Raw genomic sequence first — 144,179 nt, forward strand, 5'->3', positions numbered from 1 at the left:
AACATTAAGATCGCCCATCAGATAAGCGGCAGGTGTGCTCTTTTCTCAGCGGGCGAATGCATTCTGCGTAGGAGTTGTCTACTTACCCAACTTTTACTTAGTTATTTAATGAATATAAAGTCATTTTTTTTTAATTGCTATTAGATTTTATTTTGTTAAAGAAAATTTATTAAATTATCCATCAATAAACGGCGGGTATACAGATTTCTTCTGCTGCCGTATGAATTCTACGTACGAGTTATCTATCTTTACCAACATCTTTGATTTTTCGTCGATAAATCCGTAATAAAAACTTATAAAAATATTTTGTTGTGTGAATTTATATGATTTTATCACATTTAATCATGATAAATTATAATTATATCGATATATAGCCGCATTTGCCGTGGGACTTACGTGGGACTTACGTGGGACTTGTTTTCCCCGTGGGACTTGTTTTAGTATCAGCGAGAAAATTGACATATTTTCTAAGCGTTTTGGTGATTCATTCCTATCTCATCTCCTTAGTTAGAAGAGTTCAATTAATCGGTGTATAGCTATTTTGTACCACGACATAATGTACAGTTATCAATCCGGAACACAATGGCGTTTCGAACGGAAGTCAGACATGTTGTGACGATGTAGCCTTCCACCTTAAAGCTGCTTGGTCCGATTTTATATCGAATTTTATGCACGCTTTTAAACGATGGCTATACTTCGTGTATGTATAATAATAGACATTGCAGTAGTTTTACGCGTCAATTTCAATGAAGAAAAATACGTACAAAATTTGCTAACAAAACAAACGACATTAAAAGGTACCTCATTATTTCGTCTCATGTTAAATTTCACCCCTGACAACGAGACGGGTACAGTTGTATTACGAATTTGAAATGGCCTTAAATAAAGGTCGAAATGTTCACTAATATTTCTAAAGTCTGCTTTCTTTACAATTGATAAATAGCATGCGGGTTGAATAACCACAATCATTCGGGGGACGAAACCAAGCCGTTTCCTTTTCTAAACATTCCCGTGATGCATTTTGGTTTGTTTTTTCGTTTCCCCAAAGAAAAATTATTTTTATTTACTTTGAATATTTCTAACTTTGAAAGGAGACTGATTCTGCTGGTGTAAAAAGGAGAAAGCCCATAACTTTCTAAGATAAATGATTTGTATGAAAAAAAAAATTGATACTGTAATTACAAAAAAATCGGACCAAGCAGCCATAAGAAAAAGATTTTTCTCAATATATTCCTTTGTAAAGATTTAACCGGTCCCCATTGTGCCCCTACCCTACTACCAGGGATCATAATTTGACCAAACTTGAATCTTCCCTACCTGATGATACTTCACACAAGTTACAGCTTTTCTGGCCAGTCGTGTTCCAAGTAGAAGATTTAAAATTAAAATTTTTCTTTATATTCCCATGTAAAAGTTTGACCCCCATTGTGGCCCCACCTTACCCCCAGGGACCATGATTTGAAAAAACTTAAATCTACACTATCTGAGTATGCTTCCACACAAGTTTCAGCTTTTCTGGCCAAATGGTTTTTGAGAAGAAGATTTTTAAAGATTGACTCTATATACTTCTATGTTAAACTTTGACCCCCCATTGTGGCCCCACCTTACCCCCGGGGACCACCATGATTTGAACAAACTTGAATCTACACTATCTGAGGATGCTTCCACACAAGTTTCAGCTTTTCTGGCCAAAAGGTTTTTGAGAAGAAGATTTTTGAAAAATATCACCAATAAATCCTAATTATTTCCCCTTGAAATAGGGCGTGTCCCTTTATTTTAACAAACTTGAATCCCCTTTACCCAGTGATGCTTTGTGCCAAGTTTGGTTGAAATTGGCCAAGTGATTCGGGGGAAGAGGTCGAAAATGTAAAAAGTTTAGACGGACAGACAGACGGACGCCGGACAAAAAGTGATCAGAAAAGCTCACTTGAGCTTTTAGCTCAGGTGAGCTAAAAAGGTGTTTGGGGGTGTGTGTATGTTGGTTGGTGCGCGGTCCTATGAACAAGTACCTGTGGTATTATGTAACTTATTGCAATGATTAAAAGAATTAGATCATCTGTGATCGATACGCTATACATGTACATCATGCAGAATGAATTTTGGAAATATTGTTTGGTATGCGCGGTTTTTATTTTTAACAGCCTTCAACCCTCCGGCTGTCGACGATTTACTAGCCTTTTTCTCGCATATGTTCTTTAAGAACTGTAGTGTGAACTAAAAATAAACTCACGTTTTTCTAAATCTACCTCTTTCTTTGACGCAAACTCCTCTTACAACCCTAAAGTAAATTTTCTTGTTTTTCAGTGAATCTGTAGACAACGTTTTAAATATTAATCACGGGAATTTATTCAGGGGCGGTGATAGTTTTAACGTTTTGAAAATTTAAAACAGTCATTGGAAATTTACGGTCGATGTAAAACTAAAAATACGCTTTCAGATTTAGTCTGGGGGATTGCTATTATTCTGTTTTAGCTCACCTGAAGCTGAGATTTGTTGTCGTTATATATCATTAGTCGCCAATCCATAGCGGGATGGGGGGGGGGGGCATAATGATAAAAACAGATGCATGTAACTATACTTGAATATGCATATCTCTTATATATTCACAATCTATTTTTTTTTAATGTACACGTGTTATTAAGTGCAATGCAGGGTTGCATTCTAGATTATAGCAGCTATCTAGCTCCACGTAGCCGCTATGATCTTTACGGATACGCTAGCTTGGCAATAACAAGCATTATTTCATTCAGGCCCCACCGTCAAGTCAACAATCAGCCTCAAGTCTGAGTTTTGATCTCCAATTTATGCACATTTATGCACTAGCAGTTAAGATATTGAATGCAGCCCATCATCTGTCTATTTTACTTTACAAGTTTACTGTGTGGTCACGTGCACAGTGAACGGCACGTTTCCTGTACATCTTCCACCATAGACCTCGTCTTAGCTCGTGTATGTCTGGGCGCTGAAAGCTGAGGTGAGCTTTTCTGATCACTTTTTGACGCTGTCTGTAAACTCTTCAACTCAAGAACAGCTTGGTCAATTTTAACATCACTTGATATAAAGCATCCTTAAGGGGATTCAAGTTTGATAAAATGAAGAGCCACTCCTAACTTCAAAGGGTTAATAATTCCAAGTCATTGAACATTTGATGGCATTTAAAAACAAGAGGCCTAGGGGCCACATCGCTCACCTGAGCCTTAACTCTGATCAAATTAGCATTACAGTATCAAAATCAAAATATCTTTACAACTAAGTACAGTAGATCTTGCTAAAAAAATTGAAAATCTGCCAATTTTTATCCACATCTTTTTTTTTTGGTAAATACCAAGCCCCTTTTGTTGTTGTACCTCTAAGAAGATTTTTCTCTAATCCTATATATCCCCCCCCCCCATTTTGTGGCCCACTTTTCTTTAGGGAATCATGGTTTCATTAAACTTAAATCTGCATAACCTGAGCTTTCACACAAAGTACTGAGTTTTGGACTGAAAACTTTCCAAGAATACTTTTAAAGATTTTCTCTATATGTTCCTATGTAAAAATTCAACCCGCTATTGCGGCCCCGCCCTACCCCCAGCGAGTATGATTTTGCAAACTTGAATTTACACTACCCGAGGATGCCTCTACACAAGTTTAAGCTTTTCTGGCCAAATAGTTTTTAAAAAGAAGATTTTTAAAGATTTTCTCTATATATTCCTATGTAAAAATTCATCCCCCATTGGCCTCACCGTACCCCGAGACTATGATTTAAACAAACTTGAATCTATACGATCTGGGGATGCTTCCACTCAAATTTGGGCTTTCCTGGCCTAAAAGTTTTCAGAAGAAGATTTTTTAAGATTTTCTCTCTATATAAAAATTTATCCCCCATTGTGGCCCCGCCCTACCCCTAGGGACCATGATTTGAACAAACTTGAATCTACACTATCTAAGGATGCTTACGCGCCAAGCTTTTCTGGCAAAATAGTTTTTAAACAGAAGATTTCTAAACATTTTCTCTATATATTCCTATGTAAAAATTCATCCCCAATTGTGGCCTCACTGTACCCCGGGACTATGATTTAAACAAACTTGAATCTATACGATCTGGGGATGCTTCCACGCAAATTTGGGCTTTCCTGGCCTAATAGTTTTCAGAAGAAGATTTTTAAAGATTTTCTCTATATATAAAAATTTATCCCCCATTGTGGCCCCGCCCTACCCCCAGGGACCATAATTTGAACAAACTTGAATCTACACTATCTAAGGATGCTAACACGCCAATTTGAGCTTTCCTGGCCTAATAGTTTAAATTTTTTTTTTTTTAAAGATTTTCTCTATATATTTCTGTATAAAAATTCATACCCCAATTGTGGCCCCACCCTACCCTCGGGGACCATGATTTGAACAAACTTGAATCTACACTATCTGAGGATGCTTCCAGTCAAATTTGAGCTTTTCTGGCCTAATAGTTTTTGAGAAGAAGATTTTTAAAGATATTCTCTATATATTCCTATGTAAAAATCCCTTCCCCCATTGTGGCCCCACCCTACCCCCAGGGACTATGATTTGAACAAACTTGAATCTACACTACCTCAGGATGCTTTCATTCTAATTTGAGCTTATCTGGCCAAATAGTTTTTGAGAAGAAGATTTTAAAGATTTTCTATATATATTCCTATGTAAAACTTGACCCCCTTGTTGTGGCCCCACCCGACCCCCGGGGACCATGATTTGAACAAACTTGAATCTACACAACCTGTGGATGCTTCCATTTTAATTTGAGCTTTTCTGGCCAAATAATTTTTGAGAAGAAGATTTTTAAAGATTTCTCAATATATTCCTATGTAAAACTTGAACCCCCTATTGTGGCCCCACCCTACCCACAGGGACCATGATTTGAACAAACTTGAATCTACACTACCTGAGGATGCCTCCACACAAGTTAAATCTTTTTGGCCAAATAGTTTTTGAGAAGAAGATTTTTGAAAAATACCAACAATTTTCAATAATTCTCAATTTTCTCCCCTTTAAAGAGGGCGTGGCCCTTCATTTGAATAAAATTGAATCCCCTTCACCTAGTGATGCTTTGTGCAAGATTTGGTTGAAATCTGCCCAGTGGTTCTGGAGAAGAAGAAGAAAATGTGAAGTTTACAATGACAATGCCGCCAACGCCAACACCAACGCCAACGACAGACAACGGACTAAATTTTGATCAGAAAAGCTCACTTGAGCTTTCAGATCAGGTGAGCTAAAAATCTACTTGTGCAAAAACCATTTGGCCAGAAAAGCTGAAACTTATGTGTAAACATTCATAAGAAGTTTAGATTCAAGATTATTCAAACTATGATCCTCAGAGGTTGAGTAAGACCACAATGTATATATATATGAAAATGAATAAAGAAAAAATCTTTCTTTATAAAAAACAAAAAGAAAAACATGATGCACTTGTGCAATTAAATAAATGTATGTACACTTGTGTCAAATGAATTTTAGACTATTCTATAGAAGTTGAGATGCATAAAAAATTAGGTCCATTATCACATGATTTATTCTTTTCCGTACAATAATTCAATAAATAAGTCCTAGTCTGCGTATAAAAACATGTCTTCCAATTGTTTAACAATTAATCACTTGATCCCAGTCTATGTAATTTGAATACACCTCCATTTCTAGCCAGCGCTCATAGTTCTGTTTGAATTCCTCCGTCAGGTCAATGTCTTCCCCCAGCACGCTGTGTAGACAGGTGTCGACGGGTTTAAAGTCTGGGTCCGCACTGTGAGGATTGTAGCGACGCTGATTAAATCTTAATCTCAGCGAGATTCGTCGAGACTGAAAAATTTTTGACGGACGTCTCTTCCGAATCTCAGACCAGTGCCACACAAAGTGATTCGGGAAAATTTGCCCCAACTTCGGCCGGTTGTTATGTTAGAAATACGCTGAATTAAATCATCTGCTCGCTTCAACTTTTTACTTTGAACACCCCTTTAACTCCCTATCAACATAAAATGTTAGATTCCTACCGTTAAAAGATTTATATCCCACAAAATATGAACTTGTTTATTTTTCAATTCATTTCCACACTCATTCACATCTCCAATGCTGAAGAGTTCCAGTCAAGGTCACAAATAGCCTGTTTCAGAATATGTCGTACTCAAAGTTTTCAACCTTATCATTTTATGAATATTACATTATAGAATTAAAAGGTTTAGTTATAAATACCGGATATTTCCTTTTCATTTATTATAAATTCCATATTTTATTTTTTTTGGCAAATAACTTGACATCTAAATGCATTTATAAAGTTTCTGTTTGCCCTATTATAGTTTTCTATGTAAAACTACGAATACGACATATTTTGAAACAGTCTATTTATGACCTTGACTGGAACTCTTCAGCATTGGAGATGTGAATGAGTGTGGAAATGAATTGAAAAATAAACAAGTTCATATTTTGTGGGATATAAATCTTTTAACGGTAGGAATCTAACATTTTATGTTGATAGGGAGTTAAAGGGGTGTTCAAAGTAAAAAGTTGAAGCGAGCAGATGATTTAATTCAGCGTATTTCTAACATAACAACCGGCCGAAGTTGGGGCAAATTTTCCCGAATCACTTTGTGTGGCACTGGTCTGAGATTCGGAAGAGACGTCCGTCAAAAATTTTTCAGTCTCGACGAATCTCGCTGAGATTAATTAAATCTGTCCACGCAAGCTCGTAATGCACACTCTTCCGCCTGGAAATCCCATGGTCTGGCATCCATGTCTGAAAATATAATTCATAAGATGAACCAAGGTTGTAAGTATATAATAATTACTTCATTTATACCAGTTTCACGGCTGGTTTTAAGAAGTGATTCTGATAGAGACCTATTTACATTTACATTAACTTACCATACCATCCTTTGTATATGGGCGCCTGATATAACAACGTTTGACTACATGATTATTTTAAAACTTACACAACACATAATAACACTAATAACGGTCATCATTTAAGCTAAAATAAATTAGTAACATGATAAACAACAATGACAAAAAGTAATGGAAAGAAGAAATCCTGAGTACATACCATTTCCGTAGGCCCAGTCGTCATTGAGCCGGTGGCGCACCTTCTGGTAGATGGCGGACATTGTCTTCATGTTGCTCTTCCTCCACTGTCGCCCCAGGTACTTGGTCGGCATCTTGAGCAGCTTCAGCACATACAGCTGCATCATGGGCTGCTTCACCTTCAGGGCACGCTTCAATATCGGGGCTGATTTAAACACCACCAGCATCTGTACCGGAGAGGGAGACAGTGATATAATGGACAACACTTTCAATTTTTTCCAAGGATATTTTGTTTATCATTGGTCCCTTTTTGTCCCCTTTTGTCACAGTATAGTCATTTCACATTTTGAGCATTACAGTTCTCAAGAACATCTAAATCAAATGGGATATAAACCTGTACATCAAACTTGTGTCAGCCCAAGAATTGTCCAGAGGCCAAAGTCTAAACAATTTTAATGAATCAAAAATATGTCAAAATGCTTGCATATAAGTTAAACCATACATTATAACATTTGAATTTTGGTGAATTTAAAATGTTTTCTTTTGTAAAATTGGACCCCCCCCCCCCAACCCATGTGGCTCCATCCTACTCCTGAAAAATATGATTTTGACAAATTTGAATCTACACTATCTAAGGTTGCTTTCACTAATGTTGCACCTTTTCTAGGAAAATGTTTTTTTTTTAAAGCTGCTTGGTCCGATTTTATATCAAATTTTATGCACGCTTTTAAACGATGGCTATACTTCGAATATGTATAATAATAGACATTGCAGTAGTTTTACCCGTCAATTTCAATGAAGAAAAATACGTACAAAATTTGCTAACAAAACAAACGACATTAAAAGGTACCTCATTATTTCGTCTCATGTTAAATTTCACCCCTGACAACGAGACGGGTACAGTTGTATTACGAATTTGAAATGGCCTTAAATAAAGGTCGAAATGTTCACTAATATTTCTAACGTCTGCTTTCTTTACAATCGATAAATAGCATGCGGGTTGAATAACCACAATCATTCGGGGGACGAAACCAAGCCGTTTCCTTTTCTAAACATTCCCGTGATGCATTTTGGTTTGTTTTTTCGTTTCCCCAAAGAAAAATTATTTTTATTTACTTTGAATATTTCTAACTTTGAAAGGAGAATGATTCTGCTGGTGTAAATAGGAGAAAGCCCATAACTTTCTAAGATAAATGATTTGTATGAAAAAAAAATTGATACTGTAATTACAAAAAAATCGGACCAAGCAGCTTTAAGAAAAAGATTTTTCTCAATATATTCCTTTGTAAAGATTTAACCGGTCCCCATTGTGCCCCTACCCTACTACCAGGGATCATAATTTGACCAAACTTGAATCTTCCCTACCTGATGATACTTCACACAAGTTACAGCTTTTCTGGCCAGTCGTGTTCCAAGTAGAAGATTTAAAATTAAATTTTTTCTTTATATTCCCATGTAAAAGTTTGACCCCCATTGTGGCCCCACCTTACCCCCAGGGACCATGATTTGAAAAAACTTAAATCTACACTATCTGAGTATGCTTCCACACAAGTTTCAGCTTTTCTGGCCAAATGGTTTTTGAGAAGAAGATTTTTAAAGATTGACTCTATATACTTCTATGTTAAACTTTGACCCCCCATTGTGGCCCCACCTTACCCCCGGGGACCACCATGATTTGAACAAACTTGAATCTACACTATCTGAGGATGCTTCCACACAAGTTTCAGCTTTTCTGGCCAAAAGGTTTTTGAGAAGAAGATTATTTCCCCTTGAAATAAAGCGTGTCCCTTTATTTTAACAAACTTGAATCCCCTTTACCCAGTGATGCTTTGTGCCAAGTTTGGTTGAAATTGGCCAAGTGATTCGGGGGAAGAGGTCGAAAATGTAAAAAGTTTAGACGGACAGACAGACGGACGCCGGACAAAAAGTGATCAGAAAAGCTCACTTGAGCTTTTAGCTCAGGTGAGCTAAAAAGGTGTTTGGGGGTGTGTGTATGTTGGTTGGTGCGCGGTCCTATGAACAAGTACCTGTGGTATTATGTAACTTATTGCAATGATTAAAAGAATTAGATCATCTGTGATATAGCGTCTCGATACGCTATACATGTACATCATGCAGAATGAATTTTGGAAATATTGTTTGGTATGCGCGGTTTTTATTTTTAACAGCCTTCAACCCTCCGGCTGTCGACGATTTACAGGCCTTTTTCTCGCATATGTTCTTTAAGAACTGTAGTGTGAACTAAAAATAAACTCACGTTTTTCTAAATCTACCTCTTTCTTTGACGCAAACTCCTCTTACAACCCTAAAGTAAATTTTCTTGTTTTTCAGTGAATCTGTAGACAACGTTTTAAATATTAATCACGGGAATTTATTCAGGGGCGGTGATAGTTTTAACGTTTTGAAAATTTAAAACAGTCATTGGAAATTTACGGTCGATGTAAAACTAAAAATACGCTTTCAGATTTAGTCTGGGGGATTGCTATTATTCTGTTTTAGCTCACCTGAAGCTGAGATTTGTTGTCGTTATATATCATTAGTCGCCAATCCATAGCGGGATGGGGGGGGGGGGGCATAATGATAAAAACAGATGCATGTAACTATACTTGAATATGCATATCTCTTATATATTCACAATCTATTTTTTTTTAATGTACACGTGTTATTAAGTGCAATGCAGGGTTGCATTCTAGATTATAGCAGCTATCTAGCTCCACGTAGCCGCTATGATCTTTACGGATACGCTAGCTTGGCAATAACAAGCATTATTTCATTCAGGCCTCACCGTCAACAATCAGCCTCAAGTCTAAGTTTTGATCTCCAATTTATGCACATTTATGCACTAGCAGTTAAGATATTGAATGCAGCCCATCATCTGTCTATTTTACTTTACAAGTTTACTGTGTGGTCACGTGCACAGTGAACGGCACGTTTCCTGTACATCTTCCACCATAGACCTCGTCTTAGCTCGTGTATGTCTGGGCGCTGAAAGCTGAGGTGAGCTTTTCTGATCACTTTTTGACGCTGTCTGTAAACTCTTCATCTCAAGAACAGCTGGGTCAATTTTAACATCACTTGATATAAAGCATCCTTAAGGGGATTCAAGTTTGATAAAATGAAGAGCCACTCCTAACTTCAAAGGGTTAATAATTCCAAGTCATTGAACATTTGATGGCATTTAAAAACAAGAGGCCTAGGGGCCACATCGCTCACCTGAGCCTTACCTCTGATCAAATTAGCATTACAGTATCAAAATCAAAATATCTTTACAACTAAGTACAGTAGATCTTGCTAAAAAAATTGAAAATCTGCCAATTTTTATCCACATCTTTTTTTTTTGGTAAATACCAAGCCCCTTTTGTTGTTGTACCTCTAAGAAGATTTTTCTCTAATCCTATATATCCCCCCCCCCCATTTTGTGGCCCACTTTTCTTTAGGGAATCATGGTTTCATTAAACTTAAATCTGCATAACCTGAGCTTTCACACAAAGTACTGAGTTTTGGACTGAAAACTTTCCAAGAATACTTTTAAAGATTTTCTCTATATGTTCCTATGTAAAAATTCAACCCGCTATTGCGGCCCCGCCCTACCCCCAGCGAGTATGATTTTGCAAACTTGAATTTACACTACCCGAGGATGCCTCTACACAAGTTTAAGCTTTTCTGGCCAAATAGTTTTTAAAAAGAAGATTTTTAAAGATTTTCTCTATATATTCCTATGTAAAAATTCATCCCCCATTGGCCTCACCGTACCCCGGGACTATGATTTAAACAAACTTGAATCTATACGATCTGGGGATGCTTCCACTCAAATTTGGGCTTTCCTGGCCTAATAGTTTTCAGAAGATTTTTAAAGATTTTCTCTCTATATAAAAATTTATCCCCCATTGTGGCCCCGCCCTACCCCTAGGGACCATGATTTGAACAAACTTGAATCTACACTATCTAAGGATGCTTACGCGCCAAGCTTTTCTGGCAAAATAGTTTTTAAACAGAAGATTTCTAAACATTTTCTCTATATATTCCTATGTATAAATTCATCCCCAATTGTGGCCTCACTGTACCTCGGGACTATGATTTAAACAAACTTGAATCTATACGATCTGGGGATGCTTCCACGCAAATTTGGGCTTTCCTGGCCTAATAGTTTTCAGAAGAAGATTTTTAAAGATTTTCTCTAAATATAAAAATTATCCCCCATTGTGGCCCCGCCCTGACCCCAGGGACCATGATTTGAACAAACTTGAATCTACACTATCTAAGGATGCTTACACGCCAATTTGAGCTTTCCTGGCCTAATAGTTTAATAAATTTTTTTTTTTTTTAAGATTTTCTCTATATATTTCTGTATAAAAATTCATACCCCAATTGTGGCCCCACCCTACCCTCGGGGACCATGATTTGAACAAACTTGAATCTACACTATCTGAGGATGCTTCCAGTCAAATTTGAGCTTTTCTGGCCTAATAGTTTTTGAGAAGAAGATTTTTAAAGATATTCTCTATATATTCCTATGTAAAAATCCCTTCCCCCATTGTGGCCCCATCCTACCCCCAGGGACTATGATTTGAACAAACTTGAATCTACACTACCTCAGGATGCTTTCATTCTAATTTGAGCTTATCTGGCCAAATAGTTTTTGAGAAGAAGATTTTAAAGATTTTCTATATATATTCCTATGTAAAACTTGATCCCCCTGTTGTGGCCCCACCCGACCCCCGGGGACCATGATTTGAACAAACTTGAATCTACACAACCTGTGGATGCTTCCATTTTAATTTGAGCTTTTCTGGCCATATAATTTTTGAGAAGAAGATTTTTAAAAATTTCTCTATATATTCCTATGTAAAACTTGAACCCCCTATTGTGGCCCCACCCTACCCACTGGGACCATGATTTGAACAAACTTGAATCTACACTACCTGAGGATGCCTCCACACAAGTTAAATCTTTTCTGGCCAAATAGTTTTTGAGAAGAAGATTTTTGAAAAATACCAACAATTTTCAATAATTCTCAATTTTCTCCCCTTTAAAGAGGGCGTGGCCCTTCATTTGAATAAAATTGAATCCCCTTCACCTAGTGATGCTTTGTGCAAGATTTGGTTGAAATCTGCCCAGTGGTTCTGGAGAAGAAGAAGAAAATGTGAAGTTTACAATGACAATGCCGCCAACGCCAACACCAACGCCAGACAACGGACTAAATTTTGACCAGAAAAGCTCACTTGAGCTTTCAGATCAGGTGAGCTAAAAATCTACTTGTGCAAAAACCATTTGGCCAGAAAAGCTGAAACTTATGTGTAAACATTCATAAGAAGTTTAGATTCAAGATTATTCAAACTATGATCCTCAGAGGTTGAGTAAGACCACAATGTATATATATATGAAAATGAATAAAGAAAAAATCTTTCTTTATAAAAAACAAAAAGAAAAACATGATGCCCTTGTGCAATTAAATAAATGTATGTACACTTGTGTCAAATGAATTTTAGACTATTCTATAGAAGTTGAGATGCATAAAAAATTAGGTCCATTATCACATGATTTATTCTTTTCCGTACAATAATTCAATAAATAAGTCCTAGTCTGCGTATAAAAACATGTCTTCCAATTGTTTAACAATTAATCACTTGATCCCAGTCTATGTAATTTGAATACACCTCCATTTCTAGCCAGCGCTCATAGTTCTGTTTGAATTCCTCCGTCAGGTCAATGTCTTCCCCCAGCACGCTGTGTAGACAGGTGTCGACGGGTTTAAAGTCTGGGTCCGCACTGTGAGGATTGTAGCGACGCTGATTAAATCTGTCCACGCAAGCTCGTAATGCACACTCTTCCGCCTGGAAATCCCATGGTCTGGCATCCATGTCTGAAAATATAATTCATAAGATGAACCAAGGTTGTAAGTATATAATAATTACTTCATTTATACCAGTTTCACTGCTGGTTTTAAAAAGTGATTCTGATAGAGACCTATTTACATTTACATTAACTTACCATACCATCCTTTGTATATGGGCGCCTGATATAACAACGTTTGACTACATGATTATTTTAAAACTTACACAACACATAATAACACTAATAACGGTCATCATTTAAGCTAAAATAAATTAGTAACATGATAAACAACCATGACAAAAAGTAATGGAAAGAAGAAATCCTGAGTACATACCATTTCCGTAGGCCCAGTCGTCATTGAGCCGGTGGCGCACCTTCTGGTAGATGGCGGACATCGTCTTCATGTTGCTCTTCCTCCACTGTCGCCCCAGGTACTTGGTCTGCATCTTGAGCAGCTTCAGCACATACAGCTGCATCATGGCCTGCTTCACCTTCAGGGCACGCTTCAATATCGGGGCTGATTTAAACACCACCAGCATCTGTACCGGAGAGGGAGACAGTGATATAATGGACAACACTTGAATGAATTTCCTGATATTCTTGAAAATGTAATGCATGGTAGAGACATTTATTGTGACGTGTGCTCGATTAAGAAGTAGGACAATACAAAATGCAATTGGAAATATTATACGTCATATCAAATGTTATGTAAGAATCGCCAATTTCATTATGAATACAAACAAATATCAGATATTGTTACCATGGTTCTGGAGTGTTTCCACTTGGTGAGTTTGTTGAGTATTCTGAGGAGATTGATACAAGAGAAGAGATTCCTCCAGCAGTAAGGCTGGTTGTCACCGCTCTCCTGGAAAGATTCACACACCAGTAAAATCTAATCCTTTTCAAGATGCACAGATAATATGGCATCTTAACAGGTATCAAAACAATCAAAAGCTAGTTTACGTTGCAGTACAAATGTTACTGTTGGACATGCATGTGTATTACAAATTACTTCATTATGTGATTGATATTGCAAATTTTTACTTTATAACTATTAACTATTAAAGGGTACCTGCAGCCCAGCCGATGTGAAACATATGTCAAAGAGTTTATTTACCAAAATTCAATGCAAAAAACCGCATCGAAATCGATGCGAAAATAACGGAGTTACGCCGCTTCAAAGTGGCTATTTTTATCTGCTTTGGGAAATCTAATCAAGAGAAAACAGAATTAGGTGATAACGAGGCTTCAGCGGAAGTGACGTCACGAGGTCAACAGGAGGGAAATTCCCTTACAAAGCTATACAAATTAAATTCGAATTTTCAGCCAAAATGATTGACATAGGTCAGATGTTTTGACGTATCTAGTTATTTTAAGTATTGTAGATTTAGAAATTTATATCCGTAATTATTTTATTACAGTCAGATTTCTTTTTAAAGAATTTTAAAATTTGCTATTCTCGTCGCCTTTTTACCGATGAATACAATAACTTAAAACGCTTACATGGGCATATTTATTTTCATTATTCATTTTTTGATTACATAATATCCTTTCGCACACGAGTGATCTGAGACAATGACACAGGTATACAGGTAAACTAACGAAGCCACTGCTCCAGACCCACGTGTATCTGGGGTATGTATACACATGGTACACGAGTCTTGTGAACAAAGAGAGGGTTTCACACCTCTAGACTGGTAAATAGATTTGTGTATAATTAGCTACTCAATTGGGTTAAAAAAAAAAACAGAGAAATACATTAGACTCTGTAAAATCAATCATTCGTAAGCTAGGCCTAATACATGTGTATAGTCCGTCAATCAGTGATTAAAGAATCATGCATAAGACTATCAAATAGTTAAACTAATGTTCGAAGTAAATGCCTTTATTGTTACTTTTCCAATCACTTAAATAAAGACCAAATTTACAATTCAGCAATTTAAACATTTTTTATGTGATCAAGTAATTATTTCGGAAGTAATTACGTTGGTCTTTATAATTTCTTATTTAAGTGCAACTTTCTCAGTTCGAGCGCTATGGTCAGCAGTTTAGTTAACGCTTTAACTCCATATAGCTTTAAATTGTTAAACTGACAACGATTCATTATGAAATCTGAATAAACTTGAACAATTTGACAAAGGATGTAAATAAATGTAAAATGAAATTCCATTATCGTATTTTTACTGAAAGAATACGAGACAGACATGCAGCCATCTTGGACTTTCGCCTTGATCCGTTGATAATCCCGTGTTTGTTTGTTAAAGAATGCATACTATTTTGATTGTTATTGGTCCGATATCAATATTATTGAATAATCGGCCGACATCATTTGTAATTTTATGCCTTATACGAGGAATAGACCCCGCGTTACCTTTTACGAAATATGTATTATCAATATTATTAATCAGTTAATAATGTCACGGAAAAACCATTCTAAAGAATGACAATATTAACAAAATTTATTTCTTATAACAATATTGATTTAATTAATATTAATTGTCATTTTGTTACATATGGTGTGCATTTATATGGAAAATGTGTTACACATTTGACTAAATTCATGGAGCAAACAATTTTCCGAATTCTGCATTTTTGTTCGATAAAATACGGGTTTAAACTCAAACAACAGTATATTTAGTCATCCAGGGTTGATAAGGAAATAAAACAACAGAAAAAAATGTTCAGATATCGATAAAAGAATGCAAGAAAACGAACAGTTTTCCTACGATGTTCCTGTTTCTCATACAGTGGCGTTGACCCCGTGACGTCACAGCTCATCTCGCGCCAAATCGGCTTGATTCAAAACTCGTTCAGGTGTGAAATCGGGTTTTCCCCAAATATCTCGAAAACTACTTATGCGATCGCTGTAAAATTTTCAGGATGATGTTTTTACACATAGATCTCCATTATATCAAAAATTGACCGGGACTGCAGGTACCCTTTAAATATGAATTTTTAATAAACATTTTAATAAACTGTTCGTAGACTTACTTGTTTAATTTTCATACTATCTGATAAACCAGTCTCAATCATAAGTAAAGAAAATATGATGTTTATGTTTATCATTCTGATTTCTATATAACCCCTCTGTCATTAGATCAGAATAGGGAATATATGTACATGAATGATATCATAAAGCTGTATCTTTCCAAATACTCCGCATACTTACCAAAGTCTCTGCTGTTAGTTCTGGCTGCTCGCCAATTACAGAGCCTGGATAATCCAGGCATGGAATACTGAAATAAATACATGTAACACTTACAATAAAATAACAACAAAATTCATGCATTAAAATAAATATCACAGCAAACAGTTTTAATAATATAACAGTAGAACATATTAGTACACAAATTTTACACTACTTTAAAATACACATCAATCATATACATGTAGCTTTATTGTAGTTTCCTTGATGTTTCTTTTATAACTTTGGTAGATAGTTTTATCAGGAAATAAAACATTCACATAAATCAATTTTCCTTTTAGATAATCTTTACATTTAGCAAACCTCTTTGGATCTAACCTGTTTTTGGCTGTGACATAGGACAGTATGTTCTGGTTGAAGAACTTGAGCACCAGGGGTATACAGTTGGCAAACACTAGGTGTTGGCTCATAAACTCAAACTGTCAAAATACAAAAAACAATCTTTATTTGTTTAGGGAAATTGTTGTAAAATATGTATTAACTCCTAATAAATGGAGGGACGCTGTGTCATACGATATGTAAAAGGCTTAATTTTTTTGGAAGTTGAAATAGAAAATTTTATTGCACTTGTCAATGAATAAATTACACACATAATTCTATGTCAAAAGATGCATTTTTTTTTATATTTTAGACGTTTGTTAGCAGCAGGTGCCCTTCAGTACTTCCCCTTGTGATCCTCACCTGGTACACATGATTTAGTTTGAAGTGTTTGAGCAGCAACAAAAGCAGGCCTGAGATGGCCTTGACAATGATTTCTTTGTGCCGGTTGACATCAATGCCTAGTTTCATTGACTGCAGAACTGTTAATCTGAAATGTTACAATAATCTTAAGATCTATAACATAAAATACATAATCAAATTAACACTTGATAAGAGTTTTACAAATGTATTCAGACACAATACCTTTGATATACATTTAAATCATTATACAACATGTAATTGTGTGACAACGGCCTTAATTTTTGTGAATTTACAGTGTGTATTAATCCTTTCTTTTTTTGCTAGCAAGAAACTAACTTGAATATATTATCATTTAAATAATCATTAAACAAAACCCTTAATAATAAATACTTTTAACAAGAGGCAAATTCAGAGTGATGTGGCAATACACTTTGTATGTTAATTTACAGTGGAGACTTACGGCATGACTTCCGGGAGGACATCAGACAGGATGTTGATGGAGTCTGTCTTGGTTTTAGATGTGGGGGCAGCCGCCAGTAGAATTTTGAGGAGGGCGATCATGTACTGGGGGAGATTAGGGAGAATGGCCTGGAACAAGATCTCCACAGGAGAGTTGGCAACGTCTGTCTCTGGCTGTCAACCAATCAAACACAAGTATTACAGAATAAACCAATCAAATACATGGATTACAAAAGCAACCAATCAAACACAACTCAGAACTGAGACAACCAATCAATCACAATTATCATAGAAACAACTAATCAAACACAAGTATACATGTACATGTAATTTATACTGTGACAGACAAAGTCTTTGTTGGATATAACTTTGTTTCTAAAATTTAGCAAGCATTACCTTTGAAAAGGGATTTTTGGCAATTTCTTCCTCTCTTTTGATCTGGATTTCTGTCAGAGATATGTAAAGGTGCTGAAATCAAAAAATGAAGGGTTAATTTCAGGGAAATGAATAACACTCATAGAGGAAAGCTTGGTTCATCATAATCTATAGTAAACTTAAAGGAGTTTGTGCACTTCCTAACAAATTAATGAGATGCTTAATGTTATCAACTTTAAGATCAATGTTTAAGAAAATCTGACAACAATACTACCATTAATTCAGTTAACCCGTTAATAGAAGTACCATTTCATGACAAGATTTAAATTCAACTTTACCAAATGGTTTTTACCTCTTTTAAGACTTTGACCCCTTCATGTATAGGATGAGGTAATCCAGCTAAAGAAGCAAGGTCATTCTTGACTTGAAAGCCAACAAACTTCATTCTCGTGGTATCAAGAAATTGTTCTAAATCTTTTTGCCTGTGAAAAAAAATTTAATTTTTGTGCATTTAAATACTATATTTATTACAGCCTATATTTTTGATACTACAGTGGAATTACAAGAATTCTTGGTGACTCAATTTTCATTGATTTTTGTAAATCACCCACAAAATTAACATCCTTGACTAATTATCAGTTTTTATTCAATACACATATAAACGCATGATATTGCATCCCGAAGAATCCTTGAAGATATGATAATCCACAAACACTCGCCCCAAGGAACCTAAATGATTCTACAATATTCAAATACTAGTAATGAAAAAAGTTTGACTGATAAACCGCCTCTGTACCTGACTTTGGGCTTCCAGGGTAGAGTTTTCTGGTGTACGACTGTGGGGGTGGCAGGGCGAGGTGGGGTGGGAGGTGTGTCCTCGTCACTGCTCTGTCTGGCATTCCCGTCCACGTCGTTGAAGATGTTGTCCTCCCCGTTGCTGTTCTCGAACGGGTCGTTGTCCAGGCTACTCTGTTTAACCAAAGTCTTTTGTAAGGCGACGCGGAGGCCGATAGAGAGATAAGTAGATAGGCAGGCACAAAGAGAGTTAGAAAGCAAGCATACGTTAGCAAGGATGCAAAGTATATTAGTACATCTGTCACATATATCATAACAATCAGTCCCATCACCTCTAAAGCATTACAGGTGTAGGCAGTGCTTGGATACCATCTCAGGATCTTATACCTATAGACAGCAGTTTTTGTTCTTTTCTATCTTCATTTGACATAAAATATGACAAAGAATATCATTCTGCAGCCCCTTATTTTAAGTCTTGTATTTTTTCCCTGGATTTCCATATTGATATGGCGTTGTCAAATATGATTTTAAAGTCTTTTGAAAGATAAACACATTTTGTTTTTAGTTTCCAAGCACTATCCACTATTATATCATATACTGATATTTGGTTTTTCAGATTAATAATGATATTGCTAAAACTATGATTTTTGGCAAGCATTATAAAAATTAGAAAGAAATTAATCTAAGCAATTAGAATAATTATAAATAATAAAATTTTAATTCATAATAAAATATAATAATGACTCTGATGGCAGTCATAGATATATATCAATGAAATTACAAATAACAGAAAACAATGTCTTAATACTGGACTCTACACCCATCTATCATGCATATGATATTACAATACAGTCCCATGCAAAACTAGTTCCATTATCTATATTTTATTAACTTCTTGGGTATCAGCACCCTAAAACATATCATTTTAAATCCATTCCTGGTTTAATTTATAGTTTATAGATAATTCAAAGTAATGCTTCAGTACAGAGAATTGTTCAATAAGTAGTGTTTACTTATATGTCATTGAGGACTAATGCTTCTTATCAATATCTGTTGCACAGAAAAATACTATTAGAGAATAATATTTTTTTTATTTGGTTTGAAAAACAAATCTTTAAAAGTTAGGAGGGAAATATGAACCAGTATGTTAAATTCTAAGTTTTAAATATGCATATTTTTTTGTATTGTTAACTATGTGTAACTTTTGAAAAACAAAAATTTAAATACATTCATTTGGCATAAAAATAAGTTTATAGTCTTCTGTAAAGAAATTACCAAAATATGAAATTGTGAATGGAAAGCAATGAAATAATATAGCTGTTATCACCAGCAACCATTCCCACCAACTACATATGGTACTAATGGTTGTTTTTGGCCATGCTATTATTTTTAGACTTTTTACCATTGCACAGGGCATCCCCAGTACAAGTAATAGCTAGAGGACTAGCTGAAGTCAAGGCTCTGCAAGATTTTTATTTAAATTTTACTTCATTTTTTTATTTCATGCATTTTTTTCATAAAAAATTACCTTCAGGTCAAAAAAGCTGAAGGGATCCATCTTTAATTGAATCATTGAAAAATTAATTATTCTTTTTTTTTAAGCCAAATAACAAAATAACCAAGAATCAAAAAAGATTTAAATCTTAAGAAGAGTTAAGAATATAGGTATTACCAGTATATCCATTATGAATCTCTTGCTATCAGTTTTTTAAAATTCCAATTATAATTTTGAGAGTTCAATTACATATACATGTATATATACATGTATATATTAACTGTGTACCAAAGATATTTTTCTGTTATCTATTTCCAGTAATTGGTCAGAACTAGACTGTGAATGTGTACGTGAAGTGTAAATATTTGTGCCAATTTTAAGTGTCAGAGAAGCTAAATATGAAAATCAGTTATTGCTTATTATATTCTATTTTTATAATTAGTTATAGTTTATCAAGTAGAGAATTTGTCCCTTGTTTTTAAGCATGTTCTGTTTCTTTGTCCAGATGATTTTACCGGTAATAAACTTATACCCATAAATTTTCACTCAAGCAAGATACAGAAAATGACAGAATCATTTGAAAATTCTTAAGTTCATACTAGTTTGCATTTAAAAGTCCCAGAGTTAACATATTTGAAATCTAGGAGCAAACACTTTACAACAGTTTACAGTTTTACACCTATTGTGAAGTTCACAAAATTCACCATAATACAAAAGAATACATGTGTTAACATTATACAACAAACACATGCAATATGGTAAAAAGAAGGACTGCATTTCATTTTAACACAATTTATGACACAACATAATATGGTACAAGGGTATTTTCTAGCATGACACATTTCATGCAAACCATGGTTACTCATCAATAGCTATAGAGTTTAAAATTAACCTTCTTTTGAGAAAGAAACAGAATGATGGAATGTAAAAAAGCTAAAACATCAACAGATTAGACAGAGTGTAAAATTCAATATATTATTGTTACCACAGGGTTATATACATGTACTTGTAAGTATACAGGTCTACCTTATCTATCAACTAGTGCAGATGAAGTAAGAGATCAGTGAAAAACAAACATCTACTCCTGTCAATTTTTGTAGATTTTTTTTTTTTTTTGTATTTAGAGAGTAATTTTCAATACATATCAATAATGTAGTGATTTTCATGAATTTTTAAAGATTTTAATTGCCTTTCTTTTTTTTTTTTTTTTTTTTACCTGTTAACATTTTACAAAAATTGAAAATCAGGTGTAGACATATTTTGAAAAATGGTTATTAATAAAAAGTACTGATGCGTAAAATATTGTCGAGAAGTGAAATACATGTGATTGAAACACAGTTCTAATATAGAAAAGTACTACTTTGAAAAATTGGCTAAAAAAAGGAGCGAAGAGAAAATGACATTAAACAAGAGAACTAACCCGCTTTCCTCCCCTGAATGCTCGGCGTGGCATCTGTTGTTCAATCAGATCAGCTGCCGATGTGGGCGGGGACGAAGCTCGCATATTTTTACAAACTTCGTATGTGTCCTCAGGGAGAGGAGGCAGGCCATACTTCTCTCGAACTTCATTCTTCTTTTTCTGTAATTCTCTTAGTCCCCCTACAGAAACCTAGAAATGGGGGCACAAACTTAAATTTAACAGGTAGATGAAATATGGTGGAACATTACATACATATACTTACATCTACATGGAAAGGATATGGCAAAACATTACTACCACATAATTTCAACTCCTTTCAAAATTGTTTATATCAGTAAATATTACATTACACCTATTTACTGGTTATGAGAACATTAGCAAGTTAATTGTCCCCCGAGACAGCAACTATTTCACAAGCCAAAGCCGAGATAAATAGTTGCTGTTGAGGGGCACAATAAACTTGCTATCATCTGAATACAGTAAAACACGGTTATAGTGAACATGCGTATAATGAATTGACGCTGATGTGTTCTGAGATTAAAAACGAGGGAAATCGAATGCTTATTTGTTTCAAAACTATTCACCATGGGCAGTTAGCACAGCAATTATTTCACAGTTAGATAGAAGATTAATTCGATTGAGTTTACATAGAAAATATACATAGAAGTATAATAAATTATCTTATTGCATCCATGTTTTTTAACACTCTTGAATTATGATAATGAGATTTTAATAAATTTTTTATAAATTTTGAGAGGTTTCCTTTATATATGAGTCCATCCTAAAATTTGAGACACCAGATAATTAAAGATTAAAGGTACAGCTATGTTAAGACACATCTTCAGACAGCAGCTGGATATTACATAGAACATGCTGTGTATAAGGTAGCAAGGTACCAGCAAAAAATAGTGTTGTGTTCAGAGGGATTTCAAACTAATGAAAATGTGATCCTCAAATGCATTCTAAACCAATACATATATGTCACAAGGAACATAAAATATGTACATGTTTCTCACAGTTAATTTTTTCTTAAAATATCTTGCTTCTTGCAATAGATATATAAAATACATGTACTGAAACTTCATACCAGCACAACTTTCCACAGCAGAAGCAGGACTTTCTTCATGGGGAAATGTGGAGCACTTCCACTGCAGAACTTGGTGATCATGCTGAACAATATCACAGGGAGTATCTCATCTCCTACTAATGGGGTCACTGAAAAATTAATCATAGGTCGTCGTCATCATCATCATCATCATCATCATCATCATCATCATCATCTACTATCATCACCATCATCACCCATTGAACATGAATACAAAGAGAAAGTGTCATTCAATTTTCAAAAGGCAAAACATTTACTTCAATAACATACCAACTAATGCATTAAGGAGAGGAACTTGTAAGTTGTTAGAACTTGTTTCTGATCCTTTTGTTTAGTCAATAAAATATGTTCAAAACAAAACAATGCATTAAGTAACTCTTTTTCAATCACACAAAAAGTGTGCAAGAATACAAATACATGAACCTTAAAAAAAAGTTATCCTGGACTGACCTAGATCCTCCATGAACATGGACCTGTTGTGTCTCTGCTCGTCTGACTCTGTGTCTAGAGGACTCCGCATCACTTCAACCATAATGTACAGCACACTCAGAATTAATCTGTAAAGGTCCACATAGCTTCTATATTTATAATTCATAAACTATTTGTCAAAGAATTAGTTTTCAAAATGTACAGTTGATATCTCGATATCTCGAACATTGATATCTCGAATACAATGGATATGTCGAAGTAAATTGTAAGTCCAAACCCCTTATATTTTAAGTATTTTACCAATGATATCTTGAATACCCAGGGATATCTCCAGGCTTTTTAACAGTTCCATCTAGTTCGAGATAATATATAATATACATTGTATCTATATGTCATTTTGTTTTGCTTAACACTGCTTTAATTTTGAAAAGAAAAATTTTTTGTGTGTGTATGCTGCATACGCATCATTATTTGTAATTAAATTAATAGGTCAAGATCTGCTGCTTGTTGTTACCGTCTTCATTTTGCCTGCGTACCTTAAATCACTACTGTCTATCACAGAGACGGCCATTTTCCTAATGGCTATAGAAGCTGCCGCTGTATTTCTACAAAAAAAGTGAATACCATACATGAATAAAAATCTACAGTTGTGAAGAAACCAGATTTCATTAGAGTGTTCATTGTAAGACAAACTTTGAAAATCATTTTAAAAGTTCTGATGAAGGCTGGATGTTTCTTATAACAAAGGTATAAGCCTTGTCTCACAGCTAGTACACATAACTATTTCAAAATCCTTGCATGAAACAAAGAACTGAATCCCTTTTAGTTTCCTCTTTAGGAGAAAAAGCCAAGACTTTAACAAGATAATATTTCAACACATGATGCAAAAATTTCAAAGGGAGTTTACTCTGTCTCCATGGATAGAAGCTCCACGAATGATGTGAAGAGTCCTTGCTCGTACAACAGGTGGACATTTCTGTGTGTCCAGTCGCGGTGTTCCTCCTCCGAAATACACTCCCCGTACACACCTAACGCATAACATAATCACAAAACTCATTCTAGTTTAGATATAACCATCAAACACCTGCATGACTTCTTACTCATTGAAAAGAACTTTTTTATTTACAATTTTCTTCAACCAGCTATTAGTCGGAATGAAATTCTTAAAGGTCTTAAATCTACATGTACAAGTAAATTTTTGTGATAAGTAAGAACTTTCATCAAATTTTAAGAAAAGATATGAATTACCTATATTTTAAAGTTTTTTTTGTAGAATATTACCAAGATTACTTTTCCAATTATGATTTTTTGATCTAATTATTGGAACAGTGGAAAAAAATGACTCCTTTTATTGACAGCCCTGTGATAAAATAAGACTTTAGTAATACTTACCTTGAACAAGATATAACAGAGACCACATGGCATTTAGGCGTCGCTCTTTGTCCACAACCTCCAGTTCATTCTGTAGAAAGACGATGTGTTTCCTTTGCACAGATTCCGAGGACTTTGTCCATTTGTTTTCACCTTCAAAGTTTTTAATTTCTCATTTAATTTTTGCTGTGGCAAAAACCAGAAGATAATGGAAATCAAATTCTTCATTAGATTTCTATAATTCTAATACATTTGAAATTTTTAAAATCAAAACTATCTGAAAATTTATTTCAAATTTTGTTACATGTTTTATACTGCCTTTAAATATTGTTTGTTTGCCTTTTCCTGATTCACAGAAGAAAAAGAGTCAAATCAAAATATTTTTAAAAAAATATGAGCATAATTTTTCTTTTAAAAAAAGTTGTTCCAGTTGTTTGGATTTCTATAATTGTTCAGATATTGTACAGCAATGAAAAGAAAATTAATTTTCCAATCTGCATATCAGCACCAAGTTGGAAAGGGGCAAACAGGCTAGTTTTTAAAACAGTACATGGTTTTATCAAATCAATCTTAATCACAGTTACATTATTTTTTTTCTCAATTTATTTTGGTTCAGAAAAAAAGAGAAAAAACCATTTTATCTGATTTAGACTCACAATCTTTGTTCACAAAGCCATCTTCGAATTTCTTTTTTGACAGCTCAAACTCGGAGTCCTCAGTGTAACTGAATAGTTCTGGAAATAAAATGATTTTGCACTACACATTTGGAACAACGGTGCATGACTCAGACTAACATTCAAGATGTTCAAGCTAGATCTCATCCTGTTAACCAGCTTTAAACTGTTTAACATATGACACTTGCAATAAGGCCTCTTATTAAACTGTTAGAAGTCTTTCACAAGATGATCATATTGACTGACCATTTATTTAGAGTGTACACTTGGTTGCAACATAGTTTATACTTCATTGACTGGCTGCTTAAGCATTATTGCAACTTCAAAGATTTTTAGTAAAAATTATAAGAGAACCCCCCCCCCCCCCCAGATGGGTGTAGATCCAAAACCTAGCAGTCTCAATTGTCAACAAACGTTATACCGTAATATGATATAAAAGAGAATTATTATCAAAAAATGTTACCTGCTAATTCCGCATTATATGTGTCAGCATCCTCATATAAAAACTCAATATCTGGACATTCAGTCATGCTCTGAAACAAATGAAAATTATCACTGAAAGGAGAATGGTTTTTACAAAAATAATCATATATCATGGGTCGACTCCCATAATTTATTCTATCCACTGGCGTCGGAAGCAAATTGAAAGTGGGGGGGCTAGACTAATCCTCTGAAATATTGAGAAAAAAGTAATTCCCAAAATCATGGAAATCCTAATCCGTGGAGGGGGGGGGGGGGGTATACCTATACTTCCCGTAAATAAAAAATTACTTACCCAACAATTTTCTTTTTCCAAAATCATGAAATTCCTAATCCGTAGGGGGGGGGGGGGGGGGGGTAGTATGCTTCTGAATCTTTCAAGGTAAATTTAGAAACAATAATCTTTTCTGCGAGAAAAAGTGGGGGGGGGGGCTGAACCCTCTATTATGCTATGTTTCTAATGGTTAGGTATAAATTTGCAAAAAAAGTGGGGGGGCTAAGCCCCCCCGGTTCCGACGCCTATGCTATCTGTACCTTACTGAGTTGTGTGAATTTTCACATTTTCTATGGTAATTGAGATGAATTTTGCGCATACAAAATTATCTATCCGATAATTATAAATATGGTGCATATCATCGATATCCATGCTCCAAGATCTTATTACTGTCAAATACACAGAAATGATAAAGCTATTCTCTTTTGAGAAGTGGACAGCCACTGGATGTAGGCTATGCCTGTCCACTTCTCAAAAGAGAATAATGATAAAGCATGTCAGCGACATTAATGGCGTGTTTGTAATCTAGTATGCTGTTGATCTTAACAGTGCAAAATGATAAATGTTACCTCTGATAAGGAATCATCTCTCTGTCTTCTTAAAATATCGCGTAATTTTGGCAGGCCTTCTTTCTTACTTCCAGCCTCCATCTTGAATTTATTTACTGAAGAGTTCCGTTCATGTGAGACAACTCTGTTTGAATTCATCAAAGTACTGAAAACGCTAACAGTCTTAATTTGGAGATTTAGACCCCCCCCCCCCCCAAAAAAAGGCCAAAAATATAAACAATTTTAACTTTTATCATAAAATTAAAACACTATCACATTATGATATTTTCATTTTGATAATTTTCATAGGCTTCACAATCATTCTACTTACCGGTATTGCCCACTAAAGTACTGTGGAATCCTTAAATTTCGTGTTGGCTCAATTTTCGTGGAATTCGTGGTTACCTCTCATTCACGAATTAACATCCTCCTCGAATTAATAGATTAAGGCTTTAAAGACATATTCCCTTTTGTAGGTATTAGAAAATACACGAAATTACCTCCCCACGAACCTGTAAAATTTAAGCAATCCACGAAAATTGGCCCCCACGAATTTTAATGATTCCACAGTAACCTAGCTAAAACCAGAGAAATAAAACATATTAGATACTATTGTCTCTACCAGGTTAAACTCTTAAGTATTGATTCCAGATCATTCATAGCAGTCAATCATGTATACCTAGATTATGGATCTTTATTCATGCAGGTGCTCTATTTATACCGGTAAACTATAAGCTATCACCTGTTTTCGAACTGGTCTGACTGTCACATTCCTCCCCCTTTAAATGATCCCCCAGGTTCTTTCTTCTAGCAGGGAGTTAACCTGTCTTTTCCTGGACAAGGGTTTGCATTACACCAAATGCAATTGGGTGGGAGAAATAATGATGGACCAGACGGGATTCGAACCTGGGACACCTGATCATGAATCTCTGTCAGGTATTCTAACAACAGTGTTGATAAAGGGCCATGCAGGTATATGAACCAGTCTGTCCATTACAACTTAAATGATACTTGGATTAATGAGATTGTGTTTTTTATCAATTCACATTCTCCTTTACCATGAAGCATTTGTCATTAATTTCGCAATACAGTATCTTTAAGCTGTGAGCATGTTGTGCAAAGTACAATTGCTATTCCAAATAATCATCCAGAAACCACTATAAAGTCAGATATGTTACAGCTGGCCCATCCGTCACATCAACTCACATCCCTGTATTGTGTACACATAATGATAATAGGCAGAATACCAGCAAATGATTATGAGAGATCATATGACATTTTTCAACAGAATTTATTTGTTTAATCCATGAACTCATTGACAACTAATTTTAAGCCCAGATATGCCATAAATGTATATTTTATAAACACATGATACATGTATATGATATCACACAAAACAACCATTGTTCACATCATCACAGCCAGATCATAGATTTTGTTTTCCATTTTTACAATGATTGAAAATCACCACAAAACATGAGACTAGGTCTAACCATACAATGACCTTTAAACTCTTGGGTCAAAATCAAAATGGTTGTGATGAGCCTCTGAGGCCTCCTTGGAACCACTACTGACTCTGATTAATAATTGGGCTTCACAAATTAGCTCCCTGATTGCAAAAAATATTAATAACAAATTTTACATAATACACATATATATATATATATATATATATATATATATATATATATATATATATATATATATATATATATATATATATATATATATATATATATATATATATATATATATATATATATATATATATATATATATGTGATATGAAAAGAAGCTATTTGATATGAAAAAAAGTTACATACTGTAAAAATATATACATGTATATACCGGTAATCACAAATGAACAGAATATTAAGCTTTATTGACATTTATAAAATGACTAGAAATGTATAAGATTCGTAAAATTTAATATAATGCATAGTTTGGAAAGGAAGATTCTACACTATGACAAATTTTATCATATACAGCTTGAATGATTAAACATATATTTAAATCAAATGGCAATAAAAAGTCAAAACTTTTTATTGAGAAAAAGAGTCAAGGTAACAATTCTGATGTATGCTTAGTTAAGTACAAGCTAAAACATTATATACAGCATTAACCGCAACTAGAAAATTCACGTGGGTATGACTTGCAAATAAATAGATGTATAACGCTTTAAAAAATATGAGATGCCATGTTATGTCAATTCATTTTTGTTGCAATTTCTGCGCAGATGTAGTGGTTTGGACCCCACCCCCTCCCCTTTGAAAATTCAATTTCAACTTTTATAGTATAATCACTTATGAATTTTTTTATGGAATGATTCAAATAATGTGACCCTGCATTTTTGCACAAGCATTAGTTAAGTAAATGAATGAGCAAAATCCTTAAAACCGATTGTCTTAAAATTGAAGTGTTAATTTATAATAATAATTCATCTTTCCTTTATTTATAATTGATAACAAGCTACTGCTTCAGTGTATAGAGAAGAGGAGACAACCTTCATTCCAATATAAGAAGGGTTTCACCTGAATTGATTTGTCTCTGAGTGACAAGTTGACAAAGGTCGGGGTGATCAGATCAGTAAGTGTATGAACAAGAATGTTAATATATTCCATAAATGAACATATTAAGATGACTTTGCATTGTTAAAGCAATAAGCAAATATAACAAGTATATGCATAGATAATCTGGTTATACAAAAGCATTATAAAATCAGTCAAGGCTGATCAAATATTATCACATTTTTTGCTAGACAGCACTAGCAATGCCACAGGTCAATTCATGAAACTGTCATGTTGAATCAAATTCATCGGAAGAGTCTTGTCTACAAGTGGTAAACAAGATGCCAGGAATTTGTCCAATCTTCACATCAGTTCCATTTCGACTGAATTTGGACTTGCTAAAACTAAAGCGAACTCCTGAGCAGGTAACTGTGCTCTGTCCGTTCTTCCCTTGGTAAGTGTCCAGTCCGTCGGAGCTTAAAAGTTTCACCACTAAGCTGTACTTCTTTTTTGGTCCGATGTCGACTGGAGTTTCCAGGAGAATGGGATAGGTGTGTTGACTCTCACTGGTTTTCAGTCTTGTTTTCCTGGTCACCTTTTCTATATCCATGGTATCATACAGGGAGCACGTCACATCATATACTCCTTCACCGATATAGGAACCATACACCAGGAGACCATGAAGAGAAATCTTCTCATTGCAAGTGAAAGAGATGGCGTCTGGCTCTCCCCCGCAATACCACGAGCCATCCTCGTAAACCGCTCCGTATCGGATGCAGGTCTGAATCGGCCGACTATCATTGACGTCTGAGTGGAAAGAAGTGGTCATGGAAGTAGGCGAGTCTAAACCCGAGTAGCGATTAATTGGGCTGAACTTGCACTTTTTACTTCTGTCCTTCTTAAAGAAGTATTTGAAGAGTTCAACTTTTTCTGAATCTGTCAGAATATCCATGTCTGCCACAACCTCTGTGAAGTATTGGTCCCCTAGTAACGGAAACCTGACCAAATAAATAATGTTCCCCAACACTCTCCTCTGGTTCTCTGCATTTACTTCCAGATTTTTCTCCTTACATCTAGCATTGGCCCACTTCAATGTCGCATCAAGTACCGACTTCTCGTCGATCTGCAGTTCATCGCTGGACAATATCACCTCCAGACACTGTGACGACAAGCTGAGGAAATCTTCAGATATCAGCACCTCTTTTGTGTTGCGACAGATGTAGCCCATGCACTTGCGTTGGAGTTCATGTTCATCGTACAGATGTGACTGTTCTAATATGGCACAGATGTTCTCGGTGGTCTGGTCCAGCTCCAGGTACTGAATGCATTGTTTGACTAATGCCTGGACAGAGTATTTCTTAGCAGCATACAACAATGGCAGCACTATGTCTGGTTGCAGGTCAACACTGTCTGTATACAGAAATCTGAAATAAAGAACAAATGCACTTGATGTTTCTAACCAAAACCAATTTAGTTTTGCTCCATAACACCAGTTTTATAAAGTTAGAAAATCTTCATGGTGATATTTCTAGAATATATTATGTGTATATACAAAAAACTATTAGGCATTGACTATCATTATTAGAGATAGAAATTGATTAATCATATCTTTAGCATTCCTTGAATATGGTAACTTGAATTATGGGGGATTAAGAGGTGTAGAAAATGAATAATGCTACAGACAGTCCTTTACATCCAGTATAATGTATCTACCTCTGGGACAGTTGCCCACAAACCTGTTCCCATTCATTATTTTTACTACTCAAAAACTTTGACCCCACACAAATTAAAGAATTCTGAGCATCAAGAAATTATAATGATTTGTACAATGAGAGACAATTCTTACTCCAACAATGCCTTGAACACTGGTGGTTCGATATCTGGCAGAGTTATTTCCCTTTGTGTTTCAGCCAGGGGTCCACAGAACATAGTAAAGAAGACACAACTTCTGCTGATGAGGATATATTTATGTGCTGGAACTCTTTCTTTGTCTTCTCCCACCAAGAAGTCAATGTCACAGGCCACCTGATTGGTCCACATGTGGCGGTTACAAAACTGAAGGTTTCTACAGGACTGCCAATCGTCAATGATTGAGGCTGCCATACTTGCAGAGCTAGGGTGGTTTCCTTAAAAATAAAACAAATACACAAACATGATAACATACACAGTTTCAAAAGCATTCAGAGGCAAAACATTGAACCAATCAATAAAGGCATTGACACAAGTACATGTATCATATATTATGTATCAAACAAACCATGTTGGTACTAGTTTGATCAAGTCATAACAAACACATCAGCTACATAAATTTTTGGAATGATCCCTTTTTATGGACAGAATTGCACATAAAATGAAAATTGTTTATTAGAATGTTAATTAAGCAGTTAATGCTTATTTTTAGATATCGTCAGTCCTATAACACAACAGGTCAGGCAGACAAATTGAATACCAAAAGTAAGAATTTAATGATTATACATGTATATTACATTGTTTGAACTTCTTAATGCCTCGTCCACAAATGTGAAATATTCCTCAAAATCACTGTATAATCCTGTGGGCAAAATTAAATATATGGAAGAGCCAACTGTAGCAGCCACAAGGTGAACTTTGATTTTGGCTGAACTTTGATTTTTGTCTGTGACATTGCACTTTAACTGCATTCATCGTTTGTGATGTCAGAATAAATCTCATCATTTAACCTTTCAGTACCATGTGTATGTTACAGTGTTATAACTGCAGTAGCTTTCCACACACCTTAAATGCCAGAAATAAGTGGAATGTAAATATTTAAGGATATTAACTAAGCTTGAAAATTGAAGAGGCTGATATTTAAATATTACATGTATATTTAAATTTTACACACAAGTGACTAAGGTGTGGGCTGGATTTCTAGACTGGGATGAATGATGTTCTGCAATTCAGGGAGGACACCAGTCAAAATATCACGCTGAGTTTTTTTTAAAATAACACTTCCACCAACTATGTAAGATGAATAAAAATGTGGTTTCTTTACTATGGTTTCTGGATAGGGCCATTTGCGTTAGTGCGACATCGCGTTCAGATGAACGAGACATCGCACTAACACACAACATGCCGTCGCGCTAACGCAACTTTGCACAACACGCCGTCACGCTAACACACAACACGCCATCGCACTAACACAACTTTGCACAACACGCCGTCGCGCTAACACAACTTTGCACAACATGCCATCGCGCTAACACACAACACACTATCATGCTAACACAAAAAACGCCGTCGCGCTAATGCAACTTTGCAAGTTTCACAGTCTAGTAGGAAGTCATGTCTGGAAATATTAGACTGCGCATGCTGAAATATGTAGGCCTGCATGCAAGCATGGATGAAAAATAAATAAAATGTACTTTGAAATACATATATCATTTTCATTTATTATCAATACATGTGAATAAAAATATAGTTACTGGTATGTCACTGTATAAGGATATGCTAGCGTGCATATAAATTATTAATAAATCTACCAACTTCCTACTAGACTGTGAAACTTGCAAAGTTGCGTAAGCGCGACGGCGTGTTATGCAAAGTTGTGTTAGCGCGACGGCGTGTTGTATGTTAGCGCAACGGCATGTTGTGCAAAGTTGCGTTAGCGCGACGGCATGTTGTGTGTTAGCGCGACGGTGTGTTATGCAAAGTTGCGATAGCGTGACGACGTGTTGTGTGTTAGCGCGACGGCGTGTTGTGCAAAGTTGCGTTGTCTCGTTTATCTGAACGCGATGTCGCGCTAACGCAAATGGCCCTATCCGGACACCATACTTTACAGGTAAAAATGTCAACATAACAATCTGCCAAAGTTTTTGTGCATCATTTACTGCAAGTTTTTTTAAATACATATACAGAACTGTAGCGCGTAGTTCTACCTCAATCCTAGTTTCTTAACACAGCTACAGCAGCTGTACAGTTCTTCATTTGTACGATCTACATCATGTACATCATCATGTAATTATACAACCCTCAAACTTTGTTTGCTTTTTGGCATCATAGATAAACAACAGAAAAATGCATTGTCAGGTAGCAAGAAATATAAATTACTCAACAAATAAAATCCAACCTTTTCTCACTCACTTCACTCACAGTAAACAATTTTCTATTACGATTCTAACCCAAAATGAAAGTAGATAATCAGTTGTACAACAGCTGATTCGAATGTCTAGTTTACTCCCTGAATAGGCATTGCTGTCCTTCTTGTTTGCATTTTAGTAAAATCGTGTCACTGTAAGATAGCAAAATGTGAATATTTAGAGAATTTTGATACGTTTTAGAATGGTTGCAAAATATGGAATATGAACGCATTAACCAACAGATTGTCAACGTTGAATAAACGCTTCAATGGAATATCTTAAAGAAATTGTTTACTAAAACATTTGTTCGACTTAAATGCTCATTTCAATATATTCCCGAACTTCCTCTTATTTTGGTTTAGTCATTAGTACGTATTGACAGTATTCCCGCTTTGTTCTTGTTCATTGTAATTATATTATGTCCAACAAGATGCCGTTTTATAAGATCTAAAAATCTACGTCATGTTAATTGATTTTTTTATTCAGGAAATTGGAACCAGTCAACGCTGCCTTACACCAGAGATCCTTGACCCTGGGACGTGATATAATCCTTATATACTGAAGGTTAACGAAATCGACAAGATAAGCATGGCAGACAAGGTTCTTACGATGGATTCTGTGAATCCAAATATTGTGAAAATGGAATATGCTGTTAGAGGCCCTATAGTAGCCAGGGCCACTGAGCTAGAGAAAGAGCTGGCAAATGGTGCCAACAAACCGTTTACATCAGTGATGAAAGCCAATATTGGAGACTGTCATGCTACAGGTCAAACTCCGATTACATTCATCCGGCAGGTCCTATCCGTGTGTGCATACCCAGAAATGTTGGAGACCTGCAATTTTCCCCAAGATGTCAAAGATAGAGCCAAAAGGCTGTTGGGAGGCTGTAAGGGAGGCAGTATTGGATCCTACTCAGCGAGCCCAGGGATTGATGTCATAAGAGAGGATATAGCTAAGTATATATCTGAAAGAGATGGAGTTCCGAGCAAACCAGAGGACATAATGCTGTGCACTGGAGCCAGTGATGGGATAAAGACAATTTTAGCCATGTTAATGACAGGGAAGTTGGGGAAAGAGCGAGCTGGCATCCTGATTCCAGTACCCCAGTACCCACTCTATTCTGCAACCCTCACTGAGTTTAATGCATATCCCATCCCATATTATCTGGATGAGGAGAATCACTGGGGACTTGATGTTAAAGAATTAAAGCGTGCCCTCAATGAAGCTAAGCCAAACTGTGTTCCCAGAGCTATTTGTGTCATAAACCCAGGTAATCCAACAGGGCAGGTGCTTACCAGACAAAACATCGAAGATGTTATCAAGTTTGCTAAACAGGAGAAGCTGATGGTGCTAGCAGATGAGGTCTACCAACACAATATATGGGGAGAGGGATGCAAATTCTTTTCGTTCAAGAAAGTGCTTTCAGAAATGGGTCCTGATTATAACACAATGGAATTGGCATCTTTCATGTCAGCATCAAAAGGTTTCATGGGCGAATGTGGTTCAAGGGGAGGTTATGCAGAGATTGTAAATTTACTCCCAGATGTCAAAGCCTGCCTCATGAAATCCATCTCAGCTAAGCTCTGTCCACCAATTGTTGGTCAAATTGTCATGGATTGCATCACAAACCCCCCAAAACCTGGAGATCCTTCGTATGAGCTATTCAAGAAAGAAAAAGACAATGTCTTGGCTCTTTTGAAGAAAAAGGCAGGAATGGTGACTAGTCTCTTTAACTCGATTGAAGGCATCAAATGCAATGAAGTTCAGGGTGCTATGTATGCTTTCCCACAAATTTTCTTACCTCAAGGTGCAGTGGAAGAGGCCAAGAAGAGGAACCAGACTCCTGATGCTTTCTACTGCTTCCAGTTGTTGGAGACAACGGGGATCTGTGTGGTGCCAGGGAGTGGGTTCAGACAGAAGGAAGGAACATACCATTTCCGGATAACAATTCTTCCCAAGATCGAGGAAATGACCGATGCCTTAGAGCGCTTCAAAGAATTTCACCTTGCTTTCTTAGCTCGATTCAAGAACTAGAGGTTGGTTTTGGATGATAAAGTCAAATTTTTTTTAAATCACACTTATTTCCCACCAGAAACAAGAAAGAGATGTCTCTTAAATTTTTAAATTTTATCATTTTTTTTAAAAAGTCTGTATTTCTTTTGTTTCCAGTTATTTCTATGAGCTCTAAAAATGGAACCACTAGATTTTTAAAAGAAGGAACAATACCTACCAGAAGAACGAAGACGATGCAGGCAATGTGGTGGTATCTACCTTTAATGATATTGTATGAGTTTATATCCCCGATTTCTATCCGCCCTGATGTTGTTTTGATTTTTAAATGTTTGTTTCTGCTACGGCTGTTGTTTTAAAAAATATCATTATCATACGTATTGTTTCTGAATGTCACAACTTGATTCTTGTAATTTTTGCTGATTTCTATGTCTACAAGAGCCACTATTTATATGTATCCATTGGTGGTGTTGTATTTTGTTTTTCATTAATATTTCACCAAGTCTGTACTAGTTACATGTACCAGGAGAAATCATTGGACATGTTGATCATGAACTGTTTTATCAGAGGAGAGATTTTTTTTAGACCCTTTATTCTTTATTTAAAAAGATCTAATGTGGTTGAACCATGTTTGTCTAACGATCTTTGTGTAGGCTTTATGATCATTAGGAGTTCCTTGTGTAGGCTTTATGATCATTAGGAGCTCCTTGTGTAGGCTTTATGATCATTAGGAGCTCCTTGTGTAGGCTTTATGATCATTAGGAGCTCCTTGTGTAGGCTTTATGATCATTAGGAGCTCCTTGTGTAGGCTTTATGATCATTAGGAGTTGTTGTTCCTCCACTAAGGTTGCTTATTTAAAAGTATCTTATCAAGTCATTTTATTATTTTTCATTTTTTTTGTAAATTCTATTTTTATTACTAATTGTATATTTTTTTTGTTTCATTTTTAACTGCTTGATTTAGATTTTTAAAAGAAATATTTGAACTTTAATTTTATTAAGATCTTTAATGTATTTATCTGATATAAGCTGTATATGAAATATGTGTATCATAACACTACAAGAAATCAAAATTTAGCTCAGTTTTCTGTATGGTGCACAATTCAGTTAAGAGGGCCGGATGGCCATGACCATTTTTAGACTATATTTACCTTCTTTAGAAGAAGATCTAGAGCTCTGTATAAAAATGTTCTGTACTAAATAATAGTTTTTGAGCAAAAATATCAAGTTTAAAAGTCTCTAAAAGTCTTTACATATTTTTTTAAAAACAAATGATGGCTATATTTTAAGGAAGAAAAATTTATAACAAGGTGTTCTTTTTCTTGGCATGTTTGTTTAAGTTGTACTGTACAGTGACACTATTTGAATCTAAAGCAGATTTTGGATGGAAAAAAATGAAAAAAAAATATGAATATAGAATTGTTAAACAAGTGCCATAGTTTTTGTTTGTCCTTCGTGGGTATTTAAATTATCAGATGTTAAGTGTAAGTCATTAAGAAATGTTATATATATTTTATTTGCTTTATTATGCATGGTGTGTTTGATTTTCACAAACAGGGAAATAAAACCAATATTGCATTTTGCTTGTATCTTCAGATTTAAAGATCTGTAAGAATGTTTTATTTGTAGGTTTTTTTTGGCAGTTAAATTGAATTTCTTCTGATATCATAGGTTTTCTCGAACATTAATACACTCCCTCGTGTCATAAGACCACGCGTATCGAGTATCTTGATGATGCTGATCAGGATTAAATTATTGGTTTTAATAATTGTACACCTCCATGGATAGCATTAAGAAGCTTAGGAAATTGAAAAATTGTGTTCATATAAAAGTTTTATGCAACAATCCTTCAAGGTCTTATTGTTTTATTTTTTGAAAGAATAGGAAAAGTTTTCAAAGTTTGATACCGTATACAAAGAAATCAGGTGCTCCCGTTATAAATTCATTGGACTTGGCACACCCAATCCATTGTTATTGATGGAGGTTGAAATGAAAATGGGGTTATATAAGTGAAAACTTCAAGTCACAGTGTTGACCTGATGAGGGTGATTAACCATTGAACCTTGATAAACACATACAGGTCATTGATCTGTCCCTCTCCATCAGATATCATAGAGAATCACTGAAGATTATTTTTTTATAGGGGCGAATTTTTATGGATTGTCAATATTTTAACGGTTTAATGGGATTATATTTATGTATTATGAACACAGACTATTTCATAGTTTATGGGGGATATAAATTCATCCCTAATCGTGGTTAGAGGATAACCTCCAAATTGAAGAATATTAATCCCCACGAATATTAGCTATCGCATTTTGCAAAACTGTATCAGTTTGTTCAAATGTTCTCTAGTTTGTTTATTTTTACTTTGTTAAATATTTAATTTTGAATATTTGTTCGAAAAGAGTATGTTAATTTTATGTACACTGTCTTGGCAACTGTTATTTTATATAGGTCACCTGATTCAGTGACCTATGGCAATCGAGACAAATTAATGTAGGCAATGAGTATATATGTATTCCACCATATGTGCGAACAAGAAGACAAAAGCGTGTAAGATGAAATAAGGAATAAGGATCATTATTTGAGTATTATGAGGTGATAATTTTGGTCGGGGCATGATCAAATCCAATAAAGCCCGAAGGGCTTTATGATAGATTTCATCACGCTCCGACCGAAATTATCACCTCATAATATTCAAAGAATGATTCCTTATTACTTATATTTATATAATTTTTAGCCATCGTATGATTAAATATTTAAATGTAAATAAGCAAATCTCGCTGGCGCCTCAATTTGGCGTCATTTGTATTATGAGTTATATAGTACAAAGTCGATACGTAGCGTTATCACAGGCAAAGACACTGGAAAATGTAAATATATAGGGATATCCTGTAGAAAGGTTTTACAGAAAGTCAATCCACGTGATAGGAACGCGTTTGAATAGTAAATCTGTTTTGTGGAGATAGTGAATAGCGGCGGCCAGTCGGATTTGACATTTATAATTCACGGTTTCGTGACATACATTTCTCAGATAACTTTTCTATTGCTTATTGACTGATTTTTTAAGTATATACTTGTTAATTCGGCCAATTTTTAAAACATGCATGTATATTATTGATAAATAGTTTCAAATAGGATTTTCAGAAGAGTAATTATATCATCACCAATCTAAATCTTATTTCAAATTACACAGGAGCGTTGCACAACTTAGGGTTCGTAAACATAAAATTGTATTAACAATTAAGTTTATTTCTTGGAAGCTAATGTCGATACCAGAACTGGGAAAATGAATCATTGTGGAATAAAAATAAGATATTTAACAGTCGATTTGATCATAATGGCTATGAATATTTTTAAAAGTTAAAGAGTAATTAATACCAGTCCGCGAAAGAAAATCATTTAGAAATTCACAGAGTACAATGTACTCTAAAAGACCGACACGTTGGCACCATCTTTAATGGGCATATGGTCACAATTTGGGTTAAAAGTTATTTTTTCCGTAAGGCATCTTAATTGGCAATAAAATTTTGAGTGCCATTCGTTGAGTCATAAGCGATTTACAAAGCTTGCAATTCTTTGCTATGTAAACAAAACTTTTGTTTACATTTTCGAGTGTTGAAGTGAAATTCCAGTTTTGACCTGAAATGAATGTGTTAAACGTTAGGAACTGTTTACTTATGCTCAAAATGAATAAGGAGATGGACAAATCAGCTTAAAGAATATTTTTTACTGGTATAATGAACCGATGTATACAAAAACAGGACAAGAGCCTTATCACTCTACGACTGGCTCTCGGATTTCATTTCATCATTTGAAATGCATTCATACAGCATTGTTAATACAATGTAATAGAAACAGAGAAATAGAAATTGACTCAAATCGTAACCATGCCACTTTTAGAGGCAAGTGCACTCCCGATATATAACAAGATATATTGAATAATTGTAAACTATGGTACAAGTAACTTACCCCGGTCCATATAATATTGTTGGTTAGCTGCAGACTCGTGTCATTGTGACCACGCCCATGCATCGGGTATCTGCACATAACCAACAATATTATATGAGGTAACTATACTATAGGCTACATGTACTTTTTTTTTACTTCTAATATACTGCAAGGTAATCAAAAAATAAGAATCCAAAGCTTATATCTATATTCATACTGATGTCTATTTGTATGAAATATATGTGTATCATAGCTTTAAAGCCATTGTATACTCTCTTAGTCAGGGATATAAAAGTTAACATACATCGAACAGCTATATAAATATGTTATTTAGTTCGCTTCCGCGATTAAAAATATAGTGTCAGAAACTTTGAAAATGTTTTTTATTAATGAATAGATATGATTTAAAGATTATTTTTCATTAGTACAAATCAAATTGGTTATGTAAGATTGAACGCTTTAATCAAATGCACATATAAATCATTCAAATAGCGTTGTGATGTTCATACATGTATTTGCTCATGGTGCATGAATTGGCTAACTTAAAGTGCATTCAAAGGAAATTGATTGTCGCAGATTTCCCAATACAAACATGAGGGTAAATTTACACTGAATGTAAATATTAAAGAGGAACATCTCATGTGTTCTTAACCGTCAGCTGCCTGTGATTATGATATCGATAGAAATTTAAATAAACCCTTTCATTAATTTCTGCTTATTCATAAAATTTCCGAAAGAAACTAGCATTGTAAACGCTAAAATTCAGACTAAAACTGCAGATTGACATTTTTAGGCACTCGTAATACAGTAACAAGAGGCCCATGGGCCATATCGCTGACCTGAACAGCAACAGCCTTTAATAAAAAGATATTTATGAAGTCATATATACGGAATATCTGAACGATGTAGTAGTATAGATTCTATATTAAAATATTTTCAACTTTTTCTTCAGACATTCTTATGTTAAACATTGAGCCCCTTTTGTAACAGGTTGAGTATTGCATTCTCAAAAAGATCTTAAACAATTGTTCATATATTTATAAACCTACATCAAACATTGAGCCCCTGAAGGGGCCCAAAAATTGTCCATGGGCCACAGTCTTATCATTTGAAACTCAACAATGTGAAGATACTTGTGTCATGTTGTAAATTTTGAATTTACTGGGTGGATGTAAATACAAAATTTACAACATGACTGTTGTAAATTTTGTATTTACACCCACCCAGTAAATTCAAAATTTACAACATGACACTTGTATATAAGTAATATCATGTATTATAACATTTGAATTTTTGAAAATAACCTGCCCCTGTCTAATGTGGTCCCATCCTCCCCCGAAGATCACGATTATGATAAAATTTAATCTACACAATCTTTAAATACTTTCACAAAAAATACAGTTTTTCTAGGCGATTGGTTTTTATTTAAATAAAGATTTCGCTGTGTTACCCGTTGCCAAGCGTGTTGCTAACGCTGAGGATAATAGAACGTATTATTAACTTCGTCTAAACCAATCAGATTTCAGTATTTAACATAAAAGTTTAATAGCATTTTTTGTTCGTGAATCTAAATTTTTTTGCAGTTACTGTATTTCAATAACCAATATACTAAATAAACCTTTTGAAATTTAAGGAGGCTAAATGGTCAACAATTAAACCATTAAATCTGCCTTAAAGTTTGACTTTATGATATTTTTGGCCATAAACTAATTTAGTGAAGACTTTCAAATTTCGTGAAGATATTAAAAAAATTTAGCTTTAAGTTTTCATATTTTACTATTCATTTTATACAAAGCTCTTCAGCTTCAGGAGGTAAACACAGCATATAAATATGACCAGGACCATCGAGACCTCTTAATAACATACAGAACGTAAATTGCACCTTTAAGAAACTATTAAACTTGGTTTATGTACAGTGGCAATTGTTTTCTTTTGTTACCTGTTACCCATTTTAATCTTTATAAGATGAATAAAATGGTGGTTCACTCACACACGCTCTCACCTACAATAATGCATTAAGAAAATTTTCATACAAAGGATGAAAAAATGACAATAACAAACCGTGAACCATCTAAAAAAATCCATAAAACGAAATACAAATTCAAAGCAGAGCAACACGGACCTCTAAATAGATAGAGGTAGGATCAGGTGCCTGGGAGGAGTGAGCATCCTCTGATGACCTGCCGCTCTATATATGTTGTCTTCGGAAACAACTATCGTTTTGCACTAAAGTTTTCAGATCAAAATAAATATACATGTATATAAATATATTACAGTTCAAAATTTAGTCATTATAGCGAGTTTTCATGATTTTATTGCAACCATGACACTCCTTTTGGAGCTACCCTCGTATTAATCCTACAGTGTTGTGTATTTGGTGATCTGCAAAGTGTAAATGTCTCCGAATGCTATTCATGTGAAAGTCTCATTTAACGTCAACTTCGAATGATGTAAAGATTATTTGACTGATAATTGTTTTTTTCATTTATCACAAGCTCCGATTTAAAAATGTCATAATTTTTTTTCCACTTTTCCCTTTAAACTAAATCATTCTTTAATTTTTTATGTAAAAAAATGCATCTAATTTTGTGAGGTTTTGAAATGTGAAGTAGTAAAACAAATTAAAATGCTGCCTTAAAGGCGCTCAGACAGCAATCTAAAGATTTCTGCATTAAAACGCTTTGTATCATAGCAATTTTATCACAAATTATATACCTGCTATCTTTTTTGAAACCTTAAAGAGAGAGAGAGAGAGAGAGAGAGAGAGAGAGAGATATTATAACTTAACAAATTATCAGACTTTTAATCCGTTTTTAACACCTTACCTTCAGTCAGTCAAAAGATGATTTTTAATTATAAGTACATTGTACATATATCATCTAATTAATTTCTTTTGTCTTTTCACGCCCTTATAGTTACCACAGTTACGTACATACACTACTAAGTATATTACATGTAAAAATGTATACCCTCTGTCCAGGTAATGCACATGTGCGACCTTTTAGTAATTACCTCAAAATAATGATGGACTCTACCTAAAGACGTATTAATTGTTAGTACTGATCTATGGAAAATTAAACAAAGCACGAGGAAAACAGACAATATTTGTTGGGCAGAACTCTACAGTGGAGCCTTTTTTCTCTCTCAGATTAGGGATGTATTCTGATTAGGTAAGGTGTGAATGCCTGCAGGGCTTCATTTACCCGTGTGTACGTGTCGTGAAATCCTCCGCTAATCCGTATACACTGAAAGAGATTTAAAAACAAAGGGACTAAATAGTGTGTTCAAATTATTGTAAAAATACTAATGTTTTTATTTTTTTTACTCAGATTCGTAAACAATTTGTCAAAATCTAATCCGCTATCAAAATTTAATATATCACAAAATAATTCAGTGATACGGCTATACTGTGATGTACCATACGCTAATGGCCGACTGGTTTATATATTAAACAAAGACATATTTTAGATACATGTAAATGCACATTAGCAAAAAGAATGATAACTCTGAGATAAATTGCATTAATTGACTATGGGTAGGACCTTTTCTTATAGGGGAAAGCCGGACCTTAAATGTTAACTTTAAAGGTCCTACCGGACCATTTTACGGACCGGACCTTAAATTATACGACACCGGACCTTAAATTATACGACACCGGTCACACCCTACTTGTGCTCTTTGTCGTAATCGGGGAAAAATCGGAGAAGTCCGTAAACAATTAGGTGATTAGTTATGGTCTAACAATTAGTATGAAAAACGTCAGTCAGCATGCGATCCAGTGGAAGATTGTATTTGCTAACAAGGTCGTTGTATCGAGAACTTACGAAAAGATGACTTCGAGCGAGACTGTTGATAGTCCTGTCTTATCAAGTTGATTGTCAGTAGCTTGCTTTGTCTTAGAAACTGTTCATACGAAGAGCATGCCCTTGCGTATTGAATCAACTGAGAAACAAAAACACCATATGCAGGTGATGAAGGTATATTGCTACATAAGTAAGGTAAGTTGACTATAGCAAAATTGAAGTCATCGCGTTTATCATAAAGTTTTGTTGTTAGGTTACCATCACTGTCCACGTCCAGTAAAATATCCAAATATAAAACAGATGTCGCAGACTCTGTCGTATCTTTTATTTCAAGTTCACTGGGATATATCGAGTCGACGTAAGTATATGAAAATATCAATTGTTAATTGATACTAGTAATACGTCGTCGATATACCTGAATGTTGCGTTGAAGGCCACAACGAGTGATCAATTTTATTCACTTACAAGTTTTTGAATAAATTTTGCTTCATAAGAATACAAAAATAGAAGTGCAAACAATGGGGCACAATTGGTACCCATGGGAATTCCAACAGATTGTTGGAAGTCTTGATTTCCAAAAACTACATAGATGTTGTCTATCAGAAACTCAAGCATCTTCTCTAGCCCCCACAGGAATCAACATCCGAATTTATACTTTAATGGAAATCTAATACAAGTAGTGTCTACGGATAAACATCTTAAATTAAACTTCTCAAACAACGAACAGTGGGCATTGCACATAGATGATATACTAGTAGTTAGAAAAGCCTCCTCACGTCTACAAATCTTAAGAAAACACAAGTATGAGCGTAACCGTAAATCATTAGAAACTCCTTATTTTTCGTACATTCGACCAATTCTTGAGTATGCCGACGTCAGCTGGGATAATACTACAGCTGAACTAGCACAAAAGGTAGAACCCATTAATATTGAAGCAGCCAGAATCATCACAGGAGCAACTAAGTTAAGCAGAATCCAAGATCTTTACAAAGAAACGGGATGGGAAACCCTTCAAAGTAGGCGTCGCAACCATAAGATTTTGCAGCATCACAAAAAAGTTCACGGTCTTGCACCACCTTACCTCACCAGCCTAATCCCCCCGAGAGGTAGCGATACTCACAATTATCCTACAAGAAATACAGAACATATCACTCAGGTCAAATGCAACACAATGTACTACCAAAACTCATGCCTTTCATCTACAACCAAACTCTGGAATAATCTCTTTTCTGCGACGAAACAAAATCCTTCCCTATCAAACAAGCGCAAACTGCAGACCAAAAATATAATTCCCAACTACTATTATTTCGGTCATCGTAGAGATCAGATTCTTCATACCTGGCTTAGACTTAAATGCAGCACTTTAAAACATCACCTTTTCTGTCGCAATATAGTTTATAATCCACTCTGCACACCCGAAACTAACGAACACTATCTTCTTGAATGCCCCCTATATACCAATGCAAGAATGTGGCACTTGGATACTATACCTTTCCATGCCGACGTCAACATATTATGATATGGGGATACAAATCTTTCTTCAGCAAATAATGAAACAATTTTCAAAGCAGTTCACAAATTTATTTCGGACATCAAAACGTTTTCAAAAATAAACATTTCTCACACATCCTACATCATTTCTGTTATCTTACTCACCCTACAACTTATTTTTCCCCATAACGTATTTTTTTCATACACATTGTTTGTTTAATTTAGACGTAAATTTTTCATAAACGTGATTACAAAGACATTCCAACCTGGGCACTTCAATGATTTATAATTTGTAAATTATATTTAAGGAAACGGATTAATATAAGTGTTTACATGTTTCCGAATCCTTGCCTAATTATGTATCATTGTATATGTTGTACGTTGTATTCATAATAAACTATGGTTTACACTAACCACCTTTCCGGGGAGTACCCCGCTCGCGGGAAACCTGGGTAACCGGGATCCAGGTCTTCGGGGACCCGAAGTCTCAAGAGGCAAGTTCTTTTGAGATCGAACCAAGTCTTCGATCGCGAAGACGGGGAAATGTCTATACTGAGACACCTAATTGTGCGATATGAAGCAGATTACTACTGTCCTTCTTGATATAAAATATTTAACAAAATGAAATATACAACATGACTATTTTGAAAAGTCGTGATGTATATTTTATTTTTTAAGATACAATATTAATACATGTACGATGCTGTAATGAAATATTTACATTTTCAACTGTCTTTGTCACTGATAACATTACGAATCGATTTTGTACTATACATTCAAATAAATTCAATTGACTTATTGTTGGGGCGCTAGCGGGGTTTTCAATTATTACTCGTACAATTGCTGAAAATTGTATAATAAGGATCATTCTTTGAATATTATGAGGTGATAATTTCGGTCGTGGAGTAATAAAATCTGTTATAAAGCCATTCGGGCTTTATTGGCTTTGATCACGCCCCGACCAAAGTTATAACTATAGTTCATAATACTCAAAGAATGGTTCCTTTTTTCCTTAAATACTTATTACCATGTACCAAATTATTCCCAATCCAAATATCAATACCAAAATCAATAGTAAACCAAACTAGATGCTGTAATAAGACAGTAATACCCACAGCAAGTGTTTGCCCCTAAATAACGCTCCATTGTACCCGTTTTAATCAAAGAGATGGCAATACGCAATTTCCGGTAGGCCTACTTTTTTTAAAAAATTGATAATTTTTATACAGGATGAGATCCCATCCCATATATAATACACATGAGCGACCCTTTAAGTGCGATTTAGAGTTGAGCTGTTTGCATGTGAATATCTTATAAAGTGTTGTCACCGTGTGAGAAACACTTATTTAGAGTGACATATTGTTTCTTTAATTTAGTGCTAATTAGTTCTTATTAGACCTTCACCGCCGAACATTAAGATGTCACCTGTTATTGAACTAATTATATATCTTGAGTAATCCTTTAAATTAATTATTGTATGTGTCAAGAGTAACTCTATTTATTTACACCTGTATGTATGTTTTACCTATAAATTAGTGGTTATCCACAATGATCGTCAGCTGGAGTGAATGTTGAGAAAACTAAAATTATTATTTTTGGCAAAGGTAGACAAACCTCAAATGTATCATTTTTATACAATGGTAACGAAATAGAAATCGTTAAGGAATTTAAATATTTAGGAGTTATCTTTTCAAGAACAGGCTCTTTCTACAGTACTAGGAAATATGTAGTGACTAGAGCTACCAGAGCTATGTACGCAATAATTAAAAAGTCAAGAGAATTAAATCTATCGATTGATTGTCAACTTGATATGTTCGACAAAATGGTTGTTCCAATTTTACTGTATGGTTCTGAATTGTGGGGTTTTGAAAATTTATGTATCATTGAAAAATTGCATCTTAAATTTTGTAAACTTATACTTAGTCTTAAGACGTCCACACCAAATTTTATGATCTACGGTGAACTTGCTAGATATCCATTGTGTGTGAAAGCAAAAATTAGAATGTTGAATTTTTGGATAAGATTGTTGAAAGGTAAAGAATCAAAATTGTCATATATATTGTATAGTTTTTTACATAGCCTAACACAAATCAATAATTATAATTTCAAATGGGTTGAATGTATACAGAATATTTTACATGAATGTGGTCTAAGCTATGTCTGGTTGACGCATAATGTAGAAAATGAAAAATGGATTTTAAATGTTGCTAAGCAAACTTTGATTGACCAATTTCAACAAAAATGGGTCTCTGATTGTAACGCATCTAGTAAAGGATTGATCTATAACTTGTTTACCAATAACACTTTTGTACCTAGATATTACATAAACCCTGGTGCTTATATGAATAACATTACTACATTAGTTAGATTTAGAACAAGCAACCATAAACTGCCAATTGAGACAGGCAGATGGAACAATGTACCTAGAAATCAACGATTTTGTAATTTATGTAAAAATAACATTGGCGACGAATATCACTATATCATGATATGTCCAGAATTGAAAGAATATAGAAAAGCTTATTTACCATCAATGTATTTTAGACGACCAAATGCTTTCAAATTTTTTGAATTATTTTCATGTAAAAAATTAGCTGTTATTAATAACTTATGTAAATTCATCAATATCATTAATAAGAGAGTCAACTCTCCAGGTTGATGTGTACAGTATACACTCTTGCTTTTTGTTTAATATTGTATGTATTGTATATTTTCTCTATGTTGTTTTATACAATATGAGAATAAATAAAATGAATAAAAAAATAAATGGAGACTGGACCTTGTATTGTCCATGCCGGCTGCATAGATCGTGTAGAAACGACAAGTTTGGATCGTTAATAAATTATTATTTGATACACCGACTTGTGTATTTCTACCGGTCATAGTATTACCAAAAAAAAAATAAAATAAGATATGCTCCCCTCCCCACCATGAATCGTTTGAGTTGGATTTGCTTATATATACGATATATATAGCTTTAAAGGGGCATGGTCACGATTTTGGTCAAAAATTATTTGTTTGATTTTAATGCTTTACAATGCTTCAGTAAGGCATATTCAATAGGCAACCACAATTTGAGTGTCATTTCATGAGTTATAAACAAGTTACAGAGCTTACAATTCCTCGCTTTGTAAACAAAGCTTAAATTTGTTTACATTTTGAATGTTGAAGTTAAAATTCAAGTTTTAGACCTAAAATTAATGTATTAGTCGTAAGGAAGTGTCTATTTATGCTTAAAACGAATGATAAGATAGACAAACCAACTTGAAAAAGATTTTTTACCGGTATATCCGACCTATGTAAACAAAAGAGGGCACGAGCCTTGTTTACATAACGAAGAAATGTGAGCCCTGTAATCTTGCTTAAAACTCAACGACTGGCACCAAAACTTCATTTGATCATTAAAAAATCCATTCCTAAAGCATTGCAAATAATAATCAAAGTACTGAAGTACTGAAAGCCGGGCTCTTTGTCGCGTCTTTGTGCATATTGTGTTGTAAAGACTGAAAATCTCTCTTTCTCTCTCTCTCTCGCTTTCCCTCTCTCATACTTTTAATGTCGGCAAAGCGTCAGAGAGCGACTAAATTTTGTAAGCGGCTATAAACAAAAATATGTATGTCTAATAGAAAAAAGTTCAACAGTTGCTGCCTTGAATTTTGCAACAAGCGTTTTATATTCAATCCCCATTTCTTCAACGCGCAGCAAAGTAGTTCATGGAAATTCATGCGCATTGTATGTGTCCAATATGCATAGTCATGTTTTTAAAACACGTTATTAATAAGAAAACTAAAAAAGATAGACAATTCTCTCGAAATTAAAAAAAGAAACAAAATGCCAATACTTTTGCCAAAACGTGGCTCTTTGTGTAACTATTTGGTATAGCGGAAGCTTTTACTTTGACGCTGTTTTTGGTTTTTTGTTTACTTTTGAAGTTGTGCTATTTATAGTAACATTGGCGATTTGCCTGCCAAAAGCCAGGACTCTGCTTTCAGCAGAGACCGGCTATAAACTGAAAATTAAATATTTGACCAAAATCGTGACCATGACCAAAATCGTGACCATGCCCCTTTAAACTGCAATTAAGATTAGATTAGAAAATTAGATTTACTTGATCCTTTTTTCTGAATTCGCAAACCATTTGAACATTCCCTGTTCCTAATATCATTTATACTCAATCGTATTACAGTTATCTTTATCAACCAGCGCACCTTTCAAATTCTTATCTAATCTATTAAAATGCACGCCCTAAAATGGTGAAGTTATTGACAAAATTTGATGGCTTAGTTCTACTGAATGAACCGGACTGCATAGTTATAGATCGGTGTGCCATAAGGATATTGTTTACCCGTGTGTGAATTAGGATAATTCCCAGTCACGCTATTGATTGGCCGATATCATTATATGTCGGTACACCATCCAGTCATTTTAAAGACCAGTGGGTTAGAATGCTGAGGAACGAGGGCAACAGTACATGTAGTAACCAACAGGACATATTTACTTATATACTCAGGTATGGTTTTTAACTTAACCATTATCTGCAACAATTTAACTGACTAGAAATCGGCTCACGCACGTCCATTATGAAATCGATCGAAACAGGAAACCTTCTCGAGTTTTTGTGAGTGGGATGCTTAAACAAACAAATCAAGTGCCCTTGTGTTTGTGTTTTAGTTTAAAAAAAATACGTATATGAAGAGTTAACATATCTTTAAAAAAATACGACGAACACTAATTTGTATGCATTCGGAATCCCGGCTGCTTGGGTTGCCAACGATGTTACTGATGTATCGACCAAGGTACACATGTATGCCGAGTTCCATTGTATAATTTGTTATGGACATTGGTTGTGAAATATGAGCTTTAAATTTTGAATTTTTTCAGTTCTAATTCTCGTAAAGCATTGAAATAGACTAGTATACAAATCCCATACACCATCTCTCTCTCTCTCTCTCTCTCTCTCTCTCTCTCTCTCTCTGAGTACGTGTGTGAGTGTGTTACAGTTAATGTACATGTAAGATATAAAAGGAAACTCATCTATAATTTGGATAAAGGGGGACCACAAGTGTGTGTGTGTGGGGGGGGGGGGGGGGGGGGGGGGGAGGTTACATTATCCAAATTTACATTTGCCTATATTATAGTAAAAGAATCCCGATAATAGAATATATTAAACATTAATCTGGGGTTTGGTATGAACTTTTTTTTTTATTGTAATATGATTGCAATGGGATCGGGCACAAGTTCTAAAACTTATATGTAGCCTTCTTCCTATACAATAATTTACATACAAAATTTTCACATGCAAATAAAATGTCATTTATGTGTATATAATGATTCAAAATGATCTAAAATAAAGTTTCCGATAGCACATGGTGCAAATCTAAACACGCAATCTTTTGGGTTTTTAAAAAAATAAAAATGTAAACTAAGGAAAACGAGTGATCTGACATTCACAGTATTACTAAGTTTGTCGACTCCCCAGAGCAAAATATTTGTATCAACAATATTTAAAATCGCCAATGCTCCAAAAAATTTAAATATTCACATCTACCGAGTACGATTTCCTCTGTTTATTTCGAAAATTATAATTAATTCATAGCTCTATAAAAACAGCCAAACATTGCATAATGAAAACCTAAATCGCTAACAAGGGTTATATATTTTTTTTTCTGTAATAGTGCCACCTTCATATTCCGCATGAATCACCAAAGAGAGCAGTTTTATGTTTCAAATACTCGTCTTTGGTTCCAACATATTCATTTAATGAGAAAAAATAGTGATATGCGTCTTCAACCTTTCCCCATGTCCATTGATCTGTGAAAGAATATTAATTATTAGATAGTTTGAAGTTTCTGCAAGCTTTAAACATCATGCGTGTACTAAAACCTCAGTTTTTAAAACTTCTCCCTTGAGAATTTACTAGGCTTGATATTTAAATAGATGTTTTTACCAAGAATAATATTAATTTTCTCATCTTCATTTTGTGATTGTAATACATATCTACATTGCTATAAACACCGCCATGTCCATTGCTATATACGTACACCCCCAAACTGATTTGAGGTTGTGATTTAAAAAAAAATGTCTACATATTATGTTTGTACACAAATGATACAATACAATGGTTCAAGGGGGATTCAATCCATTGTTTAATTAATGACACCATGATGTAAATTTTGCAGCTCGAACATACTTCTAATTATTCATTGCAATTAATAAATTTGGAGATTCATAAAGTAGAAAGAATATCGATCGAGCTGCAGAATTGAAGCGGGACAAACACATAGATATCCTGAACCGCGACAAGCGAATGAGGATTTTTCCAAAGTAGCATACATAAAATTTGAAGGACTATCCCGAGACTCGGTACAGGTGTCAATCTGAACTTAAATTAGCCATGCCAGAGAGAGAGAGAGAGAGAGAGAGAGAGAGAGAGAGAGAGAGAGAGAGGCGTCATGGGGTCAAGTGGACATCCTTGCAGAGGTTAGCGATATGGCCCATTGGCCACGGGTTTGGTCTATTTCCACAGTCAATATTGACACATGATCACAGTTTAAATATCCCTGTGTATAGAGCCAACGTTACTTTGCTTTTTAAAGCTTAACTGAACCATCCGTGACAAATTGGGACAAAAGTTCGTTTATACTGGACGTAAGATTGTAGCTCCTGTGGTCGAAAGGTTGAAAGGTGAGTTATTTGTATAAATCTACTTACACGTAGAGAAAAATTCCTCGACTTAAATTGATGCTTCATAATATTGTCAGATATAGAATAATTTGTATACAGTTGTATGATGCCCGTGGTCTTGGCATGTACAGAATCTAGTGTCACATAGGGTTATTTCATGAGGTCCATGATTTAGCAAGTTGACCGGTATGCTGCACTTTTTTAATATTAATCTGATGGTCTTTATGCCCCCCCCCCCCCCCCCAAGCATTTTATTTTACTATTTTCAGCGAGTGATCCACGTCTTTTTCGTTTATGAATTAGGCTGTAGATATGGCTGTAGATATATCTCAGGGAGAAGCTTGATATATTATGAAGTTACCGTCTGTCTGTTAACGATATAAACAGCCACGGATCTTTGATAGACTATAGACTATAAAAGCATGCATGACTTTCCATTACGAAATACATTGAATATATAATCAATTCAAGTGTCAGAATGGCGAAAATATATAGACATGCCGTGACAATGGAATACAAATACCGGCAGTGGAGTTGCTAACTGGGTCAGGACAATGGCGACCTAATTAAAGGCATACTTTGTAATTCGAGAACGCTTATGCCCAGCACGGTTTCTAGTACAAACACCTACATTTATATTATTTTATGAAATTATGGGGTCCTCTAAAGGGGCTGTTAAGTTCATTTTATATCGCTCAAAATCATAGAGCTACATGAACAAAAATAACACATTTAAATAAATATATGCTATCATTGTAAGGGTAAAAAAGTAGATGGGGTGAACGAACAACTTGATTAATTTATGAAATAAACATACACAGATTTATAAATGTTACCTAGCTGTATTTGAAGTCATAATTTTGTTATGTAGTAAATTTTAAAATCTTAATTTAAATTCAAAAATTTACAACATGTCAATTTCACAAAACTTTTCAGTATTAACGGTAGGTTAGTAATCTTTAGCTAAAGGTGGATAAGTAAATTGCATAATGCTTAACTTACATTCTAAAATGGAATGAAATGCATCCCCGTGCAATATTATTACAATTACATAAGTTACGGAAGCGTTCATGGACACAGGTAGAATTTTCCTTTGGACATGGATTCCTATAAGCAATAAAAATATTGTGAATTTACTAAAAATAAATGCATGTCCATAAATATTGATAAGCTTTTTTAAAATATAGCACAGGAATAATACAGTTTCAGTCATTGTTTTTAAAATTCAAAATGCACTGTTTAATAACATGTATATAATGCTATTTAATGACTTTATCAGACATTAACCTTTCTAAATTAGAAGGGTATAGTTCAATTTACGGTTTATAATATATGCTCATCTGTTGCTTAGTAATGAACTATTTTCAAATACCCAAACTGCATTTAGCGAAAGAGTGCCGTGTAAATACCTGCAGACCTTGCTATAGATTGCATGGTTAGCCAAGGTAACACTCTGTTCCAATGACTAGACACTAAGTATCCTAGCCAATTGAAGGCATAACTGATTCAAGTTTTTTCTGTTCCTTGCAAACACATCTTGCACACCCTGCATACAGGGTTCATTTATAATCAATATTTAGCACTAAATGGCCTAGTTTATTCATACATGCATGGAAGCGACATACAACTTTATATTTGATTTCTGAAATTAAATGCCATATGAATTGATGACGCACTAACCAATCGGTAGATTTTGGCCATGCTCAGTATTTCGTTTATATAAAAACGAGATTCTGTTACCTACGGGTTTTTTTTTACCATCAAATTATGAATTTATTAGGTTATGTGTGAAGATCGTTTAATAAAGTTTTAAACATCAATCCTGAAAATCGTTTATCCTTTCCTATCCTTATCTTTTAAAATTGTGTCGTTTCTGTCATATCGTGTTTGACTCATATAATGAAGCTGCATTCTGTACGTTTTCGCCCCTATTTGTAAATATCGTACATGTACATTGAACTCTTGTACAGTGCTGTTCAATGGTTTTATTCAATAATCAATAACTTAACACTAAAAGCGTGGTAACGTCTTTCATGGCATGTGCTAGCGACATTTTTACTCTCCACATTTTTTTTTAAACCTCCTTTCTCTTCCTCTGTACTTCTCCCGTTTTGCCGCCTCACCAGACCAACCCCACGTCTTCTTCACCTCCTCTCTCTTCCTCTGAGCTTCTTCCGTTTGCTTCTTCACCAGACAAGATGCATGTCCTCTTATTCTTCTCTCTCTTCCGCTGTTTCCCCCCGTTTTTCTCATCACAAGAGTCTGTCAATATGCCTAACTGCAAGTTTTATTCGGAAGTAATTTTTTTAAATCTTAAATTTGTAAGACGTTACAATGATAACAAAATACGAGTACATTTAGATCTAAGTGGCTGTTTCTGTGGGTTGTTTTTTTTACCCAACCCTCGCCATTTTCTTGGAAAGGGAAAATTCAAATTCGTCGAATATAAAACACAAAACTTAACAAATCAGGGTAGATCTATTATTTATTTTTAAACCTATTCATCAATTTACTTATTTATTTATTATTTTATTTTTTTTAACTTTTTAAAAAGTTGATATGAATGCAAAGTGGCCTCAAATATAGGTAGTATTCACCTTGTTCTTCATGTTCAGTGGTCCGTTTCTAGTAACTAAGCCATCCATTCACCTAAACCAGAAAAAGATATTCTATTACATTAATTGACTATGTAACTTATGCACCAGTGATCTTGTTCTGCATTGAGTCATTCATTCCAGCCGCACTCGGGCTTCTTTTGAAGAGATTTTATAAAAAAACAAAAAACCATACCAAAAACATTTCTTTGTCATTTGAATATCAAGTTTAGTTGAGTTAGATTTCCTTTATGAAATGGGGAACTTTTTTCAGAGTGATCTTTATACTTTCAACTTGAAAAAAAAACAACAGAAAGGATAGTTACAGGTCTTTCAGTCACAGCTTCAAGAAATTCTCTATATTTGGAAACAGGATGGGAACCATTAATAATAAGAGGAAACCATTATCTACTATTTTCCTCATTTATAATCAACTTTTTTCCTTCCTATCTAAAAGATATAACTCCTGGAATTAGAAATTCCACTTTCCACATCAATACTAGAATTTCCTCAAATTATTCTTTGCCTAGATGTAGATATGAAGTTTTTAGCTAGTCGTTTTTTTTTCCTAACACCATTCGTAAGTGGGATAGTCTGAGTACTAACACAAAGGAAGCTACCTCATTAAGTTGATTAAAAGTACAGAGCGGTTTTACAAAGCCTCCTAAATATTTCTTCTTTAATGAAAGATTATTAAACATTATTCATATAACATTAAGGCATAATTGTAAATTCTTAATTCTGATCTTCATCGATGTATTCATGTGGAATTTTAGAAGATGCGCATCACTTGTTTTTCATGTGTAAAAATATTCATTATTAAGACAGTCATTTTAAAATGTATAATCTTTTATCGTTGAACTTGTTGAATAAAATGTATGTACTTTCAATACTATGGGGTGACAAATGTTTGTCTTATGATGAAAATGTAAAAATATTGAAAGAAGTTCACAGGGTGGAAGATTTAACTAAATTATTTAAATGTATTTGCATAATTTTCTTATTGAGCTTAATTCTTATTCTAGATGTTCACAGTATTACAACATTTAAATTAAGTATTTTATTTCTATTATTGTTTTGATTTGAACATATTTATATTGTACAAAATTACAAATGGGATTGGGCACAAGTTTAAAAACTTAGACCACCCTCTCCCAATACAATACAAATAATGTATACACAGCATGTTAGGTCAACAGATCATGACAATTATATATAAATTTTTCAATGGTGAACAAACATCAACTGAATCTTTTGGTGTCTTTATATAACGACAAAGTAAAGAAAACAAATGTTTGTTTTCGCTGACACTGACTGCGTTGTCGCTACAAAGTAGGACATGAGTTTCAACAATATTTAAAGAAGATGAGGGAATAAAATGGCGCAAATGCCCATTCGGTTTAGTAGTGAAATACAATTTTAAATTTATTTTCCCCCAATTAAATCTTTTCAAATATATTGTAATAGAGCTTTGCAAAAGCAAAATTTCTAACTGTAGTCAGTTTTTGATATATTTAACAATAAATAAGAAAAAAAAAAATTTGTCGGAAAATTTGGTGGTATCGAACCCGTAATATAAAAACCCTTGATATATAAGGTTAGCTCATGCCAGGTACTCTAACCACTGAGCCATTTTAGACACAACAAAGTGCGCTTTTTAAATATTATGTGTGACTAAGGTGAAGAACTACCGGACTTGTACTATTTTTTCAAAACGTTCAGTTGTTGGGATACAAAATGATATTTTTAATGTATAGTGGGCCATCTCTCCACATTTTTGTTGATTGAAATCGGTTTGTTTTCCAATAGACCTTAATTAGACTATGAGAAAAATATGGAGCACAGACCCACTCTATGAAAGAAAATGCCTTGGAGTTCTAAAAAATGACAGTATTTGCACGTTTTGATATGTACACGCCTGTTTGAGTCAACATATTCCAAGTATTGAACATACTTATAGGTTAAAAATCAATGATTCGTTAAACATATATTGTTTTAAATGATTTTAAAAAAAACCATCAGATTTATTAATACTTTAATTTTTCAGTAGCCTGTCCGATCGCGTATGGGCATTTTACACGCCTTATCCACCCATCTTCTTTACAATATTGAAAAATTATCAAGCAGAATATTTCTGGACTCTTTATATTTGGTACAAGTGAAAAAATAATGATAAGTCTCTTCGAGCTTACCACGTGATCAGAGTGGACTATTAATAATATTACAACGAAATAGTTCACTATTTAGTACACAATTATGACGAAGTCCAGTATGAATAAAATTAAAAAATCTATAATTATTATCAATGTAAACTGTGTGGCATTGTAATATATTACGTACAACAAGGAGAGGAATATCCAAGTTTTTAGAATTTGTGTTCAATCCTTTTGACATTTAATAGTCAATACAACATGTTCAACTCAACTAAAAACAGAACAAAACCGGACGTGTCAAAAAAAAAAAGAAAAAAAGAAAGAGTTTCCTTTTGACAAATATTGTTCAAATTGTTTTCATTGTGTATTGTTATTTCGGGGAAAACATTGGCAGATGAATAAGATAATAAATTATTACCACCAAGACGGAATAGAATGTTTAGGTATGGTTTAGAAGTATCATCAAAATACACATACATTACTTTCCATAATTCTAACAATACGGATAATCACCTAAATGCCCATTGTGTAACTCATGCTAAAATTAGGGCCGCTTACAATACTGTAAGTCATTAACAGCCATGAATTAAATTCAAAGGGAAGTAACTGATAGATTTTAGGGTGCAGATTTACAAGAGATACTTTTCAAGTTTTGTTCTTCAAATCAAGTTGAAGATGAATATCACTATTTATTAATGCAATGCAAACGTATTAAGATGGCCATTTAAATGATTCGCGAAATTGCATATATAATAATTGATTTGGTTGAACAATATTATCTTCGTAGTTTTAATACCAGGCTTGTGAACCGCAGATCACGTGTCTGAATCTGCCCGGGGCTTTTGTTCATTTTTTAAAATCATGATTAAAAAACAAAACAGAATTGCATATTTTCTAGCCTATTTGACATACATAATTTCGCATCATGATGTGAGTATTTATCATAATGAAATAATTTTCTGCTGATTTGAGAAACTATCTGAAGGTGTTGGGAGCCATCTTAAAGGCGGTGTTACCATTAACATTGTTCTTCCTGCTTTTCAAGAACAACATTTCATTATTTGATTTCCTGATTGTTTTGAGCGTACTTCCTTCTCAATTAAGATGTTTCCTCTTGTTTTTCTTTTGTCCAAATAATTTGTACAGGTACAAATGTATTTCCTTTTGGCTGTTTTTTTTTTTAATTTCTTATTTTCTACAGACTTACATTTGTTAAAGTCAGCTAGCGGTTTATGATAAATATTATAGATAAAATCGTTTACATTTAGCAGTAAACCATGGTCGTTTTTGTTTAGGTTCAACATTAAACATTTGTCGATTACGCTTACATGTATTGACATAACGGGCTCTTGGCAGCTTATAAAATTCAGTCATTAAAAAGCTCTGTCATTGACAAGGCCTTTCTAACTGGACCCTGCATTAATATTCTTGGTAAATTATTGTGATTTAAACACTCCTCCCATTCAAGGAGGCTAGATGGTCAACAACCTACCCACCAGATCTACCTTCAATTTTTTTGATAGGATTTGCCAAGCTATGAACTATTATTTAGTAGAGAAAAATTTCACCGAATTTTAGCTTTGGAATTTGAGTGTTTTGCTGTATATTCATACAAAGTTCCTCTTCTGAAAGAGATCAATATACAGTCTAAAAATGGCCACAACCAGAGACCTCTTAAATATGAGCTTTTTGCTGCCTGTAGTGGGAAACTTTCTCCATTACAAAGTCGTCTTTTCATTGATTTCTTTTTTCATCATGCCTGCTATATGAACTCCCGTCTGTTTGATTCCATGTGATCATGTGCGGATCTAGAAGGGGCGGATAGGGACCCAAATTCTCCCTGGATCATTCAAATTTAATTATATTAGTAAAATTACCAATGTTAGGCCTCGGACCCCCTGGCAAACATAATTACATAAAGACCCACCCCACTTCCGATCCCAACCCCTGAAAAAAAATCATGGATCCATGCATGGCGGTAAAATGTTTGTTACAAGTGAGTGCAATGTGAATTGACGCGTAATCAGATTTCATAAATAAAGTGTTAAAATTACAAACATGAATAAAAATGATAACAGGAGTGCCCAATGCAGAATCTTTCGGATCTCACCCATTTGTATTTTGGAAACAAGCAAGCTATATATATATTATAAACAATTTAGCACTTAAGAATTCATCTGTTCACACATTATATAAGGACTTACGGGAAGTAACAATTTGAGCCTGTGCTTGTGACTGCTAGGCGTAGAATTCTCTAAAGTTAGTCAATCCCTGTGTTTGTGTGAGATAATTTATGGATGCATCTGTGTCTCTCTTCAATTAAAGGAAGTTAGCAAGATTACATTTTAATACAAACCGTAAAGTCCTTGTACGATTATAGGGCTTTCTCAACGGTATATATATTCTATTCGCATGTTAATTGTGACTTAAAACCGACCTAGACTGACAGCTTATGTGACCTTGACATTTGTCTGTACTTGCGCCGTGCTCTTGTTCAGAAGGGAGAGGACACTTAGAAAGAATGTAAGTCTCATCTGTCGTTTCTTACACGTTGAATGATGTCTGGTATACAGGTCTAAGTTCACTGTTATTAAAATTATCATCAGCCGTTCTGATACGCAGTCTGATTGAAATCAGCTGATCTGATCATACGCTACTGCTTCTAGAGGGTCGCGTATCGGAACAGCAGATTTTAATTAGATTGCCAAGTGGCCGGGTTATTTTGGCAAAGTTCAACAGTTACTTACTATAGTACTTGATAATAAGTTCTACATTGTGTTAAAAAATGCTGGTCAATGATACATCATGTGGCAATCGGATGTTTTCATTATTTAATGGCATTATGTCATTATCATAATGTATACCATTCAAAATGATAATGTGCAATTTATTTTTAATGTAAGTGTTTTCTTATGACTTAATGAGAGTACATGTTGATTATTTTCAAAAAAATCTAAATCTAAAAACGTAAATTTTCTTGAATAAAACTAAAAGATATTTTATATCATCTATAATGCATACCATTACAAATTCAGGTGGCTTGAGGCGTCGGGCCGGATATTACTGTGACCGGCTTTGAAATTTTCGAAAAAAAAAAAAAACAAAAACAAAAAAAAAACAACAACGCGAGTTTGCCGCAAGCTTTGTGTTTAAAAAAGTCGTTAATGCAAATCAAAAGTAAACCTGTGTATATTTCATTACTTTTCCACAAATACCTCAAGTTAGATATCTTGCAATCGATATATAATATATGGACTGGTTCATATAAAGCCAAGCAATCGGGGTACAATACCTAACGGTACGTTCTTTTAAACTTCTGTGATTCATGCGGTGTATGAAGGTAGCGACATTGCCAGAAATCTGTAATGATCGGTACCTTTTTAACCCGCATGAATCATAAAAGAACACATTTTTGGGGTTTATATTTAACTCTTTCTTATTACAAATTAATAAACTGACCGTAAAAAGTAAGTTGAAGTAACTATAAATAATTGTTCATGTACATCAGTACGTTAGATAAAAGAAATGGCAAAATAGACATATATATATATATATATATATATATATATATATATATATATATATATATATATATATATATATATATATAATCCAAAATGAGTGAAAGGTGATATCACACAGTATAAATAATCAAAAAAGAAAAAGAAAATGAACAGTTCCAAAGTTTCTATTCACTAGCGCTTTCTGGATTTACATCCTTCTTCAGGTGAACGTACATAAGTTATGAAATTGTTTTCCTTAGAAGTTTTCTAAGGAAAACAATTTCATAACTTATGTACGTTCACCTGAAGAAGGATGTAAATCCAGAAAGCGCTAGTGAATAGAAACTTTGGAACTGTTCATTTTCTTTTTCTTTTTTGATTATATATATATATATATATATATATATATATATATATATATATATATATATATATATATATATATATATATATATATATATATATATATATATACACACACACACATGTAGGAAATGAGTCTGACAAAATCATGATTATTTCGTGCAGTCCATGATTTTTCTTTATAGGTTGCTGAAAGTTTCGATCGATCGATAAACTGGTTAGAACTGGATCGTGTAGATTTAAGTCCTGTCAGTTTCTATAGAGCTGCATTTGAATTACAATTTATTTCAGTAAGAAACAAGGGGAATCATACTTATATATATCGTGGATGTAAATATCTACGTATGAACTATATTTATATGTTTTGCCATACTGAAATTATTTTTATTCATTTCGAAAATTTCTATCTTCGAGAGAAGACCGATTTTGCTGGTGTAACTAGGTTAAAGTCTGTGACTTTCAGAGATAACTGATATGTATGGAAAATTTATTGATAAGCCTTCTTAATTAACTAAAAGAATCGGACCAATCAGCTTGAGATTGTCCTTCATTGTCGTATTATCAATGCTTATTGCATTAAATGTATCTTTGTATACTAGTATCTCAAAACATTACAAGGAAACTGTACATAAGAGGTTAAAGTACATGTATTTATCGCTCTGTAAATAAAGGATGCAAATTATGATTTCACAATTTTAAAATGATATTTATTTTCCGCATTTCAATTTGAGAAAGATGGATCAATTAGTAGTATAATTTTTCAAAGGGGGGGGGGGGGTGTTACCCTTCTACCCCAACCCCCAAGGCTTCATTTATGCTACAGCTTGAAATTCCTGATCGTCAGAATTATGTAGAGTAATCGTGTTCAAAAACCCAGACCTGTAAACTTGTAAATCCGAATATGTAATCGTGTTAGTTTGTCACTGGGTCTGGGCATGAATGTGTGTAATTATGATCGCGTAACCTACTGAACGCGGGCATCAACACATAGAGTTGACTCTGCATTTTCTTAATCTTACTTTGTGGAATGATGCACAATTTGCAGCTTGTTTTTTTTTTGTGTGTGTGTTAGTGGCCTTCAATTTTGCACATTTTCAAACTGTAGTTTCTGCATATTTGTATCGTCATGCTCGGAAATAGCACATCTGAAATGATACATATTGACAAATGTAAAGTCTACAAGTTTTTAAAATAGACATGACCTAATATGGAAAATGTTAACTGCAGGAAAACAAAATAAACAGTGATATTCATGTAGTTTAACTGTTATAATCTGCTATTTATAAACGGTATTAATGTCTTTGGATCGATAATATAAAAAATATATATATATATTGAGGTCTGTTTGAAACTGGATCAAAAAATGTTCATGTATATGTAACAATTGGCGCCGGTGTTACGAATGCGTTATTTTCTGTAATATAGATTCCAAGGTTACTATAAGGGTTATCTTTTACTACAGAAAGATAAGTCTAATATCTATTACATGTATGACTAAAACAATTTGGCATGTGATTGTGTGATTGAATAGTGCAGTATACAATCAAGTATATTTTATGCATATATTTTTTTGTAAGTCATTTTTTTTTTCTTTTCACCCTTTTCATTATAATTTGATGTATTTTCTGAGAATTTATAACTTGTATGTATCTTCATTATCAAGGAAGAAATAAAGTATGAATGAAAAGGAATTTCGTTGGATACGTACTCTTTTCTAAATAAGAGACGCATAAAAAAAATCCGAAAGGGGTGAATATATTTTGAGCGGCATAGGGTTTAAAAACTCCATGGCTTCTGAAATAATTATAAGAAATTTTAAAGTGATTTTAAAATTCTTGAGTAAGTTAGAATTATATATACGAATCGTAAAGAAATTTGGTAATATTTTGCAGGAAAATGTATGTATATATATCGAGAATTAAAAATATCAAAATGACTTTGTTTGAAAATTGGATATTTCTGAAAATAAGGAACAGGTGGGGCAGACAAATTTGATGGTATAAACTGATAAAGTTTAAATCATAGAAATCTTATATATGTATGAAAAATATAAGCTGTATTGACAGTACTGAATTGTTCAAAACTAAGTAGCTGCTTTATAGTAACCAGTGCATGTTCAAAAGTGACCTTAAAACTGTAAAGCCCACCGGGAAATTTTAATTAACGAACTGAAAATCTACATTTTACTGAGGAAGTCGGCATTGTATCGATAATCTCTGGACCCCCAAATCATTACATTTAAAAGCCCAAAGCGCTACCGTTACCCAAAAGCAGCCGATGATGTAACTGACGGTTTTTTTTTAAAAATATCTATATAAAAACGTAGGTACATACACTGACATTAAGCAATTAAAATCAACAATATTTCAAAAAACGCCCCATTACTAACAAAAATTTTATTAAAATTAGACTTTATAATAATAAACTTTGAATCAAAATGATCAATCATTTTAAAAAGAAATTGTACACGAGAATCCTGAAGACGCTTTTTCAAATGACGCTTTATAAAGAATGTACAAGAAAAAAATTCAATGAGATTTCGTCTGCTAAACGGAACTCGAATTTTCTCGGTGAGTTGACTCTTGCCTCATTGCTTAGAAAGAACATTAACGTTTGTTGATTTTTTTGTGATTGCACAGCAACTTGTTGATTAAATAATCAATGAAATCAACGCTTGCTTTTCCGATGATTAGTTTTAGGGACTACACAACACTCAAACGTCACAGCTCTAGCTACTTGTAAAGCAAGGCACATCAGTATACAACATTCAGCAAAAAAAATAACAATAGTGTTGTTTTGTGCATGTGCTAAGCCTTAATGTATCAAACCCTGACTTCTATTTTTGCAATTTTTAATTTAATTTTTTTTTGGGGGGGGGGTGAATGGGAGGGGGCTGCCACTTCTCATGTTTAGTCTAAATCAAAAATAAAATTCTAAAAACTAATTCTTTAGATAGTCAGTTGTACTAAGTGATAACTCAGCTCAGTAATTTAATTAACCGGCCGACCCTATGCATTTTTTTTGGGGGGGGGGGGGGGGGGCTCTTGTCCCATCCCTGTGTAACGATAAAGAGTTTTTAGTGATATTTTCTTCATTCATAATCATACACACAGTCCTACCCAGGCTTACAAACCAACACGATTACATAATTATTCAGATTTACATGTTCACGTGTTTGGACTTTTAAACACTATTAACCTCCATACAGCATATACAAGCATGCGCGGATCCAGAAAATTTTTCCAGGGGGGGTCCGAAGGATAATTGTGTTTGCCAGGGGGGGGGGGGGGGGTCCGAGGCATATTTTCGCGATAATTTTACTATGTAAATTTAATAAATTTTCATTTTCCAGGGGGGGTCGGGACCCCCCCGACCCCCCCTCTAGATCCGCGCATGACAAGATTGAGACAATGAGTTAGTTTCTGAAATGTTTTTGTATATTTTAGAACAAAAATTTATCGAATGCAGCAATGTCGCTACAGAAGTGACATTCAGCTAGAGCCTAGCAAACAATTAATGCTTATGTGAAGGTGGAATGGACTTAATTTTGGATGGAATTTTATTGTCCCGTAATGCTCATACCTTCGATGTGTTTCCCCAAGCACTGCAAAATACTGTTACAGTGCCTTTTAGATATTGAATTTTATTTACATTTCAAAACTGATATTTGCAAATATTGATGTACATTTGGTTTTTAAATAAAAACCAGTACTGTGACAATACTTAGAATTTCGTAATTGATACTAATTGTATGATTCGTTAGAAATTAGCATCTTGTGAAACGTTCCGTTAAATAATATCTGGGGTTTTATCAATATTTGTTGGCTACCAATTTTCGTGAATTTCGTTGTTGAGTTGATCCACAATTTCCAATACCATATTCTATTGATAGGATCACTAACCACGAATTTACGCATCCTTGATTGAAAGTGTGATTTTTACAAAATCTACGAAAATTGATGGCTTCAGATATTGATGAAACCACAGAAGATTATACTTGTTGAGATAAATTGTTGGACCATCCGTGAGGCCTCTGGGTCTTGTGAGGTTGTTAGAATTAGCTTACGATTATTTTTTATTTTACATTTCAATATTCATTGTAGATGAATCCATCCATATGTGCCTACCTGGCCAGGCTGAGGAGAAAAGTACGTTATTTCCAAAATCGATCATTAACATACGCAACATTATTAAAAGTGACCGTTTTATTTCTACTGTCAACTTTGTATATTCTGCAAAATTCCGTAAAAACAACAACCAAAGACACTACACTAGCGTGGTCAAACACCGCCATTAAGAAAGCTTTACACCAAAAGGAGCCCACCAAGGCAGTCACCTTGAAACCATGTGAAGACGGCGGACTATCGGTGACTTTGTTGATTATGGTTAACAGTGAATGTACTAATTTCAAACATCGGGCAGCGATTCGTGAATCCTGGGGCTCTGTGTCTGTGAGCGATAAGAGTGTTCGAGTAATATTTGTGTTGGGTATACCACGTGATCAAGCTGTTCAGGAGAGCATAAATCTAGAGCAAGTCATCTACAACGATATTCTAATTGCAAATGTAACAGAAGCCTACGATAAATTGACGTACAAATCCATTGCAATATTGAAATGGGCTCACACGTTTTGCAGTAAAGTGAAATACCTTATTAAAGTAGACGATGATATATTTTTCAACGTTCGTAGACTCCTGTTGGATCTAGAGAACAACAAACCCGTCAATTCTATTATAGGATGCGAGGAAAGTAAAAATGCTCCCGTTAGGTTCTTTTTGTTCAAATGGCACGTGACACGTGAACAATACAGCGCTGATACCTACCCCGTGTATATAACAGGACCAGCGTACCTCATCACGGGGGACATCATATCCAAACTGTACCGGGCGACATTCGATGTGCCGTACTTCTTTATTGAGGATATTTTTATAACAGGACTGGCCAGAGAGAAGATAGGAGCGCGCGAAATTGGTCATAAGGAGTTTTCTTGTAGTTACCGGGACAGAAGCCCGTGTGGGGTCAGTTTTAGAGATTACATGGTGGGCCATCATTATTATCCGGACGAAATGGTCAGAATGTGGTCTGAATTAAATGACCCAAATGCCAAATGTCGATTTCGGGATAATTACTTGATCGCTACAATTCTTGATTTCTTTCACGGATGATCATCCGCATTGCTCATATACGCAATATTCTCTAACTGCTTGAAGCCCTATCACGGGTGATCGTTCATTTGTTTAGATACGCAATACGTGTATTATCGAACTGTTCAAAATGTTACGGAGTAATAAGTAATTCTTAGCTAATTTATTGGAATTACCTGCTTTTAAGGGCTTTTAAATATCAAAGGCTTTTAAAACCATTTTTAAAGAAAAAAATTTAATGTGTATATAGCTCTATATACGTTTTCATTTTTAAAATATTGCACATTAGTTGTAGAATCTAATTTTTTTTGGAAGAATATCTATATTTTAAGAAAAAAAGTCTTGCACGTGTGTCTGTCAGAGAGAGAGAGAGAGAGAGAGAGAGAGAGAGAGAGAGAGAGAGAGAGAAGAGAGAGAGAGTATAAAAACTATTTGTACCTTTTTATTGATTTTTTAATTAAAGGATAACACGGGTTGTCTCTATATATATGTGTTTTGTTTTTATGTTTTTGTTCAATTTTTCACACTCATTTATTTTTTTTTTTGTTTTGTTTACAATCGTTTTACTTTTTCTTATGGGATTTGAAAAAAAAAATAAGGAAAACAATATTAGGCCACGCGATAACCTATGATATTAGTGATGAACGTCTCACGTTCGGAGCCATTCACTTTAAATCGATCAATGGGATACTATCCGACTTTTAATATCAACTCAGTTGACCACATTTTTCTAACTGTTGTCTCATATTATGGGGTCATGTGCACAAATATTTTAAAATCATGGTATTTCGATATTTTAACAGTAAAGCTAAGAAAAGTCTTACAAAGAATAACTGCACTCAGCGCCGGGTTTTGGGCCTTTTTCGGTCGCTTCTGTTGCTTTTATTTCTTAACCTAACATCTCTGTTGTAAGATTTATTAAAGAGTCTAGTCAATTTCCAACACGAATTATGATTTTAGACTGATACAATAAGCTCATTCTATGTTTTTCTCTTATAAATACAACGTTTGACAAAAGGAGAATTTTCGCTTATCTGCCCTTGATCAAACATATATGCATGAGAGGTGGAGCTTCCATTATCAGAATAATACTAAAGTTAGACTAGCATAAATAACAATGCCATGTATAAAATTTTATGTGATCACTCTTTCACCATATAACCCTATCGATTCTATATAATGGTACAAGTATACTATTGTGGTTTCAACAATTAAACCACGCGCCCATGTAAGCATACAGAGGACGTGTTCGAAAACATTTTCCTAGTTAGCACAAAACGTGCTACCTTACACGTCACTTGATAGAATTTTGCATTCACTTAGTTACCTGAGGTGAGAAATCACGTGGTAAATTATAATATTCAACATGCATCAACCCTTGCGGTTACAACAGAGAAAAAAAAGTAAGAAGAAGCATTTTTTTTTCATTTAAACCGTGAGCACATGTTCGTCTATTAATCTCCCTTTGACAAAACTTTGATAAAGCAAATATACAACTACTGTTAAACGGAGAACAAAAGGCAAACATGCGCAGACTATGTATGAAGTCAGTATGAAAGTGGGCGTCCTCATTATCGTATGGAGATTCAAGAAATAGTGATGCCTATGAATACAAATTTGTACTTGGTAACAACATACTTTTATTTAACGCAATTAAGTAGAGTTGCAGTTAATATGTTGATATCACATGTTCTTAAGCAGCTGTTAAGTGCAGTAATCTTTTCCTAAAACCGTCGTCCCCATGTAGAGACAAAGAGGTGCTATGATACCCGTCTATACGAGGCACTGTGTTGTTTTTTTAAGGAATAAGGCAATCATTCTCCGAGTATTACCGGTATGAGGTGGTAATTTTGGTCGGGCGTGGTCAAATCCAATTAAGTTCGAATGGCTTTATGGTAGATTTATCTTTCATTTCATTCTTTATTTCTGTAAGCTTGCAGCTTATCAGAGCATACAAATTACAACTAAAAAGCACAGTGAAGTACAGAAGTGGGTGTTTTACAGGCGATCCTTGTACATACATAAATAGGAAATATGACAAGTAAAGGGAAACATGCAATCAAAAGAACAACAACAAAAGTTAATTACAGATATTGGTTATTTATTTCATACAAAAGTAAATATGTTTGCCGATGTTACATATATCTTTAAAATTTTGTTTAAACACCGATAGTTTCTCGTAGAAATACTTTTAAATATATTTTTTAGGGTATTCAATAAATACTGGACACATGGACACATTAATATGAATGGATTTCGTCTCCAAAAAACTGGTTTTACACAAAAAGCAGTTCATTTGGGCCCTGTGTGTAATATTGTACCTTCTGTATATTATTTGCAGTGGGTTATTCATGAAAAGATGTTAAGACCACATTTAGTTTGAAAAATTGTGTCTTGAACCGTTGCGCAAAAAAAAAAACCGAAAAAAAGGAGGAAACATCTCATACACGCACAAAAACTACCATCCATTCTGTCAGAAAAAAGAACTGTTGAAGTGCCGTTGAAGTTTCGAATTATAAATAAACGTCTAGATTCTATATTTGACGATAAGTACCAATGATTCTATGAAATAGACAATAAACACGAGGCACGATTTTTACTGCGAAACTGAAAGGGTAAAATAAAATGGTCTAAATTTAAATGACAACATTTGCAGGGGTGTTATTGGACAATTCCAGGTAAGTTCGTCCCCATGATCGACCACTTCCTGGAGACTTTTCCTATCGTTAGGATGTGCTCATCAGATGGAGAGATCTTTGTAAAACACAAAACAACTTGTTTAAAATTGCTAAACAGACATACTTGTAATTAATAAAGTTGGCATTCTTCGTGTTATTTTGGATATAGAAAGAGAAAATATCAGAAAACAACAAAATTTTGACCTCAGAATAAAGTGGACATTTCTTTCTGAATTTTTCCGATCGGTCGTATAAAAGAACTAACTACGCATTACAGCAGAAAGTAAGCAAGTTTACTAGTATATACAGTGAAAACGAAGAAAACATTAAATTATCTTGTGAGGGAGATCTAAAGAAAGCAAAATCTACCTGTGATTCAACTGTGAATATGTTTACGTAGTGCAAGTGAAATTAAAACAAGAGGCCAATTGGCCTTAACGGTCACCTGAGTAGCATATATCCCATACACAAACTTGTCATGGAGTCTCATATATGCATCTAATTAATTAGGTTTCATACTGGAGTAGAAAAATTATAAATTTGTAATGACGACCACATTTCAAAAAGAACTGTGAAACCTATAATTTTGGTGAAAAACTAAAAGATCTGGTCTACAAAATCATGAATTCAGTTTTCCTTTCAGGTGTGTGGGAGTAAAGAAGATAATTTTTTAACGTTATATGCATTAACATCTATACATCCATTTTGGCCCTGCCCTAGAGTCTAAACCCATACCCCAGGGGACATGAAAATTAAAATTTCAGTAGAGGACTTCCTGGTAAACATAATTATAAGTTAGTTTTTTTTTTTACAGATGTGTGAGAATAGGGAAGAAGATTTATTGCCCCCCCCCCCCAATGTCTTGAACCCCTGACCCAGGGGCCATGAATTTCACAATTTAGGTAAAGGAGATTGTGGATATTATAACCATGTATTCAGTTTTTTGCCCACATGTGTGGGAGTAGAGAAGAAGATTTTTTAAGATTTAATACATTTTTACTATTTGGCCATATTGGCCCCACCCTAGAGCCTGAACCCCTGACCAAGGGGTAATGAATTTCACAATTTTGATAGAGGGCCTCATGGACATCATAACCATGCATTTAGTTTTTAACAAATATATATGAGAGTAGAGAAGAAGATTTTCTAAGATTTAATACTTTTTTACTATTTGGCCATATTGGCCCCACCCTAGAGCCTGAACCCTTGACCCAGAGGTCATGATTTTCACAATTTAGGTAGAGGGCTTCATGGACATCATAATCATGCATTTAGTTTTCAAAAAATATATAATTATGGTAGTAGAGAAGATTTTCTAAGATTTAATACATTTTTACTATTTGGCCATATTGGCCCCACCCTAGACCCAGAACCCCTGACCCAGGGGCCATACATTTAACAATTTTGGTAGAGGGCCTTATGGACATCATAACCATGCAACCAGTTTTTTCCTCACATGCGTGGGGGTAGAGAAGATTTTTGAAAATTTGGCTTTTTTTGCATATTTGGCCCCGCCCGTGGCACCCCAGGGGTGGTAGAGCCATAAATTTCACAATTTAGATTCTTCTTACCATAGAGATGCTTCACACCAAAAATGGTAACGATTGGCCTGGTAGTTTTCAAGAACAAGTTAAAAATGTATAATTGTTAACGCACGACGACGGACGAAGACCAATTGCAATAGGTCACCTGAGTGACTCAGGTGACCTAATAAAATCAGGTAGTGTCTCTTTCGATTTAAAATTTGAATTGTCTGATTTCGTAATTCATGAATAACATTTGTGTCTGTGTTTTTGATGTTTATTTCAAGTTCAATGTTACCTGTAATTGCAGTCCAATAAGTTGTAAACAGGAGGCCCTTGGGCCACATCGCTCACCTGAACAACAGTACCTTGTAATATTCTCTTTCGTAGCATATACTATTTCTATTTAAAACTTTGAACCCCTTTCTGGGGCCCCAGTTTTGGTCCGGGATTTGTGGTTGGCTTTAAGAATTAGATCAAGGGTCACAGCTTCTATAATTTAGAATCTACACTATTTGAGAATGCTTTGTAGTAATCTGACAAATTGAAGCATTGTAGTTTTCGAGAAGAAGATATTTAAACATTTTTCCTTTTGTAACTTTTTGGACGGTTAAAGGTAACTTTCTGGAATGTATGTCATTTCAAGCATTGGAAGGTATTAAAGTAACAAAGGATGATGTCATACTAGTGTTTTTAAAACATTTTAAAGAAATCTAAAATGGCAGGCATGTAGCATTAGGGAGAAGGGAATTAAAATTTCCTGTTAATTTTGACCCCCTGGTAGCAATGAGCATAACAATAGAAATCGAAAGCAATATAAGGTTGTCAGAGATAAGATATATTACTTCATATCAACAAACTAGAAATATCTGGTAGAGGTGCACTTGTAATGTTTATTTACAAGTATGCCATTTGAAATGGATAAGTCAAACTTTTATCTTATTTAACTATTTTCCCCTCAAATAATCTCTTCCTTTACCTTCAATGCACAGAAAACACACACAATATTACAATAACAAATTTTATTATGAATGAGTGATGAATGCAAATGATTTTTTTTGGTTATGATTTTCACACTAAACAATTGTAAAAATACTGTCGTCTAATAGGGAAATCTCCACTGCTGATTAAACTTCAATGTTTTTTCTTCAAACAGCTTCATGAATTAGATCAGAATTTTTTCAAGTGTTTTAGTGATTCTGATAAAGCATTAACCTTCCAGCTAGGTAGAGCTTCCATAAAAATCATAGTTTTTTTTTCATTTCTTTAAGTAATAACATCTTTATGTCAATTAAAAACATGATTTGATGATGAAACTGATCTCTCTTGGCCACATAAAAAACAAGTATCAATCAACAATAATGTCAACTAAATCCATTCTAGTGAGAATTTAACTTCAATACAGACTATTTCTTTTTCTTACTTTAAAAATTTAAACAAAATAAACCATCTTCAATAAAGAAAAATATGTTAACAACAGATTTGATTCATATCAAAAAAAGTTTCCCTAGCACTAATGAATTTCTATTGTAGTTTTTAACCAAATTATCTTCAAAAGATAAACAGTGTCTTTTACAGGAAAAAAGAAATGGAAGAAGAGTTTAAGTCAGCTGCTACCACAGTTCCCCATCTCGATCTTTAGCGGGGACTTCGATCACTCGCGGTTTGTCTATAATGCGGGCGGTTCTGTTTCCTTTCTCCACTATTCCAATGATCCAGGACTGGTAGCCTTCCTGTTTCTCGATGTCCTTGCAGAAAGCTGCGGCTTGTTCCCTCGGTAATGCCATTAGTAAACCACCTAAGGGAGTACATCAATCCAGTTCAAACTTCACAAAAACAATATTGACATAAAGTCCTTTGAGAGAATTAAACAGATCACGGTATTTACATATGTTTCACAATTCATGGTGGTCTAAGACTTATTATACAAAGAATATTGGCTATTCAACTCCCAGTCATGGCAAAGTGATAGAAAATGCACAACTGCAAATCATGCCCTTTCAATATTCGTCTCATGACAATTCTACAGGATTCATAAAATGATAGCAAAATGGTTCGAGATTTCAATTTTGGGCTAATGATCAATAATCGTCAATTAATTCCAAAATACGCAGTGTTGTCTATCAATATTTATACAAATATAGCAGTCTGTGTAAGTAGCACTTGCATATTGCCCCAATTCTTTTTTCTAAATATTGATCGAGAAAAAAGCCTAATCAGAGTGACATACTCTATTCTTTATATCACTCACTTGTGATGAATTTTATCTAAAAGTTGTCAGAAAAATGAGCAAGATAAAAGACAATTATGTAATCACAAAAAGTCACAGTTTTTCTTAAACAAAAGTGAATTATTTCTTTGTGTAAAATCTAAATCATCACATCATAACATAAAACATCCATTCAAAATGGGAGATATACAAGAATATGTAGGCAAACTTGTAATATAAATAACAATATCATATACAAATGTTTTGATGAAAGAAACCTTTTTAAAATTTTAGGTAATGCTTTTCCATATTAGTCTAACAGCTATTGAAAGGGAAATAACTCAGTTTTCTAATTGGCGATTAAAACCAAATAAAACTAGACTATGAAACAAAAACATAATTTGATATTCCCTGCGAATCGCAAAGGACTTTGTCCGGTATGGTCAAATATCTGCCCCCGATTTCAACCAATTTTTAAATAGTATCGTATAAAAATAAAATCTTCAATCTTAAAATATGTATAGAGGATGCCTACAACTTTAATCTTCATTTTGTTCATCATTGCTTATTCGCTGTTGATCTATGACGTCACCTAAATGACCTAATTCCCGCAAATTTGCAAACAAATGAAGATATTCTCATTCTTGCTCTATATTTTGCATTCAGAAGTATAAAGCCCAGGTCTGCTCAAGTGTGATTTTAACATATGTTTTTCTTCAGATAGTTATATACATTATACTAAAAAATGGTACTTGAACAAGCCTGCGCTCAATGTTTCCCAGTCAAAAAACCATCGGAAAACACCCAAATTTTGCCACAAAACATCAATTTATCAAAATAATGCAATCTTCATGACGTCATTTCTACATTATGACGTCACTGTGGTGATAACCTTTTACACCTTTATTTCCAATATGATTTTAACTCTCTTTCACATTATTTTTAAAGTTCTTTCTGAAACTTTGATTCTGGGGGGAAAAATGCATAAAACCGCACAGAGTCCTTTCTTGGCCTTTTCAGCAGATCTTGGAAAACACCTTGAGTGTATTACATGGGAATCCATGACAACCCCCTTAAAACAACCGTTATGTAAGTAAATGCAGGGTAATGTATAAATTAACTAACAATAAAGATTGAGCTTAACTTCATTAAAATTCCTTAATCATCATGAAAGAGACATCCAAGCCTCTCGGACTGAATTTATATTGTCAGGATAAATAGGAAATTACTCCTTGTTGGATAAAATTTTAATACACCTGATAATGTACTATATTTGTAGAGTTTTCCAAGCTCTGTCTGAAATGCACAAGAAACTCACTTTGGTTCCAAAAGATTGAATATTACTTTGGATTATTTTTTTACTTAACAATAAAATTCCATAACACAACACTACATTAAAATAGATCAACTTCAGTATATGTTCTACTGAAAATACCTGATGTTTCTGCAGAGTGACCTTGAAGTAGTCCAAACATATTGCCACAAGCCTTGCTGATGGAAGCCATCTTGGCTATGATGGGCAGATTATGGATGACAAAGCTGACCTCATTTTTCTGAATTTTGGCCAAGTTCTTAGCATGACCCAGTAACCCAAAACCTGTGACATCAGTAGCACCATGGGCATTATACTTGTGCATCAATCGGGCAGCTACAAATAAAAGAGAAAAATTGTCATGTCTTGCTTTGCTGTTATCTGACATGTAACAGAAATACAGAAATTTAACAAATATTACAGAATATTGCGTGAAACTAAATTTTTAGGAAAAAAATGAACAAAAAACCTGTGAATTATCAAAATTATTTTTAAACAAGTGAAAAGCTATCAATGTGACAGCAAACCGGGTTTTCTTTTATGTGAACTATATCCATAATCCATGTCAACCCTGAATTGATAAACACTACCTACCATATCCAGTGAAATGGAGTACCCTATATGCAATATTTTGCAAAAAATGACTGAGTTCAAAAGCTGGTATTTTTTCCATAAATTATCAGAAATCAAAATCCTAACAATATGCACACCTCTGATATAAGTACAATTGATCTGCAAAAGAACAACTTCCTATCTTGAAAACTGTAGGAAAAGTTATCCGTATAATGAGGGTATCCTTTACGCAATATTTTACCAAAATATGACTAAGTTCAAAAGCACATATTTTTTCATAAATAATCAGAAACCAAAATCCTAGCAACATGCACATCTCTAATATATGTACAATTGATCTGCAAAAGAACAACTTCCTATCTTGAAAACTGTAGGAGGAGATATCTGTACAATGAGGGTACTCTTTTGGCAGCCGCCCGCATGCCTGCCATTTTCACCATTTTAATAACTGGATTTTTCCGTTGGAAAACCCCGTATTAATAAAATAAAATGATAATTCATCTCCAAGAATCACATAAATAGATACCAAAATGTATGATTTCTTGCATGCCTCAGTCTTAAAAGATGTGACTACACTAATCACTTTGTAAATACAGGTCACAGTGACTGTACCTGTGTGGTCACAGTGACTACCTGTCTGGTCACAGTGACTACCTGTCTGATCACAGTGACTACCTGTCTGGGCACAGTGACTACCTGTCTGGTCACAGTGACTACCTGTCTGGTCACAGTGACTACCTGTCTGGGCACAGTGACTACCTGTCTGGTCACAGCGACTACCTGTCTGGTCACAGTGACTACCTGTCTTGGCACAGTGACTACCTGTCTGGTCACAGTGACTACCTGTGTGGTCACAGTGACTGTACCTGTGTGGTCACAGTGACTGTACCTGTGTGGTCACAGTGACTACCTGTGTGGTCACAGTGACTGTACCTGTGTGGTCATAGTGACTGTACCTGTGTGGTCACAGTGACTACCTGTGTGGTCACAGTGACTGTACCTGTGTGGTCACAGTGACTGTACCTGTGTGGTCACAGCGACTACCTGTCTGGTCACAGTGACTACCTGTCTGGTCACAGTGACTACCTGTCTGGTCACAGCGACTACCTGTCTGGTCACAGTGACTGTACCTGTGTGGTCACAGTGACTGTACCTGTGTGGTCACAGTGACTACCTGTCTGGTCACAGCGACTACCTGTCTGGTCACAGCGACTACCTGTCTGGTCACAGTGACTACCTGTCTGGTCACAGTGACTACCTGTCTGGTCACAGTGACTACCTGTCTGGTCACAGCGACTACCTGTCTGGTCAGAGCGACTGTACCTGTGTGGTCACAGTGACTACCTGTCTGGTCACAGTGACTACCTGTCTGGTCACAGTGACTACCTGTCTGGTCACAGCGACTACCTGTCTGGTCACAGCGACTGTACCTGTGTGGTCACAGTGACTACCTGTCTGGTCACAGTGACTACCTGTCTGGTCACAGTGACTACCTGTCTGGTCACAGCTACTACCTGTCTGGTCACAGCGACTGTACCTGTGTGGTCACAGTGACTACCTGTCTGGTCACAGTGACTACCTGTCTGGTCACAGTGACTACCTGTGTGGTCACAGTGACTACCTGTCTGGTCACAGCGACTACCTGTCTGGTCACAGCGACTACCTGTCTGGTCACAGCGACTACCTGTCTGGTCACAGCGACTACCTGTCTGGTCACAGCGACTACCTGTCTGGTCACAGCGACTACCTGTCTGGTCTCAGCGACTACCTGTCTGGTCACAGCGACTGTACCTGTGTGGTCACAGTGACTACCTGTCTGGTCACAGTGACTACCTGTCTGGTCACAGCGACTACCTGTCTGGTCACAGCGACTACCTGTCTGGTCACAGCGACTACCTGTCTGGTCACAGTGACTACCTGTCTGGTCACAGTGACTACCTGTCTGGTCACAGCGACTACCTGTCTGGTCACAGTGACTACCTGTCTGGTCACAGCGACTACCTGTCTGGTCAGAGCGACTGTACCTGTGTGGTCACAGTGACTACCTGTCTGGTCACAGTGACTACCTGTCTGGTCAGAGCGACTACCTGTCTGGTCACAGCGACTACCTGTCTGGTCACAGTGACTACCTGTCTGGTCACAGTGACTACCTGTCTGGTCACAGCGACTACCTGTCTGGTCACAGCGACTGTACCTGTGTGGTCACAGTGACTACCTGTCTGGTCACAGTGACTACCTGTCTGGTCACAGTGACTACCTGTGTGGTCACAGTGACTACCTGTCTGGTCACAGCGACTACCTGTCTGGTCACAGCGACTACCTGTCTGGTCACAGCGACTACCTGTCTGGTCACAGCGACTACCTGTCTGGTCACAGCGACTACCTGTCTGGTCACAGCGACTACCTGTCTGGTCTCAGCGACTACCTGTCTGGTCACAGCGACTGTACCTGTGTGGTCACAGTGACTACCTGTCTGGTCACAGCGACTACCTGTCTGGTCACAGCGACTACCTGTCTGGTCACAGCGACTACCTGTCTGGTCACAGCGACTACCTGTCTGGTCACAGCGACTACCTGTCTGGTCACAGTGACTACCTGTCTGGTCACAGCGACTACCTGTCTGGTCAGAGCGACTGTACCTGTGTGGTCACAGTGACTACCTGTCTGGTCACAGTGACTACCTGTCTGGTCAGAGCGACTACCTGTCTGGTCACAGCGACTACCTGTCTGGTCACAGTGACTACCTGTCTGGTCACAGTGACTACCTGTCTGGTCACAGCGACTACCTGTCTGGTCACAGCGACTACCTGTCTGGTCACAGTGACTGTACCTGTCTTGTTCTACACTGACCTGTTCTGTTAAGTCTGGCCATACTAAACATGGCCCTCTGGTACGCCTTCCTCACATCATCCTCTGTCACAACCAGTTTGACGCGGTTCCACCGCTCGGGCTGGTCCAGCCACTGGTAAGCGTTCACTGCAACCTGTGTCCCCAGGGGCTTGGTCAGGACCAGCACATCACCCACCACTGCATTGTCTGGCCTGTCAACATGTATACACACAACTTAGAGTATTCATGTTTGGAAATTCAGGTAAATAATGAATCAAGTCATTATACTATTGTCTTACACAGTCACTCAATTTTTTTTTGAATATAAATGACACACAACTTGTGCATGCACTGCTATTTTTCATCCAGAACATTGAATGGCTAAAGATATGATCTTGGTGTCATCAAAGTTTCCACACCTAACTCTAAAATATTGAGGTTACAAGTAAATATCTACATTCACTTAATACCCACTTTTATTGCACGAAATATTTGCCTCCAAATTACATGCATCATTCTGACGCTGAATCTGCATATTAGACTTTATCAACTATGTTTACATGATTCTGGTAGTCAAAAACTTTACTTCAATTTCAAACATTTTAAATAATGTTGTGTTTATACTTTTAATAATGTTAAATCAAATAAAGCAAACTGAACCAAAGACTCAGTACTCACATGATGAACTCGTTTGATTGACAGACAGTGGTAGCCACGCCCCCTATGGTCATCCAAGGGTTGATGACTGTCTGACCCCCAGTCACTGCAGTACCACCCTCCTCAGCCTGGTCCTGTTATGTAATTGAAGCTGTTATGTAATTTTATTGATAATTCAAATGGCAAAGCCTATATATAAAAACCGTTTCTTGTCATTTCAAAAAGAAATTTAAAATAATGTATGTACAGGGATATGCTTTTCTGTAAATGATAATTAGTTTTGACCATGATTTACAGTCAGCAAAGATTCAAAGAATTTTTGGGCAACATGATTTTGAGATTTCATCAAACACATTCATTGTACCAATGCTCAGCTTTTTTAAAAAGCTTTCACCCCTTCTTAAAATCCTGTTATTTGTTTTCATACCTGACCAAAGTACATTTATTTATAAACTTATGTTTAAATTTTTTTCTGATTTGAATTAAGTTATAGCAAAGATACAGAAAATCACAATCAAGAAGACACACAATGTTCTATAGCTTAATGGAAAATCTGGTTGACAGAGCGTAGAGCTACAAAAAACTGTATATTTATTCAAAAGTTGCACATGGTGATCGACTTAGTAGCCTAAATTAAAAATATATTCTCTGTTTTTTGGAAACCAAAAAATTCATAAGACATTTTACTTAAGATGTCATTACTTTAATTGTTTCTGAATATTTTTTAAACACCTTCACTAGCCCTGTAGGTTGAAATGGTGTGGTTTACTTGCAGGCCTAATACATAACACAAGTGTTGATACTGTAATAGTGGTTATTTACGCTTGGTGGAAATTAACACAAGTTACTAGTAAGTTTAAACTGCATTAAATACCACCATGCATTTAGTAAAAAAATCAGAACTTTTAAGTGGTCAATTACGCATCCACATATTTATTACCCAAGTGTATTGTAAAATTTGTTTGACATTATAAAACACTTAACCACCACTTCCCCAGTACCCTATGCAGAATACAAAATACATGATTCTCTACCTAGTACGAAACACAAAATAAAAGTGTGGACACCCTATGCACAATTTAACCATACCTTGAATCCACGCATCATCATGGGGACCACGATGTCTCGCTCCTTCTCTGACATTTTGTTGCTGACTCCGAGCAGCATCAGCATGTTGTCTGTGTCAGTGACACCCATAGCGTACAGGTCACTTAGGACGTTGGCACACGATATCTTACCCTACAGGAATCCGATCATCAGGTGAGTAGAAATAATGCAAGTAGCTAAGGAGGATGTGCACAGCAGTGCACACTGTGTAGAGGACACATTTTAATATGCATCTACTTTGTGTAAAAAAATGATACTATGAGTTTCAATGTATAATTTTTTAATACGAGAAATGTTGGACAACTATCAAAAATTTTTAAAAAATTAAATATACGATAATATGTTTAATATGTCAATATATTGAAAGGCCAATGTAAAAATAATTTGATGAAATTTCTTAATATACCCTTCTCAGTAACTACGGTACTGCTCTTTTGCAGGGCAAAATAACATAGTTTGGTGAAAACTGGAAAATGATCTAATGTCAATTGTTTTATTTACATCATTTAATTATCTCCCTACTGAAACTTCGTCAAAGTACATGCAAGAGAGCAGTATCGCAGTTATCATGAAGGGGTCTATAGCATATCAAAGTTTTTTTGCATGAAAATATTTCTATTAATATCTTATGTCAGATAACATTCTTGTACACATTAAATAATTTTAATCTAGCTTTTAATGAATTTCTTGATAAATTCGTAATTTCACTGCGAAATTTTGAATCATGCGGCATACAATTTTAAATCATGAATTGAGACTTTGATCATATATAAATTGTTGTTTTCCTCGGCCACCACAAACCATCATGTAAGGATCATCCACAAGTGGATAGAAAAAATCTGTTGTCTGCACCAAAGATAGGCCACCATGTCTAAGGGGAGTAACTGATGCATCCATTCCAATGCCTGTTTAAATATAAAATGCATCAATCAAAAATCGAAAATTTACAGGAAATCTCTTGTTCATATATTCTGATACGTGTATTTATCTTAAACATAATTCAAGCTAAATCATAAGGTAAATATTTATTATTAATCATTTTTCTAGGGAGCCACTGACTTATCCGGAATCAAGTCACGTGACAACACAATACCACATGAAGCCGCCATTTCCTAAACTTGGGGATCAAATGGGTTGAAGAGTAAACAAACGTTATGGTACAAAAGTACTCATAAGGGGTTTCAACTGAATGATTGAATTTATACATATGATAGTTTTATTCAAAACTAAATTAACAAATAAACATGACACATGTTTAAAACACCGAAAACAACCGTCGGAATCGACACATTGTCGACGACGAACAAAACAACAAAGTAATGAGCTTTAAAATTTTTTGCAAGCTTACCAATTCGTGGTGCGGCCGCGATGTACTGGAAATGCGACTGCTCCGACTCCTGGGCATTGCTGTCCTGTTGGAGTCCCTCAAGAAGCTTCTCCAAGGCCTCCTGAGGGACTTTACACCCTCATCCCTTCAGGTCAGCAAATTTAGTGAGTCGGAAACTCGCATCCAGCTCATGAGCGGCAGGATCAAACGGCCTCCGCAACGGAATACCCTCCGGATTCTCCATTGTCAGTCGTCCTTATCCCTGAAAATTAAAACACTCACATGAAGCCGTCGTATTAATACAAAATCTTATCTAATAACTACGAACTTTCTTTGTTTTGTCAATTCTTACCCACCTTACTTGCAGTAAATATGGCGACCTCCCCACGCTGCTAAATCTTAGTCGCCGGTGCCCGGATAAGAGGGTAACATAGACGATTTCTGACTGGCTGAAAACCGATCGACGTCATTGAGGGGAGCAGTAATTGTTTTAAAAAAAAAAATACCGCCTGCAAGTTGCATTACAGTATTAAATTTCACTATTAATTCTTACCAAAATTGCACAACTTTACATACAGATTAAAAATTCAAAACGAACTTCTTGAAAAAATCCTCTTGACATTTTTTTAAACAACGCTTCATTTAACGTTACAATTTTCTAGCAAAATACACACGTGCATCCAGCAAGGCGTAAGACTTTGTTTACATCTGCTTGAAAATCAAGCCCGGGCCTTTTCACCCCCCTCCGGAAACAACACGCATCGAAAATACTGGGATAGTTAAACCTCTTACACATTGTTGTTCATCTCATAAAAAAAATCAGACCCTGTCTCGTTCGGAAACGCCCCTAATTCACAGGAAAATTCGGGAATTATTTTGCCTCAGCCATGTTTTGACGTGAATATTCAGTGAAATACTGAAATGACACCTGCATAAAAGATGGAAAATAAGACAATAATTAAAATATTACAGAGAACTTAATTTATCATGTTTATTTTCAATAGGTATATTTTTAATCTTGACAAGTAAAAAAAACAAAACTTATTTAAAATCCCAATCTGGTGGGGTCTTCAAAATTCAATTTCTTATGTGTAGATTAAAAAAAAAAATTGTCTGTTGTAAAAAACGAGGGGGGGGGGGGGGTTGCCTGAGTTAATTTTCTTTTTAATAAATTATTGTTTAACATTGAAAAAAAGTTTTTAAAATCAATATTTGTTTAAAACGCCAAACCTTTTTTCACGATGCATGCACATCTATACTACTATATTAAAATAATAGACTCGAATTTTTAGTCTTTAATACCGAGAAATCGGAAGAATACTGTCTTTTGTTTTATATATTTTAAACATCTTTGGTACTTGAAGATTACCAATTTGTTTTTATTTTTTCTCAGTTAAGCTTCGCTAATTAATAATCAACGAAAATTCCTCAAAAAATCCCGTAAATCACCTGGATTTTTTGGATTTTACAATCTTGCGCTTGCGCAATACATTCACGCTAACGGGATCTTTAGTTTATATTTGTTTCCACAATATCACCTCTCCCTGAATAAACTCAGAAATGATAATACAAATACGGGTAAATTTTCATTGGACTTTTGCTATATATTCTGTTCATATAAATTAATGATTTCTTACGGGAGAAAGTATAAAATAACAAATATACATTTCAACTAAGCACTTACTTTCATCTTCGTGATGACAAAAAATATTGATTACATGCAAAAACGTTACATTATATTTGTTAGGAGAGTGAAGATAGAATATGTTTTATCGTAAAAATGAATAATGTCCTACAGACCCAGTTTTACAAAGAATAATTATACGTGTACGTTGGTGAAAAGGTGTTGAGTTCTTCCATTCTATGGATTAAATTTTTTAGTTGAAAGAGATTTGCAGTCTCATAAAGGTTTGTTGTGATGTATTTGACTGTTATTTTCAAGGCAACATCATTCATTAACTTTCTCCAAAATCGTTCCGGAGCTATTCTGCAATTTTCTGCTACTTTACGGGTATAAGTAAGGGATGGGCCTTTCTCGACACACAGTTAGGTTATTAAAACTAAGGAAAGTGTAGTGAAATTAATAGCATTATCGTAGGCTTATAGCTTTGTTATGTAAATGTCAATAATAAGGTGTATCGATGTACCTATTTCTAAATGTCCGATATGCAATGTCAACCCGTGCACACACGGGTCAAAGTCTAGTAGTATATTATATGTATCAGGCACGAAGCATCGTTTTTGAAACTGAGGGGGGGGGGGGGGGGCAGACTCATCCAAAAAATCTTGACAAGCAACAAAAAAAGAAGAAGGTTACTTTCCCAAATCTTGAAAAACCTAATCCGGGGGGGGGGGGGGGGGGGGGGAAGAGGATGTATACCTTCAACTTCAATTTCACTGGTTTTTTTTCATTATTCACCATTCAATTTTTTACATGGTCTTATAAAAGTGGGGGGGGGGGGGGGCAACTCCATGTTAATTCAATTTTTTGTATGTAAATTTAATAAAAATCTTTGCTGCGCAAAAATGGGGGGGGGGGGGGGGAGGGGAGACCCCATCGGACCCCCTGATGCTACGTGCCTGTGTATATTGTGTCGTTGTGCCAATCAATATTCAAAAATCGCAAACCAACCGAACTTTCAGATTTCATATGCGCTTATTGTGTCCCAAACTTGGTCCCAAGTCTTCTCTCTTCGGCATTCAGGTTTTTCTGTTTAGCCTTCTTTATCATATTTTCATGCTAATGAAGTAAAATCTATTAACTTTAATGTCAACACTTAACACAATCTACATGGTTCACAAATAAACGAATAACAGATCGCTATTTATTGTGTAAATGTTTTCTTAACATTTGCTGACACTTTTTCATCCTGTCAACATGCGAGGACCCAGCCCCGGATCCCCTCTAGGCTCTAGATCCGCGCATGACCAAATGACCATATTTCAAAATATAAAGAAAGTGGGCGCTCAAGATAGTAAGTTTGCAGGATTCATTGACACGAATCAACTGGGATTTAAATGTCTATAACCTCAAAGCGCTACAGGCTTGTACAAAAATTGATTACTAAAATATTGGAAGGTATTACTTTTCTGGATTCACGACTATTTTAAAATTTTGAAACTATTTTTGAACATGATAATTAGGGGTAAATCGATAAATAGTTAGTTTATTAGTGTATATTACATTAATATACTAGTATAGGAACAGAATATAATATGTATTTAGCAGAAATCAAAACGACATGTTGAAACAACAATTTTATATCAACAAAATAATTAAAACTCGTGAACATCAACATTTTACTGAGATTCCTCTCCAGAATCAGTCTCCAATACAATATCGGCCGCGTCGCATAGAGATGGCGTGTACATGTCAGGGGTTGCCGTGTAGTTTTGGTGTCGAGCAAAGGAAAGGTACCATATGACAGAGCAGATATGGGCACAACAACCGACTGTTCTAGATCCTCCTTTACACTCACAGAACCATCCTCCCTGCTGAACTCAATCCATATATTATAAAGTTTTCTAGAGGTATGTCTAGACTGTATTCTGGCATGCAATAAACCAGCTTCCTCGCAGGATACATCAATTTTATAGTGCCCGTCTCCAAGATGTTCGTCAGTATACTTTTTCGCTTGTTTGAGCTGATAGACCCCAAATGTTAGCAGACGCAATCGGTCTTCAGTATAAATAGGAAAATCTGGTAAAGCATCTTTGGATTCAATAGTGAGCCAGTTTTTTTTATTTTTCTCGGAATTTTAACTTTGGATTTTTATTTATCCTATCCTGAAGGGAATTTATTTTGGGTAATGCTGCGATTCTCATTTGTCGTGCAATGTCATCATCATCTTGATTATCTTTTTTTAAAGGAGGTCTATATTTGTTGATTATTGCACAAATAATTCGAACAAAGTCTCTGATATGTGGAATTTGACTGTTGCAAACAACATTGTCTAAAATCTTCCATTTTTTGATCCGGCCATTGGCAGCCTCAACCACCAAACGCACTTTGGTGACAAAACGTGTCATATTTGCTTCGTTTGTACTATGCTGTTTAACAGACTTTTGAAGAAATGCAGGCATGTGTGTTTTAAAACCCAGTTCATTTAAGAAGGGAATAGCATCTCTGAAACCGCGATCTACTATTAAAACATCGTCATCTTTGAGGAATTCCATGATGTTATCAGAATTTGACGTGATTATATGCTTGATAATGGAGGCATCGTTATTTTTGCCATTAGATAGGTAGGGGCCCATGACATCAACTATACAGCCATCAGTAGAGGTTACAACAAACGGTTTTACAAGGGGTCTGTTCTTATGCATGGAGTATGATAGCCTTTGAAAACGATATGCTGAGCTTTTTCTGAATGAACACGTATGTACCATCCATAACAAGGATAACTGTGTCAGATATTGGATTACTAAAAAACCGTTTTGCAATGTCCGTCGTGTGGTCATTCACAATTGTGTCACGTGACAAATGACTGAACCCCAAGTGTAAAGGAACAAAGTCACGTACTAGTGCTGTCCGCGTCTGTTGAATTATACGCGCTACTTGTCGACGACTGCTAAACCCAACAAGAGGCCCATGGGCCACATCGCTCACCTGAGGAACAATGGGTATGATAAAATCAGCTTAATGAAGTCAGAATACAAACAATCTGGACAATGTACAATAATACATGTAGATCCTGTAAAAATAAAATCCATTTTCCCCCCTGGATATTCTTATGTTTATAATCATTAGTCCCTTTTCTAACAGGATGATTTTATAGTCATATCACATGTTGAGTATTGCAGTCCTCAAAAAGATCCTTTACAATTGTTTATATATGGGATATTAAGCTACATCAAACTCTTAACCTTCTTGTGAGGCCGAAGAATTGTCCTGGAGCCAAAGTCTTAACAATTATAAAGAATCATCTTGCTGATTAGTTTCTGAGAAGAAGATTTTAAAATATTTACTCTATATATTCCTTTGTAAAACTTTAACACCCCCCCCCCTTGTGGCCTCACCCTACCCCAAGGGATCATGTTTTCACAACTTTGAATCTGCACTACCTGAGGATACTTCAACACAAGTTTCAGCTTTCCTGGCTGTTTAGTTTCTGAGAAGAAGAATTTTAAAGATTTACTCTATATATTCCTATGTAAAACTTCGACCCTCCATTGTGCCCCACCCTACCCCCAGGGATCATGATTTTCACAACTGTGAATCTGCACTACCTGAGGATGCTTCCACATAAGTTTCAGCTTTCCTGGCTGATTAGTTTCTGAGAAGAAGATTTTTAAAGATTTACTCTATATATTCCTATGTAAAACTTCGACCACCCCATTGTGGCCCCACCCTACCCCTGGGGGTCATGATTTTCACAACTTTGAATCTACACTACCTGAGGGTGCTTCCACACAAGTTTCAGCTTTCCTGGCTGATTAGTTTCTGAGAAGAAGATTTTCAAAGATTTACTCTATATTTCTATGTAAAACTTTAACACCCCCCCCCCCAATGTGGCCTCACCCTACCCCCAGGGATCATGATTTTCACAACTTTGAATCTACACTGCCTGAGGATGCTTCCACACAAGTTTCAGCTTTCCTGGCTGATTATTTTCTGAGAAGAAGAATTTTAAAGATTTACTCTATATATTCCTATGTAAAACTTCGACCCCCCATTGTGCCCCACCCTACCCCCAGGGATCATGAATTTCACAACTTTGAATCTACACTGCCTGAGGATGCTTCCACACGAGTTTCAGCTTTCCTGGCTGATTAGTTTCTGAGAAGAAGATTTTCAAAGATTTACTCTTTATATTCCTATGTAAAACTTCGACCCCCCATGTGGCCCCACCCTACCCCTGGGGGTCATGATTTTCACAACTTTGAATTTACATTACCTAAGGATGCTTCCAAACAAGTTTCAGCTTTCCTGGCTGATTAGTTTCTGAGAAGACGATTTTTAAAGATTTACTCTATATATTCCTATGTACAACTTCGACCCCCCCATTGTGCCCCACCCTACCCCCAGGGGTCATGATTTTCACAACTTTGAATCTACACTACCTGAGGATGCATCCACACAATTTTCAGCTTTCCTGGCTGATTAGTTTCTGAGAAGAAGGTTTTTAAAGATTTACTCTATATATTCCTATGTAAAACTTCGACCCCCCATTGTGGCCCCACCCTACATCCAGGGATCATGAATTTCACAACTTTGAATCTACACTACCTGAGGATGCTTCCACACAAGTTTCAGCTTTCCTGGCTGATTATTATCTGAGAAGAAGATTTTTAAAGATTTACTCTATATATTCCTATGTACAACTTCGACCCCCCATTGTGCCCCGCCCTACCCCTGGGGGGTCATGATTTTCACAACTTTGAATCTACACTACCTGAGGATGCTTCCACACGAGTTTCAGCTTTCCTGGCTGATTAGTTTCTGAGAAGAAGATTTTTAAAGATTTACTCTATATATTCCTATGTAAAACTTCGACCCCCCATTGTGGCCCAACCCTACATCCAGGGATCATGAATTTAACAACTTTAAATCTACACTACCTGAGGATGCTTCCACACAAGTTTACGCTTTCCTGGATGATTATTATCTGAGAAGAAGATTTTTAAAGATTTACTCTATATATTCCTATGTAAAACTTCGACCCCCCATTGTGCCCCGCCCTACCCCTGGGGGGTCATGATTTTCACAACTTTGAATCTACACTACCTGAGGATGCTTCCACACGAGTTTCAGCTTTCCTGGCTGATTAGTTTCTGAGAAGAAGATTTTTAAAGATTTACTCTATATATTCCTATGTAAAACTTCGACCCCCCATTGTGGCCCCATCCTACCCCCGGGGGTCATGAATTTCACAACTTTGAATCTACACTACCTGAGGATGCTTCCACACAAGTTTCAGCTTTCCTGGCTTACTGGTTCCTGAGAAGAAGATTTTTGAAAATTTCTCGAAATTTTTCATTAATTTCTAATTATCTCCCCTTGAAAACGAGTGTGGCCCTTAATTTTCACAACTTTGAATCCCCTTTGCCTAAGGATGATTTGTGCCAAGTTTGGTTGAAATTGGCCCAGTAGTTCTTGAGAAGATGTTGAAAATGTGAAAAGTTTACGGACAGACGGACAGACGGACAGACGGACGACAGACAAAATGTGATCAGAATAGCTCACTTGAGCTTTCAGCTCAGGTGAGCTAAAAAGAGTGGCAATAAGGGCGTTAGACAATCCACATTTCATTTTAAATAGGAAAATGCCAATTGCGTTTCTTATTGTTCTTTCTTTTGTGTTACGCATAGATGTGACATGTTGATTGAGGTCGATAAATTGATCTATTGACACTCCTAACAAGGTTTTGTAATCTTCATCAGATAGCAAGTGGTTATCAAATGACATTCGGCGACTCTGAGATGTAGATGCAACTTTTCTTAAATCATTAAATAACGACACAATTTCACCAGAGTTTAAAGCAGTGGACTTTTTTCTGAACATTGATGTATGAACATATGTTGATGGTTCAATGAAATTGCCGGTTAGATGGAGAGGGCAGCATCGGGCACCAAGTGGTACAAGAATACGAAAATTAATAAAGATGTCCATTCTTGCTTCTCTGGGAATGCATTTCAGGGAGCCCGTTTTTCTACAAATAATGCAGCTTTTATTACACTTTCCAGCTGTCACAATTGGCAAACTGATGCTATTTTCATTTGGACTACCCTGTATTGGTATTCGAGATATATTCTTAGACAAAGTATTTTTGATTGAAAGTCTACATGAGTCACATATGGTGCTTACTTTTGTAGTTTCAATACCTCTCGTTCGAAGAACCTTTGCAATGTTAACACTAACTGGCCGCTTTCTTTTTCCTTTAAGTTGTCTTTTACAAACACAACACCCATACTTTTCCGGTGAAACCATTGTTTACATGTATACGTGTCAGAAAACAAAGAGGTAAACGCCTTTAAATTCGGAAACAAGACAATCATTTAGAAGTTGTGTTAAACTTTCGAAAACGGTACCATACAGAGGCGGATCCAGCAATTTGGAAAAGGGGGGGTTTCATTTGATGAAAATCAATATGTGCAAAATTCATCATTTGTCTACAAACAAGGACTTTTTGAACGTTTTCCGTGCGTATACAACTGTATTTAATAAACATTAATCTCATCACTATCTATTTCACATCTATATCAACATTAGAGTGCACTGCATTATTGAGTGTTTTGCCTTTTTGGTTTAGGTAAGGAAGATTTGCATTATATCTAGCCTTCAGAAACCCAACTTTCCAGCAATGATAAATTCAGTGCGTCTATGCTTGATAGAAAAGAAACACTAAGAAACAAAACACAACTCAGACTAATTATGACAAACTATTAATAAATGGATATTTTGGTAACTTTTTTTTTTATGTCTTTGATGTTTTTAAATTCTGAACTATTTATCGATTTTGATTTCTATTGATTGCCTTCTTAAATAAAGGTCTAAATGACATGATATGACAAAAGAATGGGGATAATTTATCTGCTGAAAAGATGGTACGTGTGTAATACAATGGTAAAAGCAATTGTCGTCCCAGGGAACTTGATGTGACCTCTGTAATGGGTGCGCTACATCATCCGGACTGGTACAGACGCGAGCATTTTAAAAAAAAATAATTGAAAAGTTGTGCATTTTCATAATGGTTTACATATAAACCCTTTACAAGGTATGTTTGTAACAGAATTTCCGATTCTTGGAAACAAAACAAAAAAGGCTTTCTTTTGTGTTTAAAAGTGGGTATGAAGGTAGCTAGCATTCCAGAAAAATAGCATAACCCGCATAAGCGGGTCATGTAGTTTTCTTTGTATTTTTCGTATGAAACGAAGTAAAACTCATCTATTATATTTAGGTTAATTAACTAAACAATACATTTGAAAGCGGCTTTTTAAAGTAAAACGAATGCGTGTACTCGTATTTGAACCGTTATGTCGTTTTACTCGATGGCTTTTCAGTTCAAAACTGTACGAACTATATTCGATTAAAAAAAAATAGAGTAGATAATACATTGTAAATGTTATTGTAAATCTATAATACTGCTTAATTTTTTGTATTTTTTCTTTAATTTTCCACATGTTTACTCAGTGTAGTAAACACCGGATGCTAAAGGGGAGTACAGTGTACTTTATTTCGATAAAAAGTCGATAGGTTTTTTTTTTTATATAAGAACAAAATAATGGGACGTAGTACGATATTATTTAAATAAGCAATTTTAAAAGCATTTATTTGAGATAATTACAGTATTTATATTATAAATGGGAAAAATTGTCTTTAAATAGGCATTAAACGTTTTCAAAAAAATTCATATGTCCCAGAGAAAGGGGGGGGTTCCGACCCCCGGAACCCCCCCCCCCCCTCTGGATCCGCCAATGCCATAGCTAAAAAAGCCAATGAAGTATTTTCAAAAACCTAATTGTAAATTTAATTAAAAAATAGAAAAAAAATATTGGTAAAAGTAAATACCAGCAGGATTCGAACCCAAAACACCAATAGCCCGAGTTTCATAAAGCCGACACGAATCCAATGTGCCATGGGAGACTCCATAAAGTAATGATATAAAGAATTATTTAACAAGAAATTTTCATATCTCATAACTTAGTTTATTTTCATCCTAAAAATATATTAAAAAGTACATATTTGGTCATTTCTGGGTCATCTCTCCATCTATTTTTAACAAGCAACACATTCTATGTTGAAATATATAATCTTTACACATTTTAAATTTGTGGAGAGAAGACCCAGAAACAATAAAATCATTTAAAAATAGCTGTAAAGAAGTAGGATTTTGCGTAAATTGCCTCGTGCTGCTATATTCAGACCCATGTTTTGATAAAACTAACTGCATTTCAAACATTTTTTATCAATTTCCTTACCGTAAAGGAACCAAATAACGTTAACTTTATAGTTTAATAAATATGCACAAATAATCAATGAAATTTTACTCTTCCTATGTGCCCAGGTTCCTGCCGAATTTACATCTAATGCGCCTACTTTCTTTCCTAACCGTTTTTTCCTAAGTTATATCTTAGGAACACGCACACTTAGGTCATCTCCTCTCTCTCTCTCTCTCTCTCTCTCTCTCTCTCTCTCTCTCTCTCTCTGTATACGTATTTTTAAAAAAAAACAAATGGAACCAAATATAAACCAAATCGAAAAGAAGTAAATACCTAAAATTTCCCTGGCCATTAAAATCCGAAAAAATTGTACATTATATATGTATATGATAATATCCAGAAAAAGATCAAACTAGAACATAAAACCATATTTTTGTACAAAATCTAACTCCTCTTTGATGCTATCAAATTTAAGTGACTTTAATCAAATTAAACGTTCTATGCCCTTTGTATTTTCACAAATTGTTGTCGAGAATTTATCACATGCAGAAGATGAACAGCGTACGTTTGAATTAAAACCATTTTAACAGTTTTCAATACTAGAAAAACAGATGAAATTCAGCATGACATACTGAATACAATAATATATAGCTGAATTGTAATTTTCATAAATCTTGGAATCAGCATGTTGAAAACATGTCACTATGCGTTCTAAAAAAATAAAATTGAATCTGTTTCACTGGCATTATTAATATTCTTCCAATAATTCAGATGCTTGCTTAATCTACCTTTAACATTTGCATTTTTTGTTTTTGTTTTAATTTAACGAACGTTACGTTGTAAAAATTCTGAAGATGCTCACCAAAAACTCTGCTTGGTCCTATCTGAAACTTTGGTGGACAATGGGTGCACACATTACCCGCACCGAAACAGTAGAAACACACCTTAGATTTGGGATAGCTGAATCTGCTTGGGGTTGGTTTTGAACCTAGCCAAATTCTAGGGTAGTTCCCGTTGTTGATTGTAGGTAAACATATCCCGGTTTGAAATACTGTCTTGCAGCTTCTGGATTGTCAAAACGATCGATTGCATGCTTGTGGTTGACCAGGAATCGCTGGTTTTTTTTTTCGTGGGGCTTTTTCGCAAGCAAGTATCTATCTACACTACTATATTAACATAATTGACTGGAATTTTTTGGCTTTTGTTTTAAATAGTGCAAACATCATTGGTACTTGAAGATTACCAATTTGTTTTTATTTTTTCTCAATCGAGCTTCGCTAATTAATAATCAACGAAAATTCCTCAAAAAATTCCGAAATCATCAGGATTTTTTGGATTTTACAATCCTGCCCATGCGCATTACATTCAAGCTAAATCACTGGAGGCTCTTTAGTTTACGTTTCCACAATATCACATTTGCATGGACAAACTTAGAAACGATAATAAAAATATATGTAAATTTTCATTGAAAATTTGCTATATATTCTGTTCATCAAAGAAAATAACTCTAACACAGTGCATTAACTATGAAAAATCCCGAGAGTTCCTAATTTCAACATGGTGTGTAAATTTGAAGCGAGTAAAAAACGTTCGTGAAAAATTGTTGAATTCTTCAGTGATATGTTATTTTCAATGCAACTTCATTAATTTTTTCCAAAATCGTTTCGGAGCGATTCTGCAATTTTCTTCTATATTACGGGTGTTTGAAGGGAAATTAAATGTGGTGAAGGCCTGTCCCGAGACAGTTAGATCTATTACGCAGTGTGTAGTGAAATTGAAAGCATTATTGTAGGCTTATAGCTTTGTTATGAAAATGTCAACGATACGTTGGGTCAATGTATCTATTTCGTAAAGGTTCGATATCATATATGCAATTAGCTGCAGGTCTGTAGCTCCCGGTCTGAAAAAATTCGGATGGAGGACCTGGGATCCTCCATCCGAATTTTTTCAGACCGGGAGCTACAGACCTGCAGCTAATAAGCAATGTCAACCCGTGCACGTACGGGTCAAAGTCTAGTTTTATTTCGTAAACTGAAGTAAGGTATAGGGAAAAGCCTACCAATTATTTTCCCATAGAACTCTATACAAACCTTAGGACCTCTCAGTACTTTACTATGACAATAGCAGCCAAATCTTTGGTATCATTTGAAACTTCATTTTAAGCACTTTCAGAAATTTTCAAAAAAATACATGGTCCCGTGGCGTTTATAGGTCAAATTCGCACTTGTTTACAACTTACAGCGATCAGCAGTAAAGGGCACCCTGCTTAAAAAATTAACCCCCACTCCTACAATCTCCTCTGGCATTTCTGTATTTTCTGCAATATTCCCTCATCCCATCATATCTTTCAAACATTTATATTTTGGCTTTAAAATGAAAATAATTACATACCTGAATTCAGCCAATCGCCTGACGCCTATCCATTTATTCCGTGTTACAATGTTCTATAACTTTTTCTCTGATGTCAACATCCGGTGCATTGGTACTCTTATTCCTATAATGATGTATACTTCCGCGTTTCCTCGATTCGCAAGCCCTTTAAAGTTATCGGGATCGAGATCCAAATATTATTAAAACTTCCTTCTTTCGCTGGCTTCGCTCTCGAGCAGACGTACTTTTTTCAGACAAAGTATAAAAAACGGATTTAATCGACTTGTTTTGTCGAAAGTTTTTGAAATTTTTTTCGGTTTAATACATTAAACAGATAATGAAGGCACGTTGTGCATTTCCTTGACACGTCGTGTGTGTTTTTTGAGGCACGCTGTGCATTATTGCAAAATGAATTGCAACATGAATGACTCGGAAAGTGACCCGTACGAATCGGGACAAGACTCTGAGAGATCTGATATCTCTGATGATAATGATAGTCATCAGGAAACAGAGTTGCATGACAACTCTGATGTAATTTCTTTAGAGGCAGAATCTGATGGAGAAGGATTTGATGCTACAGAAGGTGAGAATTCGATTTGATCCTACAGAAGGTGAGAATTCATTCTCGCTTTATGGCAGCATGGCTGCTTATTGTCAGAAATATTTTTATCAACACCTGACAGAAGACAGCATCAAACGTAACATTTTAGATGCTGCCCCTGTGCCTGCGAATGCTTTCTGTTCACCTCCCAAAGTTGATGATTTTGTGGAGGATTTCATAGAGTTTAATGCTTTGAAATTTTTGAAAATGCAGGATAAAAGCCTGACATTTATTCAAAAGAAAATCGCTCAGATTATGAGGCCGTTGGCAAAAATCTGGCAGGCTGTAGATGGGGCACGGAAGGGTCAGGAAGAGAATTCAGAGTTCACAGTTCTCGACATACTGAAACTGGTAGAACAAACAGTTGTTTTAGTTGGTCAAGCTAATGCCACTTGTTTGTACGAGCGGCGTGATAATTTCCTGGCGAAAATAATGAAAGGTGTTAAGAAAGCGAAAGAACATCTTAAAACTAATGAGCATGATTTGAGTAGAGAGAAGGATGTGCTTTATGGTGAGACAGTATTTAAGGCTCTTGACAGAAAGAGCAAAAGCAGAAAAAGAGCCAGAGATCTCTCTAAAGAAATGCAATCAAAAAAGAGGCGCATAGACCAAACATCCCAACCGCCCTTTCATGCAGGGCCCTCACGTGGGTATGGAAATCGTGGGGGCAGACAGTCTACATGGATGTCGAAACAAGGTAGTCAGAGTAACAGAAAACCTGTGCAGTCTAACTACAAGATTCCAAAGAAACCAAGATCAGGACAAAACAGGTATGAAAATTACCAATGGTATTCCTCTCGTTATGGAACAAATAACAAAAATATCAAGTCTGAACAACCTACATGCCTCAGTGACACATCTCAGGTTCAAAGAAATTTGTCAAGACAAAATACCCCTAGGGGGAAGATTAGAAGCATTTCGAGAAAACTGGGAAATGATAACAAAAGATGAAAACTTATTGGAGAGTATTTCAGGTTACAAAATAGAATTCAGTTCAGAACCAATTCAGAGATTTCAAATAAAATTATCAGAACAAGAAATGCAAACTCTAAATTCAGAAATAGAGGAGATGTTGGTCAAACAGGCAGTGGAGGTTGTTCAGACAAAAACAAATTGTCAGTTTGTCAGTCATTTATTTGTACACCCCAAAAAAGATGGGGGAATGAGACCAATATTCAATCTGAAAACTCTAAACCAATTTGTAGTATACAATCACTTCAAAATGGAGGGGTTTCAGGTAGTAAAAAACTTGATACAGAGAAGGGATTGGTTATGCAAAGTAGATCTTTTGCATACCAATATGCAAAGATCACAGAAAGTATCTAAGGTTTCAGTACAAAGGACAGATGCTACAGTACAAAGGACTGCCATTTGGACTGGCATCAGGTCCGAGACTTTTCACAAAAATAATGAAACCAGTCATTGCGCTATTAAGACGCATAGGAGTCCGCCTTGTGATTTACTTAGACGACATATTGTTGCTAAATCAATCACAAGAAGGGCTCTCAAGAGACAGAGACACACTCTTATGGATGCTTCACAATCTAGGTTGGTTAATTAACTGGAAAAAATAAGTTCTAACCCCATGTCAGCAATTAGAATTTCTGGGTCTAACAGTAAATTCAGTGGAAATGGAGATATTACTCTATCAGCAACCAAAGTAGAGAGTATCAAAAGAAAATGTACAGACATGATCAGCAAAACAGAAGTGTCAATACAAGAGTTATCAAGTTTAATAGGAACACTGAATGCTACAGTAGAAGCTGTCATCCCAGCCTCACTGTATGTGAGGGAGCTTCAAATGTTTCAAACAAAATGCCTGCTAAAATCAAAAAGATATTATCAACAAATGATAATACTCCCACAAACTTCCAGAGGGGAGATAAACTGGTGGCTACAGCAGCTGGAACATTGGAATGGAAAACAAATTCGACTGTCCCCAGACAAGGACTTGGTAATAGAAACAGATGCCTCGAAAACAGGGTGGGGGGCAGTATGTCTCACTCAGAGCTTAAGAAGGGGGGGGGGCTTTGGAACCCCTCAGAGAAAAAAAATGCATATCAATGTACTGGAACTGAAAGCAGGGCAGTTTGCAATTCAATCACTGACCAAACACAAACAGAACATTCATGTTCACATCAAATCAGACAACACAACAGTTGTTGCATATCTGAACAAAATGGGGGGACCAGATCAGAACTGTTATTACAAACAACAAAGCAGATTTGGACTCACTGTCTATCCAAAAAGATCATGATTACTGCAGAACATTTACCCGGAATACAGAATGCTCAAGCAGACTTGGAGAGTTGTCAGATGAGGGATACCAGCAACTGGATGCTGAACAAGGGAATATTCAAACAAATAAATCAGATGTGGGGGCCATTAAAAATAGATCTCTTTGCAGACTGGTTGAACACACACCTGGAAAATTACTTGAGTTGGTATGCAATGGGAATGGATGCATTCCAGATACCCTGGAACAACAAAAGAGGGTATGCTTTCCCTCCATTTTGCCTAATAATAAGGTGTTTGTCCAAAGTTCTGAAAGAAAAGTCAGAAATTGTCATAATAACTCCAGCATGGCAGACTCCACCATACTATCCACTACTTCTGACCTTGTCAATAGACAACCCAATTCTTTTACCTCCCATGAAAAACCTGCTACTGTCACCAGAGGCAGTAGTGCATCCACTATTCAGCAATCAAACCTTAAAGCTAGTGGCTTGGAAGGTTTCAGGAGACAAAAACAAGCAGCAGGAGTTTCGGTGCAAACTTCCGAACTCTTGGCTGCAGGTTGGAGACAAGGAACTCAGACAGCTTACAACAGCTGCTGGAGACAGTGGGATAGCTGGTGTCAATCAAAACAAATTGATCCATTTCAAACCTCTGTGGAATATGTAGCTGATTTTTGGCAGAATTATATGCAAAAGGCTATGAGTATAGGACAATTAACAGCTACAGGTCTGCAATATCTGCATTCCATGCGGGAATTGAACGCAACAAAATTGGTAAACACGACCTCATTTGTCAACTTATGACAGGAATTTTCAACAAAAACCCACCAAGGCCAAAATACATGCAAATGTGGGATGTAAATAAAGTACTCTCATATATCACAGGCATGGGAAATAACACAGATTTGTCACTGAAGGAAATTTCAATGAAGCTGTGTATGTTAATGGCTCTTGCCTCAGCAAGCAGGTCATCTGAAATTCACAAATTTGATATTGAGAACATGAATATCACTGAAGATGAAATTATATTTACTTTGAAAAGTTTAACAAAGTCAAGGAGAGTGGGACAAAGCCCAATTTCGGTCAAGTTCACAAAATATGAAGAACACCCAAAATTAGATATCATTTCTTGTACCATGGAATATTGGGAGAAAACCAAAATAATAAGGGCAGAAGAAAAACAGTTGTTTGTAAGTTTCATAAAACCACATAAAGCAGTTAAATCCTGTACAATAGCAAATTGGCTGAAAAATCTGTTAGCACTGTCTGGAATAGATGTCTCAGTTTTCAAACCCCACTCAACAAGAGGTGCAAGTACTTCCAAAGCTAACAAGTATGGTTTATCAATTGAACAGATTATCAACAAAGGAAATTGGAAGTCTTGTAAAACTTTTAAAAAGTTCTACAATCGTCCAATTGTTGATGATGATAACAAATTTCAGGAAATTGTTTTGAAACTAATTCTAATGGGCTTTAAACAATACATCATTATACCTTACTTCAGTTTATAAAATTAAATTAAATTTTATAAGTGCGCTTTTAGCGCACGCAGTGAAATTATAATTCTATGAGTAAAGTGAAGTAAGGTATAACATTCCCACCCAGCCCATCTTCCCAAATCAGTTTACTTAAGTTTATCAGTTTATACAATGCATAGTTTACCACAGTATAAAAAAAAAGAATGCATATTTAGTCGTTTGTGATTTATAGCCGTTTCTGTTTTCAGAGACAAGACTTAAATGCTGTACCAAAAGAAGAGGGATTATAAAAGCTGAAGGTCTGGTGGTGCCCATGCAGGACAGACAGACATTATAGGACTCAACTTATCAGCTGATATTATTATTTTTCAAAATTTTGTTTATAACTTCAACCAGATAGTGACATTCCACAAAAATATTACCTTGCATCTTATATGTTTTATAGATGGAATAAAGTCGTTTTGATTGTGATAACAAATGGTGTATTTATTTATCTGCTAGAAGAAGTCAGTCTTTGATCGCTCGCCATCGTCAGAAGGAAGTTTTAATAATATTTGGATCTCGATCCCGATAACTTTAAAGGGCTTGCGAATCGAGGAAACGCGGAAGTATACATCATTATACCTACTACAGTTTACTCATGAAATTATAATTTCATTGCGTGCGCTAAAGCGCACTTATAAAATTTTCATTTTTTCTTAAATTTTCATATAGAAAATTGAATTATCATGCAGTTGTCCCCCGTTAACTGTTAACCTTTTTGAAGGTATGAAAAACATTGAAAATAAGAAAGATAGGAGCGGAATGGAAGTTATTATAGTATAGGTACATGTATACTAGGAACCAACACCCACCGCCATATTAGGATTTTCATAATTTTAAAATTTTTATTTTTAATTCAACTTTTTCCTTTTGCTCGCTCCTCTTTTTTTGCTTGTCAATTTGTTTTGGATGAGTGTGCCCCCATTCAAAAACGATTCTACGTACCTGGTATTCCAGCCATACTTGTATGCTTATATACTAATGTACTAATATTCGTCAAAAGTGCGTGACCTGCTCCTCCAATTCCTATGTAGAATTATTCTTTCGTATCTTAAAACTGACTTTTGTCAAGTATGAAAAAAAAGACTTGATGCTTCGTTTATAGTAATACATGTGGTACTTCCCTAGAGTATTCGGAGCGGAGTTTGTTTCTTATGAAAACGAAAAAAAAAATTAGTATGATAATTATTATTGTAATTGTCGTAAACATTTTATATAAAAACTTTCATCAATCTCAAAACTTGGAGTGTTTAAATATATTTAGTAAAACCATACGGGCTCGATTTTCAGATAGTGTTACGCAGAAGTTGTTCTCGAAGACAAAAATATTAAAATTGTTAATCTTTGTGTATTTTTGTGTATGGCAACAATGTTGTAGATCAATATTCCTAGATTTCTACATTAATCGATCAAAATTGAATTTTTTATGCTGAGAATGATAACACTGTTTTTATGCGATGTTTTTTTTCATAATTTTAGCCTTCTTAAATTTGTTTTCTTTGTTTATGCTATTTGGATTTCCCCTATACATGTATATTTCTTGATAATTAGGTGGTTGGTTGCTCAAAGAAGAAAAATCGCAGTTTTGATATCCATATTATTAAGGTCAGACGACACGTTCCTCGAGAATCTTTTTTGTATCTCCTCGTAATAAAGAGTTCCAATAAAAAATATTAATTTTATAATTATTTAAATAATGATTAAAATTTAATTGGATGTGGTTATGTGTCTAGATGGCCGAGTGGTTAGAACCGGGGCCGCTCACTGCCAGAAGCATATAGGTTCTAGAGGTCGTGAGTTCAAAGCCCCGACCCGGCCGAGATAGAGTTCCAGTATAGTGAATTTTGCTGTGCTGTATAAGAATTTATTTTTATATCAGCAATTCAAGTGTATTTTCAAGAAGGTTATATAGGAAATTGCATACTCTAGTATTTTGCAGAAATGCCTGGTAAGGTATCCTAATTTTTTGCAAGAAAGCTTGTCAAAGTAGTAGTAAACCATTAACAAATTCCTGGAAAAAGTTATCTAAAATTGAGGAACGTGTTGTCTGACCTTAAAAGGGTCTATTGTCATTTTAAACGACGTTACTTCATATTGAAAGAGGGACTACTCTAAATATTTCAGAGCTGAAAAAATTATAAATGATCGAACAGTTGGGCCAATATTCTGTTAAAAAGATGTTACGTCCGCCATGTTGCCATCAAAATTTTCACGAAGTTGTCTAAAGAAATTTAGACGGCATTCACATGACATGTCTTATCCAATGACAGAACGTCATTCTAGTTCGAGCAAAACGGATATTTATGCATTATTCATGCCGAAAATGTAGGTACACATTAGTACTAATGTGTAAATTTCAGCCACATTTGCATTAATTACATCAACGAGGCTGTTTTCTTGAATATGTCTTACATATCGGCAATATTAAAAAAAATCCGTAAAATTACTATCATAAGTGCTTCGGATAAAATAGTCCTAGTAAAATATATTAATGAAACGAATACCATATTTTTCTGTCCTTCCATATGTGTGTGTCATATTTTCGGTCCCTTCTGTGGTTGCAATCATTGTTGATGCTATTAAAAAGACATTACATTTCATTTGTTTTTTTTGGATTATTTTGTTTATTGTTTTCTTTTGTTTAGTATTGCATTTAGTCTGGCACATTGTTTTATCAGATTTACGTAACTCAGTGCTATATTCTGCCAATGACAATTGAAATATCTAAAATTATTGGTATTTGATAGCTTTTTCGTGTTTTATTGAATTTGGTATATCAAACATCACATGGTGAACATTATTAACCATATCGAAAAAGGGAATTCAGTTAATGCCTATCGAAATTTATTTACTTGGGCTAGAAATTATTTTTTGTTCTCTCTATTTCTATTTTATGCAAATTGTTTGGTTTTGATCATTTGCTTTTGTGTTTGAAAGAATTTACAAGTGATTAATGTTTTCGAATACTTAAATTTGTTCAACAGGTTGAAAAGTAGGCCCTTGTAATGTGATGTATAAAACCCTCATGTCATAGTAACAAAGTGAAACTAACAAATATCATTGTAACTTAATAATAAATAAAATATCTAAAAAATGGGTTTTGAATCCCCTAAAATTCTCTGTATTTTTCATTAAAAGACCAATTATAATTTAGGGCTATTTTATTAGAGTTTACCTGCAATTAAGGAATGTCTTAACATAGGGATGTCACTATTAATTGATAACAGTGATCCACAGATTATTATTCTAAACCAGAACACAGCTTATTTCTAAATTGCCAAAAATAAAATAAAACTACGTAAAGTACATTATGTAAATTGACTTTAAGCACAGAAAAAACGAGGTAAGTTTTTCTACTTTAAAAAGGGCTTTTCAACAGAAAAAAGCTTAAGCTTACTCTCAATATAGTGAGAGGGCGTCTATATTTTGCTTATAAAAATAGACTAAAGAAGTAAGTACATCGTAAAGTTAAAACTTCAAATTATATTATCTATCCTAATTTAACATTTTGCAAATAAACTACAAAATGCCTGCACCAGAGTACTTGCTGACACCGGACACCTTTGGTATTTCTTGTGATGATGTCCGTTAGGTATAATTGAATTTTAAAGGATAAGTTATTATTGTGAAATTAATCAAAAAGCTACTTTCATTTTCGATAAACAAGCTAGAAAAAGCAAAAATGAGAGTAAGGTGGTGGACACGCTTTGGCAGATCCAAATCATAGAAAGTCTCGATCAAAGTATATCCTTGCAATGAAATAATATTGAATGATTACCTAAAGAGTGAATATATTTACTGTGAGACTATTTAGATAATATATAGAAGTTAATATTTGACAAATGTTGAATAAGTAAAATGAGTCAATTCGTTTCTTTAGTAGGCGATTTTAGTTTTGATACTCATTAGCTTGTAAAGCACGACCTCTGGTGAGAGAAAGGGATGAAACTTTCCAGAACGGGTTATCCAAGAACGCGGTTTGACTAATTAACGAAAAGTATAGGACGAGTTAATCATGCATCGCGGGCAGATACTTTGGATCGGAATTCGATTAATACAAAAAGTTAATAAATAAATTGGAACAATTAATTAATATATGCGATATTAGCATTAATGGAAAAAACATTCCTGAACGGGGTGCCTAGAAACGGGTTGACTAATTGACATCATGCAGATGTGTAGGGCGAGTTAACCATCGGGCAGATACTTTGAATCTGACAGCTTTGGTTTAAATATGCATGCAAATGGATAATAATGCATAACCTAGCGTGTTTTAATTTCATACTTTTTTTTATACCACGACAGCTTGGTTGTAAACCATAGACATTAATTTGTAAACATTAATGATTAATGAACAGATTATTGTATTCTACGTCTATATGGATAAATGACGTATGCATAAAACGGGGAAGTTTAATTGGAATCCCCCCCCCCCTTCCAGATTGATTTTCAAACAGTCTTTTATCTGAAATTCTTATTTGGGACAGTTATTGTCGAAAATTGACCATAAAACAGGATTAAGGCCACGAACATGTATATATTATCCATTTTAGTTTAGATTTTTCATCCATGCCCGCTCCTCTAAATATCTAACAATGCTGTTTGATTTTAATTCAATTTTAAAGAATATAAGATAGGGAAAAAAATCGGACAAAGTATATACACAAATGAAAAAAAGAAGGATTCAACATATTAAGCATTATATGATAATAATGTGTAAAGTGTTAATTCCCGCGCTTGCACGGGCTATCATCTAGTATTTCACATTGTAAACAGTTTACATGCACTATTTCACTTTTTGATGATAAACTTTTGTTTACACCTATTAATCAAATAATTTCAGTCAAAACTTTTAATTCTACCAAATACAGTTTATATATTACCTGTTGTTGAATTACAGCCGTAAATATGATGACATGGGGAACATGGACATTTTTTTGAACACAGAGAACCATAGAAAGGATAACTACATAATGTATTGCAGTAATCTCCATAATATCCTGGTGGACACTCTACAATTAATCATACTTGGCATTAAACAAATGTTACATGAATATAACCATGAAAAAGTTGATATTTTGTAATTTTATACACATTGATAACAACAAACGGTTAGATTTAAAACTACGAAATATCAATGAATGAATAATACTGATTATGATAGTAATTAGTAATCATATTGAAACCAAAGAACCCCCATCCCCACCCCCACCCCTAAAAAAGCCAAAAAAAAAAAAAAAAATTGTGAATAATAAAGAATAAAATAAAAAAACTACAGGCAGAAAAAAGCACTGTTTAAAGTCATCTTGATGATTTGTCTAAATTCATAACAATTTCGTTCACAGCAGTGTTTACAAATGCAATATTAAGATAAAAAATTGAACGGGTCTCTTTTAAACAAAATTGTTCAGCAATACCTATGCAAAAATTTCCATCCTTGTAATAATTCATACAGCAGTTTCCTGAAACATCGTGTGGTCTGCAAAGGAAAGCATTCACTTAGAAAAATTAAACTCGCCTATAACAAAAACAAGCAGACTGTTGAATTAAAATACATGTACATTTAACATACTTGTTGACACAACTGTTCTCAATTCTATTAGTCAGTATCAGAAAAATTGCAACTGTACTCTTCAATACAAATATCAATGCCATTTTTATCTAATATTGAATATTTCAAAATCCTCCGTTTGGTAAAAATGAATTAAATACAATATTGATATGCGTTCAGGGAGAAGCATTCAACACGTGTAAAAACTGTATAATAAGAATTTGGAAGAACTTTAAGAGCTAAAGGATACAATAAGAGGAACAACTTTTAATTGCTAAATGATATCACGAACTATCAATTTAAACTTCAGTGTTTTCAAATGTTTTTTAATTTGAACAGGCAACAAAATTTTCCATTTTCATAATATTTTCAATGAAGTTGCTAGATAAAATATAATTGCTTCCTTTAATTAATGAACCAAAAAGCCTGAGGACAGGATCATGACAAAAAATATTGCATGAGTTGATGAGATACTTTGTTTTCAATTTAAAAGAATAGCAAACCATGCATGATGTGGAAATCAAAATTAGATTGTTACTTAAACATATGAAATAAATGAAGTATCATTAGAAAAATTACAGTAATTGAGTCCGGAAAACAATTCTGTATATTTGTTTTATATTCTGTATATAAGTTTTATGTTCCGTTTATTTCATTTTCAGGCCGGCTCTATATTGCAGCGAATGGAAAGCAGTGTGTACTTTACAGATAAAAGATTCCCAATATCTAATATAAATCAAAGTACTGAAAGTACTGGAAAGCAGTTAGCAACATTGTTTTTATGTTTTGTTGGGAATACATGCGAAGTTTTTTTTTTTGGAGCAGTATAGATTTCCAATACAAGTTTCAACATTTAAGTTTAAGCTTGAAGTTTTTATCGTAAAGATGTGGTTAATAACACTTAATGAAAAACCCAAAACGAATGAAAAATCATGTTGTATTTTAAAAACGGTACATGGTATTCCAATATAAACCGAGTCTCGGGGTTCCAAAACATCAGCTTGATAACGTGCGGAAATTCAAGCACGGACAGTCCAATGTAGTTATGTTCACAAAATCTATATCAATGTGCAGAATTCCAACACAGACCGAGATCACACTATACTGTGCGTGTCTACAGTACAGTTAGCCAAACACAACACACTTTTTACTAACGTGCGAGGTTCCAGCACAATTATCCCAACCGTACTTTTTCTGGTCTATACCATTCCTCTATTTTTTTTTTTTTTGACAGTAAAAAGATGACACGCGATGACATAAAAACATTCATATCCACATGTAGCTGTTAAGATAAGTTCTAACATTTATTGTCTAGCAAGTATAAATTTGCCGGGAGAATAAGTTAAGAAGATATCTGATTCATAGCCTAGGTCCGGTAGGGTTAACTTTTACACTTAGCCTCATGAAAGCGCATTGAGTTTTTGATACGAGCTATTCCGCACGTTCATCCAACTACTGATATTCTCACAGCACTGGTGCATTTTAAATGTAAAATCTATATAGTTAAATTATGAAATACCTTTGATGCAACACAAGCTCAACAAAAATAACATCTTTGTGTAAGAGAATTAGTCAATATCCCATCTTTCTTGAACTACCAATGCGTTTTATCTTACTAATAATTCTTATAATAGTATTAAGAAATTCATGGAATTTTGAAACAGTCAAACAGATCATATAACCAAATGATTCTATCAGTTAAATCAAATTTGACCAACCCTTATTTGCATAAAGGTCAGACCAAGGTCACAACCTTTTCCTTCAAACTATAAGATAAAAAAAATAAATGTAGATTTCTGCAGTAATTTATACTACTAAATTGGAATAAATATTTAAACTAAAACTGATATTGCTTAGCTCATATTTCCTCTAATTTTCTTAAATTTTAAAGATATTTTGATTAATGTTTTATGCTTCCAATTTTGAAATATTTCTGATTTTTACATAATATACAGACTTATATAAAGATGTAAATTGAAAGAAAAGCTAATATATTGACCACTTAATAAGAGAGAAAATCCAATTTTTGTGATTTATCACACAAATTTATTTAAAGACTGAGCACTTAAAAAAGCTAATAAAAATGTTATATGATAGGAAAATCATTTTTTAAAACATATTCTGAAACTTAAGTATCTTATCATAAGTTCACATAAGTTGAAAAAAATCCAACATTGATGTTAGTGTTATAAAAATGCTAAATAACTCATGAATCTTTAACAAATCTGAATTGCAAAAATATGACTGGGATATTTTCCTAGGCCAATGTTCCGCCAAAAGTAGTCCTTGTTAGAATCTAAACTTTGATTACTATTTCTATGCCAAGTTGTATGACAATAGTAAAGAAAGGAAAATATGATATTTTAATTTCCTTTCATCTTGATTAAATGAACACTAAACCAAACTTACTTTTGACAAGTCAAAAACCAGAAAAGACTCTTTCCTTAAAAATACATTTTGACGCACAAACCCATGATGTAGCTAATATTTAATTTTTGCGCGATTTCTACATATTTTATATAAACAGATGAACTTTTGAAAAATTACGCTAACGAAAAGTAAATAAACCCAATTAAAAAAAGGTAAAAAAAATTCAATTAATCATTGACTACCACATAAATTCTGAGTTTCCCTCCGATTCATAGGCACGCAAGCGCAAGGAATGGTAAATACCGTAGAGTGGCACATATAATTAGCAAGCGGCCTGTCGGTGAAGCCAGTATCATATCAAAATGTACCTACGATAACTCATACTCGGTATGAGGCAAATCCTTTTTAACTTTCCCTATTAGAGTTTTTTTGTTTAAGGTTCGATTGTTTAAACAATGAATAGAATTTTAAAGAAAAACTTCGTTATGGAAACATTATACCGGTAATACATGTAAAAAAAGAATTTGAAGGATTTGATCGAGATCTAAGAACTTAACGAGTTTAATTATGGTTTCTCCACAGGTTGTGTTTGTACGCCCAAAGCACCTTTTTCAAAAACCATAACTCTACTTTGAAACATAGTAATGTTATTCAGAATCACATGCACGATAAATTATTTCTAAAGAGAATTTCTGGACCCTGTTCAACTCCATCATTTTTCTCATCCCCTCTGGGCTGAATCAGAACCAGGAGAATTTAGAATTATTCATGATCTCTCTTACTCAAAAGAAATATGTTAACAATAATACACTCTACAGTTCAATACGATAAAATTGACTTAATTATACAACTAGCTCAATCATATAGAAAAAATTGACTTATGGCCAAGATAGACATAGAGGACGCATTTAGAATCATTCCAGTGAACCCTGCCGACTATCATTTGTTAGGATGTTCATGGGAGAATGAATTTAATTTGGACAAATGCTTACCTTTGGGCGGTAGTAGTTTATGTCAGGTCTTTGAATGTTTGAGTGTTGCATTACAGTAAGTAATGCAGACAAAATACAAAGCTGGTGATGTGTTACATAATTATATCAGATGACTTTTGTTCATTGGGCCAGTTGATCTACCAAACTGCAAAATTGATTTAACACATTTTCTGTATCTTTGCAAAACTCCTGGGGTACGTATACATGTATCAAAATGTCTAAGACTCAAACTCCAAAGAAATCCATTATTATCTATGGCATTGAAATTTATTCCACAGTAATACTCCCATGAGTATACTCGGTACTTTAATTTATTGTCATGATATATAAAACAGTCTTGACCCAAATCTGTTCAATGTATTGGCAGGGACATTCCTCTATTGTACTAAGACCCGCCAATTAATTTTATCTTTATTCATATACAACAAATGGCCACAAACCATGGCGAATTCTCGCTGTGACGGGATCTTCAAAAACATCGATAATGCAGATACCCTTATAGTTATAATGTTTTAGAACTATTGAAACAATTAAAAAGGCATCATATTTATATACTCTTGTTTGAAAACTATCCAAATTTTTGCAGATTTGAAATAATTCGTCGTACAAAAAGGGACCGCAGGCAATAGTTTCGGCACATGATCCTTTGACTGTTTAAATTTTTCACAACATAAAGAGTGTTTCATATAACAGGTAACAACCTTTTGGGAGACTTATTTCTCCCTAACAGAAAAATAGGGAGAAGTTTGTGATATCAGGGAAACTGTCATTATTTAATACAGCATAACGCTACGGGAATGATGATATACACAGATTCAACCCAAATTAAATTGGATTACAATTAAAGCAAGGTAATAAAAAGTTGTTTTGTTTTTTTTAAATTCGAAAAGTTTTAAAAACATATAATCTATTAAATTTGATTTATTTGATGCATTCGTTAAATTTATACATGTAGATAAAATGTTTTGCAATTGTGTTAGCTAAGTGACAAATAACATCTGTTCTCAATCTCTGTGCCTCTGTGTATTTTGGAGGTATTAGTCCGACAATTTGATCCAGTTACAACCGTATGGTAGAGGATTTTAATTTTTAAGATAACCGTAGACAGATGGTTTATTGATTATTTCAGCATTAATTCGGCAGAGTTATTAACTAATTACAAGTTAATTGTAAGATTAAAACTAAAAGCAATTAACATCGGTTGTAATTTTCAATGCAGAGTAGGCTGTATGTTGCACCATTCGTATTTATTACCCATAAGATACTTTAAGACAATCGCGAATTGTTAATCACAACAGTGGTTAACCGAGGCCGTGGAAACGTCTTTTGAATTAAATGATTATCATTCTATTGTCTTTGGGGTTAATTTACACGATCGTGAGCTCAGAATACATGGCGACTTCTATTACTCTTTCGGAGGAAATTCCGACGAAGATAGCGAGTATTTTACCAACGATCAAGGTGTAAACGAAGAACATGTGGGTTGGGTAAAATTGGGTTTCTTTAGAAAAAAGAATCTCTATATATAAAATCTGGTAAAACAAAAACAATTCAGTCGGCAAGAATTCATCGGGTCGGTCGCGTTAGGGGAAACTAGGTGTTTTAATTTTGACCTTAACAATACCTTTTGTAGGGTCCATAAGTCGCCTTAGAAAGTGCGTTCTGGTATAACTACAAGACATGCAAAATAAAGCAGTCCTATTTAGAATTGCAGTTCTCGTAGGCAAACTTTGTGTTTGCATTTCATTGCATTTGCCGCTACTTTAAATTCAACTTATTTCTACTCTGTAAGCTGGCATGAAAATATAATCGTCGTTTGTAAGATTGATCAATTTTTGGTAAGATTTGTAATTAAGGCAATGTACCATTATGACGACTTGGGGGCGCGCAGCCGCTACATCGAATCTTATGGGAAACTGCCTGTAGAACTTTGGTATCCTACGATATTAGACAGATCGAGTTAATTTCTGGATGCATATCTATGCCTCTGTTAATAAAGACGCCTGTAAATATACATGTTCACATCCAACCACATATGTGTCAATTATTTGAAGTCTGGTTGAATTATATATTCTTAAAGCTATACACGCTATAATTTGCGTCAATTTTGAATGACAGTGAAAACGCATGTGTTTGTCTACTTATAAAAGTTATCCTTAATCTGTAAATTACAAGGGTGAATTCCATCTCGTTACAAAGATATAGATTTTTAATTGTTTATTTTCCTGTCAGGAAAATATACCTTTTCATGAATATTGATGAAGGAAGAGCAAACCGACCTCATTGCGCATGTCTGCGGAGAACTAGGTGGTCGTTATTGTTTGCCTAATTAAATATCCAACTTGATTTTTAATATGCTTAACAGTTGTTAATTTGAAATACATACATGTATAATGAGTAAAATACGCTTGCCATTCACGATACCCTTACTTCTGCATTAACACTTATAGGATCTATAAATAGCACACATGGGAAAAACACAGGTCTACGTCATTTTTTTAAAGGAAGTATTCATATCTACTCACAGGCTTGTATTTTTTTCTTTTGTTTGTACTCGTATATCGGACAAATTTATGCTTTACTGAAAATATCTTTTCCTTTGTGAAACTATCACAATTATGAAGATGTTGACCCTTCACCTGTTTTGGTAGATATTCACGAGGAGGCATTACTTTCCTGGCAGGAAAATAAATATTTTTTATTGTTTAATATTTGATATATTTGTTACGTGATCGAATTGAGCATTATAATTAACAGAATAAAGGTAACTTTTATCAGTAATCAAACACATACATTTTCCCCTTTATTCAAAATTGACGCAAATTATAGCGTGTATAGCTTTAAAGAGACAGTACGGCGTGCGCATCTTATAAAAAACAGACCAGTATTTTTGTACTACTCATGAATGTATAAACTTACAGAAAATTACAAAGTTCTCCATGCAATAAATCTAATTATTTCATTAAAATTAACAATTACGTATAACCTATCACATAAATACATCGCAACGTGTTCGGGGTTCAGCCTTCTCTACTATTACGCATGCGTATTTACTGTAAACAAAACACATGCAGGGCTCGCGAAGAATCTCCTGGACAGGTTTGTTGATAAAAATATGTCATTTCTACTTCTCATAGGTAATAACTGTTCAAAGTTTTTAAAATAAACACAATTATTATTTTGTAAGCATGTATTTTTCGTGTTTATCATAGGAGTTGCTACAACCTAAATTTATTTTTGTAAATGAGGCCCCTTGAAGGGTTATTTGACATATTTATGTCTATTCATTTTAAAATGAACCTAAATTGGTAAACCATTTACAAATTATCGAGTAAGTAAGGATGTGTTTCATTTAGAGAATTGCTTTAACCTCGTTTTCCATGATGACCGTAGTGGGATCTTGACGCTTCCAGCGAAGTGATTTTCATTCCCCATGACTATAAAATATGTTGTAAACTTGACGGATATAATGAATTTCGCTTATAACGAAGTAAAATCACCCGTCCCTGGCACTTCGTTATAAGCAATTCCCTGGGGGACTAGATCCCTCTTACTCCCATCAACCTTAAAATCAAGATCTTCGGATGACATGTACAGATCCGCGAAAGACAATATTTTAAAGAGACAGTACAGCTGAAAACACATGTGTGAATAACTACAGATTTACCTATTGTATAGTTAGGAAATAAGAAATAACGTTTATTGTAAAAGTTGAAATACATGAAAATCCCTTTCACATATATACTTAATTAACGTAATTTTGAGCTTCCGGAAATTCAAGGGTCGTACAAACCGGAATAATCTTATATCGTTTATTTGTACCACGTGGACTTTGATTGACAGTAATTGACACGTGCTGAAAACTACAAGATCTTCGTCCCACTACGGTCATCATGGAAAACGAGGTTAAAGCGATTCCCTAAATGAAACACATCCTTTCTTTCTCGATAATTTATAAATGGTTTACCAATTCAGGTTCATTTTAAAATGAATAGACATATATATGTCAAATACCCCTCAAGGGGCCTCATTTATAAAAATAGATTAAGGTTGTAGCAACTCCTATGATAAACACGAAGAATACATGCTTACAAAATAATAATTGTGGTTATTTTAAAAACTTTGAACAGTTTTTACATATGAGAAGTAGAAAAGACATATTTTTATCAACAAACCTGTCCAGGAGATTCTTCGCGAGCCCTGCATGTGTTTTGTTTACAGTAAATACGCATGCGTAATATTATAGAAGGCTGAACCCCGAACTCGTTGCAATGTATTTATGTGATAGGTTATACGTAATTATTAATTTTAATGATATAATTAGATTTATTGCACGGAGAACTTTGTAATTTACTGAAAGTTTATACATTCATGAGTAGTACAAAAAAACCAAACCTGATCGGAAAATTTTTTCAAGTCGGGTTTTTGATAAGACGCACCGTACTGTCTCTTTAACTAGTTAATGGATTGAATCTGTACATAGTTCTGACAATATGAAATTTAATTCTATAATCTGATAATATATGATAAGCATTAAAGATATGATATTGTATCATATATTAAATATATGATACTAAATTGTATCATTAATGTGATACGATCTTGTATCATGAGTAGATATTGTATAATATAATACAAAATTGTACCATATGATATGATATTGTATCATTTGATTGGAAATTGTATATAATACAATATATTGTGTCTCTAAATATGCAATAATGTATTATATATATTTGTTATATGCAGTAGTATATTCACACTATATAACTCTTTGTTTTCCCTCGGACTGAAATGTCACACTTTCATTGGTTTAAACATAACACGTGATTGCCTCCTATATCTCTATATTTGTTCGGTGAAAAATAATATTAGGCAATATGGCTGTCATTGGTCGACGCTTCGCTTACTCATTTCGACATTTCATAATATTTAATACATAAACCGAATGCCGTAAGTTCTTAAAGTATTTGGAGTAGTTGCCCTTTGAAATTCTTTAAAATTAGAGTAGCTGCCCTTAGAATATTGACGTCACATTGTTTTGTCTGGAGCAGAACAAAATGGCAGCGTCGAAATGTGCTCAAATATCTCCAGAGAAAGTGAGAAAACATTTAAAATTGAATAGCAACAAAACATTGTAAGTAAACACGGGTGGAGCAAAGCAAAGATTTTTAAAGAGTAATTGAAAGGTGGGATTGAAAATTTTGAAGAGTTTAAATGAGTTAAATTGGACGAGATGTTAGGCATCTTGTACATGGCTTTGCGCAGATCATCGCTATTTGTGAATAAATATGTCGCTTGATAGTCCTCGGGAAAAACAAAACACTTATAAGATAAGTTACTGACTCACTACGGAAATATATTGGGCTGATCAATCTCATAGACGGCTCGGCTTCGCCTCGCCATCTATGAGATTGATCAACCCTATATATTTCCGTTGTGAGTCAGTAACTAACCTTATAAGTAATAATATAGACAAATAGTCAATAACTGTAATATTAGCTCGTCCGGCGTCGCGTCGGGCAATATTTCGTCCCTCGGGGGCTAATATAATCAATGTTGCCCTCAACCCCGGTCAATATTTGTATAATATAATAAAATGCATCATTGTATCATATGATATGACACAATATCATACAATATCATGTAAAACAATATATTTTCATGGTAAACAATATTGTATTATATCAAATGACACAATGTAATATCATAGTATATGATACAACAATCATATGTAATGTTTCAATATAATATAATATGATACAATTTTAGATGATACAAAATCATACATACAATATTATAACATATAAAACCATTAATATCATATAAAACATGATTATTTAATTCAATATCATATCATATTATATAGCATCTTATAATATGTCATGTTGTGCAATGTTATATCATATTGTACAATACCATATCGTGTAATTCAATTCCGTATCATGTTCTGTATTACAATGTCATAATATATGGTAAAATATTATATCATACATGTATGATTAAACATAAAATACAATGCATCGTACATGTATATCAGCAAACAAATATATCAAGTTAGTTTTGATGAGGTAGAATAAGGTTTTCATAGCATCCTTGATAATGGAGATCAGGCTCTATTTCTGAAGCTAGCCTTAAGGTTTAAATCCAATGATCCATGAACCAGGAAAGTTAGTCTGGATAACATTTTTTCCAACATTCACATATGTATTTAACAACTCTAAAAACTTACACCTGCTCCATCAAGAAATTAAGATCAAGCTCTGTATCGAAGCTACCTCTATTTACACATCCGTAAATTTATTAACTGTTTATTTCTGACAGAATTTTCTTCATTATGTAACCAGCTCCTGGACCCTAACACAAATAAAGTTGTTCTTAAATCTTAAATCTGCCTTTGCATCTAGATAATCAAGACCATTTTCCATATCTGAAGCCGTGGTTAATTTACATATTTAAATCGACCAAGCAAGTGTTTAAATAAGGAGGTACATGTGCTGCAATTGACCTGCTCCAAAATTCTTAACATCATCCAGTATCCGAAACCTGTGACTCAGATTCAGCATCGAAGCTTGTGGAGTGCAGCGGTATCACAAGATACATTATCTATCTAAATATGGTAAAGTTTAAACTAATGATAACTATATTCAGATATTAGATACACCAGCTCCAAAAACCTCAAGGTCATCCAGCATCCGAAACCTATTGCTAAGACTCAGCGAGTAAATTTGATGAGATAGGACCAGAAGTAAATTAGCTATAGTCAAAAGGCACCTGCTTCAAAAAACTTAAACTTGCTTTAAAAACCTTAACCTACCCTGCATCCGAAACCTATGGCTCAGATTCAGCATTCAAACTTGTCAAGTGCATGGTATCATTGCAAGCACCTTCCATTTGGTGAAGATAGGACAAGTAGTCACTTAGATATGACTTATCAAAGGGCACCTGCTCCAAAAACTTTAACCTTGTCCAAAAGCATTAATCTCCTCGAGCATCTGAAATTCATGATCCATATCCAGCATCCGAGTCTTAAAAGTTCATTAGTAGTCTTGATTCACCGATCATTTAATACATATTCGTTTGATGATATATTGGCGCTTCTGATTGGTCGAAAAATTTCTTTGATACCTGCATCAATAAAATTTTGCCGGATCTACTTTTCTAAACTGTTCTGATCTAACACTATTTATAGAACGGGAATTTACTCTCCTTGAATGGTTATGTCCAGTTGCATATTCCAGCGATCACACATGAAAACTAGTTTTATAACGATTTTTTCAGCACAATGAATAATATCACAAGCTATCGCATGTATTTTCCTTTCGTTTTCAATTCAGCCGGTTCAGATTTTAACTCACTATTTGTGTTTAATCAATTAAATTCAGCTCAGTAGCTTTGCATCAGCTGAAGGTGCATCCATTTTGAATATATCGTTGCTGTTGTTGTTTTGTATTCATACGCGCCGCTTCATTTACATTATTTACATTTTTGATCGATGACACTTAACATTTTTTGATTTGAAAATGTTTTATTAAATGATAAGAAATAAAGATAATAATTTTTTCTATTGATCGACGTATCAATGAAAAAATTGACCGGAAAACGTCATCAATGCGCGTAGCGCATTGATGAAAAAGTTTTCCGGTCAATTTTTTCTTTGATACGTGGATCAATAGAAAAATTATTATCTTCATTTCTTAATTCATGAACCTTTGGTGAATGTAAGACAAGTAATAACTTAGATACAGAAACTGCTCCAAAACCTTTAACCGTGTCCGGGCGCTGACGCCGGGGGTGTATTAGAAACAAGAACATTTTGCTCGTGTCCTTTTTTGTTGATAGAGAAATGTTTGTAAACTTGACCATATGATACAAATTGCATCTAAAATGAAATAAGTATGGCATCATAATTCATTTAAGGTTATTTTTACTCTTTTGTATGCAAACAGAATATTACTTGAAATGACAATGATAAATACTCATAAAAATAAGGTATATCTAATTATTTCTTTTTTATTTTGCCGTTATTCGACGTTGTAATGACTAAAAACATTAAACAGACCCTTAAACTCATTTAAACCATTAAATGTTTATGTTTCGCCTAAAGTTACATGTACAGCTTATGATTTATCAAAATGTTGCAGTAGATCACGAAGATTATCAAACTACTGTAATAACTGGATAGCTGTTTATAGTAAGCTTGTAGTTTTTTTTTTTTTTTTTTTTTTTCAAATTCTTTTATTGATTTTATATAAAACAATTTACAAAGATAGCTTATACATAGATATGAATTTCAATTGAAATCATTATTCATTATTATGCCCACAGTGATAAATATAATAGAACATACATACTAACATATAATGTATCGTCCGAAGACATAATCATACATGCATATATTGAAATGTTACATTCATTGGTATACGTAGTAAAAATAAGTTGAACCCCTGGCTTACCCGGTGGACATAACACATACATATGCATACAGTCCTTCACTACGTCCCCGGGTAAAGCGCTAATACACATAGACAGTCCCTATGTGTATCGGGTATATTATTGTTTTGAAAAGAATAACAAATATCAAAGTTTAGATATCAACAGTTGAAAAAGCTCATTTTCTTTTGTGTTTTTTAGCATTTTCAGAACTGCACAGTGTGTCGTAATATACTCTTTGAATGAGTTTTTTATCAATAAAATTGATTCGGGTAAATTTTCAAGTCTACAATACATTTTACATTTGTATATTCTATATGCAATAAATGACAAAAAATAATTATATAATTTGGTGACTTGTGTTTCTTCCAGGTAGAACCCCAAAACAATATGCTTCCAATTAATATCAAAATTTAAGCACTCGCTAGCCACTTTCCAAATTTTTACTACATTAACACAATCAAAAATAAGATGTTTTGAATTTTCAATTTCGTTACATTGTTTGCATTTAGCAGTGATATTTTTATTCCATTTGCTCACTAAAAGATTGTTACATAACAGATTGTTCAGTAGTTTGTAATTAAACTCAGCTAAGGTTTTGTCTTTGGTATTTTTAATTTTCTGTGTATATATTGATTTCCATACATTTTTGCTTTCCAACTTAAATTCTTTTTCTAATTTAGATTGTGTACAAGGTGCTTGAAATTTACGTTTTATTAATCTTGAATAAAAAGTTTTGGTGTTGTGTTGATCGGAAATTATTTGTAGTTGTTTTGTTTGTAAGTATGGAATTTTTGAAAAATCGTATTTGAGTTCAAATTTGGTAAAAATTTGTTTTATTATTTTGTATTCACATAACCAGTTTGTTCTTTTGCGTAATGTATCGAATATATCCGACGAACTTTTTAAAGTTCCATTCTCTTCAAAAATATCTTTTACATATAGAATTCCGCTTTTAATCCAATTTTCAAAGCAGATTGTCTTACCTTTAAAATTGAATATTTTATTTGACCAAATAGGTTGTAATAAAAAAGCTTCGGTAGAAAGGGCAGGTATTTTGGTTTGGGTATCATCTTTACATAAATTATAGCATACAAAAGCTTGCTTGTAGAACTCTGGGAAGTTGTTTATTATACCATAGTCTTTGGCAACCGTCTCATTTGTTTTCATCAGATATTCAATATCAATTTTTGTATCCTTACAGAAACTGTTTAAAAAATATTTAATATTGTGTTCTGTACTAAGTAAACGTGGAATCCACATAGCTTTTAGGGCCGTAAATTTAGATTCTATATCAACAAGACCTATTCCTCCCTCATATACTTCACCTATGATGGTATTTCTTTTGATCCTATCAGTTTTATTCCACATGAAATTAAATATAAGCCTTTTAACATTTTTTATGAAATCATTGTCGGGTATTTCCAAAATGCTAGCTACATATATAAGTTTAGAAATTGCTAATGTGTTTATTATTGTGCATTTTCCAAATATTGTTAGTTTTCTTTTTTTCCAAGATTCAAATAACGTTTCCATTTCATGATATATTTTCATCCAGTTTTTATTGTAACACTCAATCTTATCATGACCAATGTGTATACCTAAGCATTTCACTGATTGGTTCGTTACATGTATTCCTTCAACATTGTTATATTGGTTTTTAAGAGTGCCAAGAAGGATGCATTCTGTTTTAGATAAATTTATTTTTGATCCCGCGAGTTTGCAAAAGACGTCAATGGTTTTAATGGCTTGTTTGAGAGAATCTATATTCTTCAGTGATAATGTCATATCATCTGCATGTTGGATGTTTTTAATTTCTTTTTCTGAGTTTTTAACTGTAAATCCGTTTATTAACCCATTATTTTTTATTTTATCGGATAAGATTTCAGCGACGAAAAGATATAATAATGCTGAAATAGGACAGCCTTGTCTAATTCCTCTATGCATTTGACATGTTCTTGAAATCCATCCATTATTTTTTAATCGAAATATTGGGTTTTTATATAAAATTTTAATCCAGTGAATAAAATTAGTTCCGAAATTAAAAGTCTCTAACGTTTTGAATAAAAAATTCCATTCAACAGAATCGAAAGCCTTTTCAAAATCTAAAAAGAGGAGTAGCCCGTCTTGATTATTGTTTTCGCAATATTCAAAAATGTCTAGAATTAGTCTAGCATTTGTACCTATAAATCTTCCCTTTATGTACGCTGTTTGCTCATTACTTATATATTCATCTATCACTTTTTGCAATCTGCGTGCAAATATAAACGCAATGATTTTATAATCCGTGTTAGTCAAGCTGATAGGTCTGTAATTTTTCAATAGATATTTTTCACCTTTTTTGTGGATAAGAGAGATTACTGCTAGGCGTTGAGAGAAAGACATTTCATTTAACTGGAAAATTTCTTTTAACATATTAAAAAAAAGTGAAGATAGTTGATCCCAAAAACATTGATAGAATTCTGCTGGCAATCCATCAAGCCCGGGAGCTTTATTACTTTTCATACTCATTACTGTATCTTTACATTCATCTAAGGTTGGAAATTTATCACAATTGTCTTTAGCTGTAGTAGAAAGCGTTTTAATATTACTAGTTTCTAAATAATTTTCAATGTCTACGTCGTTTACATTTTTTGTATCGTATAAATTCTCATAGAAATGACACATTTCACCTAAAATTTCGTCATCTGTTGTTAAGTTTTCCTGTTTTTCATTCTGTAGTTCATAAATTACGTTTTGTGTTTGATGTTTTTTTTCTAGACATAAAAAATATTTCGTGTTCTTTTCACCTTCATTAATCCATTTTGCACGTGATCTTATCTGAGCACCTTTAGACTTTTTATCATAAAATTCGTTTAACTGAGTCTCTAAGTTTCTTTTCCTAATCATATCAATTTCATTGTAAGGCAAAGATTCTATATATTCAATTTCTTTTTCTATATTAAATATTTTCTTTTTAAATTTGTTTGATTGTTTAACGGAGAAAATTATAGAGAATTTTTTAACCTCGTCCTTTAAAATTTCCCATTTTTGTATAAATGTGTCATGCGTGTTGGAAATATTTTTTATGATTTCAGAAATTTGCTCTTTGTATTCTTTATTTTCTAAAAGAGACGTGTTAAGCTTCCAATAACCACCCCCCTTTTTGTTATCAAAAATATTTAGATCAAATTGTATCGATTTATGATCGGACATTCTATTGCCGTTAGAATGGGTGCCGGGAATTTTTTGTAATGCTAAATTATTAGTTTTTAATGATAAGTTTTCACTCATAAATACAAAATCAATCCTACTTCTTGGTGTGTTATTTGCATCGCACCAAGTAAATCCATCGGAGTGTTTATTTTTTTCTTCCCATAGATCTGAACATTTCATTTGCTTAATAATTTCTTTCAAACGTTTTGAACTCTTATCAGTAGTACTATTCAGCTTACAGTTGAAGTCACCACACAAGATAGTATTTGATATATTATTCGAGTTATTATTAATAAATGTTTTCATTCTTTTAAAAAATTGAATACGGAGTGATTCATTATTAGGGGCATAAATATTTACCAAAGTTAAATCAGTTTCGCCTATTTTTACATTAATCAAGATTTTACGTCCATCATTAGAACTGTGCCTATTAATAATATCTATATCTAAATCTTTCTTAAATAGAACTGATACACCTTTACTATAAGTAGAGTCTGAAAAACAATGAATAGATTTTCCTCGCCAGTTACAATTGTAATTAAACTCGTTCTTTTGGGTAAAATGAGTCTCTTGGATGAGAGCTATATCTATCTTTGAATCATGTAACCAATTATAGAACTTTAATCTTTTTTCTTTAGTATTAAGGCCTCTTGCATTAATAGATATAAAATTGATCAATGCCATGTTACTCATGAAACAATCGATAATAAACAAAAGTCTAAGGTAGTTTTAGTTTACCGTATAATCTGAGTCCTTAAATCACAATAGTGGTCAGAGTTCCTGTAAGAGTCCGAAAGGGATCGAGTCCAGCGTTAACCTTCAACGGTGCGCGCGTGCGAATCGCGAACCTGGCTTGTCGTAGCTGTTTTTTTGGTAACTGAGCCGCCAGAGTTTTGAGTCTTGCGAATGTCCTGGATCATCTCTGAGATCTGTAGTTGTTGAGTTTTAGATTTATCCTTTGACGCGGTCCTGGTCTTTGGTCCGCTAGCAGAGTGAGAACGACCTGCAGAGCGACGTAGGCGCCCAGCGATTTCAGACATGATAATGCCAAGCTTGTTTGTTCCCGGCCAAGCGGATGCGCGAGTGTGGATGGTGGCCTCTTTGTCCAGTCCAGATGCCCAAAAATCGTCATACGTGGTCTCAACAAAGACGGACTTTTTGTGTTTTTTTAATAAATCAGAAAATTCGGGGATTTGATCAGCTTTTGCCTCCAGAATTTCTGTCATAATGGCTATCTGTTTTTCCGTAAAGCTTGGAGACGGAATGATTAGCTTTCCGATTTTTTTGGCATCAAGTGCAGTAGCAGCCGATTGAATTGATGTTGCTCTAGGGATGTCCCCGCTGCGCATTGCCTTTATGTACTGGAATGCATGTTCAGCCGATTTGTGTGAGATACCAAACACGTTCAACTCACAGGGGTAGAAATTGGAAAGACAATTATCACGCCCGGCGAAGGGAAGCACATTGTTTTCAGATTCAACGTGGAATTCACACGATTCGTCGCCTGGTAGATGACCCTCATGTTTGCAAACTTTGCATCTTTTATTGTTAGGACAATCTCTAGTAAAGTGTGTATCCTCCCAGCAGTTGGTGCAACGGGGGTTATGTTTTGTAGAGGGTTGACCATGGTGATAGATGGAGCAGCGCAGACCGGCGCAGGTGGATGTACGTGGAAGGAAGACACCCTCGTCTAACGCTTTCACGTAAATGAACCGATTACCGTTAAGGATGCTCGTCATCTTCCTGGTTACCGGATGGCGGATTTTCTCATATTTGATGTCACTAGTGAATGACACATTGAAGTTTTTTAGCATGTTAAGAACTTCATTGTCGTCGACGGACAATGGTACACCTTTGACTGTAATTTTGATGACGTTATCAGATGGGTCATTAAGACCGGCTGAGTAAGGATTTGTATCATAAACTTTGACATTTGTGTTTCTTATATCAATTCCTTCTGTTAGAATTTTTGATCTGCTTTCTTTAGATTTTACATATATCCTCCACAAGTCTCTATCTTTTTGTACGCAAGTGAGATCACTGATGCTTTTGGTTACAGACATAGATAGATCAAAGTCGGAGATACGGGTAGACCCACATTGGATCTCCCTGTCTCTCAGATAAACCGGTTTTATGAGATCCATAGTACCGTTAGATAGTCACTGGTCACTGAGCGTACCTAGCGTATCTAGGATCGGCAGCCCGTGTAAGTAACCAGTATAATACAGGTAATACAGGTATGAGCGATGCTCACACAAAAGTTTTTCAATTCAGTTAATTTTGGCTTTCAAAAATATTATTTAACTGAAAAAAACACCAAAGTTTCACTCACAGTTATGCATCCAAAGGAACATCCAAAGGAATTATCAAAATACACAATAAATCCTTTAGAAAATGTCAAAAACACAGAGCCGATATAAGCACCGTCATACGTCCCCGTGTCACGTGACGTGTAAGCTTGTAGTTAACTTGTTGGAATATTTGCATTAAGATTTCATTTTTGTGTACTGTAGAGTTCCTGTACAAGCTCAGAAAAAATCAACATTTTAGTGTAAGTCAAGCCAATGCCATTCCTATCCTGGAATACCAATGTGTTCTATGAAAATATCAAATAAAAAATTTTTCTTATGTCTACTCATATAAAAAATCAAGCGCTTGAAATATAAAAGCACATTGTACTGAGAATAGAGTTACATTTTGAATTAATCAAATCACCCCAAAGGCTGGATAACACATAAGATAATGGAATCCATCCTCCAGGTGTTAATACTTTTTTACAGTTTTAAACAAAATATTTTTAGACAGAACAAAAGTTGAGAGTAAATTATACACCATTCATAGGTAATCACCTTCATTTGAACCCGCACAATACACATCAAGTTACATTTTATAAAATGAAGGAGGGTAGCGGTAGTGTCTACAACTTGCGACCACACAGTTGTAAAGTTAAAAAAAAATATATGTAGGAGCTTTGCCATTAAACATGGTATGTATTATAAAGTATGCAAGTATGTTCATAACAAAATCACTAATCCTGATACATGTATAACCAAAAGACGATGTGCTTGGATGACGCAATGTACAACAATATTACTTTTTCTTAAAATGATTTTTTCTTTCAAAACAATGATCTAGTTAATTGTTGTAATTAAACATGTCATTTCAATGCCCAAATCTGGAACAAAACTAAGTTAATGCTTGCATCATTAAAAGAACACTTACTTTAATAATCTAAAATAAATAAGTTGTCATTATAATCTTGTACAAAAATTGTGTTACATGTATACACACATCAGACTGGCCCCGCTTTCAGTACTCTCAATACTTTGATCCATTCAATGTTGCGCTGTTAGTTACAAGACATAAAGCGTTTAGTGTAACTCGTGATATCGAAACTGAAAGACTGGAAAAACCAACTATTCTACGGGTGTTGCTAAAACACAGAACGGAAAACAGAACGGAAAGCAGAACAAAACGGAAAATATATTATCAAATAAATCACCAATAAAAGGGTATGAAATAAACTAAAAATGGCCTGTTTAGTATATTTTACTCGTATACCTCATGGTAAATAAATCGTTTATTGATGTTATTTCTAATAAATCTCACACAAATTGATATTGCATAGGTTTGCTTGAAGCAGAACTTAAAAAATGAAAAGCAAACATCTTCACATAAATTGCGACGAAATGCAGAAAAAAATTAACTTACTTTATATTTAATTTTATCTACAGCAGAGATGTACTAAATTCATAGCACAAATATCGATGCTATTTAAGGCGTTAAATCTGTGAGCCAGAAATTCAGAACAATATGGGGATTTTACAATTATCGGCTTTAAAACTGTCTAACATTCTAATATTTCTTACACACTCTCATCTACATGGACATCTCTGTATTAAAGAGACCCACCTTATATTCATGGTTTTTAAGGATTACATGTATACTACTAGTTTAACATAAAAACAAAGGAGGTTTTAATTAGATTGTCATCTCATAGACTTGCAATTAAAAGTGAACGACACACTAATGTACCAAAGAAAAGACGCTTATGTAAATTTTGTTCAGATATTGAAGATGAATTCCATTTTGTTTTGAAATGCCGACAGTATAGAGAAATCCGAGTAAAATATATTAAGAAATATTATTGGAAAAACCCGTCTGTATACAAATCTATACAATCATTAAGTGTTCTAAATTTTAAAGAACTGTGTAAATTGGGGAAGTATCTCCATCTAGCTTTCAATATTATTCATGATAATTAAGAAAAATTCTCTGGTTTTCTTTTTTTTTCTCACCTGTTAGTAAAATTTTCTTTTATATACATTGTCAATGTACTTTTTATGTACATGTACTATACCATTATTTCAACATTGCTATTAATTATATGTAATAACATATGCCATAAGATGTGTGTCTTGTGCAAATAACGAATGTGTGTAAGAAGTTTTGCTTCAACATCTGTTCGTGTGGTAAGATAGAAGATACGTACCATTATTTTTTCTCATGTAATAAATATAAAGATGCTAGAAATGTTCTATTTAATGACGTTTTTCAAATTGTAAATCTTAACATTGTCAATACTCATTATTTACTTTGGGGTGACAGTTCAATAAGTGACAATGAAAACAAGCAGTTATTTACATTAGTTTATGATTTTATCAAAAATACTGAAAGATTTAACTGATCTTATAACTACTGGTACACCGTTGTTTATTATATACATGTTAATTGCATTTATGTATACGTCCATTCTATCTACTGACCTTTATTTATGTTGAGTACACATATATTTTATTATATCTTTGTAATGGGAGAGGGCGGTCTAAGTTATAGAACTTGTGCACAATCCCAATTGTATTTTTGTACAATAAAAATATGTTCAAATCAAATCTGTTTTATTTATCTTTCAATATATTTCCGGCTAAGGTAAATCGACACAGCATTATTTGTTCGTATCAGCAACGCTGAAGTTGTCTGGAACATGCCGTTTTTTCCTTTGATTCAGTGAAAGTTATGTATATAAATGTTTATCGCTTGCGCATTAAAAGAAAATCAACTAAAAATGATAATCTTTTAAAGGGACTTAAACACGATTTGAGATTTTAAAAAAAATCATTTTTAATTTTTATGTATAAAGTGGATTACTTTTGTATTTTGAAGTCAATTTACAAGGGAAATACAGAGGAAATAAGTAGTTTTTATGCAAACAAAGCTTGAGTCTTATAACTCTTTTATTTGTTTACAAATGTTGTAAAGTAAAGATTATCATTTCTTTGATGAAATAACTTGTCACAAACGAAATTAACTGATACAATGTGGTCTAATTTTATCTATAACAAAAATTAACGTCAGATTGGACTTAATAACAACACAACACATATGTACTAAAAAATACAGACTCGATATTTGAATTTCAAATACTAAAGCATTAAAAACATCCATAATGATGACCGTAGACATTGAAAAAAAAAATGAAAAATTTATTCTCAAATCGTGTCTTAGTGTCTTTAAAGTGAACAATTAAGACATTTATTATATTCATTTTGACTTGTTTTACACCTTTATAAAGTAAATGACGTTTTACAATAATTTTCCATTCCGCTTTCCGTTCCGTTTTCCATTCCGCGTTTTAGCTTTACCAGCAAACAAAACAAATTCTAAACTAAAAAAACCAAGCATGAAAAAGTATCAAACCGAAAGTACAATTCGGTGATTTCCCCGGTAAGTTATTCTGTTATTTTTGATAAATTTAAATATTTTTTAGAAGAATCTGTTTATCTTTATTTTCATATCTTATCAAGCCTTTCGATAGGCACATAATAACAGAATTTTTTTATGGCTTCTAATAGTGAACAGAAACACCTATTCAGGATGGCCCAGCCAAAAACACATTCCACTGTCTGGAATAGTAAGTATATCAGTCATAGTTAGAGAGAAGATGTGCTTGTACATGTATGCATAAAAATACTAGTTACTGAAAGTCGAAGTAATATATTTTAAATCTTTTAGTTTTAATTTTGTTTTCGTTTTAAAGAATTTGCCAGCTGCAATAGAGAAAAAGAAACATGCGTTTGTTTATATAATTTGTTATATGATTAACTATAATTCAGTCTTAATACCGGAATGGATAACTTTTGGAATACACTAAGTATTTGTTTAATAAAATACATGAAAAACAAGCTGGGTGAAACAAATATAAAATCCAATTGAGGTCAATCAAAGGTATTTAAGCAATATAATATGAAAAAAAAATTATTTCAATTACTTTTAGAATAATTATAGTAAGGAAAAAAATTCAAAATTTGTCAGAAATATTGCATTGTCAATAAGAGCATAGACTGGATTTCGTCTTCAAAATGTTTTATTTAAGTTATGTGAAATGTCAAGTAATGTAATGATAATCTTCATTTTTTCACATTGAAGGGTTATTTTGCTTGGGCTGTATTTTATTCATGTTTGGATCAACAACAACTTCTAAAAATCAGAAGGTTAGTCTTGCTAAGAATTTAATATGATTGCAGGTACATATTATATATCGTTAACGTTTAATTGCGATTTTAACTCCTGTGGAAATAATATACATTATGTTCTATAAAAAAAAATGGATCCGAACGGAAAAGAGCTGAAAACAACATTTCGACCGAGCCCTGAAGTTCAGGTTGAATATAATTATAGAGTAAAGAAAAAATATAATGTTCCTTTTAGGAGGAATACAACTATGCCATTGACGTCCGTCCTGTTGAGCGATGTCCAATGAATATGTCAGACTGGCAAGCTGCAGCAGAAAGGACCGGATGTAATGATACTAATGTTTACCACTGTGTCCCGGACAAATTCCATTCAAGTCTCATTGAATTCTGCTATAACAGAACGCACATTTTTGTACCTATAGGTAAAGTGTTTTCATCTTTATTAAAAAACTGCTGATTTTGATACATTTTATAAAAGAAAAACACTCTTCTAATTTTTTTTAACAATTTAAAGTAGTATTGAATGGTCAAAATATGAGGTAAAAACAAAAGGATCGCTTACATTAGCTTTAGTTTACTCACTAGTTTTGTATCATTTTAAACTACATTAAAAAAATTCCCCCAAATATCGTGCAAATATTTATATACAAATCTAAAGATATCAATAAAGAGTAGCTATCCAATTTTGTTAGCATCGGCTTATCGAGCGATTTATTGCTTAAATAGTGTTTCTCGGGACTAAAGCAAAAAATAATTAATATTTCTAGTTTAAAAGGTGGATTTATATTATAAGTAGAAGTAGATTTATGGATTTATAAATATATACATTAATAAAATCTATATTTTGACAAATGTAAAGCAAGAGCATAAATTTGAAATAAGGCATGGAAGAATCTTAATTTTTTTTACTATGATTCTACATTTTTGGCCACCAAATCGAGTAACTTAGTGATCAATTGCTGTTGGTGTTCGTTCGTCGTCTTACTACCCTTTAACTTTTTCTTAAAAACTACAAGGCTAATTGTTACCATTTTGGTTTGAAGATTCAATAAATTTACAATTAAAGAAAAAGAAAGAAATTGTAAAATTGATGATCTCAGCTCCCTTAAGGCCCAATGGATGGACCAAAACTACACAAAAATGCCAAAATTTCAATAAAATATCCCTTTCTTCTTCAAACACACGAAGAAGAAAAACACATGAGTGGGCATGATCATGATGATGTCCATGACACCATTATATAAATAGTGCCTGTTTGGGAGGGTAACAGTTGAAATTGACACCCCGAGAAAACCATTGTCAACCGACGCGAAGCGGAGGTTGACAATGGTTTTCGAGGGGTGTCAATTTCAACTGTTATCCTCCCAAAAAGGCACTATTTATTTTGTTATACTGAATGTCTTAATTTTTAAGAAAACATCACTGCTTTTAGATAGGAATAACGTGAATTCTAAGGCGAACTGTACGCGCATGATTTTCGCGCATGTAACAATTCGTAATGGTACCTGTTGCTAAGTGCGTTGCTAACGCTGAGGGTAATAGAACAGATTATGAACTGCGTCTAAACCAATCAGATTTAAGTATTTAACATGAAAGTATAACAATACAAAAATATCATATTCATTGCCCTGGATCAGGGTGCAGGCCCGGAGCGGGCCCAATAAGGCCATATTGTGACATGTACTTAATCTTAAAATAATTGATAACAACTAAATGTATGTGTATGAAGTTCATGAAGCCATCTTCAAAAGCTTTGAAACTCATGGACATTTGGTCAGGGAATAACGCGGGCCCAATATGGTCGTTTAGTGAAAATGTATTTAATCTTGGGAAATCTTTTATCTACTTCTAGAGCAGGAAGGAATAAACTGAATGCATGATAATGATGTCAATAAAGCCCTCTATCTTAACTTCGAAAATTAATGAGCCCTGGGTTAGGGATTCAGGATCTTGGCTAGGACAATAAGGCCACATAGTGAACTTTTAAGTGTATGAAATTTCATGATGATATTTTCCTCTGTACGTTCACATTTGTAGGAGATAAACAAAATGCATTGTTACAATGAAGCGCATTGAAGTGGTAAAATTTTTCATTAGAATGGAATGTTCTAAACTTTGTATTGAACGTCAATTGTTACAAAACACACGCCCATTTCTTTTGAAACGAGGAAAACAGTATTCGTCACAATGCTTTCGGAACCGCCACTCTTCTAAACAGCACAAGCAGGAATTTCACACACGTGCATTATACCCCAAAACACATAAACACACTTTTTTTTCTTTCCAAATATACGTTCAGAAACAGTGATATTGTTCAAAATAAAGAGTCAAGAATATTTTTAGTAACAAATTTATTTGTGTTTACATTGTGAAGAATACTATTTTCCTCGCTTCAAAAGAAATGGGCGTGACTTATGTAACAATTGACATTCGATACAAAGTTTAGAACATTCCATTCAAACGTAAAATTTTACCACTTCAATGCGCTTCATTGTATTATGCCCATGATAATGTCTCTTTTAAAATTGTGAGATTCACTGCCGATTGGGCAGTGGTTTAGACTTTTAATTTATTCATGTTTCTTTTTTTTCGGGGGGGGGGGGGGTGGGGGTGGTGAAAATGTAATCATATAGTAAAGTATTTTTATAAGTCACTTGAGTCACTCCGGTAACCTATTGCTTTTGATTGTGCGTCATCCGTTAACATAATTTCATTTTGAAAATTACTAGGTTCACATCAAATACCCTTGCGATCACAATAATTTGACAGTTGAAGTGGATCAGAAAGTGCAATTTCAATTTAAAAAAAATGGGTATTCCACAACATTATCAAGATCAAAGATTCAATTAATTCATTGAAAAGTGAGCATTAAAGTCTTGCACGTCTATTTTTATCAAAAGTTTTCAATTTTGGCCCCCGGAGCTAGGGTATAGATAAACTGATATTTCTCCGACTCTTGCCACTTTTTTGTTTAGTTTTACCGCACTTCAAGTAATTTTTTAATTGTTACAGAGTATCATTTTCATATTGTTTTACAAAGTTACAAAATATCAGATCAATTAAATGTACATAAGTTTTTTATTGTTATAATGTGATAAAAATAGTGTATTAAAGAGTATTGATTTCATTTATATGATCATAGAACGGTTTCGGTCAGTTACATAATATATTTTTTTTTAATTTTGAGGCTCAAAACTCTTTTAAACTTTATCTTGAATATACTGTTTCACCCAAGTTTTATTTAACACAAAGCGTATGTTTTAGCAGAAAGAAGATGTATCTAAATGTTAAACAGTTAATAAATTTAAACTTGTGTTACATGCAGCTTTTGTCGTTTACGACGGGGGATAAGAAGAGAACCTACGCACCCTATACAACCACTAACCCACCCGTAATTGAACCATTATTGAAATTAAAAGAGAAGATAAAATATCTTGCTTAACTTAAGCATTTTTAACCCTGAATACTTTTTACAACCCGTAAAAATGCTTGTCGTTTTCTTACATAGTTGGGATAAATTAAAAACCAAACGATGATATGTCAACGATTGCATTAATTAGTTTAAACATTTATTTATGATTATGCGTTCGATTGTTAAGACTGCTATATAGACACGCTGTAATCATTTTTCCTGATAATAGTGTGTAAAAATATAAAAGGAGTAGGAACTGTTGACGGACATGAAAAATATTGGAAATCTTGTATAGTTTTCATTAAAAAATGTCTCATTGCGGACTAGTGGATAGTCGTCGGACTTCCATACAATAGGCCTTTGTATAAGCACACCTTCGGAGTCTATCAATTGTTCATGTACACATGGATTTATCCACTCTTTTATTACCAAATAAACAGCTCATAAGTACATGTAACACTTTCTACAAAAAATTTACAAATGTTAAAATCCTGAAAATTAACATTTATTTTTCATTTTCCTACTTCCCTCAAACTGGCATTTTAATATCTAAAGGGAACTGTCTAGAACTCGCCGCTCATGGAATTCTAAACTATGTCAAATGCCATGAATTTACGACAGGATGCCCGGACAAAAATTATTTCAGTAATGAAATATATAATTGTAAGTATCACATTTTATAAATCCAATGTACAAAAAATCTGAAAAAGATCTTAATTATTCCAACAATGTTAAGCACAAAATCTGTTGTCAACATGTTTATGTTTTGGGGATATAAATAAATAGAACCAAAGTTTACTAATCATCTTATCCATTAATATTTTAGCAATTTCAATCAAATTTCAGAATTTTCTCAGTGTGGTTTTCATAAACATTTAAGTCAGTAAACTTTGTAATTTTTTTTATGAATTAAGTTTTAAGTTAAGGTAAACTTTCTGCATAAAACGTTTGCATCATTCTACTGTAATTTAGATAGCAATTGGATTTTTAATATTTTAAGCATGCTTAAATTTCATTTTTCAGTCCCATTCTGTCTAAGGTTAGCTTTTCGATGCTTTACTGCAGACATCAAATGCCTGGATCAAAAGTAAGATTACTACACATATTGAAAGTATATTTCAAAGTATGCAAGTCGTCAAAGTTTTATTCTATGTCTTCCTTTTAACAGACTCTGGTGTGATGATAAGAGCCAAATTCATTTATTTCTGCAGCATACACATAATCCTACAAATTGAATTGTATTTTAATATATTTACAAATTTATAATAAAATGAAACATTTAAAAAAATTCCGAATTACTTTACTTTCCTTTACTTTAATGCTGTCAACTCTACATGTATATTATATAATCTAAATTAAGTAGTGTGTTCCAAATTGTATTTCCATCACTGTTTGCTAAATTAAGATGGTTCAAATCAGCCAAAAAAAAACCCCAACCCCAAACAACTTAGGTATGAAATGTAACATGATGCAAAAGAAGTGTACAAATCAAAAAGGTGAAAAACATTTTTTTTTTGGGGGGGGGGGGTATCTTCTATTACTTGAAGTATCAATATGCAGATCACCTACAATTATCAATTGAAAAAAAAAAATAACCACTGAAATTTCACATTGCGAATAACATGAAGGACCTGGTTATACTGTTAGTAATTGGAGAGGGTGTTGGGGGGGGGGGGTATAGGTTTGTTTGCCAGGGGAATCTGATGCCTGATTTTTAAAATTTACTCTGTACATTTAGACCTGAGGTGTATTCATTGAAAAAAATAACAAGCAACGGAACCTGGAACAGACTATAAGATTGGTTGAAAATTATTTGATTTGGATGTGAATATACATACCTTGACCAATTGGAATAAAGACTGATATGGACTGCATCTTTCTTATCTGTATAGACTGCCTTTTTATGATCCTATTTTTTCACTTGTTCATGAGGGTTCTCAAAATGACTAAATCCTACATAATGGGGATATAAGTCTGGTATTTTAAACTTAATATATTCCAGAAATTTTGGGTCAATTTAATTATACCACATCACTGACACCAGATCTGACTTTCACATAAAATGCATGGCAAGGATTTCTGTAATCGCAGTGGGTACGAAAAAGTATATCCTCAAAACTTTGCTCATCATGGTTAGACACTCTGGAAGAGTACACACTGCTGTTTTTTCCATTATGGTCCACACCATCAGTCCGGGTGGGATGTTTAATTGTATTGCATTCCTATATAAGTGTTGCAGGTTGTTAGCTCATTAGCTTACTTGGTTGAGTGCTGGATTCGTATGTCAGATTACCGAAACTTGTGTAGAGGAAATCTCTGTCCGTTTCACTTGATCAAGATTGTTTTAATTGTACAAGACAGTCACGTGTTTACAAAAGGTTTGAATACATCACAGATCGGTAATTAAGCTAAATCCTAATAGAGCATGGTTTCATATTACTAATTCATTAAAGACTTACTCTAAATGCACTAAAACTAAAATCACATGCTTTCTCCACCCCATTTGACCTATGTTTTTCCAACGTCTGCTTTTGTCATGTTGTTGTGACGTCTTTTTGTACTTCTATACAGAAGAGTCAACAAAGTGAAGTAACTTTAAGTTGGATTTTGTGGAAAAGCGATAACTTCAAATAATTGTATGTGAAAGCCAGTGGATATACCCAAGTCAATTTCGGTTGTATTTATTAGACCAAGGTCATATCTTATAAAAAAAAATGTTTATTCCAGCTTTCAATTGCCTGCTTAAAATTAAATTGATATTATTTAATGTGCCTGTTTTTCACTATTTTATATGCTAAATCAATGAAACACAAAAAGATGGTTTTGTTATTGGTACATTTCACTGAAATCAATTATGTGTACAATTGCATTGATTACTTGCTTATAAAATTAAACCAATGTCATGATCAAACCTTCATGCATTTAGTGAGAATACGAGTTACTTTCAATGTCGTTGCGATGGAAACTGAGTTTGAACTGTCAACAACATACCGACAGAGAGTCTTCATATGGAACACTGTTTCAAGTCAGAGAGATAAAATTCAATTCTATGATATTGCGTGGCCACGTATTTTAGGTATTTACAGAGAATTGATGTTAAGTTGTACCACGAATTCTTCCTTCAAAATTTGATTCATTTTAAATAAAAATGTAGTTCATCGATTTTCTCTCATCATTTTTTGACTTTGCATTGAATTTTTGTTTCAGAAACAAAAATATATTTATTTCCTGAGAAATATTTGTTATCATAGGTGTAAATAATATTGTTGGTACAACCTTCCGTAGTTTTCATGGTCGTGCCGAGAAAAGAATATTAAAGCAAAAGCAACCAATAATTGTTGCATGTTATTTAATTTCTAATGCAAGGTCGAACAGTGTCATCAAAATGAACACAAACTCCGATAAATTTTGTTTTATAGGAAAAAAAACATGCTTTCAATTGGAAAATTCGCGTTCAAATCAAGAATAATCAGGATTTCCACGATGAAAAAAATCATCTTATTTTTGTTTGCTGCAAATGAAGCACTGATAATTATTGGCCACAAAGGTCAGTCTTGGAAAGTAAAATTGCTTCACATTGCTTTTCTTACCCGATTTTTTTTAATTTTATTGGGATTTTTCATTTATTTGAAATGCATCATGAAAATCATGCATTAACGGGAATGTTTTATTACTGTAAAGAGGGATGATCTCGCTTTAGCGAGACTGTCTCGCTGTAGGGGAATAGTGCCTAACCTGTTGTAGCCAACCATTGATAGTTAACGTTAGCTATTTTTAGCGAAGCGAGGATTAATGGTTTGTGAAAGTTGATAGCAACGCCTCTGATTTACACCGCAGGTGCGTGTTGATAAATCTTGGATCCGCCTCAGGTTGCAAACAAAATGGCGTCTTACTAACAAGCAGACGATCGGTTTTCTTTCTTAAATATTGTGTGGTAGAAATGGTATCTTGCTTATTTTTGTCAAATATCATTACACGGAGGTAAATATTTTTCGAATTTAGACCTAAACAAAGAATGCCCTGTTATCAAAGTGAATTACAAGTCAAACATTCAGTGACATGTTTCATCGCACGGATACAATTGAGATACGTTTTCATAGGCTTACCTTTGTTAAGGTGAGTTCTGAGATGTTTGAAGTAAATTTTCTTCATTTCCAACTCTTATAGTGTTTCAAAAATTCTATTTCATATTCATTTTGGTTTGTAGCTAATAACAACAAATAGATAGCGGAAATTTTGCAGTTTTTATAACAATCGGCAATAATGGTTACTCGCACGTATGTCTTATCAAATAATCAGATTGAAAATAAAAAACATTAACATCAAGGTTCTGACTTTTAGAAACTGAATAAAGTATTAAATTTTATTACCGCGGTGTATCAACCTCTAATGATAAAGCGCCGCTTAATGATACAAATATCATTAAGCGTTGCAATTGCAACCCATAATGCTATAAATTCTTGCATTAACAGTTGACAACATCAACTACATTTGATAAATCGCCGCCTAATGATACAATTTTATCATTAATTGTCGCGAATGCAAAGCAGACCTAACGCTTAATGAAACAAGCAAAAAGCTACAAGGTTAACCCCTAATGATACAAACATTTTTATCATTAAGCGTTGCAATTGCATTCTTAATGATATAATAACAAATCAAAAAACATAAAACCCACGCCAATTAAAAAAAATATGTAGGAAAAAAAGACAAAGATGGATGGCAGGAAAATAAGAGATACAGATAGAAGATTTTATTTTAACCGGTCACTATTGTTTTGATATTGACAGGCTAGGAATAATATCTAGAGAATATTCCCTCTATTTCAAATAATCACCTCTGATTTGTTGATTTGTAAACGATGACGTAAATGACTCTTCGCGACTCCAAAACAAGATGACGTCCTAATAGACGGTCGGACAAGGCAAGTAAACAACGGACGCGCAAAGCCACGGTTTGCTATCAAAACGGATATAAGGATTTGCGAATACTGTGAAATCAGGTAGAACATCTGTATGTTAATTCTTACGGTCGGTGGAATATCATTAGTGACTGTTTGATGCCGAGCATACTTTGGAAATGAACTATGCACAAAATTGAATTCGTGAATTCTTTGTTGAGCAGAGAAAATTACGGCGAACTGTTTTCAATTACTTTCTTAAATCTTGGTTTGTTTTTTCATATAACAAAACAAATGTTGACTGTGTTTTCGGGCAACATTGAATATATTAGCCCCCTTGAGACATAAATATTGCCCTCCGCTTCGCGTCGGGCAATATTTTGTCCCTCGGGGGCTAATATAATCAATGTTGCCCTCAATCCCAGTCAATATTTGTATAATATTGCATCATATTATGAATTACTATATCATATTTTATATGGGTATACAATATCGTATCATATTATACAATATTGTATCATATGATACAATAAAACTTCATATTATACAATAAAATTTCATATTATACAATATCGCATCACATGATTCAATGCAATATCATATCATATTTTACAATTTTGTTCCACATGAAATAATACATTAAGGGTGTTATTTATTTTCTATAGAGCCACTGGATCAATTTCAGCTAACAAGAAACAGGATGGTGGAACTCATTTATTACTTAATTACTTAATAAATATATATTATTTCTCAGTTTAAGAATGTCCTTCTCAAAATATACTAATTTTATTGCCACTTTTTACTTTGTTTCACTGAAATTGTGAATTTTTTTTTTTACAAATCAGTTTTGTCCTGTTTAAAAACTGAATATACTGACTTTGAATTCGTATTTTATAATAGTTTCAATATAAATGGCAATTTTCTTAAAATCAGTTAGAACATTGGCTTTGATTTATGATGAACTGCTACGAGCAAATAAAATAAATCCAGATTCCTGCAGTCTCTCTAAAACAGTACACATGTATTTTTAAAGTATGCTATTATATTTTGTATAGGATTTAGGACTCAGATTGGTACAATGTAAAAAAGAAAGTTGAAACATTGTGAAAAAGACTTCTAAAGATCAGTAAAGTACGGGGTGGGGGAATCTAACAAATCATGTTTGATATCATAGATAAAATAATCAAAGCATCATAACATCAAATCAGTTATGTTATAATAACAGAGTTAGCAAATCAAAGAATCAAAACAATGATATTCACGGGATCAGTGTCTTGTATATCCTTAGATTTGGTAGAAATCATCATTCAATTTTTTTCAATTTATTATCCTTGAGCTTTACAACTCATCGGAATACAAATTATAATACATATACAATTATATACAAATGTGCAATGTGCAGTAAGTGAGTGGACATATTAAGACAATATAATCATGTACATATCAACATAAATGTATAAGTAGCTTAAACTGTAGTATTATTACAATGCTGCGCTCTCATTTTGGAAGCGCTAGATAAATATTTTCCTAAATTATTGAGTTCCTTTGTATTGTTAACCCTTAAAAGTTTAGCTAGCTTAAAAACACTTGGATTTTTGTAATAAAAACTCTTTATATATTTCTTTCGTAATTCAGTGTAAAAAGTACATATGAGTATAAAGTGGAACTCATCTTCTAAATCTTTTTTATTACAATGATTGCAAAATCTTTCATTTCTTGGCACCTTGTTGTGTCGACCTTTTTCAATATTTAAAGAGTGTGATGAAGTTCGAAAAATACTTATAAATTTTTTTGAAGTATAATTAATCGGTCTCCTAAGATAAGTTTGCAAACAAAAATTATCCACAAGGTGTTGATATAACCTACTCTTCGGAGATGTCGAAAAAGATGACATCAAACTTTGTTTATAAATATCTAATATTCTACACTCAATTATATTGTAGGTTTTACATTGATTTGAACAACTATTTTAGACCTATGCTAGATAACTCGCTTTGTATGGAAACCATCCAGTTATCGTTATTGACAAGCATGCTTTCGTATGCCTCCTTCAAGATAATGTTATTTGTATTTTTAATTTTTAACCAGTATTTGAAAATTCGTAGTTTTCTTCTAATATACAAAGGAAATCTACCCAGTTCATAATACACTAAATTATTTGTAGTTTGTTTGTTGACCCCAAGAATTCTCTTACAAAAATTGAGATGTACCTTTTCTATATCGGGTGCTTTGTGGAACCCCCAAATTTCACAGGCATATGAAAGAATACTATGTACATACGTATCAAATACAGAACATTGAGTTTCAATATTAAAAGAATAATTTTTCATAGTGTTTGATATTGCAAAAAGTGCTTTCCGTCCTTGATCTGCTACATATTTTTGTGTTTGTAAAAATTTTCCATTGAAGTTAAATAACATACCAAGATACTTAAAAGTATTCACAACTTCTAGTTTTTGTTCATTGTATGACCAGCTTTCGAGATCTGATATTTTCCCACCATTTTTAAAAATGACAACCTTGGTTTTAGACACATTTACATTCAGATCCCATTCTACAGTATATTCCTTAAGTGTATTTAACATACTCTGTAACCTAGCAGGGGTTTCAGCAATCAATACCATGTCATCTGCAAACATTAGCAGGAAAATATTAATCATTTGTAGTTCAATGGATGGACAATTGTTTTTTATAAAGTTTATCTCAAAATCGTTAACATGAAATAAAAAGTAGTGGTGATAACACTTCACCTTGCATAAGACCCATGTCATTACTAAAGTAATCACTTAAAACACCACCATATTTGACACATGACTTCACATTATTATACAGTGATTGTATAACTTGTAATACCAACTTTATATATTTTATCCCATAACTTGCATCTGTTAATAGAGTCAAATGCCTTTTGGAAATCCACAAAACAACAATAAAGACGTTTTTTGTTACATAGAGTTTTGTTAATAAGTGATTGTAAAACAAATATAGCATCTATTGTACTAAGTCCTGGTCGAAACCCAAACTGAGCATCAGTCAAAATATCGTATTTGTTATCCCATTCTAGGATTCTATTATTTAAAACACTTGTAAATAGTTTTCCAAAACAACTAACAATAGAGATACCCCTGTAGTTGTTTACATCATCAATGTCACCTTTTTTGTGTACTGGTACAATACAACTTTTTGTCCACAGATCAGGGAATAAACCTGACATTAGTATTTTGTTAAAACGTTTATGTAACACAGGCATCAATATATCATTACATCTTATAAATAACTCATTTACAATGTAGTCCTCACTACAACTTTTGTTACATTTTAGTTTTTTAATAGCCTTACTAATTTCATCATAGGTAATTTCTTTATCTAACTCTTCATATACGGCATTATAATTCACAAAGTCACAAGTACTTTCTGTGTGGTCAACGCTGTTACCTTCAATAAGTCTTTTAAAATATGCTTGGAAGTCGTCATTCGTTAGGCTACATTTTCCAGACTTGCTTCTCCCCTTAGAGAATAATCTGTAAAAGTGTTTTGGGTTATGTTTTCTCAAAAAACGTTTGTATTTATATTTTGATTTTTTTCATGTTTTTTTGGTATTTTTTCTTGGCGACTAAAACTGTTTCTTTGTTTTCATATGATTTTTCATTATTGTATGTATGGAGTAGCCCTTTGTATTCTTTCAATAGTTTTTTACAAGTTTCGTCAAACCATCGTTTGTCCTGTTTCATATTCCCACATGCGTTATTTTTATGTATGGTATGTTGTTGTGCTTTAGATACTTTTACATCCATGTAAGGTAAGACACAGTCATTCAAGATACTGCAAATATTGTTGATACAAGTATTGAGATCTGAAGAATTTTTGAAATCAATATCTAATTCACCGAGTAGAAAATTTTGGTTTCGTGTAATTTCAGTCAAGATAAATTCCGCATTGTCATCGACCCACTTTACTGATTTGCTGTTAGTTCTACCCGAAGATACACTCGTTCTATGCAGTTGTGTTTCTAGGCAAATACCATTGATGGTAAAAATAATTGGTGAATGGTCAGAAAAAATATTTAATATGCGAGTAGAAAAATGGCCTATACTAAAAACAATGAACTTTCCGTCAACAGATAATCTATAACACTATTTCCTCTAGAACAGAAAAAAGTATAGTCACCAGGTACATCCCCAGGATGTCTACCATTACATGTAACAATTCGTAGACCTGATGACTTACATAATTCTAATAATTTTCTACCATAATTATTGATGTGTTTATCTTGGTTTTTTCTTTCACAGAACTTCGGTGTCTTCATATAGAAATGGTAGATTTCCATCAGATACAACATATTTAAAAAAATCATCAGTTATGTAATCGTTTCTGACACCCGTTCTTGCATTTAAATCTCCTGTAACATATACAGAACCCATATTTTTATACTTACTTATTGACTCCTCTAATAATTGGAATATACAGGTATCAATATTAAAATGTTCATAAAAAACACTGTTTTCAGGAGGTAAATAAATATAACACATAGCAATGTAGATATTTTTGTTTTCAGCATTTGTTAAAATTTTACACCATATTATGCTGTCGTATATATTTTCAACAATACTAATATATGGATATAGGTGTGGTTTACAATATATAACAATACCTCCACCTTTAATTGATTTTCTTAGAAAAATACACTTTTCATAGCCATCTATATCTACAACATCTCCAGGAGCAAGCCAGCATTCACTAAGGAAAATTATGTCGTATCCATTTATAATTGAATGGAATTCGGGAAAGTTGATTTAATCACGAAGCGACCGACAGATATTCCAAGATATAAACGACAATTCACTCACTGCACATCCCTACGCTGAATGGTTACCCCATACCGGTAGGCGATTGGCGGTACGCACATCACTACGTTCTGCTCCCGGTTTGGTGCGTTCCGTGTCCCGGTCAGGCGTGGATCTTGCTGCTGTGGTAGATGTCGGAGGATTTCCCATGTGTTGTGTTCCCGGTTGCGGCGGCTGTCGGTGCCTCGGGGTTACCCATGCGTAGAGCTCCCGGATTGGTGCGATTGGTGTTCGAGTAAGGCGCGGATCTCGCTGCTGCGGCAGGTGCCTCTGAGGTATTCTGCGGTTCGCCCGACGGGTCCTTTGGTAGGTACAGTTTCCCATCAATATACAGCTTGTCGCGAACCAGCTTCGTTTTGTGTCCCGATTTCCTGAACCTCTTCTGGATAGGGTATAACAGTAGGCGCTTGTCCTCGACTTCCTTGGGGTACTGTTCGTGGATACCTTAGGGTGTTCTTTGGAGTTTATACAAATTTTTAATAGTATGTATCACATCAGCGTGGTACAGCAGGCGTGCTACAATAGGACGGTCCTTCCCACGAACAAATCGACCAAAGCGGTGAACATTGTTGAATTCGATGTTTTTCTCAATTTCAACTTCATAGTATAGGAAATCCCGGAGTTTCTTTTCTGTATCCTCGCTATTGGTTTCTCCCCCAAGACCGGTAAAAATAAGATTGTTCTTCATAGATCGACACTTAAGGTCAAGTACAGTGTCTTTTAGGTCTTTTAGGTCCATAAGCTCATCAGGTTTGTCGCTTGTCGTGTTGACTTGTTTTCCTATATTGCCTACATCATCGCGGACTTTGTCGAGATCTTGTTGATACTTTTGGGCTTGTTTTTTCATTTGCTCTGAGGCATTATTGCATTTTTTTATCTGCTCTGTGGCACGTTTGCATTGTTTTTCGAACTCGTCCACGTTGTTGGCAACGAAATCTATAGTTTTCTCAAATTCTGTATTTTTTGATTCAAAAAGATCGACCCTCCTCTCCATTGTGGTAACCCGCCCATACAGTTTATTTATAGATTCCGCAATACCATCTAGCAGTTGTAATTTTTTCATGATATAATCCAGTTTTTCATCGACACTTAGGCCTACAGATTTGTTTAGCGGGGTGGAAGTTACTGGTAGATTATCCCTAAAAAGGGGAATGTCCTCATAAAATACACTGTTAGCTCTATTCAATAACTGACTTACCACGGATGGTTCATGGTCACTACTCTGACTACTACTCTGGTCCGAGCTCTCCCTGCATTTTTTCCTCTTTTTTGATGATTGTTTTTGTGATTTGCTTTTTTCCATGGCTATGGAATAAAAACTGTCCACAAAAGTCCGTAAAGACTATAGCACCTTATATAAAGGTACATAATACGAAGAAATATATACACCCCATCAAGGTAAAACACAGGTAAACACGGAGCGCCTCGAAAACACGTCCACACTGGTGAACGTCCACTCACACTTCATTATGGATATAGGAATATATAAATTGTTTACTTTTTATACTAATATCTTTCCAAAAGTAAAATACCTGCAACACGTATACAAAAAGAGATCAATTAAACTTTGTAAAAACGTCCTTATTTGTAAATGAATATAGCAAATATTAACTTTAAAAAAAGCCCCTGCGTAGGTGTCTGAAGTTAAACACATGTTCTGTGCTGAAATAGAATGATATACATAATGTGTTTATTTAGCAGTGTATTTTCGTGTTCTTGCAAGTGCTTTATGAACTTAGGTATGAAATGTGGTCCATGCATATCTTGTTTTTATTTTCTTAATCAATGTCAGGGGGTTGATGCACTTTCGAAATGAATATATGCATCATAAATATATAGTTTGCTATAATAAATCTTCAAAATTTTATTTTTTATGCTTGTTTTTTTTAATAGTTTTTGCCAACTGATCAACAAATATTTTCCGGCACAAATCTGATTTGCCAAAGACATTTTATACAAAAAACCAACCCCTTTTCAACAGCATTTACAAGTTTTTAAACACCGCAAGATCACAATATCAGAGGCCCAGGGACACATCAATCACCTGCGCAACACTTTACAAATATGTAAAATATTGATTCCCCCGTTGTGAGAGTTTATTCTGCAGCCAATAATGCAGGTGTAGAGAAGAATAAGGACCCCCATAGAATAATTACCCCCCCACCCCCCTGATGTAGAATAATTGGATTTTTCTGAGGGAAGAGACACAGGGGTTATTTTTCATGTTAAACATGGAGAGATATATGACAACCGCTGTAAACAAGAAGAGAAATGGGTTACACCGTATCCAATATATCCGACTTTGAAATTACTTGAATTGTCACTCAGTTCAATTGATTTTTAAGTTATAAACACCGAACTTGTAAAGAAATCGCTGCATATATATTTTTTCATATCTGTAGCAAACACACACAAACACACTTTCATTTCCTTAAATTGATTGTTAACGGTTACGTCTCTTCTCCCGTCGACATATGGCGGGAAATGACGCTGCATTTGTTTATAAATCGGCTGAACTCTACTTGACACTTTATATGAATAACTCTAAACAACATTTTATATAGCTTTATTTTAAAAAAACGATATTTGATCTACAAAATTTATGCGTAACTTGCTTAACTTTTATGAATTATTTATCGCGATTTTACAATTGCATCGGCAAATTTGCCAATCTTAATGTATTCATTTACCTCACTTGAACTTTTTTTTTTACTTTTCACAACGATATTGTGGTGAATGGTGGGCCGTTATCTCCCTTGCTTTAAAGTGTACATCAAACGAGTTACAGTTCAGTGCAGGAGACCTAAAGGGCTATTATTTTCAGATGTCAAATTTAGGCTGTACGGGTACCACCAAGTGGTTTCGAGGGGTTTATATCTCCCTTGGTTTTGATAACAAGACGCATTTATATTTCTTATCGATCTTAGGCGATCTTGACTGTCTCCGAAGTGTAAATGCTCCTACAAATTATTGATGCATTAATCATATTGATATTAATTAAAGTATGCCGATGATAAAGTATAATATATTTTCTGTTCGAGTACTCTCAGTTCTTTGATAATTTTCCTTATTGGCAATTAGCTTCTACTGGCTTAACGGCTGCTGTTAGGGGCTGCTAACTTCAGCATGATTATTATGCCACACAATGGAGTAAACTTTTCATAAGTTTGGTTGCATCATTTACAATGTATTTTGGGTGATGCAATTTCATATCAATAGTAATAATTTGTAGTAGGGGAAAATTGTCAATGCAAGTATAATTCATGAACAATATCGAGTCTACTCTTTCATCGCCAATAAACAAAATTTTGTTTTTATAGTGTCTTGTATCTCGAAAAAATTGCTCTGCCGGCATATTCCAGGATGCGCGCTAGCGCATCATGGAAAAGATGCCAGCAGAGCAGTTGCTATTCATAACGCCATGTTCATTTAGTAATCGTTGTTTATTACTTATAGCGAGCGCAGCTCGCCGGCGCCCAGCGCCGGAGCGAAGCGAGCTCTACCGGCAAGGCATGTGTGAATAGAAAATTCGGACTAGTTGCACATTCATTCAACAGATTTTTTTGGCGTCAGTAAATCGGACCAGTAATGCATTATTTTAATCGTCCCAGTAGTTCCCTGTAATCGTGGCAATTTTTATCACTTCACTCTCACGAGAATCAGCAAGACAATATATTTACATTCCACATATATTTTGCATGTAAAGCTACTGCAGATATAGCACCATAACACAGACAGGGTACTAAAAGGTTAAATCAAGAGTTTAAATTATGACGTCACAAACGTTGAACGCTGATAAATACAACGTCACAAGCGAAAATCAAATATAACGATTGTGGCTGTTACTGTGGCTCTTCCATTAATTTGAACTTACCCATAGGATAATACAGTAACTTGAGGTATAATTCGCATTTGCGTCCAAGGCAAGAAGCTAAAAAAAATGTAAATATAAGCATTAAATCCTTATTTTTTGAAAGATATAGTCTCATAACTGCAACGGTGTGTGCAAACAAATTATCATAACACGCTAACGCGCGTTATTCAATTTGTATGCACACACCGTTGCAGTTATGAGACTATATCTTTCAAAAAATAAGGATTCAATATTTGAATAAAAACAATAACGATGTATATATACGACATACAGTCAATGCTACCTCTAAAGTTCACGTCAGTACACTCTCAATCAAAAATAATCGAGTGACGTCACAAAGGTTTACACATTGATCCGATAGATTTTTTCGGCGTCAGTAAATTTTGACCCACAATTCTTAGTACCAATGGTTTCCAACTTCACGTTCTCGCGAGAATCAAAGAACAACTTTTGAGAAGCATGTGTGTAATGTGTAATTTCAAGAACATCATGCTTTTTTAAGTAAATAAAACAGTATACTTCGCGTACTTTTATTTGTCATGGGAGTTTTAAAGAGTCAGGCGACACTTTACCGACGTCAGCTTTGACGTCACAATAAGCACTAATAAGGGGAAATTACTCTAATTGAAGTTATTGTAAATCTGCTGAAATGACCAAAATCCTCTCAAAATCTTACAAAGGCTAAGCTAAAGAACATGTGAAGAATAAGGACATTTCTTCAGATACAGGAGACAGTTGTAAATTGCACTCATTTGGATGAATGCTCACATTTATTTTATTCACTAAAATTACGGTAAATTCCTGGAACGTTCACGTAGCATCGTCTTTTTTTAAAAGGGGGTGGGTGGGTGGATGGATAGATGGCAGCCTCATCCAAAAAATCTTTGCAAACAAAAAGAAAAAAAATCATGAAAATTCTAATCCTTCAGCTCTTTAGCAGTTCAATGGTTTCTTGATTTTCACTTCCATTTATATACATACTGGGGGGGGGGGGGGGTGGGGGGGGGGGCACCATGTTATTTTAATATGATAAGCAAATATTTTTAAGCGTAAATTAAAAAAAATATATATATACATAAATTATTTTATAAGTGGAGGGGGCAACTCCATGATAAGTCGATTTTCTATGTGTAAATTGAATTTTTTTTTAACATGGTAGGATGGGGGGGGGGTTCTATGATAAGTCAATTTTTGAATGTAAGTTTAAGAAAAGAATGTCTACTGCAAAAAAGGGAATGAACTGACGTTCGTTACAATCACTTTAAAAGATGAGATGGAGTGCAATGAACTTTTATATTAAAATCCTTCAACAACATTGTATCTGAGATTGAACTATAAATTGTTCTATTTATATATAAATAAATAACAAATCTTATAAACTATGAATAATGTAAATTTACTGAAAAAAATAGGTATGTTTTATTTTATTTTGCAATCAAATTTATTTACGTTGTTAATTTTATTTTCATTGATTTATCATAATTCATTGTTTGATCACATGCTGCGCTCGCCCAAAAGGTCGCACCGTAAAACATATTATTTGCATTTTACCACTCGCAAATACCCTGCATTAGCCTAAACCTTGACATTTAGCTATTGCATCAAAAATAAACGTTCAGACTGTAATGTAGGTTTTTTTTACCTCACATAGATTTGTTAACAAAATCAATAATATGTTATAACAGCAATTCCTTTAAAATGTTAATATAAGACATGTTTTAAATACAACAATTTTATGGGGTTGAGAAAAACACATGATGTGTCGTATAGTGGTTTAACGAGGCCGAGTACAGAACGAGTACGCACGCTTTTGCGCAGCGGTTCATTTGTATTTTGACGTCATCTTTTTGCTTTGTTGACGCCATGGCGTGATAGTTTCAACTGCAGATATTCAGCGAAATTCGTTGAAAATAGCTCGTTTGATGCGTAAAATTGATATTATATTGTGGAATAAACATAAATGTCTCGAAGTATAAGCTATATTTGGGCTCGGGTCGAAATCGTAAAGAGGGTTCAGCAAGCCTAGCCCTCTGTCACGTTTCTTAACCCGCCTAAATATAGCTTAATTCATATATTTCAAGACAGTAATCATGTATTTTATATAAATGACCCTTAATATGTGATGTTATATATTTATTTATTATTTAAATATGTCTGAATGTTTTAAAAATACAATTATAAAGATCACCATTTCCGCCTTTGTCAAATAATATGTCTTACGGTGCTACCGTTCTGGCGAGCACAGCAAGAATTACACATACCTTGCATCATTGTCATTTGTCAACCTAGTGTTGTTTAGGTTTTGGTATCAACGAACGTTAAAGAATTTTTAGAGAGTATTGCTCTACAATAAGTATGCCAAATGTACTAATTTTAATGGTTATGATACAATCACAGCAACCCCCTACCCCAAAAGAGAGAGAGAGAGAGAGAGAGAGAGAGAGAGAGAGAGAGAGAGAGAGAGATGAGGTTGCGCTGTATGTATCATGGCCATTAAAAATAGTACATTTGCCCCGGCATACTTATTGTAGAGAAATAATCTTTAAAAAATTCTTTGACGTTCGTTGAAACCTAAATAACACTAGGTTGACAATGATGCAAGGTATGTGTAATTCTTGCTGCGCTCGCCAGAACGGTAGCACCGTAAAACATATTAAATATATCAGTAGAAATTCATGTAAAAAATTTCATTCAAAAATCTAGGGTAGAACAAATTAGACCCGGCCTCGTTAAATCTTTAACGCCATTGAAAAGTATATGACGTCACACCTTTATGACGTCATAGTACGCCAACAGTAAGGTACACAAATCATGGTATAGTTAGGAAGAGTTATCTTTCCTTATACATTGGATTTTGTACATGAAAATATAAAAATCAAACATTTTCCTTTTATTTAGGCACATTTTTATTATACAATAATAAATAACATTTGTAATTGAATAAAATTAAATGTGAATAAAACTAAAGTACCTTGTATTTTTTTTAAACTTTGGATGATTTATATTAAACACCACATATTTTTTATTAGAAATATCTACTATACTCTGTCCCGAATTTTTGCTTACACCACTTTTTGCTTGATATTTCAATAATAGTAAATACCTTTGTGCTCAAACTACGTTCATCCACTAATATAAAAAAAGTCCAGATTATATGTTTTGAAACGCCCCCTCTACCGCTTCAGGTTTCAATACACATCCCGAAATTGAAAGTCTACGGAGATTTTGCATTGGAACAGCCATTAATAAGCCCGGATGATAACATTTAAAAATTGCGCGATGTATTCCGAGTGTATTCCGAATGGAGAAAAGATGTAAACATTCCCCATTATAAATCTCCGTAAGGAATCTGTTTTCGTTCCTGTGAATTTTTCTGAGTGGAAAGGGATAATTGTTCAATGAAGATATCTTGGATATATTCCCTTTTAACGATTTCAACTGTATTTCTTTCACAGGTATGTGTAATTTTATTAAAAATCATCAAAAAGCGATGGAAGCAATAACTTGGGACAGACTATATAATTTTGATTAAAAATCATTCAAAAATTGTTGAGAAGTCTACGGGGGCAATTGCGCATACAGACAGAGTAATTGCGATTATAGAGTAATGATTGCAGCTCCTTCATACGGGCTTACAGTGGGAAAGAACAATGGATATGCAAATATACATGTACAATGTATCATTAAAAGTGCAATTGCAAGTTGACCTTGTAGCTTTTTGCTTGTTTCATTAAGCGTCAGGTCTGATTTGCATTCGCGACGCTTAATGATAAAATTGTATCATTAGGCGGCGATTTATTATTAATGGTTGATATTGTCAACTGTTAATGCAAGAATTTATAGCATTAGGGATTGCAATTGCAACGCTTAATGATATTTGTATCATTAAGCGGCGTTTTATCATTAGAGGTTGATACACTGCGGTAGTCAACATATAAGTTAAATTGATAACAATGAAATAAGAAACAAAAACGTATCGGAATCACCAAGCTCTCTTAGCCTTTTTCCGAAGACAAAACTTGTACGTTTTACGTACGAAACATGACGCCATAATGTAGAATGAGCGCGCGACGTTTAGTTTAACTAAGTAGGCAACCGGGCGGATCCTGCTGTGTGCGTTTCAAATAAATTGTTGTACAAAAATCAAACTGCATTGTGCAAAATGAAATGAATACAATATTTAAAGCAGTTTACACATTAACTTACCAATACAAGATGCTTCCAGAAAACACATCACTGAATTTTTAAGGAAAACACATTCTCGCTCACTCTCACGTACCTTTCATGCATGAACGTAAACAAACACAAAACATCTAACACGAAGGTCAAATATTGAATCACGCATTCAAAAATGAAAAGTTAGCGCCTGTGCTTGAGTTTCTTACTGACATTATCATTTGTTTTGGTTTCAATTTTTTGTTCTAATTCTTCTTTAACCGCTGTGTTGATCTCAAATATAGTTTTTTCTTTGATTTCTTTAAGCAATGATTGTTTAACGTCCGTTATAATTTCTTCTTCAATATTTTTTTTCATTTCCAATTGAAGTAACCATAACTTCATTTCTGACTCTTTAACCATATTTTCTATGATATCAGACAGGCTATGGTTAGTAGATTTCAAGTCGATAGAAATACCCGATACACCTGGAAAGGCCCCAAACGGGGAATCGTTGTCCGAGCTGTAAATCATGAGAATGTTTAATTCATTAAAAAGTGCTTCTTTTTTGATAAAAACTATAAAATAAATCAATTGATAATTAGAATATTAAGCGAATGTCCAAATTATATCTGTCAAATTTACAAGATAATATAGTCACGAGGAATGAAAATAACTTCGGT

General features: G+C 34.2%; 5 protein-coding genes and 1 pseudogene across 12 annotated transcripts; 3 read left to right on the forward strand and 3 right to left on the reverse strand.

Moving 5' to 3' along the window:
• Positions 1-12,549: 12,549 nt before the first annotated feature.
• Positions 12,550-26,318, reverse strand: LOC128159429 (striatin-interacting protein 1 homolog). Of its 3 annotated transcripts, XM_052822523.1 has the most exons (20): positions 26,191-26,318; positions 25,331-25,400; positions 24,850-24,927; positions 24,215-24,346; positions 23,730-23,850; positions 23,359-23,427; positions 22,844-22,950; positions 22,376-22,503; positions 21,289-21,477; positions 19,902-19,931; positions 18,375-18,547; positions 17,931-18,060; positions 17,600-17,671; positions 17,205-17,377; positions 16,745-16,871; positions 16,382-16,482; positions 16,028-16,094; positions 13,619-13,723; positions 13,193-13,397; positions 12,550-12,886 (listed from the first exon to the last, which is right to left on the reverse strand). In XM_052822523.1, exons 1-20 carry the CDS (start codon positions 26,269-26,271, stop codon positions 12,636-12,638), a joined length of 2,409 nt encoding a protein of 802 aa, XP_052678483.1. In that variant the 5' UTR covers positions 26,272-26,318; the 3' UTR covers positions 12,550-12,635. The 3 variants fall into 3 exon arrangements, with proteins under 3 accessions (XP_052678483.1, XP_052678486.1, XP_052678485.1); XM_052822526.1 differs by lacking the exon at positions 19,902-19,931; XM_052822525.1 differs by lacking the exon at positions 19,902-19,931 and having other exon boundaries at positions 18,375-18,562.
• A 1,619-nt stretch (positions 26,319-27,937) lies between these two features.
• On the reverse strand, positions 27,938-32,850 carry LOC128159430 (BTB/POZ domain-containing protein 6-like). The gene is made up of 3 exons (XM_052822527.1): positions 32,764-32,850; positions 30,523-30,802; positions 27,938-30,100 (listed from the first exon to the last, which is right to left on the reverse strand). The coding sequence occupies exons 2-3, from the start codon at positions 30,777-30,779 to the stop codon at positions 28,966-28,968; spliced, it is 1,392 nt and encodes a 463-aa protein (XP_052678487.1). The 5' UTR covers positions 30,780-30,802; positions 32,764-32,850; the 3' UTR covers positions 27,938-28,965.
• A 160-nt stretch (positions 32,851-33,010) lies between these two features.
• Positions 33,011-35,071, forward strand: LOC128160042 (alanine aminotransferase 2-like). Its single transcript, XM_052823296.1, has 3 exons — positions 33,011-33,141; positions 33,260-34,809; positions 34,943-35,071. Exon 2 carries the CDS (start codon positions 33,362-33,364, stop codon positions 34,805-34,807), a length of 1,446 nt encoding a protein of 481 aa, XP_052679256.1. The 5' UTR covers positions 33,011-33,141; positions 33,260-33,361; the 3' UTR covers positions 34,808-34,809; positions 34,943-35,071.
• Positions 35,072-42,642: 7,571 nt separating this feature from the next.
• Positions 42,643-64,960, forward strand: LOC128159917 (beta-1,3-galactosyltransferase 5-like). Of its 4 annotated transcripts, none has more exons than XM_052823140.1 (2): positions 42,643-42,735; positions 63,432-64,960. In XM_052823140.1, the coding sequence occupies exons 1-2, from the start codon at positions 42,658-42,660 to the stop codon at positions 64,491-64,493; spliced, it is 1,140 nt and encodes a 379-aa protein (XP_052679100.1). In that variant the 5' UTR covers positions 42,643-42,657; the 3' UTR covers positions 64,494-64,960. The 4 variants fall into 4 exon arrangements, with proteins under 4 accessions (XP_052679100.1, XP_052679102.1, XP_052679101.1 ...); XM_052823142.1 differs by lacking the exon at positions 42,643-42,735 and adding an exon at positions 48,276-48,541 and having other exon boundaries at positions 63,432-64,956; XM_052823141.1 differs by lacking the exon at positions 42,643-42,735 and adding an exon at positions 50,557-50,715 and having other exon boundaries at positions 63,432-64,955.
• Positions 64,961-69,678: 4,718 nt separating this feature from the next.
• On the reverse strand, positions 69,679-79,129 carry LOC128160132 (inactive selenide, water dikinase-like protein). Of its 3 annotated transcripts, none has more exons than XM_052823404.1 (8): positions 79,044-79,129; positions 78,709-78,949; positions 78,162-78,265; positions 77,343-77,492; positions 76,275-76,387; positions 75,618-75,808; positions 72,318-72,530; positions 69,679-70,471 (listed from the first exon to the last, which is right to left on the reverse strand). In XM_052823404.1, the coding sequence occupies exons 3-8, from the start codon at positions 78,255-78,257 to the stop codon at positions 70,287-70,289; spliced, it is 948 nt and encodes a 315-aa protein (XP_052679364.1). In that variant the 5' UTR covers positions 78,258-78,265; positions 78,709-78,949; positions 79,044-79,129; the 3' UTR covers positions 69,679-70,286. The 3 variants fall into 3 exon arrangements, with proteins under 3 accessions (XP_052679364.1, XP_052679362.1, XP_052679365.1); XM_052823402.1 differs by having other exon boundaries at positions 79,040-79,111; XM_052823405.1 differs by having other exon boundaries at positions 79,049-79,103.
• Positions 79,130-91,359: 12,230 nt separating this feature from the next.
• Positions 91,360-92,491, forward strand: LOC128159330 (uncharacterized; annotated as a pseudogene).
• Positions 92,492-144,179: the final 51,688 nt, after the last annotated feature.

This window comes from Crassostrea angulata, chromosome 8 (genome assembly GCF_025612915.1).
Source record: "Crassostrea angulata isolate pt1a10 chromosome 8, ASM2561291v2, whole genome shotgun sequence".
In the NCBI taxonomy this organism is placed as follows: Eukaryota; Metazoa; Mollusca; class Bivalvia; order Ostreida; family Ostreidae; genus Magallana; species Magallana angulata.

What these genes read in the sequence shown, in the direction of transcription:
- LOC128159429 (XM_052822523.1), bottom strand. Translation starts at nt 26,271, where the DNA reads ATGGAGGCTGGAAGTAAGAAAGAAGGCCTGCCAAAATTACGCGATATT. An exon ending in GGGTCAAAGTCTTAAAAGAG is followed by an intron (nt 17,672 to 17,930) that starts GTAAAAACCATT and finishes TTTTGATTTCAG; the next exon opens with CACCTTTACATATCTCTGAC. An exon ending in AACTAAATCATGTGTACCAG is followed by an intron (nt 16,483 to 16,744) that starts GTGAGGATCACA and finishes GTATTTTGACAG; the next exon opens with TTTGAGTTTATGAGCCAACA.
- LOC128159430 (XM_052822527.1), bottom strand. Translation starts at nt 30,779, where the DNA reads ATGGCAGCCTCAATCATTGACGATTGGCAGTCCTGTAGAAACCTTCAG. An exon ending in GTGTTCAAGGCATTGTTGGA is followed by an intron (nt 30,101 to 30,522) that starts GTAAGAATTGTC and finishes TCTTTATTTCAG; the next exon opens with ATTTCTGTATACAGACAGTG.
- LOC128160042 (XM_052823296.1), top strand. Translation starts at nt 33,362, where the DNA reads ATGGCAGACAAGGTTCTTACGATGGATTCTGTGAATCCAAATATTGTG.
- LOC128159917 (XM_052823140.1), top strand. Translation starts at nt 42,658, where the DNA reads ATGCCCTTGCGTATTGAATCAACTGAGAAACAAAAACACCATATGCAG. An exon ending in TATATTGCTACATAAGTAAG is followed by an intron (nt 42,736 to 63,431) that starts GTAAGTTGACTA and finishes TATTCATTGTAG; the next exon opens with ATGAATCCATCCATATGTGC.
- LOC128160132 (XM_052823404.1), bottom strand. Translation starts at nt 78,257, where the DNA reads ATGGATGCATCAGTTACTCCCCTTAGACATGGTGGCCTATCTTTGGTG. An exon ending in TGGATGATCCTTACATGATG is followed by an intron (nt 77,493 to 78,161) that starts GTTTGTGGTGGC and finishes GGATTCCTGTAG; the next exon opens with GGTAAGATATCGTGTGCCAA. An exon ending in CAATCAAACGAGTTCATCAT is followed by an intron (nt 75,809 to 76,274) that starts GTGAGTACTGAG and finishes ACATGTTGACAG; the next exon opens with GCCAGACAATGCAGTGGTGG.